This window comes from Anguilla rostrata, chromosome 14 (assembly GCF_018555375.3).
Source record: "Anguilla rostrata isolate EN2019 chromosome 14, ASM1855537v3, whole genome shotgun sequence".
In the NCBI taxonomy this organism is placed as follows: domain Eukaryota; kingdom Metazoa; phylum Chordata; class Actinopteri; order Anguilliformes; family Anguillidae; genus Anguilla; species Anguilla rostrata.
In genome coordinates this window covers 26,848,168-26,992,346 of record NC_057946.1, presented here as the reverse complement: position 1 = coordinate 26,992,346, position 144,179 = coordinate 26,848,168, and the positions used below count along the sequence as shown (strand labels likewise).

The window sequence follows — 144,179 nt, the reverse complement described above, 5'->3', positions numbered from 1 at the left end:
TCCTCTGGAGCGCTGTTCCCATAACAGTGCAGAGATGGGCATGCACGTATAGTTCTCACATTTCGTCATATCAATATATTTTGCTTTATCTGCTGTGTCTTCCCTGTTAACTTGAACCATAGAGAACGTGCCTTCTTGGATAGGCCAGTGCACAAGCAATGTGAGCAGCTGCAGCTCGCTGTAGTTGATATTTGAGTTTATATATGTCCTCTTGTGCCAGGAGGTATTACCTTTCATCCAGTCTCCATTCCAAATGGACACTAAAGTACATATTTGTCCAAGAAGCGAATCCATTCATCAACGTTGGAACCCGGGTGTTTTACAACAAATGCTGCAAATGATCCGATATATTGCGGTCCAGCCATTTTTTTATGTTGGCATGACTCCATTCATCACGTAAACACCAACAACGTTGTTGCGGTAGCATGTCCTGAATGCTACCATGGGCTACCTTGTTTACTACGCTCTCACTGAGAGCACTCAAGGTTAACTCGTTTTGTCTCACTCAGTGTTCTTCAGAACGCACTTGTTCAAATCTGTTTGATTGTATTTCATGCTCCAATAAATTCTGCTCAAGCACAATCTTTGTTTGACTTGATCTGCTGATCTGGAAGAAGCAGTGTCCATTTCGGTATTCAGCTTGAGAATGAAAACGTACATTTTACTGGAAGAAAGTAAATTGAAACATTAGAAAACCCTGCCCCCGTTTTTATTTAATTTTTTACATTTATTTTTGAATTACACTTCAGTAGATAGGAGTGAAAACAACCCCTGTGTATGCTGGGAATTTGTTTCAGAGTTGAAGGAATCATTGCTGACTATTAAATAGCAAGATACCTACAAAATATAAATGACTTCATTTGTAAGGCAGCACACTGAAAATGCATCGAGGCTTATATTGAGACTGAGGACATATGATGGCTTTGCTGGGAGCCTGAACTCAAGTGTTTATTCGAGTATGCTCAATGTAAATTGAAAAGGGGACACCTTTCTGTGTCTCTGTGGTTTGGTACACTTCATCTGGATTCACGCTAAATTATAGAACATCCTGAATATGCATTGTTGCCGCTTCGTATCACTTAAGTTAAATTAGATGTGTAAATTCTTAGATCCTTTGAGGCATATCTTGTCATGTGATACTACGGCAGATTAGACAGTGTATTCTAAGACTCAAATTTGCTGGCTTTCTTTTGAAGTGATCGTTCACTTTCTGGGTTTTAAAAAAATATCATTCCAGTGCAAGTTTTTGAATGGCCCAGACAGTTTTGTGTGTAATGAAGGATATTTTGATATTTACAGAAGTGTCTGGTGATCTGTTGGCTTTACCAGAGCATGTGTTGGTCATTCAGGGGTTTGTGGTATAAAATAAGAAAATGTACTTGAAAATAACTCCAAAGAATCTTGTAAGGTGACATTAGGCCTTGAAGGTCCAGGACACTGAAATCTGTGGTTTTTTTTGGTGATATTTTCTTTTATTTTAAAATGATTCTTGCCAAAAAAAAAAAAAAGTAGAAAAGCCTGTGCCAAAATTGACTTGCTTTCCCCCTTGGCTAAAAGTCTGGTTTTCAGTGGGTGGGGTTAACTGAGTAAAATGTACGTCACTATGACAGGTGAAATCCTTTCTACTTGTAATATGTAGTGTAATGGCAGCTCAGAGTTACAACATTGTTAAGCATTGAATGATCTCCAGGTTTAACTATACAGTGATAAAGCCTGGCTGAAGTTGCTTTCTTTCGTGTTGTCAGGTAGTCTAATATTACATATAATGGGCAGAGGATGCACGAACACCCTGTCCTTATCGGCTGAACAGGTCACGATAATCGAATGGTGTTTATTACAATTTAATGGTTATAATCTCGAAATAAATATTAGTAAGACAATTTGAATCCAGTTTCCACGACCTTTAAAGGTTGTATGTATTTATATTAACCAGTTATTCTTCAAAACTACATTTATTGCATATTGCTTTTTATTAAAACTATTTCCTATGGTGAGTACAGCAGGTGACCATTGTGTTACTTGCACATTTTAAAAACTGATGCTTATGTTTATAATAGTGAATGAAAATATACAAATGAATCATACTGTATATGTATTGCCTCTGAAAACATAATGCCCATAATGCCATGGTTCAAGCAGCTTTGAAGGCTATTACTGAAACTTGTGCAGTTGCACCTGCTGGCGAGATGTTTCATTAATGGCAGGCCTGTTTGTGGAGCCAAGCAGGAGGCTGATTGGGGAGATGCATGGTATAAACGCACAGACGTGTCCCAAAGTGTCTTTTAGGTAAATAATAAGGGGACAGAACTGCGTCTTTTGAGCACTACATTTTTGCCGTATTATTGCTAGACCAACCTCACATTCAAAATAATAAAACAAAATGTTTTGGGGTTAATTCTGGGTGGGGGAGTCATCCTGTCACTATGTGCTGTTGCTATGTCCACCTGTGGCTTTGACCCTCCCCCCACCCCCCAACACCAGAAAAGAACAGCATTGTTGTCTGCACCTTCACAAACTATATGGAGGGTAAATGGGTCAGAAAGTGCTAACAGAACTGATTAGTGTAATCATTTCAAAGGTCCGCCCCCCCGCCCCCACCACCCAACTTGGGTGGAGCAAGTACCAATTATGCATAGCCCTGAGAGTCTGCTGCCCACAGTCAGCACTGGCACAGTCTGGACTCCATACCAGTCCAAGGGGTTCATTCACGCTCTGAAACAGTGCCTTAATGGATGAACCCCCCAGTCATCTATTTCTTTCTGACTTAAAATTGAAGCGATATCTATAATTTGGTTATAATATGACAGACAGTAATCTGGCTAAACAGGAAACATAAAGTGTCCACCTTGCTCTCCGATTCTCATATCTTTTTTCAGCAAGAAGAAAACGCGTTGAATAGTCTTTAATTAAAAGAAGAGATGCGTATAGTCCTAATTTATATTATTTAATGTCTCTCTCGGGGACATTTAGCAGACTGGCTGGGACTGACAGGCAAAGAATGAGTCTCTTTTGCCTCTCCAATCTGTAAACATAATCCTAAATTGATTAAACCCTTATAGAACAGTGACAAATGAAAATTTAATTAGATTAGTTTCAGTTCTGAAGTGCGCTCTGCGCAGTATGTACATTTGATCCCCACTTTCCGCGGAATTAAGGCCAACTAATTGCTTGCTTTTAAAGGGTAGCTGATGTCACAGGATCAGTGAGCGATGCTCAGTCAATGTGGTACTCAATAATGTATGACATTTGTACAGCGTTAAATCAGACAAACTGAGCAAGATGGCTTCTGGGAGACAGAGGTCAAATTAGCCTCTGCAGGGTGGTCCGGGAAATATAGGGTGCTGTCAAAAAATCTGAAGGTTCTGCTAGTAGTTTTGTAGCAGATAAACTAGGGAATAAAACTACACCAGATGAACAATCAAATTTACGTTTTGTTACTTATATAGCACAAATTCTTTGGATATGAACGATAATAGCAATGAACTGGGAACAATTGCTTAAAGTTTTGCTGTACAGTGTTTTTCATGGCATTGCACATTAGTAGTGTGCTGTTACTCAATTTGTACCTGACCCTCATAATAAACTGTAGTGCTTTCTTTTGGGACTCAAAGTGGATAGAACTGGTGTGCTGCTTCGAGCTGCATTGCCAAGCTCTTCCTGTTTTGTTCTAAATTTAGAGTCCAAATTAAATCTTGAGAGTGGCAGGCAGTGCGCGAGTAAAGCCTGACTAGAAGAATTCTGAAGAGATATTCTTCCAAAAACTTCATAGACACTGAGCCACACCCTTTTACATTTCTAAATCTGATTGTGATGCTCAAACTATAAAATTATGAAAATAATGAGCCATTTATGTGTGTGGAATTTGCACTTTCAATTGTGTAGCATTTTCATTTGGAGTCTGTTACTGTTATCTTTCAACATGAGGACCACTGAAGTGCCAATGCCAGTAAAGCAGTATATAGCAATTATTTGTCCAATTACTGATTTTTGTATCCCCTTAAAATGGTGTAAAATGGTTATTAAAACTATGTATGATTAGGGCTGAAATTCCTACAAGGTTCACCCAGAATAGAACACCAACAAATTAAACTTTAGACTATGGTTTAATGTGCTGGAGAACAGACTGAAAACAACAAAAATTGTGTCACTGTCCAAATACTGTACTGTAATACTTTATTTATACATAGAGCAGTACGCAAAACAAAATAACATGGTGATGGTCAAATGCTGAAATAGCAGTTACGGCAATTTGAGTCATATCATGCATCATCGCTGCACTGCTGCGTTCACTGATTAAATAGTTGATGGTTCTTCAGTAATGTTATGTGGTTCTAGTGCTTCTGACGCTGTTTTCTGCATCCCCCCCCCCTCTCTCACTCTCACTCTCACTCCTCTCTCTCTCTCCCTGCCTGTTCTTCCCTCTGCAGGTCCTCAGTCTTTGGCCAAGGTGCTGATTAGCTGATTGGATGCAGCTGCGTGGCCGAGTTTAAATAGTCGTCTATTTCGGCAGTTTGAGAGAGGCTGTTTTTTTGTATTCTTGCTCCCGTGCCTCTCACTCGGCACTTTCATTACCTCGGATTTGTTATTTTTATTTTTGTCTGTCCACTCATGTAAAATTGCTCTGGTAGTAGAATCTTCTTTGGGCTTTCACGTTAGTTTGTTTTTTGTTATTGTTTCGAGATGGACGTTGACTGAGAGTGGAAGCTTAGGATCCGGAAAACCTTTTTGTTTTATTTTGGGAAAAAATTAGATCCATTTTTTCCCCTTAAGAATAGACGATACCAAGCTTTCAGTGTCCTAGTGTACTTGTTTATTTATTTATTTGCTTGTTTGTGAAAAATAAATGTATTTATTATTTTTCTAAATTCGGCTATCTTTCCTGTAGGGCAGTGGTCGCTGTCAGTCCTGTACGGCTGCCCTCCGAGTCAGTACTGGGCCCAATGGGGTGTGGTGGGATGTAACAGAAAATATTATTTAGTGAAGATGGCTAACGTTAACAAGTAATTGTCATGTTTAAGCTTCCATACATCAACCCGGAAATTTAGAGACTGAGACACTGATCAGAAAGCATTAGTCCTCCAACTGAATCTTGATACCATACCATTTCCCTTCCGAATTCCATGTAATGTATACCTGCAGCCATGGCAGTGATTACATTTGCTAGACTCTGGAGGCCAAAATTAGTTGAGTACTTGTTTTGACTGAACTGTAATTAGAAGTGGGGCCTTGCTCTATTGGGCCGTCACTGCCTTCTGAAATTTTTCTGACTGCAAGTACAGCCTTCATCTAGCTTCCAATAACAACTTTTTATGAATTTTATGACATGATTATATGATCTGAAATGGAAAGGATGCATGTCCATTTAGTTCATTTTATTTGGCGTTCATTTCCAAGTTAAAAAACTGACTATAAGTAATACCTACGCGAAACTTGGCCAACAGTAAATGGAAATTCAAACCGAGTCTGAGTTATTTTCTTACAAACTATATTGCATATCCAAAGAAGATACAGAGAAAATGCGAGGAAGGAATATACTATAGAAATCTGACACACCACTCTAGTATTCCCCTACAGCAGACACAGCATTTCAACAATATTTTAAATCTCTCTAGCTGGCTTCTGTGAAGTATTCATTTTCCTTAATTTGCTACATGACTGTAATATGAAGTAATTTCACCCCAAATGAAGCTAGCTCTTTTTTTCATTTTACGCTTTGTCTAATTTCGTCGTTGGTTCATTAGCTGATTTTATATTGTATATAAAGAATATCTTGATTTGAAAAATCTGTAAGAATGTTTTTGCTACATAATAAACATACTTGTATTAAAATGACGAAATTTAACAGCAAAAGCAATTACATGAAATATCTGTTGTGCTCTGCCAAAGATTCCTGGTCTATATATTATTTTTAAACATGATGTGATGAGTTAGATGTTTTACAGTTGACAAAGAGCTTTCATTCTGGACATAAAAACTAAATGACGGTCTACAGCTCAGTGACATTACCGTAGCACCGAAAGACTGAATGAGATGGAGTATCTTGCAACAATGCTCTTATTTGCATTATCAGCCTTGTCTGAGGGTGGGATTTCTACAATGCACATTTTGACAGCCCTCGTCATTTGCCTTTGGTGGGAGAGCAGAGCACAGGATATGTGTAGTGCAGAAGTGTGGGATGATAGGCCCGTAGAGGCACTATGGTACTGCTATTACTGCAAGGATGTGAAGAAATTATCTTTTTACTCAGGATTTGGTGAATACTAGCGAGGGAAGCGAAAATGAACGATTTGGACGCAGGCAACATGTGGTACGGTAACACTTCCTCCATTTTGATTCGGTGTGACTAAAGCTAATAAAAATAACTCTGCACATAACACTCAGGTTTAATTTGTGTGGAATAATGCAACGGTAATTAGCGTTCACTGTAGATGTCACCTTTCATTTATGTGTTAACACGTGTTGAAATTTATGCGTTCCCCGCAAGAATATAAAACGTGAGCTGCTACAGTTATTTCCTGTGTTAGCTTCCACAACTGTTAGTTAAATATGTTATGGAAATCTGGTTTTACGTCTTTTAGCATAAAATACATTTATTTTTCTGAAGAAAAAGAAACAAACAAAAAATAAAAACATTCAAAAGTGCATGCTATTTATTATAACATGCCCAGATACCGTCTTTATGAAATATTAAGAATCTCTATTTTCCCAATACAATGCAGATGCCCTCAGCCAGAAAGACTGAGAATGGTGCACACAAAATGAGGCCAATTATAACAACTTGGAAAGCAGTTGTACCCACACACACACGCACACACACACACACAGAACCGCAATGCACCCCAGCAGCGTGCAGCCCCTCAGCACTGAATAATGAGTTTCGGAGTCCCTCCTTCACCCAGGGTTTGCGTTTCACGCCTCGTTCATCCCTGTCACGCGTTCTCCTCGTCTAGGGCAAACTCCGGTCGAGGACAAAGTGGCGCTGCTTCAGTGTTTAAACCAAACAGCTTGCGCGTGAGAGCCGCCCCCCCCCCCACCACCCCCCTTCTGAGCCCGAATGAATGCACGGTAACTTGCGGGGGGTCAGTAGCGCCGATGAGCCTGATTCCGCCGCTCCTTTTCTCCGGCTGCAGCTGTTTCGGTTCAGCTCATTAGCCAAGGCCTATTGGTCAAGGCTTATGACAGCTATGCATAATGGAGATGTGGGTTGACAGATTGCAACTGGCAAGCATGGTGCCCTAAATTTAACAGATGATGGGGCCTGGGCACCCCGAAGGCAACAGGAGGAACACACCCGTACCACCAAACTTAATCGCGCAGTTTTGAATGGATCATTTTGGAGACACAATCGTGCGGCAGCTTTCATTGAACTCCCAAGAAAGTGTATTAACAAGAGGAGGGAATTGGGCTCGGTTAGCCTCATGAAGAGTAGTCATTTTTAAGCATGGCGTGGTTCATGTTAAGACTCTGATCTAGAATGCACAATATAGACCCTGTGTCCCATGACCATATTCCTAGTACTTTTTGGTATGGCAGCCCCAGGCTTTGAAGAAGAGAATATCTTTTGGACTGTATTATATTCCCTGTGCTATTGAAATATGAATTTTACTAACAAGCACACTATCGATGAAATTTATTGTTAACAAAGCTTGGTGGTCAGGTTTGTTTAAAGTAACTTTTTTTCAGACTGACTGAACATCTCCATAGTAAGTCGCTAGCTGACAGAATTATTTACTGTATTACACTGGCTGGCATATCAATCACTTCAGACACAATCCAGGAATTGTTTCCTAAATGCATTGACTTTATTTAGGTTACATAAGTACACTAAATCACAAGCTATGCGATCATTTTAGCTATTCAAAACTGTACAGGTCTGGAAAAACACAAACTATTAATTAATTTTCAAATCAATTGTCTGAATGGGAAGATCTAATGTAGCGGTAACCCTAAGAACCTTGATTTCTCAAACCCTCCAAACTCCTCATGGTACTGTACAAGGCCAATTGTGTTCGATTACTGCACCCAGGCATAATTAGCCAATGGCTGCACTGGCTTGTAGCCTGTAGGCTAGAGGATCAAGCAAGCGCCTTTTATGAAGTGCTAAAAAGTGTACTCACTTTCAATGTATACTTACGCACATTCTAATTATCCTACTTTTTTCCCATGAGTTCATTCGTCATCACTGAACAAACAGTCATTTTTCCCAAAATGCAATGTGTAATATCAGCCCAGATTACATTTCTCTAGTAATGTTTGCATTAATGTTTACACATGTTTCACAGTTACCTACTCTTAATAGATAAAGTCCTTTGAGCAAGCTCAAATTTTGAATGCGAGCACTCTACAACGAGGTGAAACTAATCAAAAATTTAATTCCGCGGGTCGCCTCGGGAGGCTTGGTTCCCTTTACCTGAATGTGCATGACAATTGTTATTCCAGACCTTGCATGCACTTCCACTTAAGTGGGTCTAATCTTGCAGGAGAATGGCATTTTCTCAATGTGAACGATATGGCGAATAGGATCGCTGTACCCTTAATGTGCAAATGGTTTGTTCATTTCATTCAGTTCAGTGATCGTCTACTTTTCCCTGGTTTCATCTTAGTGATTAATTGGCAGCCGCCACCCCAGACAAGGAGCTCAGTAAAGACAGGCATCACCATAAATTACACAGAATTGCTATAAAGTTTTTAATTTCATCCATGTTGGCCCAGCAGTTCTTACCTACGCCCTAGCCAATATCTACAGGCAATTTTTTCCTCAAAAGAAAGAATTGTCCCCTTAAATATGTCCACAATTATAAAGGCACTATGCTCTTAGAAACCTGAATAACCTTAACATGAATGAATCTTGGGGTTTTTAAGATCAGGCCACAAGATCTCCTTACGTGCTAGTGTACATTTTACATTAAATTAAGCAAAGAACATAGTTTTAAAGTATTCAGTAAAATCAATGCGACCTTTCTGAATAATCAGCATCCATGCTGCATCCCGGGCTGTAGTTGATATTTTTTATAAGTAGTCGTTTTGCCTTTCTAATCAAGCTAATTTAATGTGATCTCTGTCAGGTTTCCTTTGTCACATAGTTAATCCAAGATGTTGCCTGTGCATAATCGCTTAGTTATTGATGCATTTCTGGACTGAAGTCTCGTTGAGAGAGGCATTTTCCTGCTGACAGAAGCGTTTCATTATTGCTGAGCAAGGCTTCATTTTCTGAAGAGGGATTATAATAGTGCTATAAATGCATACTTAAATTAATCAAATCAGTTAATCTACATTTGTGGATTTTCATGAAAAACACATTGAAATGCGTGTCTTCTTGTTAAACACTTGAATAAATATTTCAAGTCTGGACATCATATTTAAACTGAGTAAACACATTTAAAAATTATTAGTTAATTTATTTCATTCATATATTTAATGAAAAAAAGGTTATCAAACACCCATATCATCGTGTGAAAAGGTAATTGCCATCGTTAATTACTCAATCAACCAATCAAACCAAATTTAATTGATGATTCGATTTGCATTGAACACAGCCAGGCTTGATTGCAGCCAGCCCTGTTGAATCTAAACCTCACCCATATTGAAACTTACCATCAGAGTGAAGTAGTTGCCACAAAGCTTCTGCAAGCACACAGTCAATTCCAGAAGGTAAGGGTGTTTAATAATTTTTCATTAAATAAATGAAATAATATTTTTTTAAGAAAATGTGTTTTGCGTTCACTGTATATATAAAGTATATAGATACATGTATTATATATTAATTTAAGCCAAACTGAAAAAATGTTGTCACACTTATGGTGGTTGTAGAAGTGGCTCAGTGTGACAGATGCCTTCAGGCTCAGGTCTTTAACTGAACTGCCAGTGCGCTTACAGTTTGAAATGCCAACAGCGTCCATCTTACTACCTGCCAGACAGTGGAATTCTCAGTTACAATATCTTCCCTGTTTTTGGTCATTTGTTTCCCTTGCAATACATTTCTATTTCCTTCTGTACTGAAATGCAGAGCATCCATCGATGCCAATTTCTGCTGGCAGTACAATGAGAGGAAATATATGTTTATTTATATATTCCTACCACTCTGAAGGGCTTGCGGGTGGCAAACAATGGGGAACAATATAATGAGGTCCAATATAAACCTCTATTGGAGGAGATTTCTCTACAGATATTTGCTGGGTGGTGAGATGGAGGGCTACAGTACACACACACACACACACACACACACACACTGTATATATACAGTACAGGCCAAATGTATTAGGCAAAAGAAGACAAGTTAATATATGCATAATTGTGGAATAACAAACCAGTTCTAACTACAATGGAACAGTAACTATGATCTGCAAGTCTAAAATGATGTGCATCTGCCTTTTCCCAATCTTTTCAGTCCAGAGTTGATGGTGCTTGGTCCGCTCTCTCTGTCGCTGCATTGAGTTCTGCAATTGCGGTGTAGTTTTACAATGGTTTCTCTTGCTAGATATTTGTTTACTGCCTCTTGGTCTTCCACCCACAAGATGCTGTTTTTTCTGCCAAGATAACTTGAAAGGAACAAAGTTAATTTATATACATAAAGACTAAATCTAAAGCTATGCCATCTACCGCAATAGGGAAAAAGATGTATGTTAAAAAAACGATCCATACAGTGTTTTGTTGTTTAATACCTGTGTAATACCATCAATGTCCAAATCAACCTCTCCTGCATGGGTCTACATATAAATCCATCTTTAATGCAATAGCTTGCTAAAAGTAGGCTTTGGAGAACTCCTAGACAGCAAAAAAAAAAAAAAAAAAAAAAATACTGTTTAAAAAAATTAAAATAAAAGATTTAAATTAAAAAAGAATCCAGGTTGCAAAGGCATTACACCAGCCTGTCTGCAGTTATGTGCACTTGAATTGAAGCGTGTGCTGGAACATAGACTGTGTGTGTGTGTGTGCGTGTGCGTGCGAGCGCGTGTTCAGAGGGGGGCGGCTGATGGAAATGTACGCCCTTGACACACAGAGTGTCCTCTGAGATACAGAGTGCGGGGGAAGATCTCCATTAGCTTATTTTGATGTTTTTATCTTTTTGTGATTGGGCCACCGTTCTTGACAACCAAAACAGACACATTTCCGAAGGTGCCGAGCGAGTTTTCAGATCTCCCGCGAGGGGCCGCGTTTCAATAAAACATTAGCCTGCCGTCGCCGAGCGGCCCGAGTGATGTAAGATCTCCAGCGACGCGCGGCGCTCGCTTCGAGGTTCACGCTCCCGCGAACATCAGCTGCGCAAGCTCAGCGCTGCTCTAAGCGAAGGTTCGCACGCAAACATGGCCTCCTCGAAAGTTACCTCGGGCTGAAGCGGCTTCCCTTCCGTCGCGGTCAAAATTAAACATCGCGCCACGTCCCGAGCGCGCGGCGCGGCGCCGAATCCGATTCGACCGCGGCGCGCGTTCTTTTTTATTTTTTTTAATGAGGCGAGATCGTCCCTTCATATCCGGACGTCCTCAGCAGGTGGGCCTGTCACATTCACTAAAGACAAATGGGCAAAAAAAAACAACAGAAGTGGGCATTGGGAGGATTGTTGCTCTGACTCAATGTTTATGTTAGAGAATAATGCAAATGAAAAACTCTGCCCTAAAATGTTTGGACATTTGTAAAACATAAATGCTTAATATTTTAAACCACAAAGTTTGAAACTTTTATTCTCTGTGACTCTGTTTTTCTGGAATACCAGCCACGTTTGGCTGCAATAACCCTGTCCTTTCTGTTCATTTCAATGATAGATATAATTTGACAGGCGTACACAATTAGAATTGTTTCATATATGCTAGTCTGCCTGGTATCAGGGATAATTTCTTCATAGGGAAGCCACATGGTAGTTCATATGATTGTTGAACACATCACTTGCCATTACTACTATGCAATACAAAACTTTGCCTTTCACACCATAACTATTGAAGGCCTATAATTTACGTTGTGTTAATGATTTTTGGATGTACAATATTAATATACAGTACCACAATGAGAGGTTTGCAAAAGTGGACAAGTGGGAATGACCACTCTACACAAGTTTGTATTACATGCATGCACGCAAGTCAGACTTTGCTTTTGTTATTAAAAACCGTAGATGCATCAGTTACAACATTGTGTATAATTGCCCTGCTTTCTTACATTATTAGGCAACAGTGTAGTATAGTTCCCAAGTTGGACACTGCCGCTGTACCCTCGAGCAAGGTACTTAACCTGCATTGCTCCAGTATGCATCCGTTTATACAGCTAGATACAATGTAAATGTGAAAAGTTGTGTAAGTCACTCTGGATAAGAGTGTCTGCTAAATGCCTGTAATGTAATGCAATGGTTTGCTTCAGTATATGGACAAAGCCTGATCAGCAGGTAGACTGAATGTCCACCCATGACCTTTTATCAGCTAAACCTGGCTCTCCAGGTTGCTTTCATTTCAGGCATTTTACCCCTACGTTATTCATTCAAACAGTCTGCATATGACATAAATGACCTGTCAGTCAGGAAACAGTAAGGCTGCAGATGCAGTTTCCAGAAAATTGATAAGAACAAGAGCCAAGAGAAGGAGCTGTCTACATAACATTTAATCAGATTTTATTCGTTTGTGCCTACTCTGCAGAATGTTAACAACTGGTTACCCCAGTCACGAAGGATCTGCAAGTACACACATTCAGGCTAATTCTGTCAGCCAATGCATTTTAGATTGATGATAAATTAATGTTCATAGACAGATAAAATTGCTATGCAAATGGCTTATTTATGAGGCTTTAGCTTATTCCTTCACAAAGCACAAGTAAACTGAAAGACATCAGAAGTAATATTTGTAGGTGTTTTTTTCCGATCTACTCTTACCTAAACCTATTTGTGAATATTTACATTTAAAATATTTTATCAGTTTATTTATTTATTACTATTTTTTAAAACATTTTTGGTTTCAGTTGTAATAATTGATTATTTAAATTTAAATAACTGTAAGTCTAACTATTAACATTTAATTAACTATAATTTATGGCAGTAATGAAAAGTATTTGTGTACCTTACATCAATAATGCATACAACTTAATCATGTCAGTCGTCAATCATTTCCTGTCAATTGTCCAATGGGGTCATTTGGTGGTTTGGGGAAACAGGCAGTTTAGAGATCTTCAGGAAGTCTCTGAGTATGTATGCTCATACTTATGCTGGATAAAAAATAATAGAAAACCATACAATTTTTACTAAAATTGGGAGCTTTTGTAAAATTGTTTAAATAACGATTGTGAGACTAAAGAAATCATTAAAAAATAAAAGGTTATAAAATAATAAATATGACAATACATAACAGGAGAGGATAGGCTGGCTTATTTTCAGTGTGTGAATATAATTTGTTTGTGAATATACAACTGTGTTGTTAACTGCTGGGTGAATGAGAATATCAGCCTCATCCCACTGACCTGAATCACAAGTTAACAAACCGCAGAGAAAATAAATAAAAAATAAAAAAGATAAAATGTTGCTGCAGATGTCACATTATATATTCTGCAGTATATATGAAAAACAATCAAGCAATCACCAACCAACCAGTGCTATACATGGTCAAACATCTACTATTTCTTGATTTAAATAAGGAACAATCATCATCATCACGTTTTATGAAAATGAGACATATAAAAAGCCGATACATTTGACGGAGTGAAATAAATTGCTTTGATTTTGTTGTCACAGAAGTGCTTCAGTATCATTGGTGCCGGTTATATTGGGCTTTGTTTGAGAGCAAACTCTTTCAGTTGATTTAACAATGTTCTTACAGACAATTTATAATCGAGAGCATTCCTGTCAAAACAGATAATGTCATATGTTATACCACTCGAATTCACGTCTTTCGTTTCAATGGCTGTCCCCAACATGCCAGAGATTGTCAGACTGAAAACCTTGTCAGTATGATTTGGCATTTCCTTTAAAAAAATAATAAAATAAAATAGAAAGATAAGAGCCCAACTCAAAACAAAAAAAAAACATACAAGTATAAGCAGTATAAGCAACATTGTTCCTTTACAGCCCTTTATTGTGGGCATACAGTACAAGACAAACAAGTTTCACCCCCATCTTCAGTGTCTCAATGCTCACTGCTGAACCTCTCAGAATTTCTTTTTTTTTAAATCGTCACAGGACATTTAAAATAAAATGGCAGAACAAAGCAAGCGACATCGTACTGTAAATGATAAATTGGTTTCACAACTCACATTGTCAATTCAACAATTATTCTATTATCAATGTTCACATAATAGCAATTTAACAATTTTTACATTTACAATTTAACAATTATAGACATTCACACAATAGCTTATAGTCAAGCTGTAGTAAGCAGCACCTAAAGTATGTTATTAAAATTAAAAATTTGTTGTAAATTAAATAAAATATTTTTTTTTAAATATGCAAAAAAAGAAAGATAAAAAATGACCCGTATGTATTTTAATCAAGGAACTTGATGTAACTACAGAAATTATGATCATTCAAAATGTTCATTCATTCCCAAAGATTTGGTGTCAAGAGTGAATTGCCTATAGGTTAGTTTGGACTTTATCTATCCATATGCATCTCATTGTTTGTATTGCAAGTCTGATATCATGTGTGCCCAGGTATCAATACTAGCAGCCATTCCAGGGAGCAGATATTCTGTTCAAGGATATCCGTCTTAAGATTGACGGACGGAAATTATTCCTCCTTACAGGAAGATTCATTCAATGGTGCTCCCATGTAATTTCTTTCTCCTATGCTATAAGTAGACAATTTCACTGTCTCGAGACAAATATTTTGACGTATTTTTGGTATTTTAGGTTTATTATTTAAGCCAAAGTAAAATTATTCCCTTGCCAAATGGCAATGAAGTTTGCAGGGAATGTTGTTGAGTAAATGCTTGCTCAATTTTAAAATAAGTTTCCCACACCCATGTTTGTTTTTGTGTTGTGTTTTTTATTTATTTTTTATTGTAATTATTTTAATTGTGTTTAGGCAACTGAGGTGAGGCTCCGCCTCTGATGTAAACTTATGTCACAGAGATTAACTGTATGAAGGCAGACCCGATGAACCCGATGTTTCACAACCAAAAATGTAACGTTGTACAGTGCGTTTAGGCTAGTTTCATGCTCCTCTAAGACCTGTTTGTTTTAGTGGGTCAGTTAGCTGCTTCAGCCTTGAATTATGTTCCAGGGTTGTGAAAATTGTTTTTTCCCCTTCCTTTACACGCAAACAGAAATGCAGATATTTTACCCAAATGACGCTAACAGTGGAGAGAATATGTAGAGCACGTAGAAGTAGGTAGAATGCTCTCTGACTCTCGCTGTTCTATATTGCGATCCTCGGTTTTGCACACAGCTGATCTTCCCCATAAGTACAACACTATGAAATATTCAGGGTTGAGTTATCGCAGCAGATGTTATAAAAGTTTAAACAGCCTTGTCAACTGGAAGTATTAACAGCCTTCCAGAGAGGGAAGACAACCGCCTTTAAACTGCGGAGGAAATTTATGACAACGACATTGTCATTATTATCAACTTCACATATACTGCACCTGGGGGCTTTGTCACCTTCCATGTTTATTTTTAGGTCCCAAGATATTTACAGTGGGGAAAACCTCCGGTATAAATTGTGAGTACAGATAAACAGAGCTTTCTCACTTGGCGTAGGCAACAGAAATGCCAAATTTGGTAACTGCCCGAGACCATCAAAAAGACATTGATATTTAAGCTAAAAATAATAATGTTAATATTTTCAACAATAAGCCATGATGGAAAAGGTAAATAATGGCATCATAATTATTAGAAGCAGTGTTTGAATGGCAAAATGTAAACTTGTACAGTATTGACAGCTGGTCAAATCTATCCTGCTGCCTCCTGTGGTAGCAAATTGGGGGGGGGGGGGGTAAATGCTGCTGCAACATTTTACACACACCTTACATAAAAACAGGTGCCAGCCAATTTATTGTTCTCTGTGGTTTTTTCACATTCAGGCATTTCATAAGCAATCACTTTACACTAACTATAAAATCATTACATGTTTTCTTTTTGCAGTTCAAAGGTTGCTCCTCTCTCATTTGACTTGCATTTAGAACACACTTAAACTGTATTTTTAAGGGATTTTTCGAGAGCATCCTAGCTCAAAGAAAATTAAACTCACAATGTCAGGACCCCAAAAAGATAAGACCCGAATAAACCAGGAACACCCACCAATTAGCACAATTACCGTGACCAGGTCATGGTGCTAAACACCATCTCAACTAACCGAAAAATGGGCTTGAGCTCTCTTTTCTCATAACAGTTTTCTGGATGCCCTTGCATATGTATGAATACAAATAAAGGGATTTACATGCGATGAAACACTTCATATAGATTTTGAAGGGTACCATTCAAAGCTCAAATATGGAGTGGGTGGGCGAACAGATGCAGTTGTTTTTTTCCAGTTTTGAATCGAATACCACCGTCTGACCGCCGCCCCCGCCCCCCCCCCCCCCACCAGTCAGCAAAGACATAGAATTTTTGGGTCTGACTGGTACAGTGAGAGAGGGAGAGGGCAGGAGGAGACGATTTGTAATTCCATCCACTCCCCAGTTTGCTAAAATCAGACGCAACATTCAACCGGTGGCATTTAGCGGCTGGAGGCTTGCTATCCGTCAGTCATCCCATACGGTCAGCTCGCCATTGAGCTTTCAGGCTTCGGCTGCCAATCCCACCCGTTCTGTCCTCTCGCACTGCAGCTGTCAATCAAGGTCACGACGGGCAGATGGGAAAGGCAAAATGGCTTCCAAATGGTTTTTTTTCTTTCTCTCTCTCTCTCTTTTGCCTGTTGGCCTGGCCTCCATTCAGAACGGAGAGGCCAGGCCCACAGGAACGCTGACCCCAATAAGTGAATGTCACCCTCTGCGAAGGCCGCGTTGAGCGAGGCAGCAGAGGAAGCATCGGCGGCTTTACCAGCTGGAGCCAGTCTGCGGCCCAACGCTTCCTTCTATTGTGGGGCTGTGGAGAGAGAGAGAGAGAGAGAGAGAAAAAGCCTTGATATAACCCAAAGCCCAGAGGAATGCTTACTTCATTATCAGTCATTCCAAGATGTAGCTGAGATAGAGCAGCACTGCACAGCTGAGATGGGAGAGAGAGAGAGAGAGAGAGAGAGAAAATAATCTTATCTCCCCCGTCTCCCACAAAGAAATGTTTCACAGCTTTGAATGTTGCGGCTACATTTGCCGCTCATTTAAATTTACATGCCATTTTATCTTGGCGGTATCTGAAATTCTATATAGCCTACTGCTGTTTCCCCATTCATAACAATCGCTCTGTTATGTGGACAATAATAAGAATTGCAATTTAAACACTTGTACTGCAATCGAGGGAAGAATCTTGAGTGGACTCTAAATTGCCGTCACTTCTTTATAGCTTATATTATTCCATTTAATTAAGTCTTAGTTACGTGTTTTATTTGACGTGAGGAGATGTGAAGGTTATTTCACCAAATTTAAGCGAATCGTATAAAAATACTGATAAAAATACAGGCGTGAAATATAATTGCTTGAGAATGTTCTTTTTTTCTTTACTAGTGGATAGAGTTAACAGCTTATTTTGTAATAAGGTAAATAAATGGTGTTTGTAAATGAAAAAATGAGCTAAGAGTTTGTGGTTTCTTTTTTATACCCTAGTTGTGGAATTGGCAGTGATGTATTACACTAAATTCTATTTATCACATAACATTGATTTTATTATTCGTAGTCATAAATGCATTTAAAACAAGTTGTTAATGGCTTAAAAAAAGAAAGGTTAGTGAAGCTTACAGTATAAATTTAAATTAAAGAATTAAAGATAAAATCAGACAAACACGGATCACAAACACAACCGCAAAGTTTAACGTACAGGTTCACCAGATTTAATCACAGGTATGCAAATACTTTTTAAAAGAATTAATATCATTTTTTAATGGAGTTTCTTACAACACATATAGAGTTGCACTGGAGTGGCATTTATGTCTACACCATATAGGCCACACTTCACCTGGAGTCAAAAGAAATACAGCCAAGTGTACTCTGATGCGTGCACATCAATTGCTAATGCACTGGAGGTGGGAAAGAAGAGAAGAGAGGAGGAACATTTACTGTGTTTACTGTTTTTAAACGTGATCAGTCTGAGAGCTCGAGGGGGCATATGGTGGGTTTGGCTGGGAAAGTCTTGATACCTTCGATGTGCACTGTCAAAATAACCGAGGCTTCATCCATCAGCTTATGATCAGTTCATCAAAAGCTGGGTCAACAAGGACATTTTTGGTTGCAACCTAAAATGCATTCCACATGATTTTACGCCTCTAAGAAACGCCTCTTCCACCTACACAGAAAGCTGTGTGTTGCAATAACGCCTTTTAATATTGGAGCTTAGAGTTTGATACTCAAGTACAGTCTTGGAAAGAACAATGACTGTGGTCGCCTTTTCACTAACATACTGTATTTCTAAGCGCCTGTACCATAAGCACTGCCTTTGCTGCTGTTTTAATATCATGAATATATCTTGTGCCATATGAACATTCATATTCCCTTTTAACAATAATTTCTGTGCTCACACATCTCACTGTTGCATTGTTCTGTGCCAGTGCTTTAAAAGCAGAGCTTGATTGTAGAAGTAACTTCAGTGGAGCAGTGCTTTTATTTCTTTGATTCATTTCATGGGTGAATACAGTGCTCACATCACGCACATGGAATCATATCTGCTTGCTTGTAGACTCTACTGTCAAAGTAAGATCTCAACACTACATCTAGACATTATTTGACCATGTTGTGCATTGGTAACTTTATTTTAGAGTTGAAAATGGAGTTAGTCCAGCCTGTCGCAAGGAGGGGTTTTTTTTCCATGTATTTTTTTTATGAAAAAACGCCTCTTCCACCTACAAAATTTTTTTTTTTTAATTCAGTGAGCTGGCAAGTACTGTATGTCTTCCTCACCTAGGAAGGACTAGTTTGACTCATTATTAAAGAGAAAATCCTGTGGGTTTACATTCCTCAGATCTATAATTACCCCAATAATTAGTAATGCCTCACAAAATATACACAGGCATAAAAATTCCTTGTTTGAAGCGCACCCTCAGAATTACCTAAGAGGAAATGACAAAAAGGCAATCTGTTCACTCAGAGCACGGCTCCAGCATATTTACCTCCTCAGAGCGGGTGTTCTTTAAAACCGAAGGTCAGCAATTATAGATCACAGCGCAACAGAGCTTCTTCTCCAGCAGCGGAAATTAATAAACCAGAGCGATTAACTTTCTGTGGGTAAACATACTTTGTAACCTACACTTAACATTCCTCTGTAGGATCAATAATTCATCATTGAGAATGATTCATTCATGAGACTGCACATTATTCATGATGGTCTGCGAAAAGTAGGACACGTATAGAGGGCTGCCACAAACGCCTTATGGAGATTGCTTATGATTTGAAGGTTTGTGAGTGGAGAGGGGGCGCGATGTTTGACAGAAATTCAGATTAACATGCACAGCAAGGCGTTTTTTTTTTCTTTTTTTTCTCCCCCGTAACGGTTAAACAAAGTGCGGCCAGGATGACCCGAAAGCACCTTGATGTCCCAGTTTCGTATTTGAAGGAGAGGGAGAACACAGAGCAGCTCTGGAATTAAGGCATAAGCAGCCATGGATAAGGGTTCAGCAGTCTTTTTGTTCGCTGTTTTTTTTTTTTTTTTAGCTTGAGGGCAAAATATTTTCTCTACAGTAACAGCTCACTGCGTAGCAGGCGGCTGGGGAACCGCGGAGCTGAGCAAATGCGTGTGATACATTGCGATGCCCGTGGTTTTTTCTTTTTCTTTTTTTTTTTTTCTTTTTGCAGGCGTCGGAAATAATCTCAGTCTGCAGAGCTGGCACAAGCCGTGGCTGCATACAAATGATGAGATGTATATAAAAGTAAAAATAAATCTTAATGTGCACACTTAACGCTCACGGACGGGCTCGTTTAATTAGTGAACCAGGCTTCGGCTGCCTCGTGCCACCAGCGAGATATCGGGACATAATGACCTGGATTCATTCTTCCTCAGCTCTGGCTGGCAAATAAATAGAAATGTGTCTGTTCGTTGCAGACCAAGTTTCTTTTTTTTAAATTAAAAATTAATTCGGATGGCTGAACTCACCAAGCTGTGTCTTAAAAAAAGAAGCACTCGCATTTCGTTGTAAGTCAAAGTTAGAGACCGTCGACGTCATTAACGGGGCAATTTACATTTAAAAAATGTTCACCAATCAGTGGTGCTGAAAAACCGGCTCATTACACATTATGCAAATGTGCCTGCTTTTTCAGTTTACCAGCACTGACTGCACCATACCAAACCCAGTTCCCTACCCATAATACTACACTGTCACCCCACAGCAATGTGCTTTTAATAAGGTTGCTAACAGAACTGTAGGCAGAAGAAGGTATTCCTTCAGGGCGGAAGCTGAAAAAGATAAAAAAACATCCATGGGAGAGCGCAGGCTTCCACTCCTGACAGGAACGATGAATCCACCTCACAGCAAAGTAGCTGGTCTGAGACATCACCGTGGTTACAGTGCTCCAGACTGCAAAAAGTGCATTAGGGGCAATGATGGCAATAATGGCTTAAGCTTGCAGAGCGCTCCTACAGTGTTAGAATGCCAGCAGGTAGTGCATGAATACAGCCGAAAACATAGTTCTACATTGTCAGAATGCTTTTTCCAATTGATGTTTGTGATGCATTTAGCTTGCCCGTGCTTCATAACAGCAAATAAACTGTCTATCATGGGTTCTTATAATGCAATTCCATGCACACTGAACACATCAGCTACTAAAATAAACAAACCATCTATGAAATAATATCTCAGCATATTTTTTGGTTGAAACCAGTAGTTTATAGGGTAAGCAATGTTTCCAGAGTTGCTTGGCAGTTCTATTGCATTTATGCCATATTTTTACATTTAGTTGAACAGTAATTTTTAAATAAAATCTGCTCATATTCATTTTTATACAGATTAGGTACAACTATATAGTTATACTTAAGAATTTATCACATAATCACACAATACAACAAGTTAATTTACAGATTTTTTTCAGTAATTTATTTTGTTGAAACAGATCTGAGAAAAATCATAATTTGCTCTACACTTCTAAGTGTGTTTCTTCTGCTTGAGTCTATTGTGCCTTTACATGTTCTAGGTTTGACTTCAGTGATCTTTCAATGAGTGCAACTGGGGGCATGATGCAGAGGTGAGGCATTAAAATGAACAACTCGCACAACCTGCTTCTCATGCAGATCACAAGTGGCAGCACTAAAATGATTTTAATTACCGGAAGCGGCTCTCCATCCTCTTCCCATCAGAGTTGCATTTTTATGTAAATTACACAAGATCTGCAGTAGTTTAACTTTGATTTGGATTTGGTTTATTGTAATAACAGGGATTAAACTGTTATGTAACAACTATGCATTTAAATGAAACTCTTATTGCTATTAGCTGTTTTAAAGTAGGTCCTTAAATTTTTGTAAAACTAAATTTAAAATGAAAAACGAATACTTTTGAATATTTAATATCCTATGTATTCCAGTGCTCAAACTAACTAACTATTTACTACCAGTAAATATGACCTTTAGTTAGACAGGATAAGTCAAGGATGGTTGTAAATTGAGTGGGTTGTAAAAATCCGAACCTTCAGCAGATCAAAGGACATGCAGAATTTCCCTGAAGAGCAAGGTGACTCTAAATATCCAGACGATAACAGCAAGAGGGCAGCCTATCCCGAACACGGCAAGCAGTTTCTGTCTCTTCCAGCCCCCCCCCCCCCCCCCCCAGAGGTTACACAACAGCAGAAGTGCTACGGTCCCAGGGGGGCCACAGCCGGGTCTGCGCGCCAGGAGAAACAAACTGGCGAGCCGGGAGGAGGCGACATGTTTCACAGGTGGGAAAACACAAATGATAAATCTGTTTGCATGTTGGGAATAAACAAGGTTCCCACATTTCCTCCGAAGAGGGTCACAGTGTTATGTGGCAGCTTCTATTCTTAGGACCTGGGACACTGTTCACTTTGCAGTTTTTTTTCCTGCCCTGTCCTGATTCCTAGAGTTCACAGTTAATAGTTTTTCCGGGTCAGGGCCTTCCAATCCACATAGGGGTTTACATCTTTATTGGAGCAGTTTGTTGAAATGTACCAAACAGTACTTATCAATATAATACTGCACACACAGACACACACATGCATGATCAATGCATAAACTTTGGCTGCAAGAAAATCACAATAGTATAAGTTTATTGCTTATTATTATTATTATTATTATTATTATTATTATTATTATTATTAACAACTAGATAATTCCTGCAGAAATTGTGAAGTGTGATTGCTGCCAATGCAAAGTCGACTTCGTGCTGAACAGAGCATTATACATTATGTAAACATTATTCTAACCTAAGTATTCAGTATTACTATTTTGGAAGAAGACAACGTATTTCAGGTTTCATATGCTAGGTAGTTGCAAGGGTATTTTAGGTGGTTGCTAGGATGTTGCTAGGTAGTTGATATGGAGTTCTAGGCAGTCGCAAGGGTGTTGGGTTGCTAGGGTGTCAATAGGTGGTTGCTGTGGTATTCTATGAGGTTGCTATGGTGTTCTATGTGGTTGCTAGGGTGTTGTATGCGGTTGTTAGGGTGTTCTAGGATGTTGCTACAGCTAGGGCTAGGGTTAGGGTTACAGTTAGGGTAAGGGTTAGGGTAACAGCTAGGGTTAGGGTAAGGCTTACAGCTAGGGTTAGGGTTAGGGTTACAGCTAGGGTTAGAGTTAGGGTTAGGGTAACAGCTAGGGTTAGGGTTGCAGCTAGGGTTTGGGTTAGAGCTAGGGTTAGGGTTACAGCAAGGGTTAGGTTTACAGTTAGGGTTTTGGTTAGGGTTACAGCTAGGGTTAGGGTTAGGGTTCCAACTAGGATTAGGGTTAGGTTACAGCTAAGGTTAGGGTTTGGGTTACCACTAGATTTAGGGTTGCAGCTAGTGTTAGGGTTAGAGTACAGCTAGGGTTAGTGTTAGGGTTACAGCTCAGATTAGAGTTAGGGTTAGGGTTACAGGTAGGGTTAGCGTTAAGGTTTGGGTTACCGCTAGCGTAAGGTTTACAGTTAGGGTTAGGGTTACTGCTAGGGTTAGGGTTAGGCTTACAGCTAGGGTTAGGGTTTGGGTTACAGCTAGGTTTAGGGTTGGGGTTAGGGTTGCAGCTAGGCTTAGGGTTATCATTACAGCTAGGGTCATGATTAGGATTACAGCTAGGGTTAGGGTTTGTGTTTGTGTTACTGCTAGCGTTAGGGTTAAGCTTTCAGCTTGGCTTAGGGTTAGGTTTAAGGTTTCATCTAAGGTTAGGGTTAGGGTTTGTTGCTATTGTTAGGGTTAGGGTTAGGGTTACAGCTAGGATTACAGCAAAAATTAAGGTTAGGGTTACAGCTAGGGTTAGGGTTAGGGTATAGCAAGGGTTAGGGTTAGGGTTACACTTAGGGTTTGTGGCACAGTGGGTAAGGAACTGCGCTTGTAACCGAAAGGTCGCAGGTTCGATTCCCGGGTAAGGACACTGCTGTTGTACCCTTGAGCAAGGTACTTAACCTGCATTGCTTCAGTATATATCCAGCTGTATAAATGGATACAATGTAAAGTGATATGTAAAAAAAAAGTTATGTAAGTCGCTCTGGATAAGAGCGTCTGCTAAATGCCTGTAATGTAAATGTAATGTAATGGGTTTGGGTTAGGTTTACAGCGAGGGTTATGGTTATGCTTACAGCTAAGATTAGGGTTTGGGTTACAGCTAGGGTTAGGGTTAGTGTTTGTATTACAGCTAGGGTTAGGGTTTTAGCTAGGCTTAGGGTAAGGGTTAGGGTTATTGCTTGGGTTAGGGTTATGATTTCTGTTCGGGTTAGGGTTAGAGTTAGGGTTTGTTTTTGGTTTCTTCACCAATGAACAAAGGACACTCTACCAAGTCCAATGCAGCATCCCACAACTCTCTATGACAAGCATTTCAAAAGCTATGAAATAATAAACATTGGAAATTGATATGAATGGCGGAATGTTCACCCTCTTCAGGGTGTCTTCAGCAGCTAGAGGGCATTGTGATGTCACGAGGGTCAACATTCCACCATCCATTCTCTATAGGGCAAAATTGCCCACAAAAAGTTGAATTTTTCAGAAACCGTGCACCGAAACTTTCCACAAAGTAGCACACCACTCCCGATGAAGCCACTTGATTTGACATATTGCACATGTATGCGCTGCAAAAAATCTGGGAGGAGTACCGTTCCAAAAAATGGGTGGAATTAAGAAAAATAATATGTGAGATAATAGTAGTGTGATTGCCAAAGGCAACCGCACTAATAATAATGATACTAATAATAATAGCTGTTAAGCAGAAATGATGGGGTTCCAGGCACACATCACAGAAAGATGCAGAGAAAACATTACGGAATACATGCAAGATAGACAGGCAGATAAATAAACACATTTCACAAAGACTGGACAGGCAGTTGGTAAGTAATGGCTAACTATGTGTTGGACCATGACCTTTTAACACATTTATGAATTGAGAACATTAGAGATCAACTTTTTTTCCAGAAGCTTTGCTTTGCAATCAGTTATTAATTGCTGTATCTAAGATATGTCAAAAAAGGATACCTTCACAATCAACAGGGTATCCTTTTTGTGAACTCTGCTTCATCCAGTGAAAATAAAATAGTGTGAAGCCTCCAGCTTTGCATGGTTAACACAATCATTCTTTCTGAGCAGATTTATATATACAGCCTTTGGGGCATAAAACGACTGGCTCTAAACCTCTGAGACTGATATGAAATATTGTGGTTTTCACTTGACCATGACCAGGAGAGACGATTCAAGATTATGTATAGCCATTTATTATGACTACTCTTTAGACCTCTTAAAATCTGTTGACTTGATATTGTTATTTCTTGATTATTTGGGATGTAACAGAGTTTTGTCTCTGTGGTCCTCGACTGAAAACATGCCCCATATCATATTGTTCACCTCAGACATCAAGGTTAAAAAAATACCATTAGAGTCCAGTAATTTTAAATAGTTTGGATTACACCATAATGGACTTTTCTTGTTCTTCATATATTATTGCTGATGCGTTCTACTTTTTAGTTCGAGCTCTGTCTTGCATAGTGTTGACTGCAGTCATTTTGCAGAATTACAGCGGTGTCTGCTTACAAAACTCTTAATCTGATGTTTTTCACATTACAAGGATATGTGGCATTCGTGTGACGTAGATGCACTTAGACTCACGAGATAAAAATGATCACTCGGAAGAGGCAGGCAAAAAGCCGTAATTCGTCATGATCAAATTATTTTGATTGCTATTAACAAACGCTGATAACAATCGTCTCCAGGACTGCGAGCAGAGAGAAGGCCTCGTGGTCTGGAGCGGCTCATTATGGGTAATAATTACCTTCAGTGAGATCATTAGGATCACGCGATACACCGGCTCTCCAGCCGTACTTTGTCCTCGGGCGGGTTTTCTGCCAGACACTTTCGCTGTGTTTTGGTCGTTACTTTCTCCACCGCCACCTGGAAGGGACTTGATCCCATGCTCTTCACGTGTTCTGGTCCTCTGTCCTACATGTCAGCATCTCCCTCCCCACCTGTGATCTACCAGCTCCATCTCTGCTGACTGCTGCAACAGCACGTGCCCACCCCCACCCCCCACCCCGCATGCTCAGTACTACCCCTCTACCATATGTCAGGGTGATTGTCCACCTCAGCACAGTAAAATGTCCAGTGATAACTCAACACTTAGAGTACATCTGAGCCCAATTGGGACTGTATGTGCTCTGTAAGAGTTGAATATTGAATATTTAAAAAACTTTCAAAAACACTGAATATTTTACTGTGCGGGCCCTGTTGTGCTAAAGGCACCTTACAGTTTTCATTCAAACTTCATTCAGTCCAGTTTGTGAGTGCTGTCTTCAGATGGTCACAGTCACTGAAGACGTGCCTGTGCACTTAAGGAGGTATACGGCAGTGGAGGCAGTGTAGCATAGTGGGTAAGGAACTGGGCTTGTAACCGAAAGGCCATAGGTTTGATTCCTGGGTAGGACACTGTACCCTTGAGCAAGGTACTTAACCTGCATTGCTTCAGTATATATCCAGCTGTATTAATGGATGTAATGTAAATGCTGTGTAAAAAGTTGCATAATTCTCTGGATAAGAGCGTCTGCTAAATGCCTGTAATGTAATGTACACGCTCGCACGGCTGATATATCTATTGGGAAATTAACTGGTGTAATGGTTAGGGTGCCGGGCTCCAAGGTTATAGGACTGATTTCCTGGTAGGGCACTGCTGTTGTATCCTTGAGTAACCTACTTAACCTGGATTGCTTCATTAAATGTCCAGCTATATACATGGATTGCATGCTAAAAGGCTGGGTAAATAGCTCTGGCTAAGACCGTCTGCTAAATGGCTAAAATGTTAGCATAAAGGAAGGCGCACATGTTCTCCTGGCCATGCTTGCACCTTCCGTAATGGGATTTATAAATCCTCAATCGACTTGGATAATTAGTTTGTTTTTCAATATATTTCTGCACGAAACACAAATGGATACCCTTCTGTACAAATGCAAGACGCCAAGAATGTTGGCAATGACAAATTATATTTATAGTTGAGGCGAGAAAAAAAAAAAACCCAACTCTGAGAAAAGATTGGCTGAATTAAACGAGTCCCCGGTCCATCATGTTTGCAGCCAACTCGTAGCGTGTTTGCCGATGACTTCGCATTTGCAGATTGGTACAAAGATCCATAAGGAATGGACAATGTCATCTGGATTTGCAAAGAATGATTGAACAGAATTTGTGAGTTGTGTCGCATGTTTGCATATCTAGGACATTTTTTGTGAATTGTTACGGCCACAACAAAAAAACATTTGGCTCAACCTTGTGACCAGCAACATGTAAAGAGGACACCACACCAGAGGATTAGTTTCAAAGCAAAAAGGTTTTATTTACAATAAGTTGCCATAAATTAACCAAAACTATGGGAGTCTGGAGGCCTGGCCAAACAAAACAAAAGGATGGGAAAGTCTGGGCCAACCACACAATGGGCTGTCGGACCCAGAACTTCCCCCAGACTGCCACAACAGTGTATAACTAAACTAGCAAATAAAGCCATGAAAACTGACCTACAAGACCTCCATCCTAAAAAGGAAATAAACACAAAGTAAGGAGCGAAAGAAACAAAAACACTAAGGTTGTCAGGAAGGCTGTTTCGTCTGGGAGAAAGAGCTCCTTCTCCTCCAGCCTCCCTTATATAAGGGGCAGGGCCACTCGCTAATCGCCAGATCAGGAGCACCTGAGAGAAAAGAAGAAGAGAGGAGAGAGAAAAGAACACAAAAGGGGGGAGCGCATAACATGAATCATTAAATTAATTTTCAAATTGTGGCTTACAGTTGCAAAACATTGTTTTTTTGCGAACTGTGCTGCATGCTTTCAAATAATGTTTCATATATTTTCTGATGGTATCTGATGTTTGCAAATAGTGTTTAATATTTCTGAAAGTTTCAGCATGTTTTCACATTTTTTTGTGTGAATTGTTTCTTTTGTGAAATTTACACGGCAGTGCCATCTAAAATTACAGGAAGGACAGAGCAGAGTTAGTTTTGCTCAAGGCATTTCAGTTTGAAATCATGAACATGAGACGAAAGTACAGACGATCAGGTTTTATTTAATGGTGTTCATATGCATATATGTATTATTGTTTTTCATCATCCATTTTAGTGTTGAACCCTCGCCCCCCCCCCCCCCCCCCCCCCGCCCATTTTCAGCCATGTAAAATAAGTTAACAGATGATTGACAGGTGTTAACTGTCGCTCCAGTGTTTTTTTTTTTTGCGTGGGGTTTTCATACATAAAAGAGCAGTGAGTGTCTAGTCTTTGCTTTAGCCTTTGTTTTCATGTGTGGAGATTACATCTGGAGTCAGAAGGCATACACCATCAAGAAGCCTTGCGGACTAACTATGGCTGAAAAACAACTAATCTGTAAGATGAAAGGCCAGAATAACTCACTACGAAGGATAGCACAGAAACTGAGTAAATAAAGTGTAGCAGTTTGTAAAAGAAAAAAAAACTCTGGTGGACTTACGGTAGAAATAAACACTGTACCGGTTGGCCAAGGAAGGCAACTGCAGTTGATGACAGACAGATCTTAAGAGCTGTGAAGAAAAATCCTAAAACAACAGTCTGTGACATCACCAGCAGTCCCCAGAGGGCGGGAGTGAAAATATCACAAGCCACTGCATGCAGAAGACTTTGAGAGCGGTATCACAGAGGGTATACTGCAAAATGCAAACCTCTCATCAGCAATAAGAATTGAAAGGACAGATGCCAAATGCCAAAAAATTACAGAGACAAGCCAGAAGAGGTCTGCCACATTTATGGATAGATGTACTGAGAAAAACCTTTCCCAAAGCGATGGAAGGCTGAAAGTGGAGAAAGGAACAGCCCATTACCCACAGCACCCCCCTCCCCCCCACCATCTGGGAGGTGGTATTGTCATGGCTTGGGCATGTACGGCTGCTTCTGGAACTTGCTCAATCATCTTTTTATAACATATCACATAGGATGGAGCAGTAGCATGAATTTGGGAGTGTACAGACAGACCTGGTTGTCTTAGAATTCTTTCAACCTCATCGACCGACACTTAATCCAGACAAGACAGTCGCGTGATTTAAATTCAATCAAGCATGCATTTGACTTGCTGAAGAGGAGACTAGGAACAGAAACCACCTGAACCAAAGAGCAACAAAAAGCAGCTGCAGTGAAGGCCTGGAAAGGCATTTTTGAAAAAGATACCAAACGTTTGCTGAGTCAATGTCTCATAGACTTGATACAGTTATTACATGTAAGGCCTATGTATCCAAATATGAGGCTTATTGCTTTGATTTAGTTTTAAGTTCATCTGCTAACATAATTTTGCACAGGTGAATATAGGGGATGGGCGGCAGTGGCTAGCACTGTCGCCTCACGGTAAGAAGGTCCAGGGTTCAGATCCGGCCTGTGTAGAGTTTGCATGTTCTCCCCGTGTCCAAGTGGGTTTCCTCTGGGTACTCCAGTTTCCTCCCACAATCCAGAGACATGCAGGTAGGCTAATTGGAAGGCTCTGAATTACCCACAGGTATGAGTGTGTGAGTGAATGGTGTGTGGGCAATAGATTGGCGGCCTGTCCAGGGTGTATTCCTGCCTCTCTCCCCATTCACACTGGAATAGGCTCCAGCACCCCTGCGACCCTGACCAGGATAAACGGGTATAGATAATGCATGGATGAATAGATGGGTAAATATGGGGGGATTCAATGCAAAAACATCAGTTTCTGTAAAATGTTAAAAGATAAACGTATTTTAAAGCTGTCTCATATTCATCTTTTGATCTCAAATCCAATTGCCTTACGTATATTGGGGAAAAAAAGAAAAGAAATTCCTCTACCATTCCCATGCTTTTAACTGGCACTGTATTTATTTGCAAATAATATTGCCACAGTTGTAAGTCGATACATCCCGTAATGGAGAGTGCAGACTATCATGAGTGTGCTCTGGCGCAGATGCAACCAGCTGTCCCTTCCTTGTTTTGCCCTGCAGTCTGTGAGCTGTGCTGCACAGCCATCATTTCTGCACCTAGACAAGTTCCGCACTTTTAGCATTGCCATGTAGGTTCGGTACAGGTGCCTGAGTGGACCCTAAGAGTTACGAGTGCACAGAGAAGTGGGGTACACCTGCTCAGTGGTGGCCGCTGGCTAGACACAAGGTTGATGCACACTGCATACCTCAAATTCTTAAACATTTCGAAATTCAACTGCTAACAAACATTTTAAAAATTCTGCATAACAGTGTGTAAGAATTGGAATATATTTAATGGGTGAGGCATAATCGATGCTGCATTTATCGTTACTTGACGTTCTGCAAATCCAGCCCCCCCCCCCCCCTCCCCCCCGTACCAGTTATGCTCTTAAGCTCCACCTCCGTAACCAATGGTGTAGTACAGCCAATGATGCACTGCCCCACAGGGCCACCAACCACAGCTGGTGCTGTCACAGTGAAGATTCGATTCTAGAGTGTGAGGTCAATTTCACCCCCCAACAGCCCCCATTAAATTATTTTGCTTACTCTTGCTGAAAATGGGTCTTTTTGGGTAAAGAGAGAAAAGGATATATAGGATATATATATATATACAGTTTTTCAAATAGTATATAAAATAGTATAATTGTATATCAAATAGTGTTCCAGTACTTCTACAAATTAACATTTAGGATTATGTATTGAGATTTTTTTCAATTCCTATATTTCAAAACTATACAAAGTATAACATTATGGAGATATTAATTTTTCTGTGTCAAGATCAGAGACATAGTCACAGGTCACAATAAAGACCATCAATTATCACTTTCTCACTGCTGAAACTTTAGAGGTCTGGGAGCCCTTGAACAGAAGTATGTCCCATTTAAAATCAATATACTGTGTGCTAAATGGATGTGGTAAGGATGAAGTTATCTCCTATTCAGGGGATTTCTAAGATATTCGTCTCACGTCTACGCAAGATAAGAAGTCCTCAGGCTCATTAACACAAATTCTTGAGAAGTATGTAAACTGCTGAGGCGTGTAGACTCAGGTATATCAGCAATGATAGGCAATCACTGGAAAGCAATCCAGTCTTTGCCTTTTTAATTCTGACCTTGTTCTCTGATCTGATCTGAATGTTTAAGAACTCTATTCACAGTTGGAGCATGCACTTTTTAGCATGACACTGACTTATTGTAATATTTAGTCACGAAGTGGGTTCCAAAAAGGGTTTATTTTTGGAATCTGGGACAAATGAACAGACTACTGTGACCAAAAACGCTTTTGGTGTTGTTGTTTAATAACCTTGTACAAAAAAACAGCTTTTTTTCCCCCCTTGATAACAAAATTAATGTTGTTCGGTGCAAAGGCAAAACTTTGCTAGTTTAATTTGTGGAAATTGCAATCACTGAAACAAATCCTTGAGAACCTACAACTGACAATACATTTGTGCACATTGTTTATAGACACCATATAAACAAGAAAACATTTTTTAAAATGGCTCAGTGGGGAACAAACAGACTGCAGACTCTAAACAGCCCCCTGACAGCTTACCCTGCCACAAAACCATCATGGAAAAATAAGATAATACATAATGGAGCCAGGTAGGCAGAAAACAGCACTGTTTTTCAGGACTGAGCCAAACCAAATGGCTTGGATGAAGCCCGAGTCAATCTACCCGGTGGATGTTAGCCTTGGGTGTTAGCCAGGGAAAAGACCTTGGCAATTCTGAGCCAGATTATAATACATTTCTGAACAGCTCTGGATTGGGGATGGGTCTGTAACTAAGTGGGTTTAAGGGGCTTGAAACTGGATATTTCTTTGGTGTTTCATAGTTTGTTAAATGTCTTTGACATGCGTATACGGTGTCTTGTGCTACTGTTAGCCTAGCTTCCGTAATGACAACTGATCACTTTGCTGGAGAGAATTACAGTGCTAAGGAGGTGTAAACCAAGTGTATGATGCCATTAAAGTCAGTTCAGATGTGTGGGCATTACCAGTTCAGAGTAGATAAAACTCAGTTGGGTATAAAGTCAAATTGTAATTCTGTTCCACAGCGTGAGTTTGTAATGTAAGCTACTGAAGTAAATTAAATTTAGTCAAAGAATGTTCCTGTGGGCCTGTACAATCTTGACACTTTCAAATGTTCTGTTGTACAGAGGCTCAAGAATGACGACAACAACAACAACAACAACAACTGTGTGTTTCCTGAAGCCCTATGTTGAGTGGTCTTTGGCCTGATGACATTACCGTGCAGCATATGGATTTTTATAAGCATAGCATAAGAACAGCAAACAGAAACCCATTTTGAATGCAATTAAAACATGCAGAAAATAGTGCTGCTTTCCTGTATTTAAAAATGCAAAATTTTGATGGTGAAAGAATATCTGGAACTCCCAGATAGATGCTGTCCAATGTGTTATGCTTGGTGTGTAAAGTTGCAGATGAGACTGCAGGGAGGGGGTGCTTGGATAACCTATGCGGCAATGGCAGCACTTAGAAACTCCGTATTTAACTTAGATGTCCTGTATCAAATAAAGCTAAAATACAGAACTTGTTGTCTCCATTTATAGTTTGATTGCAGGAGCACTGAATGTCTGAGTTTAGAAATGTTGTGACACCAGCATTCTGGCTGCTAGGGGGCTTGCACAAAGGGGTTACATCGCACCACCCCGTATGTGGTGGGTTTATATGGATTAATTCAGTTTTTTTTGGGTGAAATTTCAGTCAATCTGGTCACACGATATACCAATTGAAAGTGTTAAAACTCATGGTTCGTGCCATCTGGGTAGTAGCGGTAAAAGCACTCACCTACCACTGCAGAGACCCGGGTTCAATCCCCAGCAGCAGTACTTCCGGCTTGGTCAGACGTTCCTACGAACACAATTGGCAGTGTTCGCGGGTGGGAATCCGGTGAGGGTATGAGTCCTAATCGTTGCATTAGCGACTCCTACTGGTTGGTTGGGGCGCCTGTTCAGCAGGGAGGGGATCTGGGGGAGATAGCGTGAACCTCTGCATGCGTTACGCTCTCCCAGTGAAACTCGCTGTCAGGTGAAAATAAGCGGCTGGTGACTCCACATGTATCGGAGAAGACATGTGGTAATCTACACCCTCCCCAGACCAACAGAAGGATTGCACATCGACCAGGACCGTGATACACACGGGGAATTGGTATAACGACTAAATTTGGGAGAAAATGGAAGAAAAATGGCAAAAAAAATGGTTCAATCTCCATAAACTATTTTATGATGTCATTATTTCAGCAACAGCGGTTCCTTATTTTGTAACGTGGGGTGGCAAAACAAGTTTGGGGGTCCTCACCTTCTAAGTGTTTTGAAAATATACACATGGTACAATGTGCTTCAAATTCTTTGAACTGCTCCCGCTTTTGTTTATACTGTGCAGTATAATCCATCTACAATTGGGGGAAAAAGCTTAAGATTAAGCATTGCAATTACATTAGCAAGATTGACTTGCTACAAAAGCCATTATAAATCTGTCTTTAGCTAACATTCATCAAGAAAATATTTTTCTATATTGCGGTGTCTGAAGATACCAAGTCCAAATGACGACTGTTTTCCTGACCCTGACCCCACCACTGAATAAGAATTGGCTGGCTCAGTTTCTGACCATTTACAATGGTAATCGTCGACGACAACAGTTATTTTTCAAATAATGAGGCCGATAGCATTTAGTAGTAGTTAGTAACTGCTTTCGCCCTAACATTAGCAGTTAAAGAACACCCCACCTCGTTCATCTAATGCATTATTTAGTTTTAATAGGAAATTTGTTCTTAAACCTCCAGCAGCTGCTCGTCATAACCTTTTACGGGCTTAATCAGTGCCCCGCGAGGCGGAACGGGCAGCGGCGGATTGGCTTCGCGCGTCCTTTGTCGCCGAGGCCGGCCGAAATCGCGCCTCCGCAGTTCTACGGGGGGGGGCCCCGGTCGGAAAATACGGCGAGCGCGCGGCAACCGAAGCCCTCCCGTTTTAAATAAAGCTGTCAGCGATGACAACCCTGCTCGGGGGCCGGCGGGTACCCCATGCGCGCGCCCCCCCACTTCCCCCGACAGGACGAGCGGGGATTATGCAGATGAAGGCCGGCATTGTGTGGCGCGGGGGAAACATTGTCTTTACCGCATTTAGCGGTCTGCGGCCCCTCCGCGGCTTCTGAATGCCCGCGGTGACGAGCTGTCGCGGCAGGATAAACACCTAACAAAGCTGTGCGGCTGAACTGGTAAATAAATGTGGCAGCCTTTTTGCGGAACGTAGAACCCGGCCATCTTTATTTTTCCTTTGAAGTTCAAATTTTCCTTCCTCGCCCCCGCTCCTGCAAAAGGGTCTGTCAAGCAATATGGCTGCATCTTTTATTAAGAGAGTTGTTCAGTGCGCCCGTTCTAAATCTTTATTTGGATTTGGAATAAATTGGCCCGTAAGCTGTTTTATGGCTCAATCGCCCCCGATTTAACTGATTCTGGTTCATATTTTGTGTAGTGGCATGGCAAACAAACACGCAGGTGCATGAAAAATGGATTTTTAATATGGAAACAAGTACCCTGTCCTGCTAAAGTATTCTCGGTGTATTGCCATGCCTCCATGGTACAGAATGTAATCTTGATGAAAGGTTGATGGTAAGGACAATTCATTGCCACTGAGGGGAACTAATTGCGCAAGAACGACAAGTACAACAATTGTGCACGTGTCATCTCCTGCACAATGACTGCACAGCTCAGTTAGTGAACTATGGAGTGAAATATGGCAGCTATATTTCTTGTTATATGGTTCCTAAATTATTGGCTATACTGAGAAATCTGATGTCTTGGAAACCCCATCATGAATAATAAAACCCCAATATAACCCTTAGATATTCAAGATCAGTGCCTCCCCCAAAAACAATTGCACAGCAAAAGAAAAAAAAACCATAGACTTTCCAGGGACAGTGCCATTATTGCTTCTGATGACCACTGGCTTTATTTGGCTGGATTATTCATAACTTAGTCATTCACTCAATCGAAGGTTTATATCTGCCAGAAAAAGAGTGGCCTGGTAGAAATGACTACAGTTGTGGAGGCATAGGATTGCAAAAAAATCATTTCTTGGTGTATCATCTCACTTTCAAAGAAATAGCCTCTACTGTATTACTGCTATTTCCAAAAAAAAAAAAAAAAAAAAGTAATACAGCTGTATTTGGAATTTCTCGGCAAGGATTCTCTCTAGCCATGACTGAGACTCTTACATTTGCATCCATATTGCTTTTCTGATCAATATCGCAGAGTTGAAAGCAGGAGAAAGAATGTCATCTTATAAAATTATGATTCACAAAATTAGATGTACTTAAGAGACTCCATTTGCTTGGCGTCCCTTCATTTCCCATCTAGGCAGGACATTGTTATCCGGCGTTTCATTTGTTTTCTAGTTTCTCCCACGATGGGCTGGTGAGGCTTTGGAGTTTGGTTTTAGTCAGACTGCGTGTCTGTGAAGCTCACTCAGGGGGAATCTCAGAGTTGTTTGTTTGTTTTGCTTGTTTCTGCTCTGCTTGAATTGTACCCTCCTGGCTCTGCTGCAGTGGGGAAGGAGGGAGACGGGAGAATAATGTGGGATGTCCTTGCAGGGGCGTGTTGTTAATGACAGACACAGATATGCGCAGCGACAGTTGTTTCTGTGTGTGTGTGTGTGTGTGTGTGTGCGTGTGTCTTTCTGTCAGTGCGTGTGTGTGTGTGTGTGTGTGTGAGAAAGAGAGAGAGAGAGAGAGAGAGAGACTTTGCTTTATTTATTTATTCGTTTTTTTATTTGCTTTTTGTGCCTTTCAGTTTTGTTTTATGCTGGGGAGAGTGATGGAGGAAACAATGCTTGAACTGAGAGGTGCTATAGATGCCAACAGTGTGGTAAATAGGCAGACAGATGTGCATGTTTGATTGTTCACATTGTCTGACACCACCATGCATGTGGTAAACTCTCATACAAAATAAGGTCATGAATGTGAGCTGAATGAGTGTACAGTTGTGTAAGTGGTGCAAGGAGATGGGTGATCTCTGGAGATGCATCACCAGGCACTTCTTGCTACATTGACTGGCCAGCCAAGTTAACAATGACTGCTCTTGAAATAACCAAGTTGCTGAAAAAAAAATAAAAATAATGAAATAAAATTTACACACACACATATATATATAATTGCTCAAGCTGTGAATTGACAAGTTGTGTTGATTGGTACCATTGGGTAGAGGATTAATTATAGGGACAACATTTGATAATGATTATTTTTTTATTGGTCTTCTTTTCATGTATGGACAGGTTGGTGAATAAATTATGCAGCAAGTGTGCTCTTTGTAGGAACAAGTCCACAGTTCTTACAGTTGGAAGGTGGGTTGTGTAAGTCCATTAACCACGCAACAGCACCCAACTGTCTCTTCGTCTCTTGTGTTTTAGGTGTCAATTTAATGGTTTAATGGAGTGAAATTGTGTGCATTAGCGCAGGAATTGGGGATCTTTCACCGCTGTTCCACCACCACTACAAAAAAAAAAAAAAAAAAAAGATATATATATATATATATATTATTTGTAATAATTTGGTATCCTTGTGCTTATTAGCTCCTGTTAACTTTTGTATATTTCTAGAGATAAAGTGGTAACATTTAGGCTAAAATTTTCTCCTAAAAGTCCAGTGTCTTTAATTAATGGGAATATTGTTATTGTGGAAAATCCACAGGGGAAAGCTTCACTTTTGCATTGACCTGCTACATACAAGCTTTCAATCAAACATCAATATGCAACACATTTATTTTTTTTTATTTTATCAGTCATCATTTTGTCATTTGTCACAATTAATGTTTTGTCCTCCAATATAAGCGAAGACTTTTATCCCATGAAAGTATATAAAATTTTATAAGAAATAGATATCTGTCTGAAAATGGAGGCCCTTTATCACTGAACACTTAGCCTCTCTGATAGCTGTATCAGGAAAGAATAAGCTCATTTAAATGTGCATGGTCTAATGTGAAAATTGTAGACAGCAGGTAAATGTAGCTTCCCACTGCAGTTATAACATAATACCGTATCTTGATTTGAATATTTACTTTGAAATTGTTTATTTCCATGCACTGACATTACTAGATGAACAGACGCCTAAATGCGACACAATAAAATCAGCATAAATAAGAAAAATAAACAATTTATTTGACAGAAAAATTATGGGATGACAGCTTACATTACCTGCATTGATTTACGCCATTTTCCTCTTGAGTGTGAGGCATGATCATGTGATTTCACAGGCTCACATGATTAATTTGCAAACGGAACTGCGAGTGCGTTGTGTAATGAGGCGTAACCTTGCTGCTCAGCAGCAGAATTCCCGCTCTGTCTGAGTTAACAGGTTGCATGAAACACCGCCAGGGTGGAAAATAGATGGGTCAGAAGCACAGAGCTGGATTAAGTGTTCATATTTTGTTTTGGAAGATTCATCAAAAACCTTTGTAGGATGAAATTAACTGAATGGATTCAACATTTTCATCGTCCGTATCCTAAAATGTTGTCTTACTAATGTTTTTTTGGGAGTATAAGTGGCATGGATATATGCACGTGAAGTCTGTACTAGTGAAGCCTGATATATTAAAACAGGCAATGAAAACAAAGAGTATTTTTTCAGGGAGCCTATGAATGTGTGATTACTGTGTCTGGTGTGCAGATAAAAAAATAACAGACACTAGCATTCATAAGCCGAAGACCACCTTCTACCTCTTAATAAAGGGTCCGATACCAAAAATAGATCAGAAAGTAAATAAATAAATACATAAATGTCCAACCAAGCTTTTTTAGCTGCGACTGCAGCTCTATAGCTCTCACTGTCAGTTCGTCGGTTGGTTCACAAAAGTGTCCCACCCCGTAGTGGCCACAGTTTTCGCCCCAGGAGGCTGAAAAGTGGCATGGACGTTGGTCATGCCTGAAGGTAGAGCTGAGTGACTTTCAGGCCAATTGACCAAGAGGGGGCGTGGCGATGGGCATGGCCTATCATAAAAAGGCACGTAACTCCCGAATGGATTCACAGATTTGCACAAGATTTTGTGGAAAGGTTGGTCATGAGCCAAAGAAGAGGTCACGTGTTTGTGTGAGGGTGTGTGCGTGGATGCATGCGCGTATGCGGTCACAGCTATTACGGATTTGCACTTGTTTGGGCTAAACACCAATAATCCTTAGCTGTGTAGATGTAGGTTAGCAACTGCTGTACGGGGTCCTGAGGCTGTACAGGGTCTCTTGTGTTGTTGATGATGTAAACATCTTACAGCAAGTCTGGATATCATTCAATATTTTTTTATTGTTCTGGTTTCAGTTCCCTACTGTACATTGTTAGCAATGTATTGGCAGAATAAGCAAACCTTTTCACAAGGAATTATTTTTCAGAATAATGAGCGTGTTTGACCTTTCTGCCTTTACCGACAAAGGACTTTTCACACTTGAATTTGTCAACACTTCAAGATGGTCAGTACTCTTAAGAAACTACATTTCAGCACCCAGCCCTTATTTTGAGCTCATGAGAACTACAAGCAAATGTGGAAATACAGGTATACGCACAGCTGAGGCTAAGGCAATTCAGCCAGAAACTGTCCAAAAGTGCTGAGGGACTCGGTTTAGTTGAACCATTGGTTCACGCAGTGTAGAAACATGGTAAACCTAGCGCTCTAGATTAAACGTGCGCCCCAAGATAGACCCACGTTTGTTTTGTTATAGCCCTGGTTTCACATAAAAATGACTCAGGTCCCAAGCTATGGCCATACTATGGCCATAATCAAATAATTTACAATAACCGCCTATGGGAGCACTGTACCACAGCATGCTCACGCATTTTTCTCTCTCTCAGGTGAAGCACCAAACCAATATTCGCTGTCCACACAGTCACTGTCTCCAATCTCTTTTTAAAACAGCCACTTTAAAATTTTAAATAGTTCACCTTTGTTTCTGACTGAATAAAACATTTCTCACTCTGAACCACACTCAGGAAAGTAGCAGATTGTGGTGTCGTTGTCACCTTGAAAATACTTTTCTCATTCCACCATGCAATTTTTTTAACGAATATTATCAGTTTATTGATCAATGGCTTATTGTTCAGTTTATTGATGATGGTGATGTATTTGATAATGTCTTTTTGGCATAACCTAATGTACTCGTAAAACACCGTAATTCACAAGTGCAACAATAGCATACAGAGTTCCGGTAAGCCTGGTTCACAGCTTCTAGTGCCGTACGACTGAATGATATTTGATGAGATGGTCTCCCATACTCTCAGTGTGCTTGGATCATTCTACTTACTTTTCGCCTTTTAGAGAGATGACAAAGCACCTCAATTTCTGTCTCTGTTTGGGCAGTCCCTGAGTAGTTACCCCAGCTGTGCCCCAAAGATTTTAATCTTATATTTCAATAAGGAGTTTCATTTTTTCCTGCACATGACTGATTCATATCGGAGGCCTCCTGGTGATAATGGCTTCCAAATCGTTTTGGCTGCTTTGTGAAAGTTTTCCCGGAGTTATTTTCCATTCTGCACAATATATTAATTATATGCTTTTCTTCATGTGGCATCTTCAATGGTTTACTAGTTCTGTTCCAGAGGTAGGCATAGCATGAAAGTTTGAGGGGCATTTCTTTTGCAGATATATTAGATCTACACTTTAAAGACATTTTGTAATTCTCATTCTGTCATATTTAATCACTGAATTATGGAGCAGGATTGTATAAAGTAGCTTGAAGCTATTATATATAAAATATTTTGGAGAATTTGTTCAGCTGTGGACTCTCTGGCTGGTTCCAACCTTTTGGCCAGGGGTGTCCAATCTTATCTGAAAATGGCCCATATGGGGGCAGGTTTTTGTATTAGCCCAGCACTAAGACACCTGATTCTGCTTATTAAGGTCTTGATTGAAGACCATGATTATTTAAATAGTTAAATCGGGTATTGTAGTGCTGGGCTAAAACAAAAACCTGCACCCATGGTGGCCCTTTTCGGATAAGACCAGACACCCCTGCTCTTGGCACTCTGCGCCAAAGGTGCAGAGTGTTATTGTACTTTAGCAAATGTGATGATCCATATCGATAAAATCTCAGTAGTTATTTTCCTGATTTTTCTTTTCTTTTTTTTTTTACTGTCTTTGTAGTCTTGAATGTTATGTGTGTTTTATGATGAAGTGTGCCGAATATCAAGGAAACTCATTCAAATTGTCAGCTCTGCATCAAATTAACACAGTAATTTAGGGGCTGCTGGGGGGCTCATCATGTTAAGGCACTGCACTATTGTGTGGATACATACGCAGATAGCAAGCAACTACGGGCCAGATCTGCGCCGAGTCTGGCTCAACGGCAACACTGCCTGGTCGAAATCATGCAGATCTAGCTCTGCAGCACAGATCTGGCCCGTAATTTCTTGCTATCTGGACCAGTATATTGTGACTTTGGAAGATAAAAACTGGACAAATGCCTGCTTCCAACAAGCTCTTGGAAAGCCTAATGTAAAATACAACATGGCTTGTTTGCCAGTTGAATGATGCAAATGTGGGTGAAGGTTAAGTTGTGTACACAACCATAAATGTGTGAAATAAGAACAATCAATGTTGTGTGGGTTACGTAAGGACGCTAAGGACACTGAGTGTATGACAGTTTATCCAAATACATTTTTGAAATCGAAGACTGTGACTGTAAATATTGATTAAAATATTTACTAAATCAGTTACTTTCATTTTAAACAATAAAAAATTAATTCCTGTAATTCCTAACCATGGAAATATTCATAAATATTATTTTTGTAATTAAAATATTTTAAGCTTTTAGAAAAAAAAGTCAAATGGTGATCAACACATGCCAGTTGGAGCTTTCTTTCAAGTGCACATTAACATATGAGATATGGGTTTATGAATAGTGCAAAACCTTAGCACTTTAGTATTCTTATAATTAAACATATAATAATAATAATAATAATAATAATAATAATAATAATTAATAATCTTAATCATAAACACAATAACTGTCATAACCATCACCACATCCACGAACACCACCACAACCATCATCATCATCATTATCAGCATACTCTTCATGCAAACCACAATATACATGTTCAATTATTGCAATACAATGTTCATTATTGACTTAGTTAATGGGATTTTATGAAATATTATCTAGGACCATATGTCTGATTTACAAAGGTTTACAAATAATAATAATAATAGAGCCATGAATGCAGTATTTTAGAGCTACTGTAGATTTACTCATTTTAAAATTATGCTGGTTCAGTCCTCACATAGTTTATGGATGTGTAATGGCTAGCCTATAACTAAAACAATGGGTTGAAAAATCATACAAATGCGTCTCATTGACTGAATTACAGTTCCAAAGCGTCTTTGCTGCGTGTTTGACAGCAATACATTAAAAATGTATATATAATCCTAAATCGTAGTTATGACATTAGAGATCATTTCGGGCTATTAGAATCAGTGTCTATTGGAGTGGGCGCTAGTGGTTCACTCCGCCCCTGCGCGCGCCGTGTTGGTGGCGACTGATCTGCTCCTCTAATCCAAGTACATTCCACTCATGCACATTGTGGCTGCACGCGGACAGCGCGTTTCACCGTGCGGGCATACATCCACAAAGCCAAGCCGAGTCACTCATGTCTTCGTTTCCCCTCCCGGAAGGTTTCAGTTTTGAGTTGATCCATTCTGTTATCGTTGCTTGACGGTTAAAGGAGGGCAAAAAATACATCAATATGTTTTCGCAGTGGAGTTATGTAAGACGGCGCCTTTTTTGCACTAACGTGTGGACCTGCTTCCTTTGCCTGGTTATACTCAGGACATTTGGCATTCCCGATAATGAAGGTAAGGCGCATGTTACTTTTAACTACCTGCTTGGCTTCGTCATTTGGAAACGTTGTATAGGACGTGTTGTCAAATGATTTTTACTTGATGCAATGGAGCGCATAATTCAACAGTTTATAAACCTTTGTATTAATCTAGTATAATGTCATTGTCGATAGCGGACTGAGAACACACGTGCGTTAGATAATTTTCACCTTACAAATCTACTGTCTAACATGGACTGTGAAATGTACTTTACGTGAAATACCTCGTATCAGCATTTCCTTTGTTGTAAAACATTAGCAAGTTGCTGTATGTAAGAAATTTTGACAGACCGTATTGGTTCAGTTTGTGACTGTAAGGGCTGGTGCGGCACTACGAGAGACAGTGATATTGATGATGTGTAAACTTTATCCGACAGGACTGTTCATAATTAAAAATCTTAAGCGTTATTATGCGTTTCCAAAAAATATATCCCGAAATGAAATGTCATCGCCATAGTTGTATACGATATTAATCGCCTAATAGTTGGGGGCGTGAGCTGACCAAAAAGACGTTTGTCAGAATAGCAAGCTCCAGATGCACTGTGGAAATGCGACGTTTTCATGATTCATACGATATAGTGCTGTACATAGACATGAACTTGGAATAGTCCATGAACGAAAAGTGCCTGTTCAGGTGAGCTTTCTGTTATTTGCACAGCGATGTCTGCAAGCGGACTGTCTGTCCTTGTCTGTGTCGTCAGTATTATTGGGAGAAGAAACTGCATTTTCAAACAAGATAATATTTCCTTTTCAAAGCTGCACCCATGGCAGGGTTCTCACTAGACTTTTTAATCCTTTCGTAAAGTTACATCCTTAATCAGACTGTTTCAGTTTCTCGAATGTGACATACAGTAACAAAGGACTGTCAGGTGGGACAGTGATGCAGAATGCTTGAGAAACTTAACGCTGATTTCCTTTTAAATAATAGAATTATTATTATTATTATTATTATTATTATTATTATGTATTTTAATGTGTAAATACAATATGTTTGAAATAATCTTTGCCATTCTGGATAAGTAGTCTAATGAATCCAACAAGGTAAAAAAAAAAATAATAATAATATTTTGAACAACATTAGCAAAAACACCTTTCAAGTTTAATTTCAAAAGTATCGCTGGTTTTGCTGTGCACATATCAAAGAAACAATGATTTGTGCAATCACATACTGTGTAAGCAAATATGTTTGTGAGCATAACATATACATGTGTAAACCCTCCAATATATCTGGGCTGCATTTAGTCCAAACCGACATGCCTGAAATGCAATTTGTGAAATATGGATATATAAACACACTATTTTGCCAAGTTAAAATGTTTTTTTTTATTTTTTCAGTTGCATACTCGTAGATTCCTAGGGGCTCTCTGGGTCATAGTTTGGGAAACCCAGCCCCTAATTACATACATAGTGTATACTGTATGTATACATATATAGTATACACAGTATGTATATATATATATATATATATATATATATATATATACCAAAATGAAATGTAGAAATGTATTTTATGATATGAACATGGCAGAATGACTCCTTTTTACAAACTCATCCATACTAGTCATCATCCATAAAATGAAATGTAATTGACTGAGAAATTTTCACATTCATGATGGCAGATGATATTAACTTTGACAGTGAGTTTCTACGGTACCAGACAACATACAAAAAACATTTCCCGTTGCTACTACATTATGGTGCAGTTTTCTTACAGATGAAAGCAAAGTGCCCATTTTCTGCCATTATCCGAAGCCTGAGTGACAGCTAACTGCTAAAAATCTCTCCTTGACCTGCATATATATATATATATATATATATATATATATATATATATATGAACTTGCCTGAATGGCCTGTGTGAATGGCCCAAAGCATTTAAAAAGGCACAACCAAAATCCATCCAATGACTGAATCATTTGTTTCATCATGTTTTCAGTATGTTGCAACATTATTTGACACACTTTCACTCTGCGTTTCTAAAATTTCCTATTTATTCTGGGGTGCCATTTATATCACACAACTGGGAAGAACTCTTAAAATATACCTAAAATTGTCTCATTTCATGTTGGTTTGTATTTATTTTGGACCACTAAAGCTATATGAATGTCTTTCTTATCTATGTGAGCTCTTGTCTCACAGATTTGGTAACACTCAACCACTTTGTCTGTTTTTGCATTGTTTGAAGGACAACGGCTCACCGGACCACTATTGATTTATCTCTATTTTTACCTGGAAAGATATTAATGAGAGTAATATGCGTTGTTAAAATACTCTAAAATACTGCACGGAGAAACACAACCACAACTGGTTCTTGTATGGAACATTTCATTTTGTATAACTATTATTATGTTTTATTTATTCCTTTGCCTAATTGGTGTTTTTATTTTGGACCTGGCTTTGCATCATCACGTCCAATGCGGACACAAAGGAGAAAAGAACAGCACTGCCACAAATATGCTTAAAAAATAATGAAGATATCACCTCATTTTACTTTTACCAGCACTTCTATTGGGATGGGAGGACTGTTTTCCTCTGGTCTCTTTATCTGACCTCTCAGGGTCTGTTATCACAGTGCATGAAGATTACATCATGAACCATACATACGTGGTGCCACCACTGCATATAGGACTCCATATTAAACGGTGATGTAATTATGCCTTCACCATGATTGGAGCATGTATCTGTCAATCATCTAGCTAACGCAGCCAAAGCAGGGGCTGAGCCCCAATGGAGACGCACTGTACAGGGGAAAAGTATCCATTTTAATTAGTTCCCTTTCAAAGTTCCCAGACTACTCTTGAAAACTGCATTTGTTCCTTGGTACTCCCAGAAAAAAAGATGCTATCGATTTAGCAACAACAGTTAAACATCTCATTTCAGATTCCAATCAGGATTTTGTGTATGTCACTCACAGGAAAAATAAAGCAATGAATGCAAATGGTGTATATAGCAAAGGTGAATACAGCAAATATTTTGCTTCACTTGGGTCACTTTTCAGAAACGTTGAAAACTGCTATCTTCATTTAAAAAGATAATCAAGGAAAGAGGAAAAAGGATTTCCTAAGGTAGCTAGACATGATGAGTCATAAACCCAACCTTGCATATTTTTGTATATGTGCAACATTTGTTTCTGTATCCTAATTTGTAACACCAAATTGCATTTGTAGGCCCATTGCTAGAATATTCTCTTAACTCAGTCCAGTGCAGACAGCACTGCAGTGTGCTGTTGCTGTGTCAGATGAGTACGCTTCATGAGAGGTGATGTTGGCACGCATGCTGCAGGCACACTGCCTGCATACGGCATCCACAATGCATGCACACTGAAAACATGCTGCATGCTTCCTGCATGCAGGCTGCAAACTCTCTGCATGCACACTGCATACTCTCTGCATGCATGCTGCAAGCACGCGTTAACTGTCAGAGCACTGGCATGGATGGGGTTTGATATCAGACTGTGGGGTTTTATCCTACGCTGGCACTGTTTCGCAGGACAAGCCCCCTGATGGCCCCCAGCATGCCTGTTTAAAAACAACAGACGCTGTATTGGACACCCAAACAATTCGTGTACGCTTGATTTTGAATTGACTATGCCCATTTAAAAGAATAGACAAAATAATTATCACTTCCGATATGCTAATGTCATTACAATAGGGATAGAGCAGGATGGCTAATTTTGCATGACTGACTGACAGTTAGTGAACAGAAATGGAAATGCCTGTGCGAACGAGGGACATCCAGTAAATGCTAATTAGCCGCTGCCGCTCAGGTGTGGCTTATCCATTAATTAAGCCAGGAGCATTTAATGCACAGCCCAGCGTGCTCAAGGTCACGTCTAAAAATTCAGGACAAACCTCCGCGCTGGTAATCATGCTCAGCGTCCTGACACTTCCTGCAGTGACTTTGAAAGAGCGCTGATTGATGGGAAAGGCTTTTGGAGTGGCCTTCAGTGACCAGTGCAGTCCAACAACATTCTGCTCTTTTGAAAGCAACAGTGTCTAAGGTGATGCCAACGTGAAGCTCTGAGGGAAAGACGACATCTGGAAAGTGCAATGGTGGGGCTGCACTCATCATAAAGGGCAGAGGGGCCGGTGCACTAATTCAAAGAGCGGTGAAAAACAGGCAGAAATTGTGGTGGTCCAGCAGCACCATATAAAATAACTTGGACTAGACTGGACTGCATTTTTTAAATATAGAACTAGAATTTGAGGTGAAACAAAGTTGCTTGTTGCACCAATAGCAAAACATTCTCAGAATGGATGCAAATAAACAAATTTTGACAAGACATTTGAACATTTTGAGCTACAGACTGCATTAAGTTCTGTATTAATAATGTATTTAAAAAATGAATCTGTGTTTCAAACTACTTAAAAAGGGAATGCGGAGAAGGAAAAAGCTATTTTTCCCATTTACAAGAATACAGAATGTGTTATGCTATGCGATTCAAGGATTCTAATGGTTAAGGGCATCAAATCTAGTAGATTATATTGTTTTTCTTAATGGAAAATTTGAACATTGTTGATTAATATTACACTCTCTGGCATACCTGTGACTGATACTGGAGTTTTATTGGATATTATACAAGGGATGTGAGACCTGTGAAGCTGCTTTGCTGAATGTTGGGAACGATGAATAATTAACCACTTAACAAATAATGGTTTGATAGCATATCTGTCCACATGGAATATTGTGATATCATTTCATAACTCATAATAAATATGTCATTCCATCATAGAAAAGCTCCTATCAACAGTCTGTTTATAGAAAATGCCCGTCAATCGTTATGGTTCACTGGACAGGCATTCCACAAACTGCCAGATGAAATTTAAGATGACATTCAGTTCCTAGGGTTTACAGGTGAACTGGAACATTTAAGGTTTTCAGTTCAAAAGAAGCCAGATGACAAAGTGTACCTGTGTGTTTGTGTGTGTGAGTTGCATGTGTGTGAGCTGTGTGCATGTATGTGTGTGTGTTTATGTGTGTGTGTGTGTGTTTGTGTGTGTGAGATGTGTGTGCTCTGTGCGTGTGTGTGCCTATACGTGTGTGTGTGTGTGTGCGTGTGTCTGTATGCATGTGTATGTTTGTGTGTGTGTGCGGGTATGTGTGTGTGTGTGTATGTGTGTGTGTGTTTGTGTGTGTGTGTGCTCGTTGCGTGTGTGTGCCTATGTGTGTGTGTGCACGTGCGTGTGTCTGTGTGCATGTGTGTGTATGTGTGTGTGTGTGTATGTGTGTGTGTGTTTGTGTGTGTGAGATGTGTGTGCTCGGTGCGTGTGTGTGCCTGTGTGTGTGTGCACAGTGGGGCTATGGGGCCATATTAAAATAGACCGTGACCGGGTGCTGTGATTAGGCCCAAAGGCATAGCCGAGGGGACACTTACAACCCCAAAGTAATTTATTTTCATACAGCGCCATGGGCTGAGTGGTTTATCCCACTTATACCATGGATACATGCCACACAAATAACACAGAAGAGAGGTTTTTACTAGACTCATTTATTGTCTGCTACATTTGATGAAAAACCATTTTAACCCCATTTAATGTACTGTTTTTTAAATTAAGTTCATAGTTTTGGGCCTGCCATGTCACTGCCTGTGCAGTAGTGCAGGAGATGCAGGAGGACGCAGACAAGCATGCTAAATGCGCGCATTCCTCGCATGGCTTCTCTTCATCCCGCGGTCCGCCAGCTGAGCTGCGCAGCCATCGTGCTGAGGATCGCGGCGACTGCGTGAGGGGGGGGAGGGCCGTGGCCCACATCGCTATCCCCCCCCCCCTCCACTTCAGGTGCTGCGATACCGAAATGGGCGATCAAAAGTCCGCTAAAGGACGTTAGCCGCCGTGCAGCGCGACGCCCAGAAGCGTAGCGTGACGGTCGGAGAGGAGGCTTCGCATCCCGGAGGTCGCGGGGTCGCTTCGCCAGCTGGGGCGCCGCCCGCTCGCCCTTGAGCCGTCGTTTGGAGGGCGCTCGGCCTGCGCTGCCTCGGCGAGACGTCCGGCTGTGTGTGCGCGCCGTGTGTAAAACGAGTGTGAGCTGTGTGAGTCACTCTGGATACGGGCATCCGCTGGCTGCCCTCCCTCCCTCCCTCCCTCCCTCCCCATGTGACACTGCAGTGAGGAGCGTATCGCCTCGTGGGGCCCTGACTGCAGTCCGCACCGGCACCGTAAGGCCACACCGAAGCCTGAAACTATTACTAGCAGCAGTTTAAATTTCAGAAACTGGAATTATATATATGTATGTTTTTTTGTTGTTGACATTTCCTATTGATTACTACTCAGACAAAAATATATTGATGTCAGTGTGACATGTTGGCCGAATATGTCACTCCTAATCCTTTCAGATGGCTGTCTACACATCTCCCTTTGCAGGAGTTTGCTAAAGTAGCCTCAGTGTGTTTTGTTTACTGCCTGTGTGTGCAATTACAGCTATTTCGTTGGTTCATTTTCAAATTCAAAGTCCGTACACAGAAAAATCTTCTGTGTTAATTCAACTCTAACCGTGTTAATTCAACACTAACAGATAACATTTGGACATTTTACTGTGATTTTACTTACCCTTAACCACCCTTAAAAGTCACCTTATTGAACACCCAGTTCAAGTTAAACAAACTCCATATCTGCTATGAGATCAGATCCACGAGAAACGTTGTATATACAAACTTAAAAAGTGTTCTCGAAATTCAATCCCGCGTCATCTAAGCGCGCCCATTATTCTTTCAGCAGCCGTGTTCACAAACAGACGGACAAGGCAAACACACGGAGGTACGGCTCATTACGAATATGCCACTCCGCTTAGCAGCGATGCCGATAACAGTGCTTCTGCAGATCGTACGAGGGACCGCAAACGAAATTGTGCGGTGCCCAGTCGAATGCATTAATCCGAGATCTAATTATTTTCACCTTGTCCCAAAAGCCAGTTCTTTCAGCTCATCTCATCCAAAGTCTTCCCCAATGTTTTTTTCCAGTTAATCTATCCACAAACAATGCCGCATTATTCTCTGTTTATGTGCAAAACTAATCTCAGGTCTTTGGTTTTGAAGAAAAAAAAAATGAGCAAAATGGCCACATGGTGTTTCGAACCTATTATATTTTTCAGAACTGTCACATTAAAAAGGTAGGGTCAGCAGCCCAAAAAAAAAAAACAATTGTTCAGTTAAATGTAATTAGAAATTCAATATTCCCCTTCATCATTTGAATTTAGAATACACAGAAGGTTACTTTCCAGACCTGGGTCAAATATGTATTTGTTTTGGATTCAAATACTTTTCTACATATACTGATCTTGTCTGTTGTATAGGAACCAATGAAATACTCTCCGAACCCCACCTTCTGGTCATATTGATAGGCTCAATTATACCAGGCAAGATCAATAGAGCACAGACAAGTATTTGAATCCAAAACAAATACGTGTTTGACCCAGGTCTCTTACTTTCCCAACACTTATTTGTGACAGCATTTGCTTCATGTCACCATTAAATGTACAGCAGTGAGATACTTCCAAAGTTCACTAACTTTGGTTATCTGACATGCCTGCAAGCATACTGAATTCAAAATAATGTCACTCCTCTCCCGTTTCTTTGCTTCCCTCAAATCTATAATCCACACACTGAGCAATAAGATGGACAGTTTTCTGCAGTATATACATATATACCATCATACTGTATGCTTGGAACAGTTAGTTTTTCAAAGTTTTGTTGTCTTGCTTTAAATTGATTGATTAGCCTTCAATGTACTCCTTGTACGTAGCCAGTCAGTCGTATTGGAAAACAAATGTTGTTACCAAATAAAAATAATAAGATAGAATGTCAAAGACGCTTGTTTCTTCTGCATTTTCCTCAAGGTCAAAATGGCCACACACCCATGATTCAAATAAATGGCCATCTGGCAATAGGTACAACGTCCTTGCAGCTGTACCACTTTTTTGTTGCACTACGTATGTGCATTTTTACCGTTTGTATTTATTAAAACTGCCATCCACAGCACACCAAACGTGGAAGAGCTGCAATTCTGTCTGTTTCAAAGCCACAAAAAACAGGCACCCATTGCTAATTGCTAACTGATTGCTTTCACTCTGTGCTCTTACAGTGAATTTATTGGATTCCCGATCAGTAATGGGGGACCTGGGATGGATCGCCTATCCTAAGAACGGGGTAAGTCGTACCGCTCGACCCTAACCGCAAACTACATTAGCCGTCTCTGTTCTCTGAGGTACGTCTCAAGGTCTAATATTCCCAAGAGCAAAGGGGAGATGGAATTAAAGTAAAGAATAATAAAAGCGCTGGTAGACCTCGAGTAGGTTTTATTTTTTATTTTTTTTTTTTACTGAAAGGGATACCTTTCGGGAGACCCCCGTTCGGCGTTCTAATTACATTGAGAATTTACTCAAATTCGAATCATCGTTAGGTTATAGCGCAGTGCAGTCCCCTTGCAGTGTGCTTCATTACAATGGACAAAGTGACTGTGATGTCACCCATTGCCGTTCCAAGTCCCTCCATGCTGTACAATTTGGAGCCAGAGACTGCGCAGAAGGGAATAGGGGGGACCCTTATATGGTCATTAAGTCCGGGACAAGTCCCGGTCATCCACTGTGCGTGTAAGATACAGTGATGTGCAGCGACACAAACTAGGAAAACAGGAAGATATTGCTTGAATGACACAATAACTAAACAAATCAGCACATGGGGTGACCTTAGACAAAGATGAAACACTTGCTGCAACTGCCTGCTCTTGTGGGAAAAATGATTGACTTTGTATTTTGTTCCATTGACTTGCATTGAAACCGGTGGCTGACCTATACTGGAGCCAATTACACTGGCGCAAGTGAGTAATGTCTCTCAACGAGACAAGGAAGTGAACTTCAAAAATGAAGCCTGGTTTTGGCTGCTTGATTTAGATACACTGGTAGCTTTAAAAAAAGTATTTCCATAAAACAGGCATTTATTTTGAATTTTAAATGAGTATTTTACAGTTTGGGAACATGCCTCATAAAACTGAAGTGGACCTAATGGGTGATAAACTTCCATTTAAAGCATACTATCAGAGGCCCTAGAGATTCTGAGAGTCACTGTCTTTAGCATACAGTATAAGAGATCAGGGAATGAAGCGCAGACACATTTATATATTGCTGCAAATTAGTTTTAGATGATACTTGTCATGTTTTTAACTTCTGGTGGAAAATCTTTTGAATTGTCACTGTTGTACAGCCTAAAAATAAGTATTTTTTATAAGAATCAAAACTATTTAACAATCAAAAGTGTGTGGAAATAGTATTGAGATTTTATTCACTTTAATCAATGGCTGTATAAACAATATGCAGCGCTCTGCTCCACGGTTCCAGAATTGATTCTATACTGTACCACAGTTAGCCATAGCACAGACTCTGGCTATGGCATTGACTGGGGAGGAAGGGTTTTAGTTGGCAGCGTGTGTCCTGCCAGTATTGTCCATTAATGACTCATCTAGTCAGTCTGGTTCCTGCAGTCTGCTTGCACCAAAGTGTCTCGATAAAAATGGCTATCAAGCTTAACTGGTGAACTGCAGAGGGAGAAGAACTGGCTAGCTGAAGATGCTGCCATGAATGTTCTATACTAATAAGTGCTTTCTTAAGAGAGTAGAGGGCTTCTCAGAGATATGACTGGCCCTGCCAATTGAGAGAAAAAAGAAAAATGAAGCAGTATTATCACTGCTGTAATAATGCTGAAATGCCTCAAATGGGTGCTTCCAGACCGAAGACCCCTCCCTTACCGGTTCAGAAACAGGAGTATATATTATCCCATAGACACAATATTTTCCTTCAGTATAGCGAAGAAGCAATTCTGGTTATAATAATCACAATTAAGGAGAGAATATCACCCAAAAGATTGGGCCTTGAGGCACCTACTGACCCCACAGAGCGAAAGGCAGAATCCAGTACATATATCATCCCAAACCTCACAATAGCGGCATCGGACAGGTGCATTTGTCTTGCTCCAAACCCCCACCGAACATGATGCAAAAACTTTGGACTGAGCCCAGCTTTTTTTTTTTTTTTAAATCGCCCGAGTGATTTACAAGAGCTCAGCTAAATCCCAGATTTGCGCTGGCCAGGGGTGCCTTCGGCTAGTTCGCTAGCCGTGTCTGACCCCCCCCCCCCCCACACTCTTCTTCCCTGTCCAAGCGCCGGCCATTTAGTGAACCAGCTTCAAAAAAGAAAAAAAAAAAGTATTTAATGCTTTGAGTCTCTGCTGCAGGTGGTCTGTTTTTCTCATGTTCTGCAAACAGAAATGTGTAGGAGTTTTGCTGCTCTCTGCTAACGGTTAGCTGTGACACATTTATCAATTTTGGACCGGTGGGTCTCCCCGAAAGACCGGGGTGATGGCGGGAAGACCCGCCATTGCGGGGTGTAACAGACCCTGTAATGAGAAGAGCGAGCGTGCATGCCGCGGGCCGCGTGACGCGTTTCTGCGGGCCGGTGCGGGAGGGGTGACGCCGGTGAAGAGAGGGGAAGGAGCGGGATCGGTACGCGGCGGTGAGCGCAACACCGAAACAGACGCAGGAGACGAGGAGATGAATCGAGGGTCGAGCAGGGAGAGGGAGGGAGAGAGAGAGAGAGCAAGAGAGAGAGAGAGAGAGAGAGGGACTCAGAGCCGTGAGGAGAAGAGGTGGCCCTCTGAGACGTCTCTGGGTTGAAGGAGAAAAAGATGAGAAGGGAAAGTGCAGGGGAGGGGAAATCACTAGGAGGGAAATGCTCTGTGAAATGCGCTGTGAGGCTGACTGAGATGTTTCTCAATCCGCCATACCGCCAAAAAAAAAGAATCACGTGCTTATGTGCTCTGTACATTTTCATGCAGTCTGAAATCTGTAATTGCAGTATTGGTGTACGGCCATTTTATCACATGTTTTTTTGTTTTTTTTTGACTGGAGAACAAACAGGTTGGGCTTAGCGGATGCTGAACACTTGGCAGTGATCTATGCTTTTGCTTTCATGGCTTTAATTTTCACGCTATTCGAATGAATCCAGTCTTTGGATGTGATATTCATAGTACATATATCCATTCATCAGAAATGGTTTTTCATGTTTAGCATCAAAGTCTGTTGACTGTGTATTCAAGTTTGAATACATCGTTTAAGCTTCATCCAGTCTAAATAGTTTCCTTGTTAAGTCGTTATGTGAGCCAATAGTATAACCTGCATTGGTGGCAATTTAATTGGTAAAGATTCAAAATGACAGCTGAAATCTTTATGTTCACAAAGGCTATGTATACATTTTCTTAAATGATAATTAATTCCCAAACTTTGTTGCATGCAAATGAAAGTATGAACTGTGATACCCTTGCTGCCATAATTACTCACCATGTGACATCACATGCCAAAGCACAGGGAAGTAATGGAAATTACCCAAACTGCTCCCTTGAATTCATCCCTCATTTTTGATCAACATCTCAGTTCTCTTTCCAAAATCTCACATATGTCACATATGTCTGAAACAATTTTTTTAGCTGAAGCCATTTAGAATAGAATCCATAGTTTCCTGAAAATAAAATGTCAACCAAGGCTTTCTTTGGACATATCAGAGTAGCATTTGTAAAATATCCAATAGCCCACAAGTCTCCAAAACAGTTAGGCTAGGAATAATGTTTCACATCGCGGTACATCTTTAGGCCAGAGCTTCTCTCTGGTGTCTGTCTGTTAAAGCCCTTGCTGAACTTAAGCTGCCTTAAAGCCAGAACCAGCCTGTTACTTCCGTAATGATTTATCATCAGTAATTGGATTAGTCTCCTCACCCTCTGTGCTTGGTCCATTTCAAAGGTGCAGTTGGGCCTTAAGACAGAAACTGTGTTTTGAAAATGTTTTGGTAACAGCAATCAATATCCTTCTTATACACAGTAGGATGCCCTCGAATTTCTCCTTTTATTAGAAAATGGTATGTTTCAGCTATTGTGCCTGTTTTTAATATTCTGACCCAAGCCCAGTTTAGTTGTATGTGCTAGCTCAGAGGATTTACAGGTACCATCTGTATTGTGATACAATTTGTATTGATCTTGAGTCACTTGGGCATTCCTTATTAACTACCATTGCTGTTTTATTACTTCTTAATTTCATTTGTATCCGTATGTGGGAGTTAACTAGTTATTGCACATCTGGAGTCAAAATAATTGATTACTGTATGTAAAAATGAGGTTTAAAAAACATTTACAGTGTTTAATGAAATCACAGAGGAAAAATAAAATTGGAAGAAGTGAACGAAATGCAATATGTTACCTTATACTTTGAAATCTATCCAGAAAATTCATTGATTAATAGCCAACCAGGTCCTAGTTACATGAACAATTGTAGTTATTTCAGAAATTATTTAATTTGTCACATGCTATTTCTTTGAACTTGGAGATACGTGTACTATATTTTCTTCCATTTTCTAGTGTATACAGAAAGACAATACATTTGTGGTGTGAGCTACAGCTAGATATAGTACTATTTACTGTTGTCAATGTTATCTATCTACTATTATCTGCTGAACATGTGTTTTGAATATCAACACCACCAATATTCTTCAGTAAATACAATAGGCCCGGATTATGGAATAAATTTGTCTAACCCTTGTAAGGTTTTAAAAATGCCACAGTTAATTTCACACTCATAAGTGAAGGAAAGACATGTTGGGTGTTTTTTGCAATAATCTTTAATGCATAATTTTGACTTCAGCTTAATACTCCCAATTAAGCCAAATTCAAAGAAGTGTCAGATTTCAGGTAAAATCTGTGGCCAATTAAGCTTTCAGAGTTGTGAGTATTCAAAGATGTGAGCAATTACTTATTTTAAATCTTTGAACATTCGCCATGTCCTCATTTGCAGACAAGTCAATATTTCACACATTCAGAATATTTAATCTTTTCTCTCATTGATTGTCTTGACCTTTGTTAAAATGTTTGGTGCCCTTTTGCTTTCTATATCTAAGGTTTTCACAGAATTAATAAAAAATCCAGTTAATAATCCATGCACGAAATTGTCTTTTTGTCTAGAGGATTTGAATTCCGGTCATTTGGATAATGTCCCATATATTCTGCTTATCTGTTCCAGATTTATTTGCCTTGAAGCCAAAACTTTTTTCTGTTCAAATTGAACTTTCCCTAAAACTTATAGCTGGACTGTATGTATGCTAAACTTCATGGTCCATGTTTTAGTGAATTATACAATGTTAATGTACGCATGTATATTAAATATATTTAACAAGCCATTTGGTAGTGTACAAATGTGGACAATTACAAAAGGTCTTAAGATTGTGTGCTACAGTACGTTAGGGAATTAAAGCAGAATACTAGCACCTGTGATTCTTTACTGAAATATAAATAAAAGATTTTGCTGGCCTATTGTTTGAGAATAGAAAAAAATGTATGTTTGAATCAATATTGAATCTATTTTTAAATATTTGCAGTGTTCACTCAAATGATGTCTACTAATGTGGATTTTAATGGAAAGTGCTGAAGTCAAACATTTTATAGTGTACATACTGCAGTGGTTTAACTCTGTTGCTGGAATTTAATATATGATTGCACAAGGCTATATATTTGGACTGGTACAACGTTAAATTTTTTAGGTCAATACATTGACAACATACTGCATTCACTACTTGTCAACTGCATGTCTGTGCCTTCACCTATTCTGTCAGATGCCTTAGAGAGGGGATATAAATCATATATATGTTCTTCTTCATTCCTTTTTAAATACAAACGCCCTTTTAAGAGCTTCCCTTATACAATCTGCAGCATGGAACATTTTTGGACTTCTAAGGAAAAGCTTCCCATATAGTGGAGAGGATGACATGAGCAGCATTTCCTGAGGGATCGGCTCTACAATTTCCTATGCTGCAGGCAATTTTTTTTTTTTAAAGGACGTGCCTCTAGCTTCTGTATAGAAATTGCATTAAGGAGGTGATAAACACAGTCTTTTCATGATATTTATGGTAGACAGAGCAGGGTAACCACAGTGTCTGTCCCAGCTGTATGTATTATCTTCCTCCGTGTATGTGTGGGGTTAACCGGTGGACTGGTGGTCTGGTGAATAGAAGCAATGGTGGAAATAGACTGTTTTGTCTCTTTTCTCCCTAAATGGCTGATTTTATATGGGTCATAAACTCCGTAATTAGTTCAAAAGGTTCCAAGGTTTTTTTTTTTTTTTTGCTATAGTCATGTCTTTATTTACAAAACCATCTTAATATATTTTGTTAGAAATACTCAGTATTTATTGAGTGATGGTTATAAAGCGAATTGGATGATATACAAAGTATTTTTAATAGATATTTATGGACATTTAAATCATCCTTTAACTATTCTTTTATTATCTAAATGCTTCTCACTATGTGTATAGATGAACACATTCGATTTTAATTCTTGATGATATAGTATTCCCACCATTCAGCACAAACTAACCAGACTCATAAATAACGCTGTGACACTTTGCTTATATTTTAGCTGAAAATTCAATGAATCTCCCTGAAACGGTCACACATATTTCAAGTCTATCCTTATTTTTTCTCGATTGGGATGTGTCTTTTTGCTTGTCCTTCAGTGGGAAGAGATCGGGGAAGTTGACGAAAACTACGCTCCCATTCACACGTACCAAGTGTGCAAGGTGATGGAGCACAACCAGAACAACTGGCTCCAGACCAACTGGATCCTCAACGAAGGGGCGCAGCGGGTCTTCGTGGAGCTCAAGTTCACCCTGCGGGACTGCAACAGCCTGCCCGGGGGCCTGGGGACCTGCAAGGAGACCTTCAACGTCCACTACTACGAATCGGACGACGAGGAAGGCCGGAACGTCCGGGAGAGCCAGTACACCAAGATCGACACCATAGCGGCGGACGAGAGCTTCACCGAGCTGGACCTGGGGGACAGGGTGATGAAGCTCAACACCGAGGTGAGGGACGTGGGCCCCCTGACCAAGAAGGGCTTCTACCTGGCCTTCCAGGATGTGGGCGCCTGCATCGCCCTGGTGTCCGTGCGGGTGTTTTACAAGAAGTGCCCCGCGGCTGTCAGGAACCTGGCCCTTTTCCCGGATACCGTAACCGGGGCCGACTCCTCCCAGCTGCTGGAGGTCTCGGGCACCTGCGTCAACAGCTCCGTGGCGGAAGACCTTCCCAGGATGCATTGCAGTGCAGAAGGGGAGTGGCTGGTTCCCATTGGGAAGTGCATGTGTCAGGCAGGCTACGAGGAAGTGAACGACACCTGTCAGGGTAAGTCTTTTGCTCTTCATTGTAGGAGGGACACCTAACCTAAGGCATAGAAATGAGGAAATGAGGCGCATATCTATTGAGAATAGAGGTCTATGTTTATCTGCTCTTCTCTTGAAAATTGTTAATGTGATACTGTAAGCATTGAAAATCAAACTCTGCATAAACAAGTGAAATTTGAGCATTAATCTTAGGACAAAAGTGGTATTCATTTCTCCACTGTATTGATGGAGCATCAGATCATGCAGCTTTAATAACTTTTTTGTTGTTGCTGTGGATCATAGTAACATTCATCACCTCTAATTAGATTTATGTCCACATGCCTCATTAAAAAAAAGGAAATTCAGAATGGTTATGATTTATCTTACAAGATGTATGCTTCAAATACTATTAGTGTTATAATAATTAAAAATTGCTTTATAATAAATTTAAGAACCAAAAAATGTGAAAAAAACCTCTTCTATGAAGTATTTTAGAACAGTTTTACATTACAGGCATTTAGCAGATGCTCTTATCCAGAGCAACTTTTTACATTTTATCCATGTATACAGCTGGATATATTCTGAAGCAATGCAGGTTAGGTACCTTGATGAAGGGTACAGTGTCCCACCAGGGAATCAAACCTCTGACCTTTAGGTTACAAGACCAGTTCCTTACCCATTATACTGCACTGCCGCCCCACCCTGTTTCTTTAGCACAAAGTATCTCACCGAGGGGAATGTCGAAGTTCTGGCAGAACTTAACTAGAGGTCTGGTATATACTGTCATACAGCCTTAAGCAGATGTGACTTTACAATCTCTTTTCATGCAAAATTCTGAAAAAAGAACTGAAAGGGAAACTGAAAAAGCAAAAGACTTTTCCCCCTTCTTCAAGGTCAGTCTCCCAGCAGTACAAACCCTGTTCCAGCCACTGTAACTGATAAATGGTTTAAAATTTCACACGGCTGCTTTTCTCTGAAACTCAAAACTGGTCACTCTGAAGACACAGTTATTCATTATTGTTGTTAAGGTGCTGTACGTATAAGACAGGGCTGGTTCTATACGTAGGTGACGAGGGCGGATGACTAGGGTGCTGTCTGTCTGTTTGGGGGTGGAGGGGGAGTGGGGCGGGGGGGGGGGGGGGGGCGCTTTGCCTTCCTGACTTTTGCAAGTTCAGTTTGGACCTCATGACAGGTTTCAATTAATGTCTGACAAATTGAATAAATGTGCAGTTGACCTTTATCACGCTTCTAAGTATAAAAATAAATGAATGGCAAATTTTCTTTTATTTCAGAGAACTTGATAATGCTCATTTTTTGAGTGTGTGTGTGTGTGTCTGTATGCGGGTCTATGTGTGTCTGTGTGTGTGTCTCTGTATTTTTTGTCTGAGTGTGTCTGTATGTATGTATGTGTGTGTGTGTGTGTGTGTGTGCTGTATGTGGGTCTATGTGTGTCTGTGTGTGTGTGTGTGTGTGTGCGTGCGTGCGTGCGTGCGTGTGTGTGTGTGTGTGTGTGTGTGTGTGTGTAAAGGGACATTGGCAGATGCATCACTTAGCTGTGATTTGCCTTTTCAGACAGTCAGACAGATGGTAAACACACAGGAAGAAGAACTTCAAACACGTGAACGTTCTCTTGGCTGTACTGTGTATTAATCAAAGCTGTATTCACTCCGCGGACTGCCTGCTAAATGCTAAACGCACGCATTCCTCTTCAATATTTTCCTTCTGCGTGGCTGGTAACGATGCAGGAGGTATCAATCACGTAAACACAAGCTCTCGCGCACAATTTTCAGTCTTTTCATCGCTAAATACGCTTTTTTTCCCTACTTCACGCATTTCTAGCGCCTCGCACAGGAAGCGATGTTTCTGTAACCTCGTTAGCCGTGATGTTTATTTAGTCACAAAGAAGCGATAATGAGGACGTGCCGCGGCGGCGAAACCGTAAACACGTCGGTGTGCGGCTCCCTGGAATCGGCCGTAATGAAAAGGAAGGGGAGTGATAGGACTGGGTGGTGGGACTGAAGCGACAAAGCAGCAGCTGTTGCCGGATGGCTGTTGCGCTGATTAACTGCGAGGACGAACAAACGACGGAGCGGCCTTGTAACTGTCAAAGTGTTCGCTTGAAAACCTGGACCGGACTTCATTAATTCTGCTTTTAAGATGCTCGATGTAGACCGGTGGTAACCAGTCGTGGTCCTGGAGATCTACCGTCCTGTAGGTTTTCATTTCAACCCTAATCTGGCACACCTGATTCTGCTAATGAGTCAAAGCCTACAGGACGGTAGATCTTCAGGAGCAGGGTTGGTTACCACTGATATAGACTAAAAAAAAATCATAATGTGATATGGCTAGACCCTTGCATTGGTAGCGATAAACATTTTTAAACTTTCTTTAAACTACAATTCCACATCAGCAGGAAGTGGGGCAGTTCAAACATTGAGCACAACATTAACCGTAGGAATATTAAATAAAATAATATCTGGGGCTGCTGGCTGGCTCGATCAGTTAAAGCACAACAGTAGTGCATGGATGAGCCCCAAGGCTACTGCACCACCCAGGGAATGGGAAGGTTCAGTCAGATAGGGTTCCGCGTTCTATTGTTCCCTGCTGGTCAATTGGGTGCCCACAGATTGCAGTCAAAGTCGCATATAAAATGGCTTCCACAGACTCTGCATTACGCAAGCTTTGCAGTGGACTGCAGTGTGAAAAGAAGCATCTGGCGACAACATCTTGGAGGAGAACTCTGAATGTCTACACCCCCCCCCCCCAAAACAGTAGTGAGTTTCTCGCACGTACGTGTTATCTCCGATTGCTGATGATTGGCTATTCCAAATCGGGGTGTGCACTGCTCAGCCCCCACACTGGATGCCAAATATATTTTAAAAATTAAATAAAATACAGCATTTAGGGATGCATGTTAATATTGGGATTATGTTGGCATTGGCCAATAATGGATGAAGATTACAGTCTATATGATCACACAACACACATTAATCAGAGAGGCGATCCATTTGATGCGCAACCGATGCTGTACTGAAACACAAGGAAAATTGAATGCTGAAAGAGTAGCCTAGTCATTAGTCATCTGAAGTTCTTTCATTTGCTTTTATTTTATAATTATTACCAGCTAAACTCACAAGCAAAGCTATGAGCAAAGCTGAAGCTACTTGTCTGGAGCTTCTGCAGTGTTTAAACACAAAGCTGAACTCTCTGTTTTCCCGTGCATGTGTCTGTAGCCTACAGTACAGTAAATCTTTACTTTGGTTTCCATGGTAACAAAAGAACCCCCCCTCCCCTTTTTTTTTGAATTTGAAAATGTTCCTCAGTTAATTAGATATATGCCAAATAATGTATATACAGTGTATACAGTTAAATGGCAAAGTATTCTGACAGTGGCACAATTTTTGTTCTACCCCAGCACACTGGATTTGAAATGAAACAATGGACATGAGGTTAAAGTGCAGACTGTCAGCTTTAATTTGAGAGTATTTACATCCATATCAGGAGATTTGTGCAGTCATTACAGCCCACTTAATACATTCGAGCTCCCCCATTTTAGGGTAGCAAAAGCAATTGGACAGATTAACATAATCTGAAATAAAGTCATCATATTTAGCACTTGGTAGCAAATCATTTGCATTCGAGGGCTGCCTGAAGCCAGCAATCCATAGACACTGGGTATCTTTCCTGGTGATGTTCTGACAGGGCTGTACTGCAACCGTCTTCAGTTCCTGTTCGTTTCTGCGGTGTTTTGCCTTCAGGTTTGTCTTCGGCAAGTGAAGAGCAGGTTCGGTTGGATTCAGGACGGGTGACTGAACTTGGCCAGAGAAGAGCATGCCACATTTGGCCCTGAAATATTTTTTTTTGCTTTAAGCAGTATGATTTGGGGACGGTGCAAGATAAAGCACCATCCAAAGAGTTTTGGGGCATGTGGCTGGATCAGAGCAGATGAGATGTTTCTGTACACTTCAGAATTCATCCATCTGCTGCTGCTGTCAGAAGTCTCATCATCACTAAAGACAAGTGAACCAGTTCCAGTGGCAGCCTTGTATGCCTAAGCCAAAGCACTACCTCCACCATGTTTCTCGGGTGGGGGGGTGGGGGGGTGGGGGGGGTGCTTTGGAGCGTGAACTGTACAGTTTTTTAACATACATACATAACTCTAATCCTGCCATTCTTTCGGGAGGACTATACAAAAGGCTGTAATTGCTTCACGTGTCACCCAATATGAATGCAAATACCTTCAAATTTAAGCAGACTATCTGCACTTCAACCTCATCCATCGTTTCATTTGAAATCCAGTCTGCTGGAGTACAGAGCCAAAACCCCAGAAAAATGTGTCCTTGTCCAAACACCTCTCCATTTATCTGTATTTATACGGAATATCTTCTGTTTTGGTTACGTGTCATCATGACAGATGCGCTGATACTGAGTTTTGACATCCTGCTTTGTTGATGCCACATTAAAGGGTGAGGTTTCAGCATGGAGCAGCAGTCCTGTGTTCATACGCGCACTAGCCCTCTGTAACTCGTATCTCCCACCAGCGACGCGGGCGGCGCCCCGGCCTGATTCGGGCAGCCGTGCCCCTGGCTGAGCGCCCGGTGTGGCGTTTGGCGGCAGCCACGGACACCAACGATTCACCCCCCGCAGTCTGTCGCGCTCCGGAGTCCCGCGTTCACAGAGCGCGCTCAGACCAGCCCCCGCCACCATTTCATCATTTACTCGCCCCCCGCCCCACGCTGCTGCGTCGGACTCGGCTCTCCCCACCCCCACCCCGCAGCAGCCACGACCAGGCCCCTCTCCCAAGGGCGGGGGCGGCACTGACGGCAGAAGCGGAGGGAAAAGGAGACTGGAGCGCATCGTGTAGCGCCGTGCGCGAAAGCGGCCGTTTGGCGGTCTCTCGTGCCTGCGGCGCGCGGCCGTCCGGCTCCTTCGTTTGTAATTAGGGTCCCTAACACAGGTCAGCCTTCCCCACACAGCTAACGGAAAACTAGCCATCTGCACGGGATGGGCAGGGCTGGACGCCTGCATCGGACCTCGGCCAAAGGGCTCTCAGACAAGGCGCCACTGAAGCAAAGCGCCGAGACGAAGCACCGCGAGACGAAGCGGGGAATTGGTGTCATTCACAGTGAATGCAACATTAGGCTGTTACAATTCCCGAATTAATGAAGCGTGGCAGCCGCAGCTGTATATTATATTTATGCTAATTTTCATCTAGAAAATTACCGCGAGCGTGTTACTCCAAAGCACCTGAGATAAATAAATGAAGGAGCTGTTAAGTCATTATGCACACTGTGTAAAGTGTGTCACAGGAGGTGTAAAACTAGATGGTTTTTAACAGGAATTTGATTGGATGAATGAAGCTACTTAGAAGCCAGTTACATAAGCAGTTTCATATTTTGAATCGTAAAGGTTCATTTTATATGCATTTGTTAAACAGTTGTTCATACCTAAAATGATTTTATTTAAAAAATATATATACTTATAAATATCTTATCAATACAGTGTATATATTATATATGTTGCAAAAGGCAAAAATATAGGCCAATATTTAGCTAAAGGGAATCACAAATTGCATTTGTCAATTCATGTTGAAATTTTAAAATATTTTGATTGTCATATTGTCCACCCATTATAAATAAATTCACAATTTTGGTTGAAATTCCGTTTACAGTTTTTTACAGTGTGTGAAGGGTGAGTCTTGACTGTTATAAAATGTATAACTTCTGTTACCACTTCACAACTTAACTTACATGTTACTTTAGTAAGGGTGCGTGAGTGCTTCTCCTGAGGATCTTCAGTTCTAAGATAATTATGAGCTTGTCAATATCTGATCACAGCCTATCAGTCAGATTGTATGTCATGTGATTGACGTGAATTTCAGAACCTACCTGCATAACAAGTTCACCTGTGCCAATTAAGGCAATTGACGTGCAGGTGTGTGGCTGAAAATCATGGCAGTGTAAGAGTCTTGGGTTGTAGGGGACAGCGTTCTGGTTCGGGATTCTTCTAGGTTATACGTTTTAGTTAAAAGGCTCCTGTTTCATATGTATTGGCCACCAACATTGTGCACAGTGATTGAAGTTTCTTCAGGTAGCCATATTGTTTTTTGTTTAGTTTTGTTTAGTTTTTTTTCTGGTTTAATTATCCTTATGGGACCTACACTGTCCTCAAACAATTTGAGCTTATAGTTAAGCTTTGCCTGCGAGCGATCCTCTGTTGCTGCTGCTGCTGCTTGTTTTCTGGTAAGAGACTGCAGGGAAAATGATATGATTCACTGAACCATGGAGATAAATTGATGTTTTGGCTGGCTTACTTGACCTTTCCCGACCAAAGACGTTATTAACCGAGACAGCGCCAAGCTGTGAACTGCAGTGTTTCTCTTTTCTTTTTTTTAATTTAATTGTAATTTTACTTAATCAGCGACGCTGGCTGTGTCGGAACCGGCCCAAGCCTCGCCCAGGGAGGGGAGTTAAGCCGTCACCTGCCCTGTCCCGCTATTGTGACTCAACGGAGGTCAGTCAGACGCCTGCGGTTTTCTGGATAAGTGTGGGCTTACGGATGAATGGCTGCGAAGCAAAGCAGGGATTCTGGATGCACTACACAAGCCTTAGTCTTGAAAAAAAAGAAACCAAAAAAAAACAAAAACTAAAGGAATAATTGAGCGTTTTGATCTAAGAAAATCAAAGCGTGTTCGAACCGCATTCTCCTTTTTTAAATTCTGCTTGTTTATCTTTCTTTATTTTTTATTTTGAAACTGGGCGCTAACGGAGCGTGCGTTATCTGCGCTTCGCAAATGTAGGTCAAGCACAAGCGAGCGGCCCGCACTCCAGCGTTTCTGAAGGGCCGCATTTGACGCGCATGTCGGCGGAATATCTTTTATTTAATCTCTGCTGCTGCTGACGGTTCATTCACCTTCGAGCAGTGCCTTTGCTGGTAACGATTTGACGTCCACGTCGATAATTGCACTTAGCGTTTCGCGCTCCGGATCAGTGCTCGTTGAATCGAGCTCATCGTTGCTCTGTTTCTTAGTGTCAAGCAGGTAAAATGGCCAATTCATCTTCCTGTTTCATGTGAACCATGCTGCCAAGCGGTCCCAGGATTCAAATAAATGTACAGATCAAATAAGCGTGAGCCCTATGTCCTCTCTTTACCCGTAGGTCTGTTTGGCCTTCATTGAATGTTTAATGGTGCCTTATGGTCAAATATTATTTCACCTGAAACCAGACGAATGTAATACATATGAGATGCTATATGAGAACCTATTTTACAACCTGTTTTAACTGGCAGTAGCTGGTTCACATGTTAGCTCAAAGCATGCTTACCGGATACTCTCACAATGGAAGCGTTTGCATTATGTTGCTTTTACAAACATACTCCATTTTTAGTGCCGTTCGTACAGTGAAAATAACGGCTGTGACTCTGCGGTTTTAAAAATGCAGAATGAAGGTAATAAGCATGTGACTCAAATTAAACGGCGGCGGTTCTGCGTAGCGATGAGGCCACGCTGCGCTTCACGCGGAGGGACGGGGCCGGGTTTAGCTAATTGGCAGCGGCACCCGATTCGAACGGGGGCTGCGGGAACCACGGCGACCAGTTTTTTTTTTTTTTTTCCTGCTGTGAATTAAATGGACGGAATGTCACACTCGTCTCTGAGGAATTCGGGGGGGGGGCCTCGATGAACACTTTCTGAAAGCGCTTGATCTCCCGTGATCTCCCCTCTATTTTCATTCCTGTCATCCATTACTGCAGGAGATGTCAAACTCGATCTGGTCAGTCGCAGGCTGGCACGGGGAGACACGGAGACTCGCGGCTGAATGGGGCCAGAGGCTCAAAGATGTCAGAAAGCTTCCCGCCATGCGAATCCTAGAGTAACTGCAGGGTTTTTCATTCCGGGATTTACGATGTTTTCGTATTTCAGGTCCAGATCTGTGCATTTATTTATTTATTTTATTTTTTTGCAGCAGATTTGGGCTACATTGTGTCATTATGCTCCATTTTCTCAGACACATTAATTATATATCAAAACATGAGCAATATAGCATTGCTAGATATTAAATATCTAGGTTAGTGTAATAGTTATTCCTCTTTAAAAGACACTTCTGGCTGATTCATCCATATCATTCGGTATTCTAGAAGCTTCCATTTTGGGCCACATTTTTATGAGGGTTGCAAGCTCAGTGTGTCCCGGGGGCTAGCTTGATGAAGATGTTTTTTCTCAAAGACGGTTAAACAGAAGAAAATCAAGCAGGGCTAAACGGTGAGGCATTTCATTTTCAGCGCTTGTGCGTGATGCTTGCCTGGATGTGAGTGAGGGTAAGCGCTACTCACAGGAGGTTTATATCTGCAAGTTGTTCACGAGAGGTTTGTATCTGCAATATCAGACTTACCCACACTAACAGGGACATAGTTACTAGACAGTTTATGCCGGTGGTTCCCGACCCTGTTCCTGGAGATCTATTGTCCTGTAGTTTTCCATTTAAACCCTAATTTGACACACCTGATTCTACTAATTAGCTGCTCAGTGAGATCTCTAGCTGTTGAATAAGGTGAGCTTTGTTATGTTTGGAGTGAAAACCTACAGGACGGAAGGTTTTGGGACCATTGGTTTATGCCATAAATTTGAACAGTATTTTTTTATTTATTTGTTTATTTTTTTTGTTGACCAGTGTGTCACATTTTACTTTCAGAATATTTGATGGCTTCCTGATTTCTAGCCAAGGGAAAGAAGAAAAGAAAAAAAATCTCTTGAGGGACATATTTCAGCTTTTTTAACAACTGACACTTCACTTTAATGCCAAAGCTAAAGTACTGAAAAATAAACACAACCGTATTTTTCCGAATTTTGACTCTTTGAAATCACTTTCTTTTTAAAGAAACATAAGCGGTACAGTAAATGGCAGTTAAATGGTGTCATTTTCAAAGCATTTCCACCAAGGTGCACATTACCAACAATTTAAAAAGGGTATATTTATTGTATACACAATGCTCACTGAGAAATTGATTTGGTCAGAATCCAAATGAATGCAGTGGATTGTTATATACAACAATGTTTGTGTATGTGTTTTACAGAGCCAGGTTCGGTAAGCTGTGATGTGCCTTTCCTTTTTAACCTACCCAGTTGTTGGTAAAATATTCATATTCAGCTTTTTTTCTTCCATCAAAGCAGCTTTGTTTAAGTGTCTAATGCTACTGTGCTGGGAGCCAGGTGTTAGGACTAGGTTTGAACTGAACACATTTTATCTGTTTTAAAGTTGATCATTCATCTGAGATTTCTTGGATAATTTTGTGACATGAAACCCAGCAACAAAAATGTCAATAAACAGAAGCCCACTGTATATTCATGGGTGTAAAATATTGGCTGACCAGTGTTGGATTTTAAGAGCCTGTTGATATTTAGAGTGCAGTTGATGTAATTCTGATATGTGACTCTAAAACATTAAACAATTTAATAGTATTAGAAAATACTAGACAGGTATTATAAAAAATGTTGTTTTAAAATAGCAAAATTATTTCATTAAATGTATTTAACTTTAAAAAAACAATACATTAAAGCACACCTAAGGCCTTTCTAAGTTAGAAAATGCATGAAATACAAGCAAAAAATAATAATAAACAATACAAAAAAATAATAACTTTGCATTTAGCTACTAAAACAACAGGGGATTAAATAAAATTCAGCAGCCATTTATCTAACAGTTTCCTTTACAAAACCTCTCTCAGTGGGGCTCTTGTGTAGCCCGTCCTGTTGAGGCTCTATTCCAGTGTATGTACAGCATGTTCCAGAGGCCTGGTGTGAAGCAGGTTGGCAAATACTTTTTGCTGTAGGATTCTCAGGGAGGGGTGAGTTTCATCATGGACCAGCGGCCTCCTTCGCCTCCCTCCTTCATTCACCTCCAGCCCCATGGCTACTGTGGGTGTTTTGCTTGTCACGGTGTTACTGTTTTGACAGCAGTGTTACTTCCCTCTAAAACACTGTTGACACCGGTATTACCAACCTTCGCCACTAGGGGACTGATGGATTCCCTCGTGAGGCATGGCTCAAGTTTAACATTCAAATTTTAATAATTCACAAAATGCATTGCAAAAAGCAACCGGAATTCTTACAAATAAAAAATGCAAAGTATAATAAATACAAGACAAAATAACTTTTGTATTAAATAGCCTAAAGTTAAATTGCCCTGATAAGGACCTAAAACAAATGGCCTAAATAAAGTGGCATCAGCATTGCAAAAATGTAACATAAACATAAAATAATCAAATGAAATGCTAATATAAAAGAAACAAAAGAAAAGAACAAGTTACCGAACAGAACTACACCATAGGCCTAATTTACAACTCTGCTAGGCAACTGCTTGTGTGACCTACCCATAACAACAGCGTTATTTTAATGAATAAAATACTGGTATTGATGATGGCCTTGTGCTTCGTGTGCCACCAGTTAAACCGACCTCTGTGCCAAGTCTAGTCGGTGTACTGCGGCGTGGCCTCAGACCTTTGGAGGAGTGTGTGTGTGTGTGTGTGTGTGTGTGTGTGTGTGTTCGTCTTCACTAATTGCTCTATGCAGAATGTATGGTGGAGGCTGCAGACACCGGGTCTGCCCTGCCTTAGAGACCCCGCTGGACATTCCAAACCGGGAGAGGAAATAAAATACCAGATAAAGATAAATTCGCTCGGCGGTAATGGGGGCGCCCTTTATAAAAAGCGGAAAATAAATCCTTCCAGCACCGCCGGAGTTCTGGAGTTTTAAGTGAGCTTTCGGAAGTCATTAGGAGTCTGTCAGGAAATTTGTCAACCAGATGAATGCAACGTTACGTTATTGAATTGCGGGCGTGGAGAACCTGCGATTTCTCCATATTTACTCAGGGGTGCTCTAGATGAAGCGGTGTGGCTCAGTGACCTGCGGCCCGGAGTAGAAAGTGCTGCTTTCATTTCAGGGATCTTTCCAGCTATGAGAATCGCTCCTGCAGAGGAAGCAGATCTGATTACCAGGAGCTGCTGCACATATCTTACTCAGGAACTTCATTTCTTTACAAACTGGTCTTGTTCAACCAAGGCATTGATGATTAAAACACTTTTAAGGTTGTGTGCGTATAATGCAACAGCCTGAATTTGTGTAACTTCTCGGGTGGTCCTCACATCATACTATTTATTTGAAAACTTTTGTTGTTATTTGTATGACAAGGCAAGCATCCCTTCTGTGTATCTGTCTATCTGAAGTTTTTGTCTTTTTTAAAATAAATGGCAAGCCGAATACCGTTGGTTATGAAATCTGTTACAGTTCAGAGCAATAATTTGAAAGTTCTCTGCCTCCTCCTTAATCGCCTAGCCTAACTCTGCCTGGACCGGATTAATTACCTATTAGCCTTTATGCAACAAATTAAGAGTCTCCTTTTCTGCCTTGTCATTGGAACGACACCCTGTCTGAAATTTCTGAGGGGGGGGGGGGGTCACAGCCCCCAAACCAGCCTGCATCACAAATGAGCCCCGCCAGTCAAGCATGACAAAATCTAATCTCATCTTGAGAGGGGGGGTGAAGGGGGGGGTGCCCATAAAACAGTCTGATCCCGCAATTTCATGCCCTGCGTTTCACCGGGAAGTGTTCTGAGTAGCAATTAAATCTGTACGGTTAGCAGAGCTAAGATGCTATGGAAGGAGGCCGTTTGAAATGTGGGAAATCATTGTAGAAATGCTGTAATGGTACGGCTCGGTTCGAGTGGTTGCAGGAAATCGGATGCGCCTGTCTCGCATCGGAAAGTGGCAGGAATTCAGCTCCAGACAGATTTCGTTTTCGGGAATCAGGGCCGTGCCTGGCCAGTCATTTTTGTCTCATAACTTACAGTTAAGTACAGTAACGTTCACTTAAAGATCACTTTCAGTGCTCCACTGAGCTCCATTTAGCCTTACACGAATGAATGAATGAATGAATGAATGTTCAAGAAACTGTCGTTTTTAAGTGAAAGCTCATCTGGATTCCTTGTTGCAATGTACTTTAAATCTGATTTATAAGGAACATCAGGTAATATATATATTATGTTTATTATGTATGATTGTCTGGCTCTCCTTTGAGCATGTGTAGATTCAGCAAAGCTTTGTGTTCTGGCAGACAAAAGTATTCCAGGGCCTGATACTGTGAGAATTATGAACAACGAGTGGCTGATTTTGAGGCCCGGGAACTGATGCATGGAATTTTATTTTAAATTAATATCCAATAATCACACGAGGAAAGCATACGATTATTATCATTAGAACATAAACTCACCTTCCTGATTACTCATGGATTTGTATAATATGCAGTTTTGAAGCTGCCTCTCAATTTATTGAGATGTTCCAATACTGTGGAGTGTGTGAGTGATTTAATTAACATATAGACAGAGCGTAGCTTGGTGGCTCATTAAGTTAAGGCGCCATGCTGCAGTGAATGGATGAGCCCCACGGTCTCGGATCGACTCCGGACCGTGCCAGTACCGATTGTGGCCGGTAGCTTTGCAGGGTGATGTACAGTTGCCAATTGCGTAGACCAGGGTGTGGGAGAGTTCCGTTCTTTAGGGTACTGTGTTTCATCGCTATCTAATGACCCCCTCTGTCCATGGACTGCACGTTAAAGCTGCATATGAAAGGTCTTCCTCTGACTCCACTCTGTGTGAGCTTAGCTGTAGTCTGTGGTGTGAAAAGAAGCAGCTGGTGACCCCACGTGGCCCAGAGGAGGACCGTGGATGTCGACGCTCTCCCGAATCGGCAGCCAGGCTCGCACATGAACACAGCTGCAGTTTCAGATAGGGTGGTTGCATTCTAAATTAGGGTGGGAATTGGATATGTACAGCCCCACATTGGGTGCCAAGTTTATAAATCTAAATAAATAAATAAATAAATAAATAAATAAACTATCTGCCTTTCACTGTCAAAAGTGAAAACGCTACAGACTGCTCAGTTGAATGTGTGTGAGTGTGTGTGTGTGTGTGTGTTATATAAATTACAAACTGAAAGTTACAGACCAAGAAAAGACCAAGGTAGGACGATGAGTTCACAGCAGGCTAGTACGCTAGGGAACATTGAAGGGGCTGCAGAGGTCTGCAGATGAGCAGGTGTTTCCTCTATTCAGATCAACTTAGTGCTTCTGGCACTATTTGTAAGTGCAGATATCATTGTGTCAGAAATCGCATTACGACCTGTGTGTTATTGTATACAAGTAAGTATTATTTTTCAATATGCCGCTCCCTTGGACATTATGCAATGGGGGGTGTATGTCTGTTTCATGCTGCCCATGTAGCATCTGTAGCTATGAGAGAGTATGCATATTACATGCCCTCATTTCAACAAACACAGCCCTCACCGCCGTTAATATGACAATATGAAAATCTCCACCTCAACGTGAATTCAGCTTTATCTGTGATATTAGCTTTTCTGTGTTACTATATACAATATGTCTGGGCCCCTGCGAAACAAGATAACCCCAGTACAGATGTAGGCATTATTTGCAGGCAAACAATAATATTGTTACCCATATTGTGTGCCCTATATGTAACCTCAGTAGACAGACCTTGCAGATAGGCTACTATACAGAAGACAGTGAATACACATTTTCTGAGAATGTCTAATATTCATAGACATTTTCAGGGTAATACTCACGAGTGATTATTTGATATCATTCCTTGGTCATATATTCAGTAATTTTTATGTCTGACAGTACTTGATTGAGCTGCCACCCAAAACTGGTCTGATGAAAAGAGGTTGCTATAGAGTGTGTTTCTGTACATGGTGTTGGTTGGGCAGATGGGAGACAGTGATGAATTGGTACATGTTGAGATTTTCCCAAAGCTTGCTGGAAAGGAGTATGATCAAGAGCGCAATGGGGGATCAGGTGTGTTCTACAGCTCAAATGTTCCAATTCCCCGTAAATCATTTGCAGTGCAGGCCGAGAGAAGAGAATTATCATCAGAAATAAACAATGTACTGCAAGACATTTTACTTTCATCAAACAGTTTGTTTCTGTGTATGTGCTATATACACACTGGATGCAGAAATATATATTTTAATATATAATATAAAACATATATTTAAACATATTTAATTATACGTTTATTTATTACCAATTAAAAAAAAAAAAAAAAGTTTTATTTTTCATTTGACCTGCCATTCTGATCATTGTGTGAGCTGTGGGCCTTGGTAAAATGGCTACAAGCCATACTTCCAAGTTTTGGCAATCTTTGTATGAATAATCAACAAGTCATGTCTGGTTATTATAAATAATTAATGGTATAATTTAAATACACAGACAGTTTCACTCTCTGAGTAATCTGCATCCGAATAACCATGAGGGAAATGAGTGGAGGAATAATTCCGGTGTTTATCATTTCTGATGATCTGCGGGTCGAGCGTTTGCCTCCCCGCATTAAAATGCACGCACTGCAAACGTGCAACAAAAGAGGAACACGGTGCGAAATAAGATGTAAATTAAATCATTTCGAGGTCGCTCAAATTTAATGCGATTTTAATTTATTTGTTTTTTTGCGGGGAAAGCTTCCATATGCACCGCTGTGTTCGATTAAAGTGTGGCATGTCAGGTTCCGCGCGGAGTACAATATTCACGGCAGCGGGAGACGCGAGGCGACAGTTCTGGGAACCCGTCTGCAAAAAAGAGAGAGCGGCGCAAAGCGAATCAATCCATCTCTGAATAAGCAGCATGCGACGCGTCTTAATGACGGCAACATAGCTGCTAACCTGCTGGGCTGGAATTTACAGCGTTTACAGTATTTCGTCTCTAATGTCTCATGACGAGAAACCGAGGTTCTGTCGAGGTGAATTAGTCACCACCTCTCTTTGAAGACCCTCCTCGAACAGATTATTTGCGCCGGCTTAAATATTTTAAAGCAAGAATAAAGTTCCAGCAAGAATAGGTTTAATGTGCCGGTGTTCATGCCGAACTGTAGACCGTTGAAAATATACTTGACGCAGGATTCAGTTGTACCTCCTAATCTACAAAAATATGTTTTCTGTAAAAATGAAAGTAAAATAATTAGACGAGTACAAACATTAGGCTATTTGAACAACACCAGCAGAAACACATTCTACAGGGTTCCTTACAGTGAAATGGGCGTGTAAGTGAAAATAGAATCTTGAGTTACAGAAGCACTGAGAATTAGATTAAGTATCAATAAGCCACTTGGCAATGTGCAGCCCCGTCGTAATCCAATAAACTGCCTGCAACTCCTTTATCGCATTCTAACACAGGCTGTAATGCAATTTCATATTGCCGTGTTTCTGTTAGAAAGGGCTTTCATATTGCAGCATTGCATCACTGCCTGAGGAATATGGCATTTGGAGTGATTCGGTGTTATGATCTGAGATTTAAATGCGCTGAAAATATACCGCACTGAGCGGTTTAATTGTTTGAATGAAGTGCTTACATAAGCAATGTGCTATATATGAAATTATATAAAGTTAATGACACTTCAGAGGACCTCGGTCATTTTACTGATAGATGTCCTGTGTTACCACAGTGATCATTTCAAAAACCTCATAAGGTATGGGCCAGCTATTGGCTGTTCATTCATCGGCTTTGCTAATAGCTTTCATATCTGGAGAAATATGAGTTTTGTACTTCATATGATGGGAGTATTCAGTGACACAAACATTCCATCCTCTCAGTCACCGTCTCCACCTTAACAGTGGCGGTGGAATAATTCAAATGAACATGTTAGCTAGCTAGCTAGCTAAAAGGGCAAAGAGAAAATTAAGTTGTGACAGACTGGGTTAATAGCAGCAAGCTGGGTACTCTGTTCAAAGTGGCTTGAAAACTGTGTTTGTGGCCACTATGTCTGTGTAGTGTACTGGTTCATTTTGAGTGTGGCATTTATTCATAAGCATCTACCAAGCTGTGGAATGTTTTCAAGGGTGGTGTTTATTTGATTTAAAATGTAATACTGCGTTCCGTGCTTATGCAAGGCATTTTGTTTCCAGAAAGATCCTGAAGTGGTATTACTTCAAGCAGTACAGAGCCATGAAAATCAAATCTGGCTTTTCAAGGAGACACCATCTGTTCCAGTTTCATGGTATGCAGCTTAACACGATATTCAGGTCATTTATAAATGCAGCCAATTTTTCAAAACAATTAATTAATTAATTTGTTCTCCCATATATGAACAGTTTGATTATTTATACACTGGGATGGGATTTAATATACATTAATATACTACTGCAAGGAATGTCCAAGAAAGCAAACAAAAAAAATGCCTTGCTTTAACGGACTTATTACGCAATATCTGTAAAACAGTGTGGAGATGATGCGCATCACCAATACTTCCCTAATGCTTCCCGAAGAGCTACTCAAATGAAAAGCATCATGGGACTGTGCGGTATCTAATGGCGAATCATCATTTGTCATTTGACGCAGCAGGAGGTTGGTTGATGATAATTACAAGGTCACTGTAAGCACCGTACTGCGTGAAGTGGGTTCTTGTCATGAAGTATGACTTTCACAACGCATCAACACATGACCATCTGCAGCGGAGAGGGGGGAAAGTGTGATGGAGAGGAGTCCCATTAGCGGCTGACGGGACCTGGAAACGATCACGGAGAAAAAGAATGGGCCCATTTGCCAAATGCAAAAAGGTGCACATCTGCCAAAATCCATATTACCTTTTCATGGCACCTAGTTAGTTCACTGTTTTAGTACTTCATGCATTTTGTAAGTGTCTGATCCTACATTGTTTATGGTTCCAGAACCAAACCTGTCTGGTTTTGGTTATGAAGGAAGACCTGCATACATGCATACATATGTACACACCCACATCCACACACACCCACACACACACACACACACACACACACACACACACACACGCACACACACGCACCCCCCATATGCCCCATGTGTGATTCAGTCCTTTGATAACAGGTCCCGGTCCCTACTACCTGCGTCTTACACGGCATTTAACTCTTGAATGGGAGTGTGATGGTGTCCCAGGCTTGACACTGGACACAGACACATCAGCTTCAGGATTTAGCTTTGAGCATGAACGGACAATGTTTGTACGAACAGAAGATTATGGGTTCTGTCCTATTGCCACTGGTTTTTATTTTTACTTGTTGGAATTCAGCGGATGTCTTTGGCTCTCGAGAACTCGCATAGATTGCAAATACGGTGACGTGGTTCGGTACGCGCTTAAAATGTATGTCATGTAACCCCAGGAGGAGGGTACGTGCCGTACATATCAAGGAGGGGTAAGTCATCTTCTGGCAGCCGAAGACAGCTCGAATGCATGGATAATATAATGCCAAGGTGCTGTTGGTGTTACCATTATTTGCTCCCTTGATTGAAAATAAATACAGTTCTTTTATGTGACGGTATACAGAGGCATTTTTCTGGGTGTCTGTGACTAATATTTATTTCAAATGATTTGCTGTTCTGTTTATGGAATTTGTAGTATACATCTTGCATAAATGTGCATTTACTTCAGTGGTGTGCATTCGATTTGAATATAATTAACTTTGCCACATGCCGTTTTTTTATTTTTTTATTGTGTACACGTGCCTGTAAAAAGATAACTGTTATGTAAGGACAACCTGATTATATTTTTTCTGTTTATCAGACATCCATACAATCCACTAGCCATAGTACATTGATATTGTGATTACGATATGGACCGACACAGGTCTCAGGCATACTCATTGCAGAGTAACTGAAAGGTTGACTGGGATCTCAGCTAACACAGCAACAGGTATGCATAAACACAAAAAGGGTTTGGGTTCAACAGCTCCGTGCATGCCCCTCTTTCAATAAAAAACCCATTTTATCCGTCTTACATTTTCCCTTGATCTCACTGCCTGTTTTAAACATAACTCAAAATCAAAATATGTAGTGATCTTAGACCGCATTGTAATCACATTAACTACACTGTGACCACCATTATGACCTCATTCAATCAAGTGCAGGATCCATTTCTAATCAGTTTTTTTTTAAAAACAAAAAACAAACAATCAAATCACTTTCTAATTACATTTGCAAAAAAAAAAAAAAAAAAAGTTGCGTGCTTGTGCATTATAATTACATACCCCCCCTCCCCCCCACCCTAAGGATTCAAAGAATCTGACTGCAATGTGGATTTATTAGAGTTTCCCTTTGTATTATACCTTTGTAGGGTATAGTCTTTTTTTAATCTGTGTGATTCTCTGTTCTTTATATGGTTTATTGTTTCTATGTATGACTGTTAGCTCTTCCTTGTCAAATGCAAACACGTGGTTTTAATGTCCAGCATTTTGCTGTGGATATAGAGGGCTGAAGAAGGCCTATATATCATCCGGCATCCATTCGGTGTCTATACTCACAATCGAGGTACTCATTTGGAAACGTCATCAGCGGTCATGCATAGCTGTATGTTGTGGTGCAGTCGGAACCCTGTAATTTCACTCAGCTGTTCTGCTTTGCACATCTACGTCATGAGCAGCGCTGTGTAAAAAACGCATCCTCCCCCGGGATGTATACAGCACTTCCACACTTCCCCCAGAACAATCTGGAACAATAAGAGCAATCCCTGCACCACCATCGCCATCAATGTCATCCAATCGCATCCCTGCGAATATCGGCATTGAACCGATTCTCATTTCTAAGGCTGAAGTGTGAATTCACCGTTCGCTGCTGATTTCCATTGCATTGACGTGGACTGAAGCCACACGGCACCTTTGCTGTCAAGCCTGTAATGTGTGCCAACGGAGCTTTAATTAATGTCTTTGTCTGCGCATTTGACTGCGGAGCGCATTGATAATCTTCTTCTCTCCGCGGTAATAAACGATCTAAATTTATTTCAGTGCGGAGACGAGCGGAATACATAAGTATCTGCTGTCTAAAACAGACCTAGTTTAAATCAGTACTGCTCATGCGGCAGGGGAAGATCGTTCCTTCATTTCTCCTGTTAACTCTTTCTATGGCTGGGATACTCAGAACATAGATGTCTACGGCTGGCTCCTGGGTTAATCACTGATGGCGTAATGGCATTTGAAATAAATGTATGTTTTTAAGCTGGTCTTTAAACCTAAAAGGTCACAGGTTCGATTCCCTGGTAGGGCACTGCAGTTGTACCCTTGAGCAAGGTGGTTTACCTGCATTGCTTCAGTATATATCCAGCGGTATAAATGGGCGCAATGTAAATGCTATGTAAAAAGTTGTGTAAGTCACTCTGGATAAGAGCGTCTGCTAATTGCCTGTAATGTATTGTCAATAAAATGTTAGCAAGATGGAAGTTTTCAGCCAGCACCTGTTGGGGACCATCATCGGTGTTCACCAGGAAGCTCAGCTAGTCATCCAGGGTCACACCACGGTCCTTAGCTGAGAGGGAGGGGAATGCTGAGGAGCTGCCAACAGTGATTGAAGCATTGATCCGTGAGGAATCACTTGGAGTTCTGCCTTCCCCAGGTTGATCTTCAGGTGGCGAGTGGACATCCGTGCCTCAAACATGGGTGTCGGATGGGGGAAAACAAGAAGAGCTCAGTGTCATTAGCCACTGCTATGTTAAGTCTCATTAGCATACCAGTGGCATGCCATGACTTGAGATAAGCTGGGGCATGTGATTTGGTGTAAAGAGAAAGGAGGAAAGGACCAGGACTCCTGAGGGAGCAGGAAAGGGTTACCCAGCAGATAACCTGGTAGTACTGGTCAAAAAGATATGAATTAAAAAGCGGTAATACATCTTGGATAATGGGCATTTACATTTTCTTTGCTTTTTAGCAGAGTGACTTACACAGCTTACAGTTGTTGTTGATTCTTTCAGTTTTATAGCTGCAAGTTTACTGGAGCATTTCTGGATAAGTGCCTCGCTCAAGGCAATGCCTGGGAATTGTAGTTCCAAGACCCTTCCTCTAACCATTATGCAGCACTGCCGCGCGGATTCAGTAATCACTTGGCAATAAGCATAGGCACATGACTAATTATGCAGTTATGGACTTACGATGTGCTCATCAGCGCAAAAAGAAAATTAAGCTGTTGCAAAGAAGCTTGGGGGAAGCAAAGCATGGACACAAACAACCTCAAAACTGATGACAGAGTAAAACAATATCCTACTGGTACGTTGCGTGCTGATGGATTGAATTTGTTTTGTCTATCTTGCAACTTTTCTTTTAGACCGCACACCACAGCGCTTTAAAAAGATTTAAATAGAACTAAATCAAAACTTTTTGCGTGTAGGTTCAAAAAATTATTCATAGGCCTAATCGATGAGTATTGAAGACTAAAAAGATTGTTCAATGCTGCAGATGGTTCTTTAAATGGCTCTTTAAAGTCAACCAATCACTGAGACAACAGATCTATTTTTGGTTTGAATGTTAACTAGTGTGGTAGTTGCTAGCCAGCTCACATGGGCACCGATTACCATATTGCCATTCAGAATTTCTGGTTATGGATATTCCAAAAACTCCATATTGCCTAATACATTGCAGTGAGACCAACACATTCAAAGTGTTAACCAATGCTGTAATTGCAATGTTGTCATTCTTCTCACATGCCTGGGCTAGTGGTAATTGAATCTTCATCTGAGATGATTGCCAGAATCAACTGAATGATTGTTGATGACATTTCACATATTAAGTGACCCACTGTACATATGTGTGCAAAACGGTATTCTGTCTTATTTTAATTGTTTTGTGGAGAGTGCAAATTTTATTCATTAAATCATAAATTATTTTTAATATACCTTTTAATATAATCTGTTTCAAATTTCTTTCTCTACAGTGTGCAAACCTGGATTCTTCAGATCATCTATTCAGAGTCTAAGCTGCAGCAAGTGCCCTCCGTACAGCTACACCAAACTAGAAGCCTCAACGTCCTGCCAGTGTGAGGACAGCTACTATCGGAGGGACACGGATCCTCCCAACATGGCATGCACAAGTAAAAAAAAAAAAAACATTAATGCCCTGGTGGTTTCTGCAGCAATGATATGTAATGCCTCCTTAATTGTTATGCTTTCTGAAAACTCAAGACCCTGTTCAGGAAGGATTTGGGAAGGGTTCTTTGGGGTGTACCCAGCTAAAGCATGCCTTGACAAAGAATGTCAAGAAATTAATTGGTTCTTAGGGTAGCGATGTGCCACACGGTCCAGATCGGAATCCTGACCATACCAGTCCCAGCAGCAGTGGGCCATGCTGACTACTGCGACTGGAAATTCCAAATTAGGAGAGCAAGAAAAAAAAAAGCGTTTTAAAAAATGCATTAGGAATACGTACCTCGTGTGAACCCAAAAGCGTGACCCAGTTCTCTAATGTGACTTGAACAAAAGGAAATTGTTACCAAGAGAGGCACTGCAAAGAGTAAGGGAATTACTTGCATGTGGGGGTATATGATTCAACTTAGTCGGCATGCTTGTTAAAAAATAAAAAAGGTTGAAGGCACTAACCTTTTTAAAGTTGACATTTCACTGCTGTTCTAGATTGCAAATTCAGCACAACTGCGTAAATATTAGTTTTTTTATATCTTGGTAGGGATGTCTCATAAATGCATGTATAACCCAAGGAGTTTGTATTGTATAATAACTGACCCTAGACTGAACTCCTGAACTTGGTTCTGTTCTGCATATAACCCAAGTGTAACACATGGACTTTTTAGTGTGTATAATAAGTGTGTATAATAACTGACCCTAGACTGAACTCCTGAACTTGGTTCTGTTCTGCGTATAACCCAAGTGTAACACATGGACTTTTTAGTGTATATAATAAGTGTGTATAATAACTGACCCTAGACTGAACTCCTGAACTTGGTTCTGTTCTGCATATAACCCAAGTGTAACACATGGACTTTTTAGTGTGTATAATAAGTGTGTATAATAGCTGACCCTAGACTTAACTCCTGAACTTATTTGTGTTCTACATACAGTATAACCCAAGTGTAACACATGGAGTTTTTGGTGTATAATAACTGACCCTAGACTGAACTCCTGATCTTATTTGTGTTCTGCATACAGTATAACCCAAGTGTAACACATGGAGTTTTTAGGGTATAATAACTGACCCTAGAGTGAAGCCCTAAACTTAGTTCTGTCCTCCAGAGCCTCCCTCCGCCCCGCGGAACGCCATCTCCAACGTGAACGAGACCAGCGTGCTCCTGGAGTGGGCGGCGCCCGAGGTGACGGGCGGCAGGAAGGACGTGAGCTACAACATCCTGTGCAGGAAGGTGGCGGCGGACTCCGGGCGGTACGAGGAGTGCGGGGGCCAGGTGCGCTACCTGCCCCGGCAGAGGGGCCTCCGCAACAGCACCGTCATGGTGGCCGACCTCCTGGCCCACACCAACTACACCTTCGTGGTGGAGGCCGTCAATGGCGTCTCTGACCTCGCCGCCCTCCTGCGCCCGTCCGTTTCTCTCAATGTCACCACTAACCAGGCCGGTGAGTACAACTGGACACGTTTTGTTGTTCCTTATGATGGTTCGAAAATTTCTTTCCGGGAATACGGACTGCCTGATTGTGTTACAATATCCTCCACAGATGATAGAGGCTTTTCCTGGTGTCAAAATCTTTTTTTTGAAAGGAGAGCAAACACTCCACCCTCCTTTTATATTTATTTTTTGCTTTATTGAGACTAGTAGAAAGCAGAGAGAGTAATAGATAGAGAAGGAAATACAAGAAGTTTCATGCCAGGGGATCAAACCTGAAACCACACGGGGGGACTCATATGGCTTTAAGGTCAGGTGCACTATGGATTGCACCACATAGTAGTGCTAAAATATGAATATGCATTATTATTATTATGATTAATGTATATTTTCCCAATCTCACCACTTTCATTGTAATAATAATAATTTGTGAGAGTCCTTGGGAACATATATAACTAGTCTCTGTTAGTGTAGAATCTGTGCGGCTAATCTAGGATGGCTGGCTGAGTATGCCAAGCTGTAATCTTACTGGCATGCCCAAATCTGGTATATGAATATTCAGCTACTTTGCAGCAGTGAAATCTCACTGTTAGTATTTGCTGCGTATGTGGCGTTGGCACGGCACATACGCAGTCAAGCAACTTTGCAAAAAGCTGATCTTTGGAACTCTGTAACTTTGCCAAAGTTGTAGAGTGACTATGTTTATTGTTGCAGAGGTACATAATTCATTCCAGTCTGTCAATGCGGTTTGAGTAGAACGCTATAGTGTTGATTGCTAACAGTTCTCCATATGACATAGACTAATTGGGCTGTATCGTTGAACTAGTCTTTCATGTTCAGGTCTACTTCACGTTTTCTGTTCCAGAGTTTCTTTTGGCTATATAGTTCACAGAATTAGATTTGTAACATGGCAATTACGTGATGATAATTTTTAAAAGAGCTGAATAATTGGCGCTGGGAAGTTTTGAGTTTTATTAGTAAGCCTTTGAACATTATACAGGCTGTTCAGAGGTTTTGAAAGAAAAAAGATGAGCGTCTGATTGGTCCGTTTTGAGGAACTCCAAGTTTATTTTCCAATTTAATATTCCGCCTTTCTTCCAAGGCCTGTCTCGAGGAACCTGTGATTCATTAATCTAAACTGTGAGCTGTTTCTTGGATCAGCAATCCCCCTCATCAAATATGGGTGGTGCTCTCCCATTAAGGCGATATTTCTTCGACCGACTGACAGTGAAGATCTAGAGACCTGCAATGGGAGGGCGTAATGCATACCAATCCCAAAAGAAAAATCCCATAATTCACCTGGAAACAGTGTTCCTTCGATCTGATCCAGCTGATGATTTGTTGTCCTTGGATCAAAAACTGTCCCAGTGTTTCAGCTCAGGCCACCATAACACACTGTCTGTCTGTTCTCAGGTTTAGCCTTGGAACACATACAGGTGTCGGCGATGATTATAGTAGGAAGCCCTCCTAAGAAAAATCCATATTTTTCTTTACATTATTCAGTCATTTCAGCAATGATACACATCAGAAATTCATAATCAGTTTTAACCATTTAATTTTTTAGCAGTGATAGAAACACATAATGCCCCGTATCGTCTGTGATCTTTTTGTGTTTTACTACCAGTTAATAACTTTTCAAATTAACTGAATATCCATCGTGAAAATAAAGATTTAAAAAATTTCTTGTTTTGCTTTACTTCAATGAAAGTGAGCTGTAAAATGTAATGCATTGACAGTGCATTTATGTGCATGTCAATAGGCAAATTGATAGAATCGAGGCTGGTGTTTCAGAATTTCCCAAATGTATCTTGTAAGGCCATTACATTTTCTTTCAAAACATTTACACTTTTAGTATATCAGGTCAATTTCATGGGTCTACCTCCTGTTGTTTCTCTGACCGTGTGTTAGAAGAAATTTTGGGTTTATCCTCAAAGTATCATGCTGCTATCTGTCCAAACATCATCCTGAACCCGCAGTTCATTAAAGAGGAGAAATGTGGTTCCTGTGGAACTGGTTCAATTGCTGTGCACTGTTGGAGAATAAATGGGTTTAGCTGAGAGCTATGAGTCAAAGCTAAGCATTGTTCGCCAAGCACAAAGCGCTGTACAATTTCACTTTCCCTCATATTGGAAGCCTTTTCTGTAGATATAGCATTAATGGAAGGGCCCTGGTTATGAGAACTTTATATTTTTCTTGAAATTCACACTTTCAGGCAAGTTGACGTTAGTGCTGAATTTGTAAATTGGAAGCAAAAGGTGCTCATGTGAGGGTGGTGATTCATTTCAGAGGAAGCGATTGCGAATGTGGAGGTGGAGGGTGGTGGGATACAAACCAGGGAGGTTTGGTTATGAAGCAGTTGTAAACCTTAATTGCAAAATTGAATGATATTGAATGACTTCGCAAGATCTACTAATTTACTGGGTGTGTGTGTCTGCGCGTGCGTGAATGTGCGCATGTGTGTGAAGTAATGTTTTATCTCAGATTTATTTCTGCAATTTTACAAGTTCATAATAGATTTGTGAAACAGTATACTGTATGCATGGTTATATTTATTTAATGCATACCGCTTCCATAGAAACTTGCTCCACTCAAATGCTCAGTTGTAGGTGGGCGTCAATTCACAGCTACAGACGGTAGGCGTATTGCCAGTTATTGCATCAGTTGCAAAGCGACTTGCTTCTATTATTGATCAGAAAGAATCTATAAGAAGGAGCTTTATAATTGCATATAGTTCTTCTGGGCTTATGTCCTGTTTTGATTGACTGGTCAGTCCGTCACTCGTAGGTTTGAGATACTCAAGGTTGGTACCTCTGAAGTTCCTCATGTGTATGTTTGTTTCAGAGCACTCACAACCAGTTAATGTACCAGATCTGTAAGATACAGAAATTGGTGCTAATGCAGGTAGGGAAATCTGTCCGGATGGTTTTCCAATAATTACAAACAAGTGTCAGGCTGCTCAACCCACAGTCTTCCTTAATTATAGTCATCTACACAGCTTCCAGTGATCTATTTATAGATTGTGTTTAAATTCTTTTAATCACAGGTTAAGTTGTCAGCTGGTGATGGGCTCTTCATCCAAAAGCAGATTTTGTTTGAATTCATGTGCTGACTAATCTATCTGCTCTGACATATGAATGATTGCAAGAATAGACTGTTAAGCTCTGTGGAAACTGAATTGCTATTGGCCTCATGGTAGAGATTCAACTGATCAGAACTCTGACTGTGCCAGTGGTGACTGTGTCCAAGAGACCTATAAGCTTGGAGCATCACTGTGGGAGAGAGAGGGGTTTCAGTGCTGACTGTGTCCAGAGACCCATAGTCTCAGAGCATCACTGTGGGAGAGAGGGGTTTCAGTGCTGACTGTGACCAGTGACCCACAGTCTCAGTGCATCATCGTAGGTGAGAGGGGTTTCAGTACTGACTGTGTCCAGGTCAGGAGATCCACAGACTCAGAGCATCACTGTGGGAGATAGAGGTTTCAGTGCTGACTGTGTCCAGAGACCCATAGTCTCAGAGCATCACTGTGAGAAAGAGAGGTTTCAGTGCTGACTGTGTCCAGGTCAGGAGATCCACAGACTCAGAGCATCACTGTGGGAGAGAGGGGTTTCAGTGCTGACTGTGTCCAGGTCAGGAGATCCACAGACTCAGAGCATCACCGTGGGAGAGGGGGGTTTCAGTGCTCAGGCTCAGTGTGGTTGTCAGGGTGTCCTGTCTTATTACACAATAGCGCCAAACAGGCCCCTGCACTGTAAGTAATGCAGTCTTCCAATATGGCTGACTGCCGCAGAACCTATTTATTAATTAATTGTATTCAGAAGTAAAATACAGGATTCCTTCTCCTTTCCCCAATACAATGTTGTCTCAACAATTTCCAAAAAGATGGCTGTTTCCAGGAAGTGCTTTTCTGCCAGTGGCCAAGTCATGATTTTAGGGGAGAGTACCGAGTAAAACTTACATTTTGCTACTGTTCAGCCCAGCTGTAATCTTATAGCTGTAGATTAAAGTTTTCACATGTTCAGAAATAGACATGGTGCAAATGAAGACTTGTGATGGCTGTCTTCACCTGCACTGGAGCAAGAGGAAGTTTGTTCAGCAGTGAGACTCGCGCCCATTTTCAATTCATCCACAAAGTATGCAGAAACCGTGAACGTGTGTTAATATGTGTACAGTGCCCTAAGGTTGTTGCTGTTGGTGTTAATCGTCCATTTCTAGCGTTCCTCTTCGTGGATTTCTGTGAAGGCCAACCCCCCCTCCCCCCTTCTCTTGCTGAGCGCTGTGCAGGCCCAATCTTTCTGCTCCATTTGGCTGCTGATATGTGCAGCTATGCCAGTGGACCTCAGCTTGAGGCATCCCCAGGATTCCCCAAACGAAAAGTGTGTACAAACACGTATCCCGTCGAAACACGTCTGCAGCCGCATGAGCGAAAACAGTATTTACGGCGTGTTTCTGAAGTCCCATCTAGGGCACTGTCCAGACAAAAAGCGAGGTTGGCATGGACTGGTTAATAGAAATAAATAAAGTGAATAAAGCACATAATGGGTGTGAAGTGCACTGTGAAGTAGTTTGCAGGTCGAGGCAGGGTTGGCGGTTCTAGAAAGGTCTGGAACATAAGGAGATCTGTTGTAGCACTGCAGTCTGTTCAATCTGACTGCAAACTGATAAAGAAGATTGACAGGTCTGTAACCAAACTAAGGTTGATTTCTAAAAATTCATACATACATACATACCTGCACACATACATAAATACACATATACATACATGCATGCATGCATGCATGCATATATGCATACATACATAAATACAAACATATATACATGCATACATGCGCGGATACATAGATACATACATATGTACATACATACATACATAGTGTATCAGTGTTTTATTACGAAACCTCCTCAAATGCACACACTGTGCTCTTCCATGATGCTGTGAGTTATTTGCAGTCCCTGCACATGCGATGCATAAAGAATGCCTCTGTTCTGCCTCTCACTGTGTCTGCTAGTTCTCAGGCCGTCTGTGACATAGCGCTGCAGAGCTAGAGGATATTTTTGGAAAAACTCCAAACACATTTTAATCAAAGCCATTAATTAGTGTTATCACACTCTGTGAAATGTTTCCTGTTGAGTTCAAGTGTTCTATCTGTTAATTGACTGAGTGCTAAAATTTGGACTTGGAATTAATTGAAACCTTATCACTTTCAATTTAGAACAGGCCGGCATGAATCAGAATACAGTAAAGATTTATCACGATGGGCACGTAAAAAAAAAAAAAAAAAGGTGTTAAAATGTGCAACCTTGGAGTTAACTTCTTTTTCCTGACAAGCTGCCGCAAACCTCAGGTAAATTGCTACTGAACAAATACTGTTCCAAAAATAACTGTTGTTGGGTTTGAACACTGGCTGATATTTTATCTGCATCTGAAACATACCGATACTATTGTTACCTATCAGGATTATTCATTGTTATGATCGCAGTTATTCTTTCATACAAACAAGTTCAACACTGCCCTTCCTCTTTCCCCTGGAAACCACAGTGCAAGTGCAGGGCCAAGTTTTGGTATTGTGTGGGCGACGTTAGCTTGATTGCATTGTTCTCTTTAACAGTTCTGTACTTTGTTTCATTTAAAATCATTTTAAAATGTATTCTAAAAGCCAGCATCTACGTTAACATTGGTAGAATCCTGAAATAATATTGCCATCCACTTGCGATGCCTTGTTAATCAAATTGGTGCTGATTCTGATGTGTCTCCTGTAGTCCACCCTAATTCAGTCAGCTACTCTGTCTAGTTATTTAAAAAATGATAAGCTCTTTTTGCTTTTTGCTGCTCATAATCAATCTTATTTGATGTCATTCAATATATAGTTCTTCTTTTTATTTTAAAAGAGGCAAATGGTCAGCGTGTGGATAGCCAGTCACAATCAAATAAGGAAACTGTTGTCCTCAATTAAAAGCTTGACTGTCTTGTTAACAAAGACAAGTGGCTTTATACAACTGACATTATACAAGAACTGCTGGCTGGCTAGCAGTTTGTCTTGCTAGCTGAACAAACAGCATAATCTATACAGCCCTCTAATTTGGTGGTGAAACCAACTGACACCGGAACTGGGGCAGATGCAGGCTGTCTCACATTGAGCAGACTGGGGAGAAAGGCACTGAATGCAGCCCCAGCTCTCCTCCTGCTGTAGCATCTGTCTGTGGTAGCGGCTGACAGACAGTGATGTACACGTGGCGTCAGGCGCAGGCTCCCATAATCCTCTGCTGCACTGCGTCGAGCTGGCTGAAGCAAGAGGATACGCTGGTAAACAATGGACTCCAGTTAAGTGCCTTTTCCAGTGCAGCCCTAATTTTGTGCGCTAACGATTCTCATCTTGAAGCAAGTCTGACTTGTCTCTGTGCTGTCCGTCTGTGGCCAAAATGTGTGGGATCCAACACCCTACCGAGTCCAAGGGTCACATATCATTGCCCTGTTCTCTTGGGGAACATTGGCACTTTGGATCACATTTCCAACAGCTTCCAGGTTTTCCACCCATTTCTGTCATTAGCGAAAAGCGTATGAGCTCTAGTACAGTGACATACACTGCAGTGTTCTAGCATAATGAAAAGAAAGAGGTATTTAGTGAGCGAACGGGAGTGTACAGGTGGCATGTCCAGCTAATTCGTCCATTTTTGGTGCAGCAAATAGTGCCTAGCCCGTGCCAATGAACAGCTGCACCCGAGAGTCCCACAGAGCAGTGCTCAGATATTCATTAGTCAGCAGAGCTTGCCTTGCCTCATCGCACAACACTGACTCCTATGACCCCCTACGGCTAGCAGCACATGCTTTGGAGGACAAAGACATTCATCTGTGTTGCCCAAAATGGTTGGGCGTTGATCCATGTTAACATAACTTTTCTTTTAGGAAATTATTCCTTGAAACAACTGCTTTTCACCCACTGTAGTGCAGACTGCTGGCTGACCTGTTTGGATATCTATGAAACTTTAGTGGATACAAAAAATATAAATAAAAAACATTTTCCAGATCAGATTACGTTTGGTCGGCTAGCTAGTTATGATTAACAGGAAGCTGGCTAGACTTTTGTGTACTGTACTGTATGCAGGTATATTTAGGGGAGAGTGGGGCCAATTATAACATGGGGCAAAATGTAACACAGACTTTTTAGGTGGTTGCATCAGGCTTGAACAAAGTATTTCAGGTTGAACATGCAGAATCACCCTCTCTTTGTCTCCTACAAACAATGGGAGATTTTGATAAATATTTTGGGAGATATTGCCAAAAGTCTGTTTTGGCTATATGCAATTAGAATTTCTTACCAGAAGTATTTTTTTGGCAAATATTTGGCTATCCAAAAAACTGCTGTCCCCTACATAGCTCCATAACAAACAATGTTAAAATACTGCTTGGATGTCACAATGTTGAATGATAAGCAAAAAAATAAAAATAAATAAATTATAAGCAATAATTTCACTGGCTTGATATAATTTGTTTCATTGTTACAGAAGGCACTGAAATCGGCTGTTTATTGCATGGGATGCTTATCCATAACATTAGCTATGAAATGCTGCATGAAATGTTCTCACTCTTGCGAAGATGGTTTCCTGTTAGAAAACTTTTGTACTTTTGTTTTCACTAATTTTTATTTTTATTTGTAAACCATGATTCAGATGAATCACTGCCTGCACGCTTAGAGGCTATTAAAAATAAATATCTCAAAACCAGTGTCTCCCGGTTGACTGAAAAACTCAAAACAGGCTGCCAAACCATTTAAGTTGCTTATCCAGCCTCAACAAAAAGGCTTTTTCCCCAATATCTCTTTCCTCCTTGACTCTGTATCAAGTTGCCAAGTATTCTGTTTCAGGCTTTTAAGATCAGAACGATTGTAGCTTTGTCCAGGGTCGGGAGATACGGTTACTCTTTGTTTGGAAGCGGGGGGGGGGGGGATCGCAATATTTTCTCTCCTCCTGCACAGCGCCGTATTGTAACACGAATGCAAGCCGAGATGCGGAGGAGCTCTTGAATGCTGACCCCAGGGATCACTTGAATGTACTTAAGTTTTCTTTATCTCACGGTTACAGTCTAACACTTCCACCGAGGTACATAGAATGCTATCGAGTTTCAGCGTTCCAGATTGCAGTGAAAGGCGAGCGGGGCGGCTCTTTTTGTGCGTCTGGACCACGGGCGGTCGGCCACACAATGGAAACACAATAGGAAAAGGATGGAGCTATACGTTTACACGTATCGTTCCATAACGTTATTAGTTTGGGGGAATTTTAAAATCCAAAACTCGAGGTTAATGTCACCACCGCGCTATAGACGATTCGTTTATCATCATTCGTTGAGCTATGTGTCCCTGTCAATGAGGGCACCTTTAATGTTCTCCTCACCTAACGAGCAGTGGTGAGTCTTAAAAAAAAGAAAAAAGATAAACAAGGAAAAAGAATAGACTAAAAATAATGAAGAAGTGAATACCCTGGCATACTAACACAGTGCATAATGGAGATTATTTTTGCATATGATCTAATGACTGTATCTTTTATAACATAACGTAACGTAACATAATGACGAGAACAGGCCATTCAGCCTCACAATGCTTGCCATTTTCCCCTGGAGACTTAATTGAGTGAAAAGTATTTGCATTTGTTGGGGAAAAAAGCTCTGCATACATTTTTCAAACTGCAAACTCATTTCCTGCAGCGTGGAGAATTTCTTACCCCACAATCTCCGCAGTGAGTCTGGATAAGGATGTTTGCCGATGGAATGGATGACATTTCCGAATGTAAATATGTTTAAGAGACGGCCAAAGCCGACAGGAGCTCTCGTTAAATCAAGAAAAGCAAACCGGGAGTGTTTGGTTAATGAGGAAAACCTGGAAACCTTTTTTTGTGTTTTTTTTCCCCTTCCAGCTCCGTCACCAATCAGTGTTGTTAGGAAAGGGAAGACGGCAAAAAACAGCATCAATGTGTCATGGCAAGAACCAGACCGGCCGAACGGCATCATACTGGAATACGAGATTAAATATTTTGAAAAGGTAAAAATAATTACAGACACCCTTTTGGATTCTGTCACCTTTAAACTTTCCCTTTAATTTCTCAAGTTATTTAGTTTACGTTTCATGTTTTTTATATATATTGCATTGTGTCATGCTGCTAATTAATTAGTGTGTGCTTTGTTCGGCCTGTGAATTCACTCCATTCAAATACAGGCTGGGTCACCCATGGTTTCTGGATTCAGTGATTGCATACACACTGCCTGGCTACTCTCCAGGCTTCCACACGCTACTAGCTGTGCCCATTGTCATTAGCTGCACCGACTGTACCAGCTATGCCAGTCGCCATTGAATTTGCTGTAGAACATTGTTTGTCTCGTAATGAGTAAAATCGTTATTGGCTCATGGGTGAGAGTATGCTCCCACTTAGAAAAACGACTTCAGCTGATCGAGTTAATAATTACATATCACTCACTGTCTTTGTAAAAATGTATCCGTTTGATCCCATTTATAATGACTTATAACCCTGTAATGTAACCCTGCAACCCTGTCATGCAGACCAAAGGAAATCTGGCCATTGAAAAAGACACAAAAAGAGAAGTTAAATGTGGTAAACCAGCTGTCATAAGGTTTCTCTTGCACACAAAAGAAAGACTTTTTTGAAAAAAAGATGGGGAAACACCCTCCGTTGCTTAGCAGCTTGAGTATGTGGGCCACTTAACACGATTGTTAGCGATTGAAGTTTCATCTCGAAAAGCAAGACTGGATTTTGTTATGGACCCACGGAGCACCCTTTCAAACGGTTTCAAACAGTTTTGTTTTTGTTCTCTGTTGGTGGGAACGGCAGGACCAGGAGACGAGCTACACCATTATCAAGTCAAAGGAGACGCGGATCGTCGCCGACGGCCTGAAGCCGTCCTCCGTGTACGTGTTTCAGATCAGGGCCCGCACCTCCGCGGGCTACGGGGGCTTCAGTCGCCGCTTTGAGTTTGAAACCGGCCCCTTCTGTAAGTAAAAGCGCACCGCGCCGTCGTGTGCGTGGCGTGCGCCTGCGGACTGGTGGCGTAGCGGGCGCGCGCGAACAAAATAACTACCGATCCAGGACGGAGGCGAGGCAGCCGCAGTTCAGGAACGCCGAGCACGGTTAGAATCCAGTTTGCATGAAGAGCTTACTGTAGCCATCTAGAATCCGTAGCTTGGTGAAAAAAACACTGTTGTCCTGTTTTCCAACATTCACCATTCAATACTACTACGATTTAAGATCATTTGTGGCAACACAATTCAAACAATGCAATCAGCTGTACAGTATATAAGATTCTTTAGATCCCTTTCATGGCTATGATATACAATGAGCTTCATAATGTTTGGGACAAAGACATAATTTTTCTTGATCTGGCTCTGTACTTAACAATTTTACATTTTGGAACAATTTCAGATTCTCAGCTTTTATTAAAGGTTACGTTTATACATTTTAGTTTCACCATGTACAAAGTACCACAGTTTTTATACATACACAACCCCTCCCCTACCCGCATTTCAGGGCACCATTATGTTTGGGACATACAGCAGTAGTGTTATGTAAATGAAAGTAGTCATGTTTAGTACTTTGTACATGTTCTTTGCGCTGTAGCCATCTTTAACTCTTGGTTGTTTTGGCAGCTTGTTTTTAGTTGCCATAAGTTTTCTCTTCAGAGTATGCAACGCATGTTCAGTTGGATATAGAGTGGATTATTGACTTTGCCAGTCAAGGATTTTCCAGTTTTTTGCTTTGAAAAACTCCTTTGTTGCTTTAGCAGTATGTTTGGGACCATTGTCTTGCTGTAGGATTAAGCATTGTCCAATGAATTTGAAGGGTTTTGCTTGAAATTGAGCTGATAAGATGCTTCTGTGCACTTCAGAATTCATTCTGCTGCTTCTAGCAGTTACATCATCAATGAAGACAAGGTAGCCAGTACCTGTGGCAGTAATACATGCCCAAACCATAGCACTCTTACCATCATGTTTCACAGATGTGATGGTATGCTTTGGATCTTGGGTAGCTCTTTTTGCCCAAGTGTTTCTTGGTCTCATCTGTCATCATCTTTTCCCAGAGTTCTGCATGCTCTTCTAGGTACTTCTTGGCAAACTGTAACCTCACCATCCTGCTTTTGTAGCCAAATAGCGATTCACATCTTGCAGTGTAGCCTCTGTATTCTGATGCCTCCTGATGAGCGTTTCTGATTTGTCAGACAGGGGGTCTTTATTCATTACGTGTCATGTTTGGGGGTCTTCATTATGATGCACATTCTTTGGTCATCAATTGTAGGTCTTCCTTGGCCCATCATGCCCTTTGCAATAACTGAGCTCACGGGTGCTCTCTTCTTCTTAATTGTGTTCCAAAAAAGCTGATTTTGGCAAGCTTAATGCTTGGCCTTTGTCTCTGACTGTTTTTCTTTTTTCTTATTTCTCAGCCTAATAATGGCTTCCTTGACTGTCATTGGCACAACTTTGCTCCTCGCGTTGATAAATGTCAATAACAGACTCCAAAATGAATCAAAAGCCTAGAATGAAGGCTAAAAACTGAAAGCTCTCATCACTGCACCATGGGAGCAATGGAACACACCTGGCTAATCAGAAACACCTGTGAAGCCATTTGTCCCAAATATTATAGTGACCTGAAATGGGAAGGGGGGGGGCTATGTATAAAACGTGCTATAATTTCTACGTGGTGAAGCTGTATGAAAATACAAAGGATTTAAAGGATATTTCTATCCAAAAATGTATAAAAACATCATTTAGTAAATTCTGAGAATCTGCATTTTGAATTGTCTGATTGCAAATAAAAAATTATGTATTTGTCCCAAACATTATGGAGCTCACTGTATGTAAATTTGGGGCTGTACAGTGTGAGTTGTAGCACGCATGATTACCAAGTAGAGCACAAAGCAACAAAGGGGTAATTCACATATAGGAATACAGCTGCCAGCAGTTGTATGAAAGTGAAATAAATTAACGCGAGCATTTACCTAAGTGTGTTGTGAATAGTCTGCTGAATGAAGCGTGTCTGTGTTCCACTTATGTATGCTGGAACAGATACAGTGGGAATCGTGCCTCAGCAGGTGATGAAATCCAGAAACTTCCGTAGTTAACGCAGATGCTCTGAGCAGAATGCGATTTTTAAAAATTTTTTTATAAAACTTTTTTATTCATGAAACTCTTAAGTCTTAACCTCTCTAAACCAGGTCTCAAGACTTATCTGATCTTATGTGCGTACTGTTCAAAGATCAAATTTTAATTGTAATTATGTTGTACAGCACCCTGAAATGTGTCTGTGAAGAGCACCACGAGAGCGCATTGTATTGTATTAACATTGTATTGTATTGTATTGTGCTGTCCTGTATTGCATAACCCATCACTTAAATTAAACTTAAGCAATATGTGTAAAAAGGAGGAAACCAACTCTGGCGTGAACTCTTTATTCAGTAAAATTCTGAAATAATACAAAGTGTAATCTGTATGGCTAAACAAAACCCCAATTCAAACATTTTATGTTTTGTGAGAACACTGTTGTTCTATATTAAATGCGCAGACTGAATAATTGAATAATATATGTTCGGTATTGTGGCGTAGTTAATGTATTGACTTGATCCTGCTTTTTGTGAGATGTAGATGTATAGTGGGCACCAGGGAGTCTGTTCGCTCCTCATGGCCTTTTCCTCTCTTTGTTTCAGTAGTAGCTGCATCCAGTGACCAGAGCCAGGTCCCCATCGTTGCTGTGTCCATCATTGTGGGAGTCATCCTGCTGGCCCTCGTCACTGGGTTCCTGCTCAGCGGACGGTAACAGTCCCCTCCCCCCCCCTCCCCCATTCTCCTGCCTTTTCACTTGATGACAAATTCACCCACCCTTTATATCCAGAGCACCTTGTTTAGGCTTTACCTGCCACTGTCTGTGGGCCTTTCCACAGTAAATTTCTATGGAGAGAGTGAATTTAATAGTTTTTGAACTCTAGGTTTTTTTTTCATAGCTTTCCATATCCAGTTTGTTTTCCACACAGTTCCCAAAAGGGATGGGCATCCTAACCCTCAACATCTGTTGTGTCCTGCCACTGTCCCTGCTCTGCATAGATAATTGCCAATTCACAAATAACAAAGAAGGTCAGAGGCAAACTAAAATCAATTTTGGGACTGCATCTATGTTACTGCAGAATGTTCTGAATTGAAATGGACAGCTATTGTATTGTTTGCTGTGTACTATTAGTCTGGATACGTGTGTCACTCACACACACGCACACACACAAACGCACACACACATGTATGCACACATCCACATGCACACACACATGTATGCACACACACACACACACACACACACACACACGCACACTGTTCTTGATCAGTGCCATAATTTTTTTTTTTTTACAATTTCTCCCATAGCAAAATTTCCAATCCATGGTTCAGTACAACTTGTAATACACTATTGTTTAAGTGAAAGCAGGGGCTGTGTGTTTGTTTAATATTCTATGCATGAATCACCAGAAGGAACAATCAGCCAGAATATCCGTCATTGCCTTGTGTTTGTTGTCCTGACTGCCCCGGGTAATGAAAAGCTGCAGCCTTGTAACATAAACACTATTGAACGGTTTTGCACATGCTTATGTTGTACACTGCCCAGACAGGAAGTATAAAGTTAGCATTGCGATGTCACGATTTTAAGCCCATTGCACATAGCGTCTTAATTAGCATTGCTATACCATTGTCGTAAATCACACAATACCATAATCTGTAACCATTATTATGTGTTTAACATCATTGCAGTCAAGGTTACAAATGGGGGATTCGTAAATGATATGTTTAGCTCTTCTCTGAAGTGATCAGATGTAAAAAGACATTTATGCTGCATTTTAACTGTACTGTGATTCACAATGAACTTAAATTGTGTGTTACAGTACGCCCCTGAAAGGAAATAGTTTACTTGCAAAAAATATAAACTAATGGGGCTCACAAATTTTTTGAAAACCGAACATATTAGGAAAAATTGGGTTTTAAATTGCTATCCATATTTAAGTGCCTTTATTTATGGCTAGCTGTTACACAGGTGTTCAGACCTGTGATCATTAAATTTAATTTATTTCTTATAGCTAACAGGCTGTGCTGTCAAGTTATCTGTGTTTAGGTCATGTAAATAGACAACTTGTGAGCCATATAATACAAAATGTCCTCTCACAAATTCACTGTGGTGAAACACAGCTACCTTGCTATCTACCTAGCTAATTCGATTTGAGAATTGTAGCCCCTTCGTGTAACAGACTAACAACATTAGCTATAATCTTCAGCTAGCATCTCTAAACAGCGCTATACTCCTGTTATGGTAGTCATTTCATCCCATTAAGCTTTAATCCTACGGAAGGAAATATTAGAAAATGACCAGGAGTCATTTATGACACCTGACAGTGGATTCCATTTTAGAAAAATTTGATCTCAACATTTCAATAATCCACAAAGTTTAAGTGGAACACATTCTCACATTCCGAGCCACATTCTTAAATGTGTTTGCAGAAAGAAACACATTCTTCCGGAAAAGGTTTTCCCCAAAATTTAAATCAGATGCACGAGACACCTAGTGTAATTAAAATCCTCCCTTGTATTGTTATGAAGTTCTGTTCCATGCTTGTAGCGCGTAATTAGAATAGACTCCTCTGGCAGCCCATATACAGTGCGTATACCCTGGTGACCATGACACTGTCTGAACTGCGATCCCATCTCCATCTGTTACCCTCTATGCTTCCCCCCCATTCCCCCCTCCCCACCTCACCCGTCAAGTGAAAACATGCATAAGGAGTTTGGACTGTCAGATCTCTATTTAGAGAGAAAAGGTTTGTCACTGTGGAAACAGTAAAAGACCACAAAAAACAAGGGGAGGAAGCATGTTCATTATAGCAGTTTCAACTTTGCACTGGAATAGGGTAACATTTGTGTGTAACTTAGATGTCCATGTGCAAGGCGTTAGATCTGTGGGTGTTTTCATTGAATTCATTTATAGGAAAGCTACTGTTTTCCAGCAGTTAAATTCAAAGATCATATGTGTGGATAAATATTGACAAAATGTTGCCTACTGATTTGCCCTTGTCAATTACTGCCCATTTATAGAAGGATTTTTTCTCTCTTGTTGTTGGATTCATTGCATTAGCTACATTGTGTATATTATTTTGTTGTTGTTGTATGAAGTACAGTCAGCTTGATTTATGTATTTTTACCATTGTAACTACAGATTATGATTATACCATATTTTTGTGCATTATTATGCACTGTAGTTTGTCAGAATTCATTCTGATCAGTTGCTTAATTATCAAAATGTTAATTTAAATTACCATATTAATCAAAATTCTGTGGTCTGGAACCATGTAGAAAGCACTATATCAAGGTAGCAGCAGGAAAAAGATTTAAATAAGATTTCAACAAAATCATTACTAATGGAATTAATTTTGGAACACAATTATAGTTGCATTATTTTTGTTCCCTGTCATCTGCCTGAATCATAGATTATGTAAATATTGCCAAAATTAGCTCAACAGGCTTGCCAGCAGAATTGAGGCCTACATAAAGTCTGTGCATGTGCACGTCTCGATTTGTATTTTGGGACTGTAGTTTAAACCGATCTCTCTTCCTGGCAGTCTTCCTGGCCGTGTGTGTGTGACCTCCCGCGTTCGTCCTTGTGCCGCTGCACTGTACTTAATTTGATGCTGTCATGTTCTCGCAGAGAGAAAACAAGGAGAAAAAAAAAAAGATAAAAAACGTGTGCCATAAAAAAAAAAACGCCCAGGAAACCGTGTAGCTACCATCCCGGCAGCTGCAGGAGAGGCTTTAAATAAGACCCTCTCACCGCTCAAGAACAGCGTGTCTTTGAAAGAACTGTTCAGAGGCAGAAAATACAGTTTTTGTATAAATTCTCTGAAAGTTTGTTTCTTGACAAGATCATTCCAAAATGTGTTTAACTTTAGCAAAATATCATGTTTGAGAAGTATTGTATGATTATATAAATAATTACGTAATGACTGCAATGTTATACACACGTGTAAGTTTAAATAGTTTTATACGTATTATGTTTGTAGCAGCAATACCATTTAAAACTCATTTGAATGCTAGCAAGCCTACAGGAAATGGAATTGTCTGGAAGTAACAGGTTAGCATAAGGTCAGCTAAATCTGTAAATCTGTTTTGCATAAAAGAAGTTTAAATAATTGTGACATTGGTTGACAGCTTCAGCCCAGTGCTGTCTGAATTGAGAAATGAAGGTTAGAAAAATAAGATTTTGTGGGTCTTGTGGGTACTGAGCTAGAAGTCACCAGTAGGCTTGGTCTGGTTTATTGAATGCTTGTTCTTAGTCCAGGGACATTTATAGACCCATAAACCCCTTTGAGTACAAATACAAAGTTATAGATGAAATTCTTGATGAAATAATATGGAGTTTGAAATTCTTCAAACTCCATATTATTGGTAGAATTACAACACACTATAACTTAGCCAGTTTCATTCAGAGAAGCTTCAGTGTTGCGGTACATAGGGCGATACACACAGTGGGAATAGAAAATAGTGGTAAAACTAAGTTATGAAACTAGAAATGTGCTTTCGTGTAAGTGACATGGAGTGAAATTCAAATGCCAGTTGGCGTTCCAATTACATTAGAACATTCTAGACACGATAGTAGCATATTCTCTGCCTATATGTTATATGATGTTATATGACATCAGGAGCCACTGAGCTTGCCACTGTGCTAGAAGAGAGACAAGGCCATTATTTGCCCATCTCTCCGATGTATTGCGTGTGGACAGTTTATCGATTCATCACCAAACTTCAGTCTCTGTCTGAAGCAGCATGGGTCCTTTGAACAAGATCTAAAGGGAAGTGATGCAGTATTTGTTTGTGTTCCAGGCGCTGTGGCTACAGCAAGGCTAAGCAGGATCCTGATGAGGAAAAGATGCACTTTCACAACGGGCACAGTACGTCACTTGTGAGGAATTTGCACATAGTCTCACATAAAGTTTGTAGTTAAATCCAGGAAGTCTTTTCAGTGTCTATGGTTAGCCCCATGGGCGAACATAACTGCTTATCGAATGGTCATATTTGGTACCAGTCACATGCATAAATTGTGTAACATAATGAGAGTAAATAGTACACGTCTCATGAATTTATCACAATTTATACAAGAACACGTTCAGTACAAAGTAATGAGTATAATGAGAGTTAAATGCAGTGTTCATAAAGCACACATGCACACACACACACACACCATTCAACCTGACCTTGACTTCAGGGTTCGCTTCATGTGTGATTATATGTTGTACGTGTAAAAGCAATGAAGAGAATACTGAAATACTGTCTCTTCCCTCCACAGTAAAATTCTCGGGGATACGCACGTACATTGACCCCCACACCTATGAAGACCCAAACCAAGCCGTGCACGAGTTTGCGAAGGAGATCGACGTGTCCTGCATCTCGATCGAGAGGGTGATAGGAGCTGGTGCGTGAGGTTTTCAGAGCTCTTAATAAATCTGAATAGTCCGGCAGTTCTTTGCTTCTCTTCACAAGGACAGTTTTTAATCCTGTCACTGTCCTAGATAGCATCTGAGAACACATGACATTTGGCACACATTCCATGTTGCCATTATATTTGGAGAATTGCACAAGTATGCTTACAAAAACAGTGCCAAAGTACTAATAAATGTTGTTCGTACAGATTGTTGATTATTGAAAATAGCACAACGGCAACCTCTTTATAATTAATCATGAATTTAAGACATCTTCCTAAATATGATTTATGGCTTCTGAGATTCGTGTGTGTCTCATTAAACTGTCTGAAAAGCCTTTTCTTAGTCTCACTGCATATAATTAATGCCCCGTATAATGGCAGTTTATTCATTCAAAGGTAGAAACCAGTGATGGTTCTAATTTATGCCATGGACTTGTTGGTTGGGGCCACAGGTGAGTTTGGAGAGGTATGCAGCGGGCCTCTTAAACTGCCAGGCAAGAGGGAGATCTTGGTGGCCATTAAGACTCTGAAAGCGGGCTACACGGAGAAGCAGAGGCGGGAGTTCCTCGGGGAGGCCAGCATCATGGGTCAGTTCGATCACCCCAACATCATCCACCTGGAAGGCGTGGTGACTAAAAGTAAGTAGTCGTCGGCCTGGCGTGGAAGGACCGAAACCCGTGACATCATTGCAACGCAGTAATGCACTTCCAGGTCATGTTTCCTGTCTGCTCTGGCCCCAGGTGGGGGAGTGAGCTTCCCGCTGTGGTCAGAACAGCTGAAACACTACCCGTCTTTTAGACTGGTAGACCACCTCTTCAGATTGCACTATGGGTCCCCTGACCCTCTTTAGCTATTGTATTTCTTTCTTTATGGATTTCCTTTTGGTATAGTGTTACAGGCCTAGCTGTGTAATACTAGCGTATCTGTATAGTGGCTTTTACTTCTGTTTGCTGTGCTAATCGTTAGCATGTTTGGTTAACTTATTGATTGTAAATGTGCCTTCTGTGCCATCTTGGTGATATGCCGCTTTTGTATTTCTGGGACACTGATGTTGTCCGTGTCTGTAAGCCACTCTGGATGAGACTGTCTGCTTTGTTTTTGATTGTAATGCGATGTAATGTGAGGAATTTTAATTTGACTCATTTAATTAGATTGATTTGAATGAGAGGGACAGGGGCAACTGAAGAAATGAAAATTAGTGCATGTAAAATAATTGGAATTAATTTGCAAATACACCTTTAACTCTGCTGAAAATAAACAAGCTCACTTTCACTGTAGGCCACCTTCAACATAACTTCCAACTAATAGTTGTTTTGTAACTGAAAGGGTGCATTTCTTTCCAGGTGATTCTCTGTCGTGTTACCTGCCTTTTGTAACAGAGAATGTACATTTAGAAACTAAAACTTAAAATTGGCTCTATTTCACATACAAGAATTAAAATTTTATGTGTGACAGTATGTCCTCGAAAAATAACCTGGTCCCCCAGTAAAACTTTGTTATTTATAAAGGTATACTTTGTGAGGAGTTGTATACTGTATGTTGCTTATGATAAAGGGAGATGTAAACCAGACAAAGAACATTCCTGGTGTCCTGGTTCTTGTGTGCATATTAAATAGCAGTGTAGCTGTCAATCATGGCTTGTCATACCATGTGTCATGTGAGATTCTGTCAGATTTTTTTGGAAGTATACATTTTAGCATGGGTTTAGTTTTTACATTTGTTTTGGCCTATTTTTTAAAAATGTTTTTTAGTTTGTTTTCTCCCCCACACTGACCCACTTTTCTCTACACTGTAGGTATGGTTCACTCAGGTACTCCTGAATGTTTTGTATTATGGTCACATATTCACAAGTTTTATTAGATTGCTGTGAATATCATAATATAATGATGTCATCTTTTTCTTGTATATCACATTGATTTATTGCAATCATTGATATATTCTCCAAATAATAAGATTTGATTTATAACACAATTACATGGTTATTTAGAGCTTTCAGAAGTGAGAAAAAAACCATTGGAGATCACTGTGTTAATTAAGTCTTATAGCATGTGGCAAACAAGTGAAAAATCAGCTTTGAAAACCATTTGTGACGCTTCTGTGACTATGATGCATATTCAAGCTTGTGAGTGATAATTAAGAGCAAATGATGTAAAGCTGATATTCCAGATGAAAATGTTTGAAAAAGATAGCACACAAAACCATGTTTTTTTAATCCCTCCAGGTAAACCTGTGATGATAATAACAGAATATATGGAAAATGGATCTCTTGACACGTTTTTGAAGGTACGATTTATTTAAAGGTGTATTGTAAAATCTGAAATCACAGTAAAATGGCTATAGACCTTGGTTCTCAGACAACAAGAATGAGAGAGCAAGAGTCATATTTGTTGCTGGGATTATTTTTCCAACAATATGATTCTGATCTATGGCTCAGTCAAGCAACTGAATTTCCCCCCTGGCATCAGAACTGGCTTATATAGGGTTTTTTAATCAAACATGGTTTATTAATATTAATATCATTTACGTACTTTATGTACATATCCACTGTACTTTATGTATTCGCTTCTTCCCAGTTAGCTCACAAGCTCCTTCAGAATAGTTCAAACCACTTTATAATAATTTGCAACACAAATAGCTAGGCTAACTGAATTTATTTCTGTAGAGATATTTTAATCTCTTAGTTTTATGTACCTATGTAATCCTATATGCCATTTTATATCATATTTATTTTATATTTTTCTTATTAATTTATTTATTTAATATTAAGAGAAATTTAAAAAGCACACTATTCAGGATTTGTGAGGAAACCCCGGATAGCATAACCACGAGTAAAAAGTAAATTAGGAAACCACATAGAAAAGAGCGAGCGGTGGTTTTTTTTTCCCCTGCAGAAGAATGACGGGCAGTTCACGGTGATCCAGCTGGTGGGCATGTTGAGGGGCATCGCCTCTGGAATGCGCTACCTCTCAGACATGGGCTACGTGCACCGCGACCTCGCCGCCCGAAACATTTTGGTCAACAGCAACCTGGTTTGCAAGGTGTCGGACTTTGGCCTGTCCAGAGTCCTGGAGGATGACCCGGAGGCCGCCTATACTACAAGGGTATGTTTGTTAGATTAGATTGATGACCTGTTGGTGACCTCCTGATCCATCTCTATTATCCATTAGGCGGCCACTGTGTCTCCTGTTCTAAAACCCCTGTTACCTGCACCGCCTTGTAATTGCTTTGTCACAATGCAGGCAGCAGGGACCGCATTGCACATTTTGTTCTCTAGATCTTTCTCATGTCCCTTGCAGCTTGTTTGTTTTGCTGATAGGAGGCCCTGAAAGGATTAATGGGAGTGTTTATAAGCGCATACATTTACTCAGAATCTAAGCAGGCTATTTATACTATGTTCGCTCTGAAACCGAATATCAATATTCAGTTGATATCTGGAGTGAAGAAACCTGACAGAGTGGTATTAATTGACGCAATGTGAAATTTTCGTCGGAAACCTCAAAAGAGAAGATAATTATACTGTTGGGTTTAAAAAAAAAAAAAAACTGTGATTATCACCTGATTATTTTTGCTTCATCCACACTTCCACATCAACACCTCAGCCAGATACAGTATAAGCTGACAGCGAGCCGCCTTGCCCTAGTTATCTCCCAGTCTCGGCTCCCGAGCTCGCAAATTAAGATGTGGCTCTACGAGGTAATGCTAGCGCTGTCAGTCTGCGAAAGCAGAAACTCCGGGATATCCAATTAGCCGCGCCGCTGCCAGAACCTTTATCCTCGGATATGACGTTTCCTGTCACTCACACCCACTTCAATACAGACCCCCCTTTTCCGATGGCAGCCACCAGGCAGTGAGAACAAAGGGAAGGCATATTTAACTGTAATAATTCTTGATTCTGTTTTCATTTTTAAATACGTTTTTTTATTGTTATTATATGGAACGACGAAGGGGGGGAAGATCCCGATCAGGTGGACCGCGCCCGAGGCCATCTCCTTCCGGAAGTTCACGTCCGCCAGCGATGTGTGGAGCTACGGCATCGTCATGTGGGAAGTGATGTCGTACGGCGAGAGGCCGTACTGGGAAATGAGCAATCAGGACGTAAGTAGCCCGGGATTTCGCAGGTTATCGCGTTCCCGTCCGTCGTTAGCAAGGCTAACGTTTTTCTTTTCACGATGTATTCATCGTTAGCAAACCGGAGAGTTTTTCTGTTACATTTTACGCTGTTTGAATCATGTTTCCGATGCAATGGGGCGTTATGCCTTGGCTTTGTTTGTGACGTTTGGCTTTGTCCTGTACGCATGCTTGTAAAGGGCGTTCGCACCCTGATTGCTCTTAGAGCAGCTGACGCAGGTTCCACGACCGAACACGTCATTGAACAGGCCGTGTCTCTTTGAGCCTCGCCTTTGAAGTCTGTAACCATTTAGTGAGATCCGGATTGCCGGGAGGGGGAATAATCGAGAGAAGTGGCTGTTCTCTATTAATAGAAATGAGGGATGAGACACTTTCTTTCGCCGTATTGGCATTATCGAACACGGCCAGTGGGGATTTGTGGGACTGCCTCGAGACCCTGATGTAAAAAAGGAGTGAAGAAACCGTCTGATTCTTTTGGAAGGAGACCCAGTGGGTGGGTCACAGGGTCTGGGCATGTGAAAAGAGGAATCAAAGCACACGGGACTCTTAGAGAATGCAGATTTTGACTAGGCCAGAGACGGATATGGATTTGCACATTGTCCAAGTCCAGACACTGCAGTAAAACGAATGCGTTGTTGTGCACACAATCAGGAAACCGGTGCAGATATAGAAATAGATTATATTGAGTCAGCTATCACTTATGTGTCAGGCTTTTCTTTCTGGGATCTCCTTCATCCTTTTTAGAGACAGAACAATACAGAAACACAAAATAATGCATCTGTCTGGAAAAAGACTAGTTTGGGTTTTTTTTTTTTTGGTGGGGGGAGGGTTATTTATGTTTATAGTTCATTTTATATCATGAACTACATTACAAATGTAATTATACCTTTTTTCTAATTATTATGATATTAATATAATGTGGTAATTATTATCATTAAAATATTGAATCTTATATAAAGTTAGGCTCAGTTAGCGCTCAAATGGGAAAACTAGGTTGCCACTAGATGTTGGGGTGCTGGTGGGCCACAGTGGGGAAGAAAGACTAGACCCCAACGCAGTCATGGTGGCACTGTGCTGCTACGAAAGCCGTCTTTCTGATCAGGCTCAAAAACAAGGTCCTTATTTACCGCGGTTGTTAAACACACTTGTGGTGAATGGAAGGCTCCCTGTTAAATTCCCAATCTGTCCCCGTTTTATTATCCCCCCGTTTAATTGGTGAAAATATATGGCTTGTCTCCGCTGCAGCTGTTGTGTGAAGAGCGGGTGCGTGGCAGAGGCCATGCTTGTTTTCAGTGTGCTGAGCCCAGTCGCTACCCAGTAACTGTGAGCGTGCGGTAGCGAAAATGCGGCGATATTCATATGAGCGCGGCTCTGCTCTTTTAACTGACCTTACATTACGTCACGTTACGGGCATTTAGCAGACGCTCTTATCCAGAGCGACTTACACAACTTCTACGCATAGCATTTACATTGTATCCATTTAAACAGCTGGATATATACTAAAGCAATGCAGGTTAAGTACCTTGCTCAAGGATACAATGGCAGTGTCCAACCTGGGAGTCGAACCTGTGACCTTTAGGGTACGAGACCAGTTCCCTACCCGTTATACTACACTGCTGCCCACTGACTGACCTGTGGTGTGACAGTTTTTTTTTGTTTTATTTGTGTGTTTTTCCCCAACATACATCTTTTCAAAATGGCTCTGTGGTCCATCGGGCTTCATTTCAGATGAAATGTTCCCAGCTGCGGTTGGGAGGCCAATGAGGTTGATTCCGGATCATTCTTCAGTGTAGTCTGGTGTAGCACTGCTGTGTGTCCCTGCCTGTCGTACCCTTTCACATTTGTCTTTACTTGCCTAATTTGTCTCTCTGGGTGAGGTGTAAATTCCAGCTGTGTTTTTTTACAATCAAACTGGTTGACCTCTTTTTTCCCTTATTTCTGAATTCCCAGCATATGATGGCTTTATCTAAGCCTCTGATCATTAATTCCACTGCATCATTAATCTTTTTTTCTGGTACACACGGGAAAGGAGAAGTGTTTGATATTTTATTTAAAGCTTTCAAGAGGATTTTTTTTTCAGATGTCTTTGGTATATGAACCACAGTCTTTCCTTTGTGATTTACTGAGAGTTATTTGTTCCTGGATTTTATTGTTATTTTTTTCTCAAATGGGGTTCAAAAGGGAATAAAGGAACGAACGCATGCAGATACGCATTGTGCTCATGGCAACATTAAATAATCGATGATGAAAATGAGGCCGTTCAGCCAATCAGGGCTCAAAACCATCATGTGTGCATCCAGCAAAGGTCAAAAATGGGCCAATGTGCATAAACATAAAGAGCACTTAAAGGGCTAGTTCACATTTTTAGAAACTAACTAATAATACTGTTTTTGGCTATATTGGCACATTTTGATTAAACGTTACATATTTTAAGTAAATACACATATGATTAACCATTTAAATTTTAACCCTTTTAATTAACCAGTCTTATACTATCTCCTAAATGTCTAGGTTGGTGTATTCTTCTATCTGAAAAACATATTTTTAAAAAATATTACTGTTATACTTTGCTGCCGCTTAGACAAATTTGCCACCACTCTGTAGCAAAAGTTTTTTGCACACTTGAGACTATTTTTCACTTTTATCAGTCTTATGTTTGCCACCACTGATTCTTAACACTCCCCAGTTCCCTGCTTATGTGTAGAGCCCCATAGCTAGCTGGCGTACGCATTAATAACTCTCTGTGTGAAAAAGCGCTTACCTGTATCAGTGCGAAATGAATGAACTCATTTCCCCCTTCTTCTTCTTCTCCTCGTTCTGCCGCCAGAACTCTCTTAATCCCTTTCAGATTCGTAAAAAAACCGTAATGATTTCACCCCTTAGCGCCGCGGCAACGCTACGCGCCTCGCGGCTGCGCGTGAGTGATGCGTGTGCCGCGCTCGCCGGCCTGGCTCAGCCAGAGCACTTGCATCGTTAGCATGGAATGAATCTAAATCTGAAGGGAATTCAGTGTGGACCCAATGTGGACCTGTTGCAGCTCCGACTGACAGAATACTCATTTTATGTCTATTTTTGGTCTATTTTTATTTATTTATTATTATTTTTTACAAATTGCGGCATAGCACTAGGAAACTGTTACGTTTATGCACAGAAATTTGTTCTGAAATGCTGGGTTATGTTACTATGTGTATGTCCCCCCAGTTCCCTCCTGCACTAGTGGCGAATTAACATTACATTACAGGCATTTAGCAGACGCTCTTATCCAGAGCAACTTACACAACGCTTTACATACTGTGCAGTAGCATTCATATTGCATCGGTTTATACAGCTAGATATACACTGAAGCAATTCAGGTTAAGTACTTTGCTCAAGGGTACAACAGCAGTGTACAACCCGGGAATCAAGCCTTTAGGTTACAAGACCAGCTCCTTACCAATTATACTACACTACAGATATATTAAGCAGCTAAAATACTGAAGGATAAGCCTTTTTCAATGTTTGTGTCGCCCAGGCAGAAAATAAACATACACTACATTACATTACAGGCATTTGGCAGACGCTTTTATCCAGAGCGACAGAACATAAACCTGAAAGCGAGTGTGTCATGGTGCCCCTCGCGCTGACCGTGACGTAACGTCTCCTCAGGTGATCAAGGCGGTGGAGGACAGCTACCGCCTGCCCGGGCCAATGGACTGCCCCTCCGCTCTCTACCAGCTCATGACCGACTGCTGGCAGAAGGACCGCAACAGCAGGCCCAAGTTTGAGGAGATCGTCTGCCTGCTCGACAAGCTCATCCGGAACCCCAGCAGCTTGAAAACCCTCATAAACTCCTCCAAAAGGTGAGGGGGGAGCGGGGGTTATCTTATTCTTCATTTTACTCTCTTTGCGCTTCTTTGGGGACTGTACATATATCATTTCCTACCTGATGGCCTACAAAATGCAAAATGGCGGCTTCGCCTGTCTGTCTTTGACTGCCGTGGTAACTCCCGCGCGGCCGTCGTTTGATTTACGCGGCGGTTTTATCGCCGGCATATGTCTTCCCCGCAGGGTCTCCAATTTATTAGTGGAGTACGGGGCCATAGAAAGCACCGTCTACCGATCCGTGGGAGAGTGGCTGGAAGCCATAAAGATGGGCCGATACACAGAGCTGTTCGCGGACAGCGGGTACACTACTCTGGAAGTGGTGACTCAGATGACCTCGGAGTAAGTTTATTTAGTTAACCCCAGAAAAACCTTCCCCAGTGTATGGTTTCCTCAAAAAATCAGGTAGGAGTTTACATCCACCTTAACTGAAACAATGTTGGTGTGAGTGACTGAACTACTTTCAGACTAAAAGGAATTTGATATCGGTAATTATTTGTAAAAGATGAATTTCTTATTTATTAGTGTGATTTATGAAATCCCCCATTTGATAATTTACCAAATATCCTGTTCATTTTTCCAAGTAGTGGTGGCAAGTCTCCAGATGTAAGTAACTTCGTAAGTAACAAAAGTTTGTGGGTGAAACAACCTTTGGAGAGAAAAAAATAGCTTATCTGGTGAATCTGGAAATGATTAAATCAACTGAACAGTGACCAATTTGTTATCAAAAATTAATTTCAATACAGAATAGTGATAAGCCGCATATTGTGCTTGTGGTGTTTTCAAGGCAGTGAAACAATTACATTTTTTAAATAGCTAACTAATAAATAAATATGTCACTGCTTCGTAATTGTATATTTTGTAGGTTTTGTCTTCAATGGAGTGTCACGTTGGTTTACCATATTTTAACTAATCTTTTTGGCAGGGATCTGAGGAGGGTCGGGGTGACCCTTGCTGGGCACCAGAAAAAGATCATCAACAGTATCCAGGAGATGCGGGTTCAGATGATGAATGGTCAAGTGCAAATCTGACCCAGCGGTCAGACCTGCGGTACCAGTAACCCAGCACTTTTTTTATGAACATGAACTGCATTTATTGTACGGGAATATTTAACAAAGGGAAATGACTTCATGCGTGCCGAGGAGAAAAAAAGGACTATGTGTTCGTCTCTAACTCCTCCTACATTTCTGACGTTCAGGAAGAGCAAGCAGTGTGTAGTATGTAGCCATTTTACAAGTGTGGCACACTCCTGGACCTGAAAGTATTGCCACTTCATCAGTCCTGACCGAATGTACACTTGCTGATCTCCTAGCTCAGTCACAGGTACTGTTGACAAGCATTCACCAACCATTTTTAGTGATCAACCCCAACTTTGTAGAAGGGTCACTTAAAATGAAAACTGAGGTGAACTTTAAGACTACCCTGTATCATGTAGCTAAAGCAAATAACTACTGAGTTATAGATGCTTGCAAGACTTCTATGTAAGCAGATACGATCACAAAAGCAATCGACAAGTCCTGTTGTATACAGGGATGTTAAGGTCATTGCGCACTTCCACACATTTAACCAAAATAAGACAAGAAGCAGTTTCTGTTAACAGCAGAAATTAAGAGAACACTCTTTATTTGTTCTTCCCATTTGTGTGTGTGTGTGTGTCTGTGAGGGAGAGAGAGAGAGAGCCATAGAGAGGTACTAAACATTCAATAAATTATTGTGGCTTTACAAAAGAAGAACAAAAATATATTTTGATGAATTTCTCAGGCAGGTGGAGCTACCTGCACAGCACATTTCCCTTCATTAGCACCAAGTTCTAACCCCGTATTCAAATCACAGGGGTTGAAAAACCTTTCTCAGCGAACCAGGTGAATATATCTGTGTCCATTTTCCTTGCAGTGCTTTCACCCAGCTTATCATGGATACTAAAAGGGTGCTTATGTTTCTCTGGAGAATCATAGTCCACTTAGTAAGAACTACTGCACATGGGTGCAGCAAACATATGTAGCTGTAGTAATGACGTGATCATGTCAATGGCTCACACCAATGCAGGGCACTCTGTGGAGTTTATATTGTGTGAATAGGTCAGCCACACCCTTACACACATTATTCCATCCCAGAACAGCGTAGCAACTGCAATCTGCACGCACCTGTGTGTTGTCACACATAAATGTAACTGCATTGTAGAAGTGAGTGTGTTGTATGGGGGTAAGACCGTTGTTTCTACAGCATGATGTGGAGGGGAAAAGTGGGATGTAGAGAATGCAGATCAGAGACACCCAAATCACATATAATGTAGTGGGCTGGTGGCTGGTGTGTGGCCTTGCTGGCTGTGGTCAGTCAAGAGTGAATATGGTACACATGCAATTTGGCCGGTGTACCTGCCATGTCCCTTAGAATCCAATTGGTCTTCTCTCTTTTACTGTAGTCATGGCACCTAGATTTCATCATAATTGGCATTGTAATATTTTTTTTTTAATTTGAAATTATTATTATTATTTATTTGTACCCATTACAGGTGCTGAAAAATGTCCCTTGGCCCAATTATACTTCTGAAAAGCATCAAGAAAGTGACATTTGCTTTTGTACTTCGGTTAATTGATTATTAGGCAATGCATCATTGTGGAAATTTTGAAGCCAAACTCATTTTCTGAATTTTAATGCCTCTCAAATATGACTGTATGGGTATATAGAGGCACAGTGTGATGTATTATTTAGCTTCCTCTCCAATATCAAACATTTTATATGTAAATAATGTAAAATTTGCTATGTGAACATTTTTCTCCTGGTTTTTGAGGGGGATTTCTTGGTTACTGAATAATGTGTGGTTGAACTACATTATGGTGTACATACAAGATGGTTAACGGATGCCTAATTAGCTTTTCGGATTAAAATGAAGAATTTTACAGTCTGGTATATATAAATTCTGATTGGTATTCTGCTTTGAACAGGATTCAATTATTTGTTCTGTAGTGTATATGATTTGCACACTGTTGTAATTGCTAGCTCTCAATAGTATATCAATGTGTATTTTTAATTAATTGTCCCCATTATTGAACTGAAATTAATTTCCTCTTTTAATTACTACCTGGAGATTGTTGATAGGGTAGGTTTTGTATAGCTTATTAACTGCAGGTGATATTTTGGTGTCCAATTTTGGCAAAGCAGGGTATTGTATTTGGTCTTAAATACGTGTCAAATAATTATATTGCTCTGAAAATGTGGGTTTTGTTACCATGTGCACCTAAAAAATTTACTAGACTGATTACGTTGTTAGGGTTAGGGTACTGGTGTACTGTTGACAAGAACAAGGACAAATTTGCACTGAAAAGTACAGTACCAATATAGTTACTAGAATTTTTTGTGCAAGACAAACTTGAATTGTTATTATTTAATAATTTATTGAACTTCAACTGGCATCTTCAGACAGCAATTGTCTTTTTTATTTTTTATTTTTATCTGAATTAAGTGATTCACTTTTGAATCAGAATGTATGTTTTCTTCAAAGAGCAGAACAGCTTTTTTTTTTTTTGCATGAACAACAGTGAATCAATATGCACATTTCTGACTTCAGTAACAAGATGTATCTAACATGCATTTAAATGCTGAATTATTTTAAGCATAATTCAAAATATCCATTTATCTGTACTGTAGTACTGCCACCACACAAATATTTCTATTTGACAACAGATTTTGATGACATAAAACTATATAGTATGGGATGGCTAAACAGTTATCTGTATGTAGAGCATTTATTTTATCATCAGGGAAAACTAAATAATAATAATAACAATAATAATAATATACCTCTACTTATGTTTATGATCCCAGCTATAGATTATAAAATGAAGTTCAGTACGTTACACTTTAAGATAAATTCAATCAGGCATTCTATCCTTCAGTACTCAACTTGGACTAACAAATAAATGCACGTTTTTTTTTCACATTACTTGTAAGCTCATATCATGGCAATTATTGGTGCAATGTTGGCCAATATCCAAGGCAGTAAATATTTCAGCAGAAATAGCAGTTAAGGTAATGTCTTGATATCTGAAACATTCAGCCGTTAAAATATTGGAGCCGTGACGTTTCTTCATAGTTCCTTTTACTGCATGTTTAACACTTATCTGCACTTAAGTGCTTGTATCTTTCACCTTTGTCTTATTTACTTGTACGTTTGTTATCATCTGAAGTCATAATATGTATGTGCACCATGCATAGACTATTTCATGATAACAAATTTATCCATAAATTATTTTCAGACGCCACTGTGCACTTCCATTCATTGGGTATTTAAGGATTTATTACTTTTTTTTTTTAGCATGTACTCAGTTTTTTAAAAGTGCCTCATTTATATTAGTCTGAAATTTAAGTTGCACTTAATCAAATTACCCTCTTCAGCTTTTATGTGTAATGAGTCAGAAAAAAAAAGATTTGGAGGGAAATCCATTCAAAACTGGAAGAAAATCAAAACGTCAGTAGTTTTCAAAAGGATCACTGCCTTCATTTAGGTTCAAATTACTTTTGAAGGCATTATCCGTAATCCTATTTTAGAATTTTAAATTCCTTGATAGCCTCACAGAAAATGATATTTTAGCACACTTCATGAGTAAAAGAATAGTAAAGCTTTTGCATACACGGTGAGTAACATAATACTACTGCTTTTGTAAAAGAAACTGTTAAATACTTACATTTCTATTACATAACACAAACCTTTTAAGTTGCACTTTACAGGTTGTACTTACTGTATATTTTATTTCATATTTAATAATTTGGTTGTTTAATTGTTGGTTTGATTTAATACTGTGAGTTGATTGTTGTTGTGTCCTGTTAATACTGTACATTTCCCAGCCAGGAAAATGTTCAATTAAAGAAATTATCTAAGTGTGGTCATTTGAGGTCAATAATGTTACGATAATGCAGTAATGTATGTTTACTAGACATCAAATAAACGTTCAAAAAATGTATAAAAGAGGAAGAAATTGTGATTAAGACCTATTTATGCAACTCCAAGTAAAGAGTTGCATAAATAACAGTTTTTATTTTAACTAAATGAGTCTTGCATTCAGATATAGCTTAATTTTAGCCACCTTTGTGAACCAGGGAAGTTTTTGCTCTTGTTGTGCAGTTACTTCGGATATTTGCAGCCAAAGCTGCCACATAAATTTGAGGAAAATATATAATTGGTGAATGTACCGGTTGTGAACAAAGATAAATGGAAATAAACGTAAACATAGGTATTCTGATACAGGAGGGTTCCCTTGGCTCCGTAAAGGGGTGGAGTACATTTTCCTGGCTTGGTTGTGGTGCATTCATAAAAACAATGTACATTCGATAATAGTACTGAGCGGTCATTTTTTTCCCATGTTGGAGCATGCATTTCCTGTAGATAATGATAACAATGCCTCAGGCTACAGAGCACAAGTACAGAGCACAAGCAGTCACCCAGTGACTTGAGGCGCATGATACTGATGCCATTCATATATCACGGCCTTTTCAGTCACCAGATCTGAACCCAAATGAACATGCGGTATTATGGGATATTCTGAATGAAAGCATATTATACAGGATATTATTACATTTGTAATTTGCCTGATTGACAGACAAGTCATGTCATAATCCTCATTCAGAATTCCAGACACTTGTTACAATGTTACAATGCATAGAGTCCTATTAAGACAATAATATGAATAATAATCTCGATAAACCTCAAAGACTTTTCTTATAATCACAGTTACATTTTTTTATGTATGTAAATGACTAATCTCTGGCTAAAAGTATATAATAATCACTTATCGCATGTCCCACCATCACATATTGATTTTTTTTTTCCAGATGAACAAATTACTTTTGTTCATTTGGAACAATTAAAGTTAACATTGCTGGCCTGGTGCAAAAAATACAAATAATAAAGAAGTTTCAAGAAAATTGAGAGTCATATTTGTTTCTGGAAAAGGGAATGAAGGCTGGCAGTGTATGGTTTCTCATGGTTTTGGTTTAGGAAATAGCACCGTATCAAATAAAATGCTACAGATTACTGTTAAAGGAAAATTCCAGGCTAAACGTGTAGCAGTGATGTGCATTCATTCCAGGGTTTATTATTTTTGTGTAATATATTTTACTTTATCGCTATTCACAATTTTTCACTTCCAATCCTGTCAGTCTTCTCCTGGATCTGCTCCAGTGTGTAATTTTCCTACATTACCCAGAACTACTTTTCCCACCCCACATTGTCCTCCAGCCTGCTGTGCTTATTCATCTCCTCCTTTGCAAACAAATAAGGCTCCAGCTCTATCTCTTCAAAAAAAATGCCATGGCTAGCAAGCTAGTAGTAGTTAGCCAAAAGACTAGAAGCAATGTCAAAGATAGTGGCTACTCCCCCAATCACCCTGTGAAGCTACAGTGTTGCATTCTGGGCTATTGAGGCTGCTAACACAGCAAAAATCAGTTTGTCCTCTTGATAAATTATTGATTTGTCTTAGTAGAAGTATTCGAGAAAGTTGATTAGTGAGGATTCAAGGCAAAAAAACCCAAGGTATTGTCCCTAAGTTGTGAAACGAATATCTGATCCTTATAGTTGGTGCTATTGTGGGTAAAAGACATACTGTCATATTAAACTGCCCTGTGGATGCTGTGGCAATATCACCGTGTGATGTCACGTCATCTACAGAACTTGAGTTTAGCTGTGGAAAGTACTACACAAAACAGAACAATAGAACCTGGGGTGCGTTTTATAGCACCAATATGAAAATTCTAACAAGTGTTTTAGCCTGGAATTTTCCTTGAATGTTTGTTATACTTATGTATAAAAAGCCATCATATATGTAACATTATGCACACATGAAAGCATGTAAATCTGTACGGAAATCAGTACTGAATGATGCTAATTATTTACACTGTTTTCGGAATGGTTTGCCTGTTTTTTTCCCTACCTCGAGTCCCAGCGGAATCTGATATGTGATGGTTTCGGATGAGTGTACAAGCATTACTCATCCATAGGAAGCACATTGGTGGTCAGACCCTCCTGAATGTTTAAATGTAGGGATTAGTTTTCACAGTCTTAACGCTGCTGGTTAAGGTGTGTAGCAACTTGGCTTGTAACATTTAAGAACTCAATAATATAAAGTTGCATCGGCAAACGTATTATTGTTATTGCAAATTATTAATGTCAAATTCGGAATAAGCACACAGGTAAGCCCTTCAGTTTAATGTTAGTTTATATTTCTTTTCTTCTTTTTTTGTCAAGTAATCCTATTAGAGAAAGATTATAAGTGTCATTTTATCCATATTTATTCTTTTTTTTCATTTAGGTTTCCTCACTCTTCTGCAGAAGACATTTTCCTAGATTCAGTCAAATGCATTTAGCTACTTAAAGGGCATCCAGTTCAACCAAACAACCGGTACATGTCATGTGGCAGGTGGTCGCATTGGCTAAGTCGCATTTTCATCATAGATTTTCACTACAGCACTACAATACCTTACAACATAGCAAGGTTGTTAGATGTTGGTATAGCATCCATGGTAGGTCATCAATAACACTGTGCACTTGATTGAGTTACCAATATAGATTAAATGCAGAAGTATATTTACAGTTTCCAAAAATGATGCTCACTAGCTACAGTTTATTTACTAATTAGTTATATTTTGTGTTGATAAACTGATTTCTATCTTGTGATTAAATACAGATAATATTATGAAAGGCATTTGATTCCTACTCTGTATTGTGTTTTCTTCAAGGTCATAATATATTGAATTGGTCATTTTAAAGACAAATACAATTGACACAAACAAATAAGTATTATATGAACAATGCTGTCAGTGAATTATACTAATACTGCTGCTGCCTTCATTGAATCTTTCATTTTCTTATCACCCACTGTCATTTTCTTCTGGATTTAATGACACAAATCGCACCACCAATTATTCCCGTTAGAATTTGAATTTAATTTCTAATTAGAATTGAGCTGCACCATAACACATCATAACCCCCATAAAAGCAATCCAACCATTCTCTCCCTTTCACACCCAAGTGCTAGGAAATGTATGAATGGAATATCAATCGCGGGAGTTTTTTTTTTTTCTTCTTCTTCTCTTTCTCTTTCCTCTCTGTCTTTTCTTTGGAACAAAACACCTATTTTGCTTGAATTACTTTTTCAGTGGACAATTGAAACAAATGTTCACATAGGTCCATGGAGTCCAATACGATCCGGTCCATAGAGTTAAGCAAAGGGTACATGTGTATTACATTTGTGCTCATTTCAAAGATTGCTAACAGTCTAAAGAACGCTGAAGTGAGATTGTTTTTGATGGTGAACTGAACTCGCTGTATTATATACACCATGACAAGTACATTCGTTTTTGATAGGCCACGACAATTCTTTCTGAAATGTTTTGCATCTTAAAATAAGACAAATTGTAAGAGCATAGAAGTGTATAGCTGTTGTATTTGTTTGTCTACTTCCTGATACTGTATGTGTATTTTGGTTGTGTACATGTTTTTTGTAGTGTAAGATAAAAAAATTTATTTTTGTAAAAAAAATAAAAATTAAAAACAATCATCTTTGAACTGTGGTAATTTGAAACATTTCAAGTCTGTTCCATTCTGGATAATAAATTAATGCAGACGCCCTTTATTTCAGGAGACCAGTCAAAAATTATTTTCATTTTGTGTTCTTGCATGAGACCAGACTTTGCTTTTGTCTAACTGTTTACTGATCATTAATGTTTAATGGAGTGTATTGTCAAACCATTGCTGAGGTAAAATTAGGAAATAACAAATCACTTCTCTTATTTATGGCTGGGAGTTTGTTATGGAAGTTACGGGTGTCACAGATTCTGTGATTTTTGGCATTTTGGCCATGACTTTCCCTGTTTTTTATCATTTCCACGATTTCTCTCGTTTTTAGTGCATTCTGTGATTTTTGGCAGTTTTTGGATGCTAACTGTCCACCTTGATATAGCCTGCTATTTCTTTAGACCTGGATATTATAACCATACTGCTAAATTCTGAGAGAGACAAAGTGCACAATGTAGGCCTATGGCATATACTGTACATTCAGGAATACACTGGGATCAAGATGGCTGTCTTTGTCAGTTGTTACAATCAGATATTTGACGGCTCCTGTCAACAGTGTTGATCCTGAGTGCTCCTTTCCTCCGTTAGGGTAACATTGTCAGTGACAATAGGCACTCCATCAAAGACTTAAACCTTACATTGTAGGCTACAACATGTGCCAAAACAAACTATAAAGAAATAAAAACGGACACAAGGTAACCCTGTTATTATTTCAGGAATGCAATTCCAGCATGCTGTTTGTAACAATGCTTTGTTAAATTATAGGCAAAAAATTATGTTCTTTCCATGACGGAATGAAGTGATCCACTAGCCTATCAATGCATTTTGCATTCATTTGTTCCTAGTGGTGCCTGCCTGCTGATTTCTTTAAACTTCAAGCTTGTTACTGTTGCTACAGTTGTGTATGTTATTTCAATCATTTCCTACTGCCGAACATAAGATCTATTACTTAATTTAATAAATTCATGTTTTGTGTCTGTCACTTTTTTCAGTTTTCCATGATTTTCAACCACTTTGCGATGTCTGCTCTGTGACTTTAGCAAATATTTTCCATGACACCCAGCCTTGTTCATAGACTATCAACAAATTGAGCACAGTATTGTCAGGAATAAATAAATTAAAAATAAAAATAAATAAATAAATTAAAAAAAAACTGTTTTTCCCTATGCATGATTGAGCGTGTGTGCACGCGCGCGTGCGTGTGTGTTCAGCGGAAAACAGAGTTATAGATAGAGATGGGATCACAGTGCAGATAATGCCATGGCTGAGATGCAAATCCCTGACTGAATGAGAGGATTCGTATACGGGCTGTGAGTCAGTCACCATACTGCGCCACATGCTCTGTTCTACTTTAGAAATGAATGACTGTGATGACAACGGTATACTCAGTGTTTGCATGTAACCTGTAATTATCCAGCTTGTAGGAAGGCTTGGGAGGCAGGAATTCAGTAGAACTGATATATATTTTTTTAAATTTTTCCTCTAGCAGCTGGTGTTATAGTGACAAAATATTTACTGTGAAATAAAGACTTTGGCAAAACAAAATAAAAATATATTTACGAAATGTTCAGACCTGACTTTGTCTATCTCCAACTTGCACTCACTGGAAAACATGTAACTCACTGACAGCAATAACTTACCGCAGACCAGTCCCCTGCAGTCCCGCACAGACTGGCTTTTATACTCTTCAGCCTACCGCTAAAGTGGAGGGAGAACCCACGTTCAAATTCCCACAGGGCAATTAGTTAAACAATAGAAGGAATAAAATACATTAGTATAAAACCGGAATATTTTCACAGTTCAGTACCGTGAACACCAAGCATAGATCGCCAGTACAACATTGCAAAATACACAAACATTCTTGTTGCGAAGTTTACACCCCCGGTAAACACAATAGGTGCGCTTTTTCCTTTAACAATGCGCGTGCCCTGTGCGCCGTTTGCGAGTTGGAAACCAGATTCGGAGATGAATCGACAAACAGAGTTGTGCGTGAGTAATGAATGAAAAGCAGTTCACATTTAAACTGCGTTTATACCATTCTCTCAGCTGATCCATGGCATGCGAATTAATTCTGCACTTATCATTTACATATCCATGCAACAGTCATGTGAGAAAAGATGCACAGTGAATTATGAGAGTTCGTCAAAGTTTATTTTTAAGGTGGGAAATTGTCCGGGAGTGAAAAATGCGGAAATGGCGGGTTTGAGCGCTTCAGTGCCTTAAAGGCGCGCTCACGATAATATGCTCCCGCTTCATTATCACAACGTTGCTTATAAAATACACATTTAAGAAGTAGATGTGCACGAAACCAACCTTTTTCATTATTCCCAAAATCTAGTAAAAACCAAACCAGCTATGTGCATATGACAGTGTTTGTTCAATGTTCCCTAACTGAGCATGGGACAGACAACCTTAAGCTGACCTCTGCCAGTCGTGGTGGAGTATATTGTGAAAGATTGATTGAAGCGATACGGGGACAGTACCTTAGGGAGAAAGGCCAAGATTGGGCATAATTTCACGCCGATGCCCTCAGGTAAAAATCTGTTGTAGCCCTCATGAATAGAGAGTGCCTGAAATTGTTACGGTCAAAGGAAAAGCAGTCAAGTTACGGTCTTTTCTGTGGCCCACTAGAGAGAGTACTGGGCTCTAATAGGGCACTGAATAGCCTTTCAGGTCCCATGTAGAATTGTGCATTTGCACTGATCTTTGCCTCTTTGAACAGCATGTTTCTGTTAGTGACACTTTGTATTATTTTTCTGGAGCTCTTTGATCATGATCATAAGCCAGACGTGACACACACAGCGTGAGTAAGTATCGTGGCCACACAAGGGTGACATGTTCAGTGAATACGGTAGGCACACAGTGGCCATTTTATGAAGACCTCAGATTGCCATTTTCCAGATCAGGTATCAAGTTCACATCAAATGTTTACAGTTAGTTTTAGGCTTTTTTCTCACTATTTTTCTGTCCACAGAATATGTATCAGATCATACACTGGTTTGGCAACTTTGATAATAAAACTTCTTGCAATATTGTTATGTGCATTGTGCTCAAATCGCTTTACAAAAGGCACCATAGTAAACACAATTAAAGGCACTGTAATGTCTGTGACATCATATAAAGGCATGAAATAAAGGTGAAAGTAACAGTTAATATAAGGTAAAATAGACAATGCTAAAAAAAGAACAAAATAGAATAAAAAGTAAAACAGGGATAGAAAAATGTCTTTATTTTTTTATACAGCCAGTCTGAAATACCGTGTCTTTGAAAGGAACATGAAGCTTCTGAGTGGTTGCGGTTTTTAATCTTGCAGAAGGAGCATGTAGGAGGCCCTTCTCAGCTGTTTCTCTGGTTTGTAGGGCACTAAGTTCATTTATATAGTCAGGGGATTTGCCATGTAAAGCTTTACAAGTGATCATTAATAACGTGAAATCAGTTCTAAATACTGTACTACTTAAAGCCAGTACAGTACACGGAGACAAGACTGCATTTATATGAGAACTTACTTTTACATAACCGCTTAGCTGCTGAATTGTTTTTGGTTATGTTGTTTATGGTTTTATGTCTGTCTTCATAAAAGAGAGACTTGTTATGGATGCAGTGTGTGTTTGTGTGTGTATTTGGAATCCCTACTGTGCTTCTTGACTAGCACAGTTAACTTACGCTAATGCTTTAGCGATGTTGTATCTTCACTTCCTTGTCTGGGAATGCTCTTAGCCAAGTCTGGCATTATCGGTCACTGCTGCCTGCTCCTCTGTTTCTCCTGCATTGTGAGTTGCTGTGGACAAGCGCGTCTGCTCAATGAATGTAATGAATGTGTCGGAAGTGCCACTAAGGTCTGAAAGAACTACATTTGAACAATCCCCCAGAGTCAGAACTCATTAGCGGGTTATTTGCTACTCGAACAAGTACTGGGTCTGTGTGATGTGACCTGAAGCCAAACTGCCATTTTAAAAATAAGCTACTAATAAAAGCGTGCTTACTGGACGCTGCAACCCCTGGAGTTTTTTTTTTTTTTTTTTTTTGAAGTTTAAGAAAGGTTTGCATCAATACTTCATTAAATTTATGCATAAAATTCAGGTATAAAATGTTTTACAAAATTTGGTAAGGCTCCTTTTTTGGTTGCTCTAAGAATGTCAGGAGCTATATTTATTTTTTATTTGTTTTACCCTAGAATTCCAGCTTGAAGCCTTTTATGTGTTAATTTGAACAAATTATGAAGATTTTACTCATGAATCCTCCACATTTATTCTTTGAACATCTGCGAGCACCACCAAGTCCTTAAATGGGTGCCTGTTGTTGAATCATTTGTGGTTAATTTTTACAACTTCTGTGGAAAAAGTAGTAGGTAACCCCAAAGTGACATGCTGTGCAAGTGAAAGAGTTCTTATATGAATCCAGGCCTCACAGGAAGAAAACAGGAGAACTACTTTGTATTCTAGTCCGCTGCTCCATATAATTGTGGGTCCGGGAATCTGCCAGAGATGGATCCGTCGCCACATTTAAGGGTAAAGGTGGCAAGAGGAGATTAAATCTGAACATCAGAATGAGATTTCCAACACAGCTGCTGTCAAAGGCCCTTTCTGTCACACCTCTCTAATCTTTATGGAAATGACCGGGATCATTTATATACGGACCCGAGCACCCATACACATCAAATTCATGACAAAAGCTTAGAGGAATTAATTTCTTGCAAATTATTCCAAACTGCCAACAGTTTGTGTGATTAATTATCTATACCAAGCTGTGTGTAGTGTATTTAAATGTCACATCACAGGTTCTTTCGTCATAATGTCGGTATTAGGTATGTTTAAATTCTCTGAGAAAGTAACTAAGCGACTGTCACTTACTAAATGCACCACAAATTACTCCCCGAATATTGAAGAAGGCTCCCGGCTAGGACACTTAGCAGTTTATATGGTTTATCTTGGTAACTGAAATTATGAAAATATTTGATATTAGGATATAGTAAGTCACTAAGATAAATACTGACACAAAAACACACCACACACTCACACATACACACACACACACACACACACATATATATATATATATATACTACTTGTATATTTCAGAGCACTGCAACTCAAATGCAGTCAGTTCATCTCTTTACTCTCCAGTGGAAAATCCTTGTAGGTGATGGGGATGAATTCATCATGCATTCCAGAGAAAACATACCTGACTTGTAATTTGTCCGGAAGGTCATGGTGCTCTGTCCTTGTAGTTTATGAAATGTCAGCTGACTTTCTAATGAAATGGAAAGAGCTTTGTCAGAGGTACCTGGAAGTGTTTTTGTAAACATGTATTTACCATTTCACCGTTTCCATGACATTCAGCAAGGTTTGACATTGAGTTATTGACAATGCAGAAAAAAATACTCAGGACAGTAAATACTAAATATATTTTTAACACTGGAAAATCAAGTGGGGGTCAGCCTGAAATGCAAATTAAGTCTATTAATTATTTATGGGCAGCGTATTCATGAATATTCAGCATTTCTTGCTATTAAAAGGTGGGATGGATAGAATTTTCAAAATGGAAATTATCAAATGAAGAGCTCTAATTGGCTTATCTCTTCTGTTTACCTGTAAAAGCTACTCGTAGGAAATGATAAACTGTCATATTTTGAGTAAAATAAAAAATGAATTTAATGTATGGGTTCCCATGTGGAGGGTGTCACTACAGTGCAATGCAAGGATGTGCCCTTCAGATCAAATCAAATCCATACCATGATTACTGTCTGAGACCAACACACTATTACCCAATGGGCTGCCCATTGAAGAAAGGTTTCGGACAGCAGGGAAGCCCCTGACTTTGACGTTCAGTATGACTCTGCATCTGATGTACATGTTGGGTGTGCTGATGAGTTTTCGTAGAGGGAAGCTACCTATAATTTAAAAAATAGCAGTGAGTCATTACATATGTCATTATGAAGTTGATTTGATATAATAATTTCACCTATATTTATTATTATTATATTTTCTGCTTCTGTGAGCTTTTAAATTTAAATGTATGACATGCTATTGCTATAGAGCTTTGTTTTTTGTGTTCTGTTAAAATGAGTGAGCTACATGCTTAAGAGTTTTTTCTTTGAAGTGCTTCATGTCCTGTTGCCCACTAATCAAGCGATTCAATTCAGTGGTGACTCGGAATTTAGCTTCATGTAAAGTGTACATAAAGAACGTTAATCACACAGATAAAAACACAATTTCTGGACTCAGTCAGTAAAGATGTTCATCACAAGGTCATGCTGGGCCTTTGAGTTGAGTGGTTCAGGCTCATTATCATGAAGGCACAATGGGCCACTTCTCCCCAGGGGTGTAGCATGTTTAAGTCAGCCAGTGTTCCCATAGGTTACTGCTGAATTGGCCCTCTTAATCATATGGCCACTGGATACTAGTTTTTGTCCGTAGTGGAATACCTAAAGCTGTGAACAAATGTGCTTCAGTCATGGGTGGCACAGTGGTAATAATAATAATAATAATAATAATAATAATAATAATAATAAACAAATTGGAATTTACAAATAAAGGCATGGCATAAAGGTAAATGTGGCAGTTAAATCACACTGAATATAAAAATGCCAATAAAGCTACCTTTTGTGTAAAAGAGTTCTGTTTGGGTTATACATTTCCAGCATGGTATATTCAGCTGTTCAACTGTTTATGTTCATTGCACATCACACCATGGGAAAATATATTGTTGAGCAGAAAATAAAATACTTTTCTTTTTTTAATTGACAAAAAATTGAAATATAAACGATCCCATTTTATGTACATTATTTACATCATGTAAATTGTTGAACTATTTATTTTTATTTTTTACTTTGCAAGAAGAATAGCCTTTGCTAACTTGTTCTCATTGTGTTGGAAAAAAAGAGCATGCAGTACCCGTCATTTCATGTCAGTGAAAAACTCCAGACAGGTTGTGAAAAACCCTGCGAATAACAGATTGCACTGTGTGTCAGAGGCACGTCAAAGCCATGCTGGGCGAACTGTAAACACCTCTGGAGAACTTGGTACAGTATAATACAATTTTACAACATTATTGTTTATTCTTCCACACTCTGTTACATTTGCAACTATAAACATTGATGTGGGTGTTAATTAGGATTGATCTGAGTTTCCCCCACACACACCCCACCCCCCCCACCCCACACTGAGTGTGAAATAATTCCTTTTCCCAAAGATGTCATATCAGCCATATGAAACACCTGACCACTACTGCTTTGCTTTCTTCAATACTTGATTGTTCTTTTGAAGGATTTTTGCCGGCGGCATGAACTGGGTGTGTGAAGGGAAGGAATTGACTGATAATTTTCTTCCTCCTACCAATGCCGCAAAGCTCCCGTGGGTTATAGAGAAATCACTGCAGTCTGATTTTAATCAATGCGACTGACATTCATCAAGACCCTCCCTGCTCTTTGGCTCTCTTACAAAACGGTTGGAATTTTCTAGTCTATGGCAGCAGTAATAAGGCAATCCTTATGTTCACCACTGTTAACTGGATTTTGTTCCGCTGTTTTTTTTTTCCATTGTTATATTTATTTTTCATGTTTCATGGTTCATAAAATAGAAAAAAACTGAAGGTAAAACACATGGAGAGTGCTATTCACTTCCATTATGTACTTTGTCATGAAACACATTTGGCAAATTAAAATAAAGTGACGCAAAAATCATTATGTTCCTACATGTTTTAACATGGATACATCGATGTTACTGTGGATATAAGTGGTAATGAAAAGGCGATGTAGTACTGTGACAATGACCATGTCATTTTTTAACTGAAACATTTGGAACACTGGAACATATTTCCAAACACAATTGGATGGCTGGGAGAGAATTAGACACATTAGACTTTTGTTAACTATCTGGAATGTAAAGAACTACCAAAAACTACTACTATCAAAAACGCCACTGACATCGATGACACCTGACTGTGTGTGTATCCGTGTGTGTGTGTGTGTTACAGAGTTCCTTGTATAATTTCAGTATGACGAAAGCAAATAATTGATTCTTAGACATTTGGCTAAATAGCCTCTAAATGCTCTTTTTAAACCTGAAATCACAGCACTTCCACAAATCAAAATGGCTGTGTCACTGTCCTCCGTTTAGCACCGTAATCTGGTCTTAACAGATAGCACCTCTCCGGGTTATATAGGCATTACAATTATGAGGCAGAATCCTCCCGGAGGCCCCGTTTATTGGCCCATTATTTACCGTTCCTGCGTCCGCTATTGATCTCGGGCGAGACGTTTGATCTCAATAACGCGGCGTGTATCGGAGGGGGGGTGGGGGGGAGGGGGGGGCGGGATTCACCGGCAGTCTTTTCTGCGCGTTTGAAGATAACTCCGGACCGCCAGCGCCGGATTGCTCAAACAAACAAGCGAGGTTGCGGTGCGACCTTATATTCATCACTCGAAGAAAACTCTCTCAAGGTCTCCGCCGTCCGCTTCCCCCCCGCGTGAGCCCGGGAAAGGCAAATAGCTACTGTCAGCAGGAAGGCTTGACAGCGTTATTAGGTATGTTTTCTAGAGGTCACGCAAGGTGAAATGAAATAGCAGTTAACCCACGACCCCAGAAGCGGAGGCATATTAATAAGAGCTACTTCGCTTCGGAGTTTCCATTACTTCCGTCTAATGAGGACTGTCATCGCCGTCCGAAGCGTAAAGCGAATGTGTTTATTCACCCCTCTTCTGACTCCGCACCTTCGTCTCCGACTGTAGCGGCTCGGCTCTCCACTGCATTTCATTACCACGCGGGGGAATATCTGCTGGCTCTATTATTTTCCAGGTGCATACCACAGAACGCAGCTTAGTTTAAAATGAGGTTAAAGTGATTTCATTTATTTTGTAGCCGTATTGCAAAGAAAATTGATTCGGGAAAGAATGTACCGTTGATGTACCGAAGGACTGTACATGAATGCTTACAGTATCTTTTGCCAAAACAGCGTAGCTGAGATTCAATCAACATTTTGACATTTTGATTTTGACTTGTAAGTAAATGTGGCTGATGTTTTTCTGTTCTATTTCAGTGACGTGTGACATAAAAGCGCGCATTCATTTCATTTCAAACCAAAATAAATAATAAATTAACATACATTAGAAAAAATGCACACATTTCAATACAATTCTTTTTTAAATTTCTTTAAGTTTCAGCTGTCCTTCAAACAGTGGTGTCATTTCAGTGAAACCTGGGGCACACCCAGCATGATGAGAGCACACACACCCTCAAATTGCATGATGGCTGCGTACAGTATATCCACTGCACTCCTTCAGAAAACAAGCATTACTGAGCTTCAAAATGCAAAGAGCACAGGCTGTAAGTTACCCATATTACCTCCCTATGATACGCATTTCAGCTTGTGTATATACTTCAAGCATACTGAATGGTAAATTATTTTCACTTTCATTTTCTGCAGCAGAACTTCTGATCTGACAAAACATTCATGTGGCAGCTCATCTTTTGATCATTTCACTGTTGCGTCACAGGTGTTCATACCATTGATCAGAAATACTGTACGGGAGTTTGAAATAACCCCTTTTATAATTTACATTCCAAGAGTGGAACTGGATTCTAGTGCTATTGAAATATAAAAACCTAGTCCTCAAACCACCATTCTTTGTAGTTTAGTGTGCTAGTTTTCTTGTTTATTTATTTTGGTACTACATTGGTTAGATAGCTAGCAAATTAGATGTTTTGAGTACCGATTAGCCAGATGAGCTAGCAAACTGTAATGCGTAGCTGGTGCTAAATAGTGCTAGTCATCTAGAGCCAACCTCCTTTACTACAGTATGTACACACAAGGGATATGTAGGTTTGTTATTGTTTTGTTGACAAATTCTACACCCATCTAGTTCTACACTCATCTAGTTTAAATTGGCCACTAACAATTCATTTGGGCAACTGAAAGCCTTTCCATAGGGCACCACTTGACCCACCATTGAAAGAGAGCAGAGATTGTACTGAATTGACCTGAAGAGGCCAGCAATGTTCGCACACACTATAGCACATTTACCTGCTATGACACCTGCACATTTTGTAAAATGAACGAAGGAATTTATTTTCACTGAGCGAAACGCATGAAAAGGAAGTGTGTTCTCTCTGTTCTCACTTCAAATCGTTCAAGACGATGCACGATGGTCAAGGACGTTTGAAGGTCACCATAAAGAATACTGTCACACAGAGGGTTATTGATGTAGAAACCTCCAAATGGCAATTTGCTGAATTATTCATAAGATATTGAGATATTCCGACAATTATAGATAATGTTAATGTTAATTAACACAACGGCAGAGGGCCGTGGTGTCGTTCGCCATCTGATTCCCTCTCCGTAACGGCATCAAAAAGACGTACGCATGCGAGTCCTATCTGTTAACATGACCGTGTGTGTCAGCAGCGGCTGACGTGATTTGTGGGATGCCGTGGAAACGATACAAACTAGAACGCTGGCGCGAGGACCCTCGGATGAGGGGGAGGGCTGTAATGTATGGGTCCCCCGCTAAATCAACCACGAGCACATACTTTATCCATGGGCTTCCGCCAAACTCACCTTGAGTCGCCTTGACAGTGAAAAACGGGCCCCATGCATTGCATTACCCTGGACCGGAAGGTTAACCTTTCATTACTCTTTGTGTACGGCGTTTCTACAGAGGTACTTATAATGACCGCAATCTATCAGCCGAAATTGGTACAGCCGGCGGAGAATAGGTAGTGACTTTTACTCTCCGAGCAAAAAAAAAAAGATATTAATTATGTCTCTTTCTTCCGGTACAGATTTTGAAGCAGTTTTGTAATAGTTTTAATGAGCCTCTGTAGACTAAAAAGACTAAGATATAGTGACTATGCTAAAATGTTTCAGGATAGGATGCAAAGGAAAAAAAAAACATTTAATGTGCATTCGTTTAAAGTTTTATACTATATGTACCTAAGTTTACGTTAAAAAAAGTTTTAGTATTTTTTGGATCTGTTCTTTTTCAGTATTTATTCCTTCATGAAATGATATCAACTTACAAATGGTCCCCACTGTAGATGGCTAGATACTAACTTGATAACCACATGTCTAGCTGTAAATTTCATTGGATGGACCTCATTGGTCCTTTCGTTTCTTGTCGGGAGATTTCATGACTTGTTTTAGATCAGTTCCTGCTGCCCGAGCTTTGCCTGCAGTGCAGGTGTACTTTGAGCAGCCAGGTTACCGCCTCATAAAGACGGCGGGGATTGATTGCATGCATCCTCCATTCGGCCCTATTCAGGAAGTAGGCGCGACTAGCGCTTTTTTGAGAAGAACGAGGTATCCAGAAAGTGATATCAAGCATTTACTAAGAGTATAATGAACAAATAGAGAAGCGGTCATAAAGAACACATGATAAAATGTAACATTAAACAAAATACATATACATTATTGGAAAATTTTTTGAAAGCAATTCAACCATGAATCTAATTCTAAATTATATATATTTTTTTTACTGATTACTAACATATTAATCATGTCAATCACAATGCCATTAGCACAGGCTATGATTACACAAGTGCTCGTTTATACTGTATCTCAACAATTAGAAGCTGATTGTGTAAAGGCTGGTGAAATCAGCTTTATTTTATGTATTGCCATAGTATAACACGGAGAGTTGGTCCTGGACCACTTCTTTGGGAGTGAGTCTCTACAAAATGCATGTCAATGAATCTCCCAAGCTAGGTGGTGACACTGTTTATTTTAGACACATTCCCTCTCTCATCTTCCTCTCTTTGTATCCAGTTTGCACCTGCTGTCACACTTTTATCAGTAAATGTTATGACAGATGTTGCCGTCATAACATTTACCAATAAATGTGATAACAGTTTTATGTCATTTGACATAAACTGACATCACCTGTTATGCCATCTTGTGACAGCTGGTATGACGTGTGTATGGCAGTGTTATGTCAGCCTGATGTCAAAGGGTTCAAGTGAAATGTTCTACACATCCACATACTGTATATAATCTCAAAGTCCAATGAGGCCATGTTTATAATGAAGGCATATAATGTGTCGTATAACATTGTGATCTAACAGTTTTTCACATTCATAATTTGCTGAATATAATGAAATTTTAGGCAGTAAAAAGGGACTCAAAATTATCATTTCTATTATTTGAACGCTGGTTTGTGCATCTCATGAAACTTGAATGAGTGTTTAGCCATAAACAACTTCATTGCCCTTTGATAGAAGCAATATGAAAAAGTTAGTTCAGATTTTGAATATTTTAATTAATCTTAGATTAATATCCTTATATCTGAAAACTTTTCAGTTCATTTAGGCTTCCTATAATGATCACAGATCTTCTAGGACGTATCCACATAGCCATATATATCTGTGCCTGAAAACTCAGAGACATACATACCTGTTATACCATATGCTGAGGTAATGGGACAGGCCTACATATTCAATTTGGAGAAAAATAACATTAAAAAAAAATAATATTTTAATAGGTTTCTCCCAAGCAATAGTCTTAAAAGCGAAGTTTGCCTGCATGACTCAAAAGGCTGTGGTAATGTAAGTAAAGATTTCCTTATCTAATAAAGGATTTAAATGACTAAAATTGCTGTATTTTGATGAGTTGAGAATGGCCTCCATCCCTGTTGCATTCATATCGACCGATAGCAGTATGCTTAAGAATCCCTGGCTCATAACCCTCAAATCTGCAGTCTTTACATGACCTATAAATGGCCATAATCATACATCCTAAGAAAGGAGATCATCCCTTGTCACTGAGGGATTGCAGATGATAATGACATTTTAAAAATTAATTTAAAAAAAATAAAAAATATCACATCACTGTATCATTTGTATATGGTGAAGATTTTTCTTTAAAATGGAGTAGAATCCACAAATCCTGTCATGCAGGATCATTGCTTGTCGTTTGTATTTGTAACTACGAAATCAGCACTATGTTAAAAAATGTAGTTTCTTCATTGATTGTGGACATATTTTTCACACACACAAAAAAAATATGTTCTGGCCTACGAGGCTTTACATTTGGCTGTTGGCCTTTCTTCTCTTCTCTTTTTTTCTTTCTGTCAGCGATGGGAATACCCACAGCTCAGTAGCACTTAAGTAGCCCTTCAATTACCCTGCACTCTCTTCTTAACAAAAAACCCGTCCTTGTCTTCTCGCAGGTAATTTTCTTCCCTTTTTTACCCCTCAGCCCTGTGAGAACCCCGGGCCTTTCCGCAGCTGTGCGCAGGGGTGATAATGACCTGTCTGAGAGAGCGAACGTCAGATCTCTCCTTCTCGCAGGAGGACGCGAATCCCGCTCTTCACCGATAGCCCGCCGCCGCTCTCTCGTTAATGCGGTCCGGGGCGCTGCCGAACGGGGCGAAACGGAACGAGCCGACTCCGGCGGAAACTACAAGGCGAAGTCAGCATTCCTTGTCGAGCGCCTGACAACTCTATTTTGGATTTTTTCTTTTTTTTTCTTCACCGCCCCCCCTCCCCCCCCACCCACCCCCCACCCCCCCCCGCACCTGCGCTCTGCGTTTCTGGCTTTCTTTGCCGAGACGGAGAATTAAGGCGCAGACGCACTGCCAACAGAAATATCAGCATCTTATGAAACGGAATTCCAGTCATGTATTTTTTTTTTTTTTTTGACAAATGAAAATGTAATATGCATGTCCTTAGCGAACGGCACATTATGTCTGTAGACCCAGAACGGCATAATTAGCCACAAGAGACATTTTTTGGTTGGATGGGGGAATGGGGTGGGGGGGAGTATTCAGTTTTTTTTTTCAGTTGTGGCAGCAAGCTTCTAATGAACTTCACTAAATTTTTTGTGTATACCGAAAATGCATATATTTTATTGCTAAGACTCAATTCTTCAAGTCATTGCTGGGCGAATCTGCATACGACTACATATCTGAGACTACAGATCTACAAAGATGAGTAAAACTGTAATTTGAAGTTTTTTGAAGATTTACTTGAAACATTTTTCCTGTGCATTTTGACACAATGTTTAGATGTTTTATTCAAATGTTTTGATACATTCCCTTCTTCATAACAGCATTCCACAGAAGAAGGCAATGTTTTGAAGCATATGAATCTTATTAGCCTCCAAAAAATTGTCAAGTGTAGATATTTTTGGAATGTATTTGTTTTGTATAATTCCTTAGATATGCATATCTGCGCAACCAAAATAATGCTGTATTACATCTCTAAAATGAGCAGGTAATTTTAGGTCAGGACACTTTTGGTTGGCCTCAGCAACCACAAGTCCTCATACTCAACCAATCACACACACACATGATTACATGTTCTCATTCTCAACCAATCACATACACACATCACTACATGTTCTCATACTCAACCACATATACACATCACTACATGTTCTCATATGCAACCAATCACATACACACATGACTACATGGTCTCATACTCAACCAATCACATAAACACGTCATTACATGTTCTCATATTCAACAAATCACATACATCACTACATATTCTCGTACTCAACCAATCACATGTACACATCACTACATGTTCTCATTCTCAACCAATCACATGCACACATCACTACATGTTCTCATACTCAACCAATCACATACACACATCACTACATGGTCTCATACTCAACCAATCACATACACACATCACTACATGTTCTCATACTCAACCAATCACATGCACACATCACTACATGTCCTCATACTCAACCAATCACATGCACACATCACTAATGGAGTACTTCTTTAAAACCGACAGTCCTCTCCAGTGCTGCTTTTCCCATGGTGCTCCCTGCATGCAACACTTGCTGCAGCTCACAGAATTGTGTGCACCCCACACCACCCCAGCTTCCACCTGTTGTTTGGATCCGCTTCAGGGCACTGGGGGGGTTTCTGGTATGTCTCCCGTTTAGTAGGGGAGAGATGTATCATGCTCCCTGTTCAATAGGTTGTGCACAATGATGCGTGCACAAAAGTACCTACAGTAAAGCAGATCTATTCAGCACCAAACCAAAATAATTGCATACCATATGCAATAATATATTTAATCAAAATACATGAGTTGTCCTGGCTGAAATGCACATTTAATTTTTTTTTAATTTTTTTTTATTTTAAGTGTTATTTGACAACCTACCTGAAAATAGAAGCTGTGATTGGTCTTTTCTATCATAATTACCTTGTAGCCTACAGCAGCTCAGCACAAAACACCATTTCACATTTTAAGCCAACATTTGAAACTTTTAAGCCTCTACAACTGAACAAAACTGTTTAACTTTTCCAAATGCAGTTACTGAATTCTTGATGCTCCTCTGTTTTAACCCACGTGACTGAAATGGGATAGGGCAATCCTGCTATTCATTGTAAATAAATGGCAAAGATCAAACCAGCGGAGATTAAATTACTACATTGCAATCTTTGTATTCATAATGTTCTATTCCCCTAATGCAATTTTTCCCCCGCAAAATGCTCGGTAAACATTGAAATAGATGTTCATTTACTTTTGTATGCTAAGAATCAATTAAATCATCTGTTATTGACATGTGTTTTACCAAAATTTCTATAATTTTTTATTTTGATATTTGCCGTGTAGGATCAAAGAGAAATAATTAACTTTGTATTCCTCCTCCTTCCCTGCAGTGCCATCATTCAACCGCAGTAAATGTTTATATAACAGGAGTCATGAGTATCGGGGAGACTCAGGGTCTCTGTACAACCGTATATCTTGATAAACTGTATTTTCTGTGAAAATGCGCATATTAACATAATTTGTTTTGAAAGCGCATTTAATAAATGAGGCCACTGGTGTTTTAGTCACAGCCGTGTGACAGCGACGCGGTGCTAATTTCAATTCAGCGCAAAACTTTAGAAGTTCATTCATGCCGTTCTGTTCCTTTCACTGTATTTACTGTCTGTTCTAAACTTGCATCTAACCACGCCAGTAGTTTAAAAATTCACACCGTGGGACTCTTTGTTCCTTTCCTGAACAGCTCCAGTAATTGAGACCGAGGTGCTTCGCTGATGAATATGTATGCGAGTTCTCATACCTGCCATATTAAATTGCCTTTGCGCATTTAGCGTGCAAATCTTCGTTTGTCACCACCCTCATTAACGTATCAAGCATCATCTCAAGGGCCTCTAAAAAACAGGTCCTGTAGAGTTACCCACTCCGTTTCTTTTTCATATTATTGTTATGGCGATTAGATGGATAACTAAAGCCCCCTTTCTGGTGTTTAGCAGGGAAAACGCCAACCAGTTCTCTACAGAACTCAGATCTCCCAGCAAACCCAGGACTCTTAGCATTAGCTTCCCTTCATTGACATGCAGGAAGTGAGTCAGCCTCAGCTGTTGCCAACAGCGAGCAGGTGGGGAGATGGCTGGCTGTAAATGAATTGTTTCACACACAATGAAGAGATTGATATGATTAATTTTTCATAAAACAGCATCACAGTGGGTCTTAATCAGAAGAGATCGCATGGTCGCACCAGCAAAAGTTGCAAAAATGGAACATGCGCTGGCCAACAACTGAAGCCTTCTCCAGCCAAGGAATATGTTTTTAATTTAATTAATTTATCTGAGCTAGGATGAATGTGTACTCTGTCCAGCTCTCTGAGAAAAACTTCTCAATAAACAATTAAGAGGTTAAAACACTGGCAAATTTATAGAAAGTGATTGTGGAAATCTCAAGCTTTAAAATAAATACAAGTGGTAGATGTTTTAATAAAAAAGCTAAATCAAGGAATGCATATTTGACATTTCTATATTGGGTGGCACGGGGCTGCAGTGGGTAGCACTGTCGCTTCACAGCAAGAAGGTCGAATCCTGGCCTGGGCCTTTGCGTATCCTCCCCGTGTCCGCTTTGGTTTCCACCAGGTACTACAGTTTTCTCCCACAATTCATAGGCATGCAGGTAGGCTGATTGGAGACTCTAAATTGCCCACAGGTATGAGTGTGTGAGTGAATGATGTGTGTGCCCTACGATAGATTGGAAACCTGTCCAGGGTGTATTCCTGCCTCTCGCCTAATGCACGCTGGGATAGGCTCCAGCTCCCCCCGCGACCCTGAGCAGGTATAAGCAGGTATAGAGAATGGATGGATGGATGGCTGGATGGACATTTGTATATTTATTGAATATGGTTTTGCAGTATGTAGATGCCTAGCTGGAAGGCATCGCTGATTTTTGTCACTCGTAATGCTGATAAAATGTTTTGTGAGAGAGCAGGACAGCTCCATGAACTTCAGACACATTAAATCTGTTGAAATGCTGCTGCCCCACTCATTTGCATAACAGTGGGTCTTAAACGACAAAGTTATGGTCTTATCAGTAGCCAGTGGTTTTCGTTTTATACCGTTTTCCCTGATATTCAACTATTAGAAACTGGAGTCATCGCCTTGATTACAACTATTTATGACCAGAACAGTACTTTGTGTCAGTCGGCACTGGTGGTGCGATGTCAGTTTTCATTTTTACCCCAGGTATTCATTGCCCCAGCATTCATTATCTTATCTATTACCACAATTTGTTACTTGGCCAATCAGAATGCAGCGTTCAATAAATCCAATTTCATATTCGTATTCAGTCTCTTCCAGCAGTCCTGCCAGTTTAGTGGCACTGCTGAATAACGATGCCCACTTTCATATATTACTACACCATCCAGGCTGATGAACATCGCATTATAATTAATTTGCAATCAAGGTACGTAATCAGAGCAGATTCTTATGCGCTAACGCGTCGCTGCTTATGTCAGTTCTCGGCACAGGTGCACGGCAATAAGCAGTACAATAAGAATACGAGTGACAGTTCTCCGTTGGGCAAAGCTGATTCTTTCACGCATTGTGTTTGCTCGTCTGTCTGGCCGGCCGGATCTCCTTCTCCCTGGGTGCCCACCAATTACACATGGCCCTGTAGGGCTGCCTGGCACGGCCCAGCATGGGCACGGCCAGCACGGGCACAGCCTGCGTTCGATGCCAGACCGCGGGGCCCGTCCATGCACTGGCACAGTGCCTTAATAGGGATAGCCGTCCAGCAACCCATTTGTCTGCATTTTAATAAGGTGTTTTAAAGCCTGTATTGATTTTTTAAATAATAATTCTTGGTGCTAGTCAGTTATGTCATGCAACTGTGCTTCAAATGTGTCTCACATAAAATGGCAGGTAGTAGTAGTTATAATTTCAATGGTTGTTCACAAAAGAGAAGGTAGGTTGTACTGTACATAGAGCATACATCATACAAAAGAGCACCAATTCAATGTCAGGCATAAAACCCTTTTTAAAATGGTGAGAAACTGTACATGAAGCCAAAGTTTTAGCTTTTCTGTCTGCCCCAGAAACAGTGCTCAATATGCTCAATTTCACAGTCCCAGCTGACTTAATTAGAAGCTTAAGCTGCGCATTGAATGGCGTGAATTTCAAAAAAATTTTCCCCGAAAAAAGAGTGTTTCAGATTTTTCCCCTCATCCTTTCCCTCTCTTCTGTCATAGAGAACTGACTCGTCTCATGGCGGTGTAGTGGTGAAATAACTTAATTGAGTCGGGTTCAACTAAAGTGAGAATGGCGTACGTGCCCAGACGTGAGGTGTGAGACCGGCCAATTAACAGACAGCAAGTCAGTGCTTAAGGGAATTGCATGGTGATAGGCTGCATTCCATAATTTATTCAAAAAATTCTGATGTCTATTTTATATGTTTAAAAAAAAAGTGAAGTATCATTTTTTTGTGATGAGGGTTTCATTTATTTGGATGATGAGTACAGAATGGAGCAATTCTTGCAGCTCAAGTCATAAACAGTGTACGTGTCTTCCCTTAACCTTTGAGTTCAGTATGGTGTGAATTTCTGAGATAAAAAGTCATAACTGGACTTTTAACTGAAACTGATTTTATCTGTGGGAGTTGTGGACTATTTTAACTGTTCGTTGCTTTTACAACTGAAGTAAATGGTTCTGCACTTAAACTTCCACATATTGTTCAGCTGTGTGTGCTGCCCAAACAGACATGCCGTGGAAAGGTTTATGAGATTTTTTAAATCGAATATAAAGAGAACATGTATATTTGTAGGAAGTTATACTTATTTTGGACACTGAGGTCTAGATTCAATCAATATTTGTCCTTAGATTTGACTTTAAATTAAATGGAAATCTCCACTAATGAGTTGAGTGATTGGTAAAATTAACTCACCAAACGGAGTTTGTGTAGAAAAAGTGTAAGGCTTGCATTTCCTTGTGCTGTAAGTCAGCATTAAGGACAGATGTTGATTGAATACAGGCTCGAATGTTTGATGCCAGTTCCACTCGTTGGGCATTGATGACAGACTGTATGACTTTGTGCGTTGTATAAACAGTAAATCATCTAATTAAACACCTCGTTAGTATTTGCTACAGAATTCACTTTTGCTGTGATTGATGGCTACCTACAGCACAGAGCTACATTGATGAAGTGCTGGTTCTCCTGTCAGCTGTTAACCTAAGAGTGGAGCCTGTTTCCGCTTTTGTGGGATGAGTGAGAATGATGTGTGGGGTCTTGGTAACGAAGACCAGCGAACTGTGCAGCTGTGACAATTAGAATAACTGATGCATAAAGCCTATTAAATATCAATCTAAAGCATATTACGATGCCAAATAATCGTGGCTCGATTATTAATGGCCAAAAACTAGTCAGTTTATTAGCCATTAACGAGCTAATGGGCGATAATGAGTTGCTGTGTCAAAATCTGCCTTGTGCGTGTCATCTATGTTCTAATGCCATTGCGTGACATTAGCCTCAGATTTGGGTAAGGAAGACTAAAGCATTAGCCATTGGTGTAGTGGTGCTTATGCATCTCACGATCTGAAATGTACCTCATGACCTCTGAATCTAGTGCAGCTTTTGGACCGGATAGTACCTCCTGGCTACGCGAGTTTTAGAGGATGCCCATGTCTTGTCTGTACTCTCCAAGCTAGAGAAGGGGGCAGATGTGGTGGGACAGGTCTGGAAACATGTTTGTGAAATAGCAATTAGATAAAATAACAAAACAACTGAACATGTGACTGCAACTGGAAATCTGGTGGAAATATACCCGGTTGAATTAGCATCGCCTGTGAATATACTTGTTATGGCTGAAAGACAAAACGTTTTGCATACTGTATCAGCAATATAATTAATAAGCAAAGTGTTCCTTACATAGAGTGAAGGTGACAGCAAGCATTTCAAGCACATTTTCTTGAAAAAAATATATAGTGGAATTATAAGATACTATATTTACTTTTAAAGAAATATTCAATATTTTAATTCATGTACAAAAAATATTAATTATAACAAGTATGATTATCACTGTGATATGCTTATACAGCACCATGACACAGATAAATCATTTGTAAGCCAGTCTATTAACTGAAAAGAAGCAGTGTAATTTGACCAATACAGAGAACATTTTAATTTATACATTAATTGATTAATAATATGTGTAGTGGGGCAGCTGGTGTGATTTAATAATGTTCAATCAAATCCTGTTATGAAGGTTTCCAACCACTCTTGAGTAAATGCATATTACAGCATGTAATTGATTCTCCACACCTGCAGGTTCATTTGTTACAACCTTGTGAATCCCATGTCGTACACATTTAGAAGCCTATGATCAATTCAATATAACAATATGCTTCGGTATATGGTGTTGTCAGAGTCTTATATCCTTATATCCTGAGGGGAACAATATTTTGTATTTTTTTATTGCATTTCTGGCTGTGTTGTACTTACGCCACAGCAGATGTCTAAAATTATTATGGCAAGAAGATACCTCAAAATAAGGGAATCACAACTGCCAATGAGGCAGTCACATTCTGTAATTGTGCGGTATCATTCGTGTTTGACATTTTATAATGCTAAAGACAATATCTTTATCTTTTATTATATTACAATAAAATGTATAAAACTGTTTGTATTGTGTTTTATTGGCCTTGTTTCCTTGCTGATTTTTGTGAACTTGTTATTAATAGTTATTAATTAATTAAACAGCATCAAACATGATTATTTTCTTGTGGAATCATCAAAACATAAATTCAGACTATGTAATCTGTGTATGTGTGTGCATATGTGTGTGTGTGTGTGTGTGTGTGCCTGTGTGAATTCATGCCTCCGTGGTTGAGTTGGAAAGGTAGGATGGTGATTAGCATTAAAGACCTTTGAGTAACTATATTTCAATTTATGGTGCGATAATTCAAATGTAATATTTAATTCTGCCACTAGGTGGAGTACACATACTATACATAGAGCGTATTGAATTTTGATATTGAATTACTGTATGACTGTTTTGACTTAAAGTTCAAGCCTACTGTACTTATTTTTGCAAACAATACTTCTAGCAGTTACTGAAGACAAACTTTGGCTTCAAAGAGCTTTTTTAAATTTCGTAGTCAAATGAAATGAACGAATGTTTACATATTTTTTACATATGAAGGACGTTTTTACAAACATTTACATGGGTAATCTTCCGTTTCTTCACCTGAGAGTTGCACTCGATTAGAGTGAATGTGGCAGCACTAACGAAACTCCAGGAATAATCCAAATTGTTTGTGTTCTGCTTCTTTTTATGGACCTCTGCTTTGTTTGACATGGCGTTGGCTGTCAGGGCAGTTGAATAGTTTCTTCCCTGCAACTTTAAATATCTAAAGGTCAGATCCCCACCAATGAAAAACACAATCACACCCTCTGAGTTTAAAACCATTCTTTGTCAGAAAGTGATTACAATACATCTGCAATTTAGAGCCAAAATGTAGTACCAATTAGATTTTCTATTATACAGGTTATTCAGATTGTTTCGTATATTTATTAAGGGAAATTCTGTTTCTAAGTGCTATTTATCCAATTTATCCTTTATTTTTCTCCACATTTATCCTCAACTACATTTTGTTGTTGTGCATCAAATAATTTGAGTGGCAATAATATGTAGAATTTCCATAAATAGTATTAAGTTATGCATCAAACACAGATTTGAATGGAATGTTATGGCCTATATTTGGGTTTATCCTTAAGAGAAGCAGGAACTGTGAAGGGTTAACAAAAGAAGCACAGTGGGATTGAATTTCACATCTTTAAATGATCCATCTGTATAACTGCCCTGACGGCTCCTGCCATTTTGACGCAATGGCTTCAAGGCATTGTATTTTATTTGCCAGAACCATTATATGATCCTATGATCCATGTATTTTTTGCTTTTGAGAATTATGATGGGACAAAGAGGGAAAGAGGGAAGAATCGAAGTATAATCCAACAACAAAAGACCATTGATAGTCAAGTCTCTCGATTGCCAGCAAAACAAATGTGTGCATCACAGCTCATCTGACAACACGTGTTGTCAAGCTCTCACACCCTCCAGCACCACAGCTTTGTAAGTGTTACAGGGCACGTGCAGTACAGCTTTCCAGCGTGTGCTGTGGGGCTATATCGTGCGCTTAAAGTTGCAGCTCAAACGCTCGTGCCCTGGATCTAAGCCATAAAGACAGTTGGCCGCTCCGTGGATAAACACGGCAGCGGAAGCGGGAGCCTCACGCGAGCCGAGGGCCCCGGTCGCGTCCAGCGAATCGGCGGCCTTGTTCTCCCTCCGCGCGCTTCGGCTCCGCCCAGCTCTGGGGCGGCACCAGCTGTTATTCATCACGCCCAAAAACGGCCCGGCGTTCCCAATCAAAAAAACCTCCGGCCTCCGCGGCCCCCGTTCGGGCTCCCCCCCCCCCCCCCCCCGCCCTTCTGAGATAATTCGGACGGCCTGACAAGACTCCTCCGTGCTTTAAGGTAAAATAAGGGGTTTCTTGGGCCGACCCCAAGCCACCTTAACGACACAGGGAGAGGTTTAGACCCCGGCTGTGACGCCGCAGGTGATGTAATGATTATCAGAGCGCACGCGTGATTTCCGTGGACAGTTTTTAACGGGGGACAGCTGATTACCGGTTCCGTTTGTGACTGTGCCCCCGAGGGTGCTTCTCTTCACCTGAATGCGAGAGCACGCATCCTGAGTCATGGGTGTGCGTTCAAACATGGGATTCTCGCTCAGCACTGGTGACACACACAGACTCTCTCCCATCTGAGGCTGGCTAAGGGCGTCCTAAAAAGGTCTGAGGCTGAAAACACTGAAATTCAGAGAGGACAGTTCAGGGCCTGATTTACTAAAACCATATGCACGTGCAAAACCTTTTAGCACATGCAAAGCCAATAACACGACAAATGACTGGTCATGTGTTACGACCCCATGGGTCTAGGGGTGCATGGGGTATGTAACTTGATGTTAAATGGCCGGGAGATGTTAATGCTGTAGATAAGGTAACAACAAAAAAAACACAGACAAAGCAGCAACTCAGTGCACGGGTGTTTACTGTGATAAACAAAACGGTGCAACAAACTACCAGACATATAACAACCCAGACACACACTACCAGGGTCAACGGACGCTGGATGTTGCCAAAAGAACAAACAAACAAGCTAGCTAAACCAGAGAGTAAACTAATCTAGTGTATCAAGTACACAAACAAAAGGCCTATCTACTCTAACTAGCAGACTGAAATACAATTGGTTGGCAATCACCCCTAAGGACTAGTGAATCTATACAAAACATAGCCTACGGGCATATGTACAGGAGCCCCCAGTCTTACCTGTCCCAAGCCTTGGAAGTGTACATAAAACAAGACAAGTTCAAATGAGGTGTTAACATACATAGTCAAAGACATAACACAGAGCAAACAGTCAGACATCCATTGTTACAAACAGGTGGGGTTTTTATAGTAGATGTGGCGAGTTATGATTGGCTGTCCAGAATTGACACGGAGGGTGGGGCTTGGTGAAGGTGGGACTTGGTGGATGGTGACTGACAGGTGAAGGCAGGGAAGTCCACACAAAAAAAACATGGCACGTAACACTTCCCCCCTTAAGAACTAACTTAATACATTTATTCATTTATTTTTAAGTTAGTTAACACACATGGTAATAGTATACACCACTTCATTCTAAAATACCAAAGTAGCCTACATAATTACAGGCGTACACACATTGTGCCAATTCCCCCTTACCTATACACAATTCAATACCTGACATGATATTTTCATTTTTTTTAACAGTGGTGTTACCGCACTATTACACACAAAATTTATTCAAGTGTTTAATTATTCAAAACTACGAGACAACGTATCAGCCAGTACATTGTCAGTCCCTTTAATATGGCGAATATTTAAATTATATGCCTGTAGAATCAGCGACCAACGCATAAGGCGCTGGTTCTGATTGTACATTCGCGATAAAAACACTAATGGATTATGGTCTGTAAAGACCTCGACAGGGGTAGAACTCGAGCCAATGTACACCTCGAAGAACTGCAAGGCTAATAACAACGCTAGTGCTTCCTTTTCGATGGTGCTATAGTTTATTTGGTGTTTATTAAATTTTCGGGAGAAGAAACAGACGGGGTGATCAATTCCATCTTTATCTTCTTGTAGCAGTACCGCACCAGCTCCTAGAGCGCTTGCATCAACCTCTAACTTAAACGGTTGCGCAAGGTCTGGAGCCGCGAGTACAGGCGCACTGCATAGCAAAAGCTTAACAGCCTCAAAAGCTATTTGGCAGTCTGAGGTCCACACAAAAGGTTTCCTAATACTAAGCGCACTCGTTAAGGGTGCCACGACAACCGAGAAGTTCCTACAAAAACTCCGATAATACCCTGCCATCCCGAGGAAACGGCGTAACTCACGCCTACTAGTAGGCGCAGGGAAACCAGCAATGGCAGCAACCTTTGCTTCCAATGGCCGAACTTGGCCATGACCCACTTGCTTTCCCAGGTATGTTACTGTCGCTTTGCCAAACTCACATTTGGCGAGATTCAGAGTTAGCGTTGCTTTGGCCAACCTCTCAAACACACAACGCAGTACGGAAACATGGTCGGCCCAATTATCTGACCTAATAACCAAGTCATCTAAATAGGCATAACAATCTGAAATACCCATAAGTACTGTATTCACCAGCCGCTGAAACGTGGCCGGAGCGTTTCTAAGGCCGAAGGCTAAAACGTTATATTGGAGGAAGTTATCGGGGGTAACAAACGCTGAAATCTCAGACGCGCGAGGAGTCAACGGCACTTGCCAATACCCTTTCAACAAGTCAAGTTTTGTGACAAATTTAGCGGCACCAATGTTATCGATGCAGTCCTCCATTCTCGGTAGGGGATAGGAGTCTGGCACCGTAACCGCATTGACTTTTCGAAAGTCAGTGCAGAAACGTGACGTTCCATCAGGTTTCGGCACAAGAATACAAGGCGAGCTCCATGGACTAGCACTGGGCTTAGCCAAATTATTTTCTAGCAGGTATTGCACTTCCCGTCTCATAGCCTCACGTTTTGTACTATTAACCCGATATGGGTGTTGTCTAATAGGGGCGGCACCGTTCACATCAATGTCATGATGTGTTACGGTAGTCTGCGAGGGAGTATCACCAAAAAGATTTGGAAACTCATGTATTAAATTAACAATATCAGACCTTTGAACATCTGATAAGTGAGCAAGGTGGGACGACAATTCTAACAAAGTCTCCGAATTGGTGAGTCTAGCACACTGCTGAGGGGCGTTCCGAAGCACGAGGCCATCCTCATCCTCTGTACAATTAAAACTGGGGTTACTAGGTACAGGGCTAATGCTAGAAACTCGTGACACAGGCAGAACTTTCTTCACATCCTTCGACTGAAGTGTCGTCCTAGAATTATATGCCTTAAGCATATTAATATGGCACACGCGTGACTGACGCTTACGATCGGGTGTTTGAATTACGTAATTGCTTTCACTCAGTTTTTCTTCTACAGTATAGGGACCAGAAAAACGAGCAGACAAAGCAGATCCAGCAATCGGTAGCAAAACTAGGACCTGATCACCAAGTTTGAAATTGCGATCAACAGCCTTCCAATCAAAACGACGCTTCATTTTATTCTGACACACAGAGAGCGATTCTTTAGCAATGGAACAGGCATGATGCAATTTCTCTCGGACCTGACTAACGTAATCCAACACATTAGGCTTTATATCCGAGTCATATATGAACTGATCCTTTAAAACTTTTAAAGGACCCCGAACAGTATGCCCAAACACTAGTTCAGCAGGGCTGAACCCTAACGATTCCTGTACCGCTTCTCGTAAAGCGAACAGAATGTATGGCAACCCTTCTTCCCAACAATTTCCAGTCTCCAAACAATATTTGCGGAGAGCCGATTTGAGAGTCTGATGCCAACGCTCTAGTGCCCCCTGGCTCTCAGGGTGGTAAGCACTTGCGATCTGATGCTTAATAGCTAGAGACTGCACAAATTGTTTAAACTGATTCGAGACAAAGTTAGAACCCTGATCCGTTTGGATAATTTTAGGGAATCCAAATATAGAAAAGAACTTAGTCAGTGCTTTAATGACGTTCTTGGTAGTGATGGTGCGCAATGGAATAGCTTCCGGAAATCTAGTCGCGATACACATTATAGTGAGCAGAAACTGTTGACCAGACTTTGCCTTAGGAAGCGGACCCACGCAATCAACAATTACATGCTGAAATGGTTCACCAAGTACTGGAATTGGACAGAGCGGGGCTGGTGGAACAACCTGATTAGGTTTTCCCGTGACCTGACAAATGTGACAAGACCGACAGTGTTTTACAACAGCACTTTTAAGTCCTGGCCAAAAGAAATTCTTTAACACGCGATTGTACGTCTTGGAAATTCCCAAATGACCAGACCATGGATTTTCATGTGCCAACGCTAATACCTGTGGTCGATACATGCCAGGTACAACAATTTGAAAAACCACACCCCATTCGGCTCCCTTAGTTAATGAAGACGACCACTTCCTCATTAACAACCCATCATCTATAAAATAAGCAGTCGACTTTTCTTTCATCACAACAGGTTTAACCACCATCTCAAAACACTTACGCAAAGACGGATCATTTTCCTGAGCAGCAACAAGTTGTTCGCGAGTGACAGGCAATTTATCTGAGGCAAACTCTAGAGATAAGGTAAGAGATTCCTCTTTTTCACAAAAATCTTGAGGTTCAACCTCTGTACCTACCTCCGGCTTTACACGTGGTACTTCCGGTTTGGTGAGAGAACTATCCTCAGTAAAAGTGGACGCTAAAACAGATTCTGATAAATCAACTTCCTCACCCCATTTCTTTGATTGAGCTCGAGTGAGCACGCAAGCAGGGAAAACACCGGGAAGTGATCTAGACATGTCAGAGATGGGACATGGTACGGGGTTATTTAAAACTTCGAGTACTGGACGCACTTTACCTCCGGCAATATCATTGCCCATAATGAAGTCCACGCCTGGTACAGGTAAAGCGGACCGTACAGCCACATTAAAATAACCCGTGACTAAATCAGTCTGAACATGTACTTTGTGTAAGGGAACGGTAACCAAGGCCATATCAATGCCCTGAATTACCACATTAGCACCACTATATGTCACGTCCGATACGGCTATCACGTCGGCTAACACGAAGGATTGCGAAGCTCCCGTGTCTCTTAAAATCCGCACCGGTTTTTGCTCAGTCGGATCACCGGAAAGGGAAACAAAACCTTCAAAAATAAACGGCTCAAAACCTTCTTCAGGTTTACTTTCAAGACCGTTTAAACACTGAGTAGTTCGAGGAACAATTCTAACAAAGCCTGTAGGCTTAGCTGAGGCAGCGGTTTTCTTTTTCAAAGTGAAACAGTTAGCAATAACATGCCCTACCTTATGGCAGTAGAAACATTCACGTTCCTCTTTAGACCGTGGGGGTGACATTTTGGAATCTTTTGGAGATTCGTTGTCTTTAGAACTGCGGGACGCAACAGACTTAGCTCCTTGGGTGGAACCAAACACAGTCTTATGAGTGAGTGCAAACTCATCCGCAAATATCGCAGCTTCAGACAAAGACATCACTTTTTGTTCGTTTAAGTAAACTACAACACGTTCCGGAACACAATTTTTAAACTCTTCTATCAAAATTAATTCACGAAGAGAGTCATAATTATCAACTTTACTCGCAGCACACCATTTGTCAAACAGAGTTCCCTTTTCTCTGGCGAACTCTACGAACGATTGGGCGGAGGTTTTCTTTTGATTTCTAAATTTCTGTCGATAGGCCTCCGGGACCAACTCATATACACGAAGAATAGCCGCTTTTACCACATCATAGTTCATGCTATCCTCAAGAGTTAGTGTAGCCATTACATCTTGTGCTTTTCCAATTAGTTTACACTGCAGCAAGGTTGTCCAAATTTCTTTGGGCCAGTTAAGAGCTGCTGCCAAACGTTCAAAAGTGCTGAAATAGGCATCTACCTCAGTCTCCCTGAAAGAGGGTAATGCCACATGTCTCCTGACATCATAGCCAGCAAAACCAAGCGGTGGGGACGTACCTGGGGTAACCACAATGGAAGTTTGCTCAGTAGCATTTTGTAACTCCAGCTGCCGCATCTTAACCTCTGTCTCTAATTCCAGCTTACGCATAGCTAACTGAAATTCCTGTTCCTGTTTTCGTGCCCTCTCTCGTGCCTCAGTATCTGCCTTACGAGCCTTCTCCTCAGCCTCGAACTTCAACCGGGCGAGACGGATCTTTAGCCGGGCATTACTACCCGACCCACAAGAACTCGGCGAGTACGCCTCAAACCTGGGCAATGTAGGTGGAGGGGTAGTTGGAGGAATCTCCTCTTTCACTCCTACCACAGCAGAACCACCAGCACCCCGAGGGGACTGTGGACTCGCAACAGGCCCAGTAGGCGACACGTCAGGCTGGACAAACGGACAAACAGCAACAGGCGAGGCAAGAATTTTGAGTTCCACCAGTCTCTCCCTTACCCGCGACTTAATCTCTCTCTTCCGGAGAGCAGCAGACACCACAAGACCCACGTGCTCTGCAATTTCCAGCAGGTCAATCTTACGGCACAGATCCAGTGCCTCATCTGACAGATTGCTCAGAAAGTCATTGACATCAAACGAAGTCATTGTCCTAATACTGCACCACTGTACACACAATGTTATCTTTACAGTTAATTTTTTTTGTTACACAATTCAGCAATCCCGGACGAGCCCCCAAATATGTTACGACCCCATGGGTCTAGGGGTGCATGGGGTATGTAACTTGATGTTAAATGGCCGGGAGATGTTAATGCTGTAGATATGGTAACAACAAAAAAAACACAGACAAAGCAGCAACTCAGTGCACGGGTGTTTACTGTGATAAACAAAACGGTGCAACAAACTACCAGACATATAACAACCCAGACACACACTACCAGGGTCAACGGACGCTGGATGTTGCCAAAAGAACAAACAAACAAGCTAGCTAAACCAGAGAGTAAACTAATCTAGTGTATCAAGTACACAAACAAAAGGCCTATCTACTCTAACTAGCAGACTGAAATACAATTGGTTGGCAATCACCCCTAAGGACTAGTGAATCTATACAAAACATAGCCTACGGGCATATGTACAGGAGCCCCCAGTCTTACCTGTCCCAAGCCTTGGAAGTGTACATAAAACAAGACAAGTTCAAATGAGGTGTTAACATACATAGTCAAAGACATAACACAGAGCAAACAGTCAGACATCCATTGTTACAAACAGGTGGGGTTTTTATAGTAGATGTGGCGAGTTATGATTGGCTGTCCAGAATTGACACGGAGGGTGGGGCTTGGTGAAGGTGGGACTTGGTGGATGGTGACTGACAGGTGAAGGCAGGGAAGTCCACACAAAAGAAAAACATGGCACGTAACATCATGGTATTTGTTTTGCAACAATCACTCGGTTATGATAATGTGTTTAGTTTTGTGGGTGCTAAAAGGTTTTATACGTGCTAAAGGTCTTCGTAAATCAGGCCCTCACTGTATTATCTGACACCATCTGAGCTCGCCAAATAATTTGAGTGGGTTTTTGGGATGGGATTATTTCAGTTGCATTTGGGAAAACAGACTGACATGTTCGATTCTCAGGGCTAATTTATATCTCCTCCAGTGACACTAATACAGTGCAAAGGGTACTTAAGGGTAGGGGTGTAGATGAAAATTCGGGGCCCCCTGAAAAAATTATTGCTCTGGGTCCCCTTTTTGTAATTAAACAATCTGAATTTTTTAAACTGTGGGCCCATAGAATTGTCACCAACTTTCACTCCACTAGCGACGGTCCATCTTAAGGGTAATTATTATTACCTATCGTTAAATCTTTTTATTTTATTAAAAAGATGAGTCAACAGTTTGAAGACTAAAATATATCTCATATGTTAGCGTATGTGTATAGGGTGAAATTATGTGCATATTCTGGAAGGCAGTGCAACTGCCTTTGAGAAACTCAAGATATATATATGTATATATTTCTTTGGTGCTTTGGTTTCCTGTGCAATAGCTGTTCGGTGTGGTGTGGTTGTCTATTTTCTCTCAAGGACAATACATAGCTGAGAAGCCTTATGCTTTCGTCTTTTATCTGTCTACTGAAAAATCAGTTGTTGGTAGTTCTCTGCTTGAGCAAGAAGCAACGATGCACCTACAAGCAGTCAGAAAATTACGCGACATAATTCAGAACATACGTGGGCAGAATACATGTACAAACACTTAATTGTCACACAGCGGGTCCATAGTCCAGAAACATCCAACTGTGGTTCGGTTCATTTGTTCCTGAAAGCCCTCCATGTTGCATACACCCGGTCCAAAGTGCGCTCCATTGTGGTTTTCCCACCCTCACATATTTATCATAGCCCTTCTTGTAAGAATAAAAGTGTTATGTCTGTTTAAGCAGTGGGAATTTACTGGTGTACCGGCATATGTGTTACTATGCCTTTAAGAGCGTTGGTGGTGAGTGGCAGAGCCGGACAATTTACGGCAGTGCTGTAAGGGAGGTCAAGACGAGTAAAGTTAACTAAAACCCAGCTCCGGGTCTGGTCACTGTCTGAACACAATAAAAAGCATAGTATGGGCGTCTTTTGCACCATGGCTGTTATTTGAGCAGCATAGCCCTTAAAGGGTTAACACTAATATCGTTGCACGTTCGTTCAAATGCAGGTTTCTGGTCAGAGGAAGCGGCTTAAAATGCGTAGACCATTTGACTTCCCATGCAAGTAACCCCACGTTCCATGTGTTTCGCAAAACTGTAAGTTTATCTAGTCGGGTGAATCAGCCATATTTGCCTGAAAATTTTGTTTTCTTTTTTTCATGC

At 40.3% G+C, this 144,179-nt stretch overlaps 1 protein-coding gene and 1 long non-coding RNA gene across 5 annotated transcripts; one reads left to right on the top strand and one right to left on the bottom strand.

The window, feature by feature from the left end:
- Positions 1-41,143: 41,143 nt before the first annotated feature.
- Positions 41,144-113,012, top strand: LOC135239386 (ephrin type-A receptor 5). 4 transcript variants are annotated; one of them, XM_064308000.1, is made up of 17 exons: positions 41,144-41,434; positions 49,533-49,597; positions 55,992-56,655; positions 77,353-77,508; positions 78,662-78,997; positions 87,889-88,013; positions 88,819-88,978; positions 91,685-91,787; positions 95,880-95,947; positions 96,343-96,468; positions 96,930-97,115; positions 98,699-98,760; positions 99,369-99,578; positions 100,423-100,572; positions 104,251-104,444; positions 104,653-104,808; positions 105,392-113,012. In XM_064308000.1, exons 1-17 carry the CDS (start codon positions 41,326-41,328, stop codon positions 105,495-105,497), a joined length of 2,976 nt encoding a protein of 991 aa, XP_064164070.1. In that variant the 5' UTR covers positions 41,144-41,325; the 3' UTR covers positions 105,498-113,012. The 4 variants fall into 4 exon arrangements, with proteins under 4 accessions (XP_064164070.1, XP_064164069.1, XP_064164072.1 ...); XM_064307999.1 differs by having other exon boundaries at positions 91,682-91,787; XM_064308002.1 differs by having other exon boundaries at positions 104,653-113,012.
- Positions 113,013-136,333: 23,321 nt separating this feature from the next.
- Positions 136,334-141,705, bottom strand: LOC135239696 (uncharacterized). The gene is made up of 2 exons (XR_010325462.1): positions 139,925-141,705; positions 136,334-138,871 (listed from the first exon to the last, which is right to left on the bottom strand). It is a non-coding gene; the product is annotated as an uncharacterized LOC135239696 (long non-coding RNA).
- Positions 141,706-144,179: the final 2,474 nt, after the last annotated feature.

What these genes read in the sequence shown, in the direction of transcription:
- LOC135239386 (XM_064307999.1), top strand. Translation starts at nt 41,326, where the DNA reads ATGTTTTCGCAGTGGAGTTATGTAAGACGGCGCCTTTTTTGCACTAAC. An exon ending in TGGCATTCCCGATAATGAAG is followed by an intron (nt 41,435 to 49,532) that starts GTAAGGCGCATG and finishes GTGCTCTTACAG; the next exon opens with TGAATTTATTGGATTCCCGA. An exon ending in GGAAGGCGTGGTGACTAAAA is followed by an intron (nt 97,116 to 98,698) that starts GTAAGTAGTCGT and finishes TAATCCCTCCAG; the next exon opens with GTAAACCTGTGATGATAATA.